This window comes from Panthera uncia (assembly GCF_023721935.1).
Source record: "Panthera uncia isolate 11264 chromosome A1 unlocalized genomic scaffold, Puncia_PCG_1.0 HiC_scaffold_17, whole genome shotgun sequence".
Taxonomy (NCBI): Eukaryota; Metazoa; Chordata; class Mammalia; order Carnivora; family Felidae; genus Panthera; species Panthera uncia.
In genome coordinates, this window is record NW_026057577.1 from 109,555,039 (window position 1) to 109,676,934 (window position 121,896).

Sequence of the window (121,896 nt, forward strand, 5' to 3'; positions counted from 1 at the left end):
GCAGAAAACACCTAACTCTTGAGACTCTATGTCTTTAATTTTGTGTTTTTTAAAAAAATGTTTATTGATTTATTTTTTAATGCTTTTTAAAAAAATTTTATTTATTTTTATTTTTTTAAATTTATATCCAGATTAGTTAGCATATAGTACGACAATGATTCCTTCGTGCCCCTTACCCATTTAGCCCATCCCCCCTCCCACAGCCCCTCCAGGAACCCTCTGTTTGTTCTCCATATTTATGAGTCTCTTATGCTTTGTCCCCCTCCTTGTTTTTATATTATTTTTGTTTCCCTTCCCTTATGTTCATTGGTTTTGTCTCTTAAAGTCCTCATATGAGTGAAGTCATATGATTTTTGTCTTTCTCTGACTAATTTCACTTGGCATAATACCCTCCAGTTCCATCCATGTAGTTGCACATGGCAAGATTTCATTCTTTTTGATTGCTGAGTAATACTCCATTGTGTGTGTGTGTGTGTGTGTGTGTGTGTGTGTGTATGTGTGTATATATATATATATACCACATCTTCCATATCCATTCATCCATCGATGGACATTTGGGCTCTTTCCATACTTTGGCTATTGTTGGTAGTCCTGCTGTAAACATGGGGGTGTCCCTTCGAAACAGCACACCTGTATCCCGTGGATAAATGCCTAGAAGTGCAATTTATCCAGTAGTGCTGGATATTTACCCAGTAGTGCTGGGTCATAGGGTAGTTCTCTTTTTAGTTTTTTGAGGAACCTCCATACTGTTTTCCAGAGTGGCTGCACCAGTTTGCATTCCCAAAAAATGTTTATTTATTTATTTTTGAGAGAGAGAGAAGAGTGGGGGGGAGGCAGAAAGAGAGGGAGAGTGAATCTCAAGCAGGTTCCGCACTGTCAGCACAGAGCCCGATGCAGGGCTCGAACTCATGAAGTGTGAGATCACGACCTGAGTGCAAGATTAAGAGTTGGACACTTAACTGACTGAGCCACCCAGGTGCCCCTAATGTTTATTTATTTTGAGAAAGACACAGAGAGAGAGGAGAGAATCCCAAGCAGGCTCCACACTGTCAGCACAGAGCCCAACATGGGGCTGGAACTCACTAACCGAGAGATCATGACCCGAGCCGAAATCAAGTTGGATGCTTACCCGACTGAGCCCCCTCAGGCGCCCTGAGGCACAGGGAGGTTAAATGCCTCCCCCAAAGTCCCAGCAGTCCGGATCCAACCACTACACCAGAGGCTCTCATGGAGTGGTCTAAGGACCCCTGGGATCCCAGAGACACTTGGACATGACCCACAAGGTCGAAATTTCATTATTACTAAGAACTTGCTTACCTTTTTTCCTCTCATTTTCTCATGAGGACACAGTTGAAATTTCCAGAAGCTACATGACTTGTGATATCATAGCAAGTAGAGAGGAGAATCCAGGTGTCTCTTGCAGCCATTCAAAAACAATGTACAGCAATGCCACTCTTCTTCTCGCTATTTTTTAATTTTGGAAATATTTTCTGAAGGATACTTCTATGATAATGTGATGAGTTTATTGTGACTTTTTAAAATAAATAGCCCTGTAGGGGCGCCTGGGGGGCTCAGTCGGTTAGGTGTCTGGCTTTGGTTCAGGATCATGGTCTCGCGGTCCATGAGTTCGAGCCCCGCATCAGGTTCTGTGCTGACAGCTCAGAGCCTGGAGCCTGCTTCGAATCCTGTGTCTACCCCTACCCCACTGCACTCTGTCTCTGTCTCTCTGTCTCAAAAATAAATGAACATTAAAATAAATAAATAAATAAATAAATCGCCAGGTAAATACTTAGAATGTTCTTCTCGGTTTTAACAAGGTAAGACTGTAAAGCAGTCAGACACCACAAAGCTTGAGAATCACTGTTCAACACTAAACAGAAATGCTCCCCAGTCATCGTGACGTGGGTATAATGCTCCAAGGGAGGCCCACCGGGCGTGTGTGGTCCCTGTGCTGCTTGTCAGTATCATTAGTATTATTAAGAGGGGCGCCTGGGTGGCTCAGTCGGCTAAGCGTCTGACTTCAGCTCAGGTCACGATCTCGCAGTTCGTGGGTTTGAGCCCCGCGTCAGGCTCTGTGCTGACAGCTCAGAGCCTGGAGCCTGTTTCAGATTCTGTGTCTCCCTCTCTCTCTGACCTTCGTCCATTCATGCTCTATCTCTCTCTGTCTCAAAAATAAATAAACGTTAAAAAAAAAAAAAGAAAGAAAGAAAGAAATAGATCCCTGGATCATGCTACACGGAGTGGCCCATGGGATAACCAGCCCTATCATGAATCAAAGCCTGTGATTCAGAGCGTCTGCTCTTGTGACTTGCAATGTGGGTCTTAAATTGTAAATCCCTCCTTGTGTTTCTTTCTACAGTTTCTTAAGGGTTGTGGCCTATCTCTCTCTATTGCTCTTTTTTAAAGATTATTTATTTACTTTGAGAGAGAGAGAGAGAGAGAGAGCGAGAGAGAGAGAGCGCACAAGTGGGGAAGGGACAGAGAGAGGGGGAGAGAGAATCCCAAACAGGCTCTGGGCGCCCCCTGTGGCTTGTCTGTCTTCATCAGCAACCCTGGTAGTGTCTAAGATGACTCCCCTGCTCTTTGAGATGCATCCCATCTGAGCCCTGCAAAAAAAAATTTTGTTTCCTACACAGCCTATATTTTATACAAGATGTTTATAAACACTCCTGCCAAATTTTGTGACAGCCCATCTAGTTATTTTCACTTGATATGGTGACAAATAGAAACTGAATAATGAAAATGACAGTAACAGTCATATTAGAAATTCAGTAAACATCGATGGCACAGAGGCAAATGACAAATAATGGCAAATCTAGAGAAAATTTTGTGGAAATGTTCATGAAATCTGTGTGTGTGTCTCTTGCAGGGGAATCTGGTCTTCTGGGTGGCAATCTTAATTTAATCTTTCATATCACTTTTTAGATTGCTCTCTTTATCTGGAACTCTGCAAGAAGCTTCTTGGAGAGATTCCAAAGGACAAATATGCTTGAGAAGAATTTCATTCCAGAAATATTGTTAGGATCTGACATGAACATGATTCTAACTTTCAGTGTTTCTTTTTTCTTTCTTTTTAATTTTAATGCTTCTTTTTTTCAACTTTATTTATTTATTTGGAGAGAGAGAGAGTGTGTGTGTGCACAGGCGGGGAAGGGGCAGAGAGGGAGAGGGGGAGACAGAGAGAATCCCAAGCAGGCTCCACACTGTCAGTGCAGAGCCCGATGCAGGGCTCGAACTCACAAACTACGAGATCATGACCTGAGCTGAAGTCCGACACTTAATCCTTTACCAACTGAGCCACCCGGGGGGCCCCTAACTTTCAGTGCTTCTATGAAGGTTCCTTCAAAAGACAAGAGCTAGGTTTTTCAGCCGTGTTGGGTAGATGACTACGGCCTTATGGGATGTGTTAATACTCTCTATAGAAACCCCACGGAGCCTTCTATATCTTGCTTGGCAACCTGGTTCACCTCACTCTGCTTTGAACTTTGTAACCCAATCAGAGGCTTGCCTGAGAGCCAGCTCACAATGGCACCGTGTCAAAAGGAACGAGCTGCAGATCTGACCCGAAAGGTAGGGATCCTGGCTGAACGGGTAGACATTCTAGAGCTTCAGGTCTTCAGCTGTGAAATGGAAAATGAAATCTACCCCTCTTAGCCCTACGGTTGTGTTCTAGGGATCAAACAAGGTAAGTCCTTTGAAAAACAGAAGGCATTTGTCTCCCGAGCGATTCCCACGTGCAGTTCTGCCTACCTGGAACCCACTCTGCCCGCACCCTCCCCCCATAGCTGTGTAACCCCAAATGGTCCTACAACGTGGCTTCTCTTGCTGCAGCCATGCTGGCCTCCGGGTGCAGGCATGTCTCAGTGTCTTTGTTACTGTCACACCCTTCGCGCGGAATGCTCTTCCCTTGGGTGACGACATGGCCGAGCCCTGATTTCCTTCCCATCTCTGTCCACATGTCACCTTATCAGAAGGCCTTCTTTGAGCACACTGTATGAGTTAACATCCAACCCCCAGCAGCTCTCCTATTTCTCTTACACCACATCGGTGTTCTTTGTAGCATGTATGCATTGCCTAGTTATTTGTGTGCCTGTCGATGATCTGACTACAGTGGCGGTTCCACAAGGGCGGGCGCTTTGCTGTGTTCTGTTGTGATCCCAGTGCTTGGGACCTAGCATGCACACCCTCTTCCACCAGAATAAAAAAAAAAGTGAAGAGACAAGAAAATCGCAGACTGCCAAATCAGACTGTGAGATGGGGTGGGCTGGGGGGAAGAAATTTCAGTGGGGCGGACCATACAGAACAAAGGAGAGGAGACCCCCTGTTCCCTCCGGCTCCCCTCCCACCTCTCGGCTTCGATGTATTACGGCAAAGCCTCGGTGTAATTATGGGCATTTAGATTGTTTACTCCTTGTTAACCACCCTCTTTGCTCACTTAATTGGTCCAAAGCCTGTGGTATGAGTAACCAGCCATGCGGCAATTCGGCACGTGGGGCATAGTAGTGGTGATGGGGTTGAGCAGGGATCGCTGCCTTCACACTAGTTGAGTTCTGGGTGCAGCCTGGAGCCGAAGTGGAGCTCAGGTGGGTGGCGCCCTGCAAACACACCAGGGGGACTTGCCCAGCCCCGGGATCTTCACTCTGGGCTTCTCAGGGGTGCCCGATTGGTCTCCCAAATTCCGTGCTTTATCAGCACCCTACCCAAGTGGGTGGAATAACTCCCCCTCTCCCGCTTCAGGGGGACTAAAACCCAAGCTGCATCTACATGGCCTGGCTTTTGACTGCCTGGCCACCTCACCTTACAGGTCTCTCCTCCTCGCTCATCTCCTAACTGCTTTCCTATACCTGTCCTGCCTCAGGACATTGGCACTCACTGTCCCTCTCATATCCTCATGGCTGCCTCCTCTTATCCATGTATTAGTTTATATGAATGACTGAATGGATAGTATGACTTTGGGTAAATCCTGGTCTCTCTCTGTATTGCCATTTCCCCAACTGATAAATAGGTAGATGGGTTTAAGTTCCACATTCCTTTCCAAAACGTATGTCTGAGAATCACACAAGCCATTTAATGAGGTCACAACATTTTTTGCAGACGCTACTGGGCCCTGGGTTCTAGAGGCTATGTAAATAGTGATGAAAAAAATAAAGGTAGAAATCCTGCCCTGAAGGGGCAGACTTTCTAGTGGGTGGAGATTGACAGACAATAAACATAGAAACAAATAAGATAATTTCAGTGACTGGTAAGTACTGTAACAATAAAAATAAGGGAACGTGATGGAGAGTGAGCCATGGCAGGGGTTTTGGTTAGAGTAGCCGAGGGGAGCCTCTTTGAGGAGGTGACTTTTCAGTGGAGACCTGAGTGACGGTGAGCTGAGACAAAGATTCCAGGGAGGAACAGCAAGGGTAGGAGCCCAGAGAAAGAAACGAGTGTGTTATCTTCAAAGAGGAGAAAGAAGGCCTGTGCAGAGGGGGAGGGTGTCTGGTGGGCAGGATGTAAGGGATGAAGGTCTTGTCCGGGGCCATGGTACAGAGTGTGGATTTCATGTTTGGGGCGATGGGCTGTTCATGGAGGGTTTGGGGAGGAGAGTGACTTAACATCTTAGAAAAAAGTCATTCTGGCTGCTTCTTAGACTAAAGGGAGACAAGAGAGGAGGCAGGAAACAGCCGTCCACGGGAGAGAAGATGCCATCTGGGTCAAGGGCAGAGGGGCTGGTGGAATTCCGGGTGTACGTTTTGGAGGTAGGGCCGAGAGCGCTCACTGATGGATTGGATGTGCTCGTGAGACAGGGATGCAGCTAATATGTGTCTGGTGAATAACAGACATGGCTCAGCGATCCCTGTGGGAGGCTGGTTTGCCAAAGAGCTCAGCATTGGGGTTTGGGCACAACTGAAACGACCTTTGTATTTCCTACTTGTCATTGTCCTTGAGGACAGGCACCGTGTGGCTTTTGTTACTTTACCCCTGATGCCTAGCACAATGCCAGGCACAGAGCTTGTACCTCTCCCAAGGACCTCCCAGGGAGGCTGGGCCAGGAAGGCGGCCCAGGGCTCACAAGCCACCTGCTCTCTATGGTCCTATCAGCCCTATGTGTCGCCAGTCTGAGCAGGTAAGGCAGCTAGGCTGCATCGCCCCTTGCCGTCTTCAGGTCACCCAGAGCCCCCTCCTGTCTGCACCCCCTCACTGGAGGTAGGAGCCCAGGAGCCCAATTTCGATGCAGTCTGGCTGCTTTCCCAGCTCAAAAATATGCCCCCTGCTTACAATTCACCAATAGTCTGGGCCCCCATCCACTTCTTCCCCTGTGGGTCACACACAGGCTTTGGGGAGACCCAGGAGTCGGCCTCACATTAAGGGTGAAATGTCAGTTGTACGGAGGAGATGTTAGGGGCAGGGGTTTGGGGAGGGGGTGTGATCTGTATTAATCCATACTTTTCTCAGCTGGGGAGCTCCCCACTCGGCCTGTGATTAAAGGCTGATACAGAAAAAAGATATTCCTTTTTCAGGAAGGTCTTCTCCAGGATGCCTCCAGCGGGGAAGAATGTTCCCCCAGAGGGGAAGAGTGCTCCCCCAGAGAGCTTCTCAGGGAAGGGACTCTTCTGCATTCTTGGCTCAGCCTGACTGATTATGCAGGCTTCGCCCTGTTCCAGGGCTAATAAGAAAGCACAGCCCCAAGGCACTGGGGCTTTGTATTAAATTTTTAACAGCCACGGTGGGTTTGATCCCACACTCATGGGTGAATTAGTCACTGCAGGTTCAAGTGAGGAATTTATGGACAGGCCTCAACAATCTGCTTCTAATTTGGGGCTGGAAACTTTGATTTAAGAATTCTAAAAGGCAATATGGTATATAGTCAAGGAGGCCTAAGTCCCTGCCCTTCAACGAATCTTATTAATCTACATGTTTGGCACTGTGCTGGTCTGGGCCCCTCCCTGTGAGTCGAAAGCTACGTTTGTGAGCAAGTTACTCCAGTCTTTGGGCCTCAGCCTCTTGACTTGCAAATGAAGGAGTGGGGGCTCCTCCCAGCTCTTTCCAGCTCTGATCTCCTGCATCTGGGTCTATGAAGGACAAAAGTTATCTCCAGCAGCTGCTGCTCCTTGGAGGCCTCCCTTAGGGAAAGTTGGCTTTGGGACAGAGCGCTTGCTAGAAGCCCAAGCATGCCCTGCCCTGAAGCCCTGCCCTGAATCTCTGCTCCCCTTCCTGTTGCTGGGGGAGACTGGAAAGGGTTAAAGTTGGCTCAGCAAGGCAGGAATAGACTCACTGGATCCCCTCCCTCTTCAGGTCCTCTCCCCGTTTTGTTCTCAGGGATTTGCTCAGCTTGCTGAGGTTAGGTAAACCTCCTTGCTGGGCTGGGAGCCATGCCTCTCTGCCTCTCTGCAGCTAGAGAGCTGAATTGTAGCAACTTGCCTGGGTTCTTCCCCCAGGCAAGAAATCTGAAGCTGTGGCAAGGGGTGGAGAAATCTTGGAACCTGAGACAATGATTCTGGCTGGAGCCAGAAGTGACTTTGGAGATGACTGAGTCCAATTAGCTCTTTTTGCAGGTAGGGAAACTGAGATTCAGAGAGGGGGCTTTCCTTAGGTTCGCCCAGTGAGTTAGGGATAGACTCAAATGCAGGTTCCGAGGTTCCCAGGCCAAATCCTTTCTCCTGGGTTGATCCCAGGAGTTTGGGGGACAGTCTTTTGGGCTGAAGCTGTCATGAATAGATAATGTGGTGGTGGGGGGGGGGACACAGAAGGAAAGTAGAAGGGGCATGATTCTAGGGGTCATGAAGAAGGAAAAAAGGACTGACTCTTTGTTGATGCTTTTTTGGGGCTGCCTTCCTGACACTCATCCTGCCTTTGCCAGGCTGTCCAGGCACCCCACATGTCTACCGCTTTGCTTTTCAGCTCACAGTAGGCAGGTCTGCTTTTGCTAAGAACCCAGCTTGAATGGAGGCTCATTCATTTAGTTGTAAACAGACTTGCTTCAAGCCCCAGTCTCATTTCTTCCTTCCTTCCTTCCTTCCTTCCTTCCTTCCTTCCTTCCTTTTAATGTTTATTTATTTTCGAAAGAGAGAGAGCACAAGAGGGAAGGGGGCAGAGAGAGAGGGAGACACAGATCCAAAGCAGGCTCTGAGCTGTAAGCACAGAGCCTGATGCAGGACTTGAACCCATGAACCTGAGATCATGACCTGAGCTGAAGCCAGACGCTCAACCGATTGAGCCACCCACGTGCCCCTAGCCTCTCTTCTTATTAACTGTGTGATCTTGGGCAAGTTGCTTAACTTTTCCGAGCCTGAGCTACCTGTCAGTGCCAACAGTAACTTCTTCACAGTGTTGTGAAGAGATGCCTGAGATAATGCAGGGCCAGGCACAACGTAAGTGCTAGAAAAATGATAGAGCTTACCAGCACTCCTCTGTCTTGGTGTCCCCTCATCGTCTTGTCTTCTTCAGTAGAATGGACCTGTCTCTGGGCCTGCCCTCCTCAAAAGGTAGTGTGAAGCTGATAAGACAACGGAGGTAAAGGAGCTTCAAAAAAGACTATGTGGAACCAGCGATCTCTCTTGGTGGTCTCTCTGACTCGTTTGTCCCACGCCCCGTGGCTCCTGAACAATCCCTGGGTTGACCAGTTGTTGGTCAGCTCAGGATTTGGATTGGGGAAACACTGGGAGCCCAGATGCACCAGGATTCATCCTAACCACCCATGAACTAAATGGTTCTGGGCATGTCATTTTGCCTTTCTAGGACAGTTTTTCCCATTGCAAAAAGGGGCCAGAAACCCTGGTTTTCCTAATTCATAGGTCTGTGTTGGAAACTGCAAAGCTCTCTGGCTGCTCCTGTGTCCACCCCCACCCCCCAAACCCCCTTCCTCTGGTTCCATACCTGATTTCCATGAGACATCCAGCCCATTCTGACTTTCAGTTTTGACCAGTGGTCTGGGGCAGCTGACCCAACCTCTGCTCCAGTGTTGGGTCTGAGACCCGCCTTGCCCATCAGAGCCCTGAATTCCCTATGGTCACTGTGATTGGCTCAGGGACGGGCCTGTGACCCGATCACAGCCAACTAACATTTAGCCTGGAACTTTGGCTTATAGTGACAGGGAGAAGTGACTCACTCTTTTTTCTGCTGGACAAGAGCCTGGGAGAATGAGAATTTGGAGCTCCCAGACACCAACAGGTGTGAGGAGAATCTACCTGATCCTTAAGCAAATACAAAGCAAAACAGACAGAAGGCAGAGAGGGGCAATCTTCTGCCAGAGTTGTTTGCACATTTGGTCCTAGACTTAGCTAAAGCCAAACTATTCCTGGACTTCTCAGAAATATGAGTCAATTTATTTATATGTAATAATATAAAATACATATAATAATATTTAATAATAAAACATGATTTCCTTTCCTTCTTTCTTTCCTTTTTCTATTAATTCCTCTCCTTATCTGAGTATTTATCTTTGCTTAAGTCAGTCTTATTTGACTTTCTGTCACTTGCAATCAAAAATCCCTAATTAAGACAATGAAAGAATTATTATTATTTTTAATGGAAAATAATTATGATAGTTACTGGAATAAACAATGTTAGCTGCTGACCCAATTTCCATTTCCCTTTCTTCCTCATTAATAGAACGCTGGATGGGGGATGGTAGCAGGTAAGTCCCAGGAGAGATGAGATGTTTGGCCTAACCTAATCATGACACCCCTATTTCTTGTTTTTCAGAGCCCTTGCATTAACAGTGGCCATGTGACCCAATTATAGACTATAAGACAAGGAGAAATCTGCTAGGGAAAGTAGGTGTCTGGGAAAGTAGACAACCAGCATCACCCTGTCTCCTTCTTCCTGCCTTGGAAAAGGATGTGATGACTGGAATTGCAGCAGCAACATTGTGACCATGAAGCAGAGGCCAAAAGAATTGCAAAGGGGCCTGTCCTCACAACATTAAGCCAGTACACTAATGCCAACAGCTGTCTGCCTTTATACTTCTTGTGATAGAATAAAAACAAACACCTATTTGTTTAAGCCACTGTTAGTTGGATTTTCTATTATTTGCAGCTCAAAGCATTCTTTAGGAATGAATCATTTCACTCATGTAGAACTCAAGTAGCTATCTAGCAATGTCATTGACCCAAAACCTGGACAAAGATACTAGTTAAGAATAAAACAACTCAGCCTGTTTTCTCTCCCTAGGGGCAAAAAAAGAATAAAACAAAATAACATTTTTGGAGTAGTTACTCTTGCCAGGAAGTGTGTTAAGTGCTTTAGCTGCAATAACCTTATGGACAGTTACTATTATTAGATCAGAAAACTGAGCCACAGAAAGATATTTTTGGGGGTCACTTGGCTAATAAATCCTGGAGACAAAAAGGCTTCTGGGTAGCTACAATGGATTCTACCAGGTACTTCATTCATAAAAAAGCCCCTTGCCCAGAGATCATATACTCATTTTCTACACAGTGCAGGCATGGAGTTCTCTAACGGATTTACTGTTGTAAAAAAAAATAGAGACAGAAGCGCCCCGGAAATAAGTGACAGCTGACACTCTGTCAATGAGCAATTATAAAATACGAAAAAAGAAAAGCCTGACTCTTTCAGTGTAGGCGAAAATAGCCTAGCATACCTTCAAAGCCCTGAGGACACCACTGTATTAAAACTCAATTCCACCATTAATGTTTTATAATGGCCCTGAGTCATCAAGTAAAGCTGAAATTACGCTTTGCCTCTTGTTTGAGAAGGCAGGGAGCAGGTAGTACATCTGGGAAGGTTCCTACTTGAAATATTTCAAACAAAAGAAAATTTTAGCGTTTTAATCCACAGTACTTCCTGCTTCTCCCCACCCCACCCCAACTTTCTGGAAAAATCAGCTCACAGAATGCTTCCTCCTCTAGAGGCCCAGAGGCCAAGGTGTTAGAGGACTGCATTTTCCATCACCATTTCCCCAAGATGTTCCCTTCTCAAGCCTGAATGTCAATAAGTGTGTTTCTAGCAAAGGTGATCTTAATTTACAATGCCTGGGGGTTACCCCGGGGCAGTCATGGCAGAGAACCCAGAAACAGCGTGAAGACTTGAAGAGCAGCACTTAGCACTCCCACCTGCTGCCTGAGCTGGGACCCGGAGGCTGTACAATGAGCAGAAGGCAATTAAATGGTTCCAGTGTCTAGATGGGCAGGGGCCTCTGGACAAAAGTCCGGAAGGTGAAACCTACACCATGTTGAGAGACTGGAGGTGGCCGTTGACGTCTGTAATCCAACCTGCCCTGTTAATAGATAAGGAAACCGAGGTCCAGAGATGGGAAGGGACTTACTCAAGTTTCCACAACAAGGTTATCGCACAGCTCAGAGCCCTGTTTCCTGACTTTTGACCAGGGCACAGGGGAACACCAAATCAAAGTCCCAGGGCCGGAGAGGTCCTCTGAGACTTGTGTCCTGAGCGAGGACTGGGAACAGCCCGGCTGAAGCTCCTCTCCCACCCCGGGCCTCCTCCTTGGGACTTCCGGGGCTTCCCAGGCAGCTGAACCAGGTGGGGGCCTCTCTGCTCTCAATTCAACAAATATGTATTTGGTATCCAATAGGTCCTCATAATAGTGAGAGAGATCATACGTGGTGGCTGTCCTAGTGGCTGAGATGATAGGTTCTGGTGTCGTTCGCCAGGCACCAAGTTTGGGGGGCCCCTTGCTTGCTGCACTTAGACACAACCTAAGTTACACTGGCCACACAGACAGAGCCACACAGGCATAGGTAGAGTGGTCCACACGTTCACACACAGACACAAACATATAGCTGTATGCATAGCCATGTGCCCACATCAGAGACACACACACACATATAACACACACACACACACACACACATGCATATGTATATATATATATATATGTACTCACAAAGGCACGCACATGTGCACACACACAGAGCCCCCCTGCACCCCCCCCAACCTTAAACAAATTGCAGTTTTAGCAACATTGGAGATGACAGCTACATACTTCCCTGGTAAAATACTTCCTCAACAGTGCCTGACCCCAAACCAGGTGTGCCCGGGTCCCTCCCCCACACCCCTTGCTGCTACAGGTATTTGCTGAGTCGAGGCCGGAACCCAGATCTGAACCCTGCCTGATTCACTTCTCTCTCTGGGCCTCAGAGCTTCCTCTTCTCCACTCAGAGCAGCCTCCCAGGGCTCAGCACCTTGAGTTCTGCCCCTGACTCATCCTGCCTTAGCACAGTATGAGGACTGTGGTTTGCACAAGCTGGGGCATGACCCAAGGTGGGGATGGGGTGATTTCGGTGCGGGGCAGGGGTCACTGTTAGGTAAGGGCCCAGGAAGCAGGATGGGTATGGGCTGTGTGTCTTGTAGGGGCACAAGGAATATGTACCATTCAGTCCTGCTGGGAAGTTGCCTTATGGGAGCAAAGGGGGGACCCAGGAGTAACCCCAGGATTGTCTGTAGTTCGGATTCCCCTCACCCCAGAGCTCCTGGGCCCTGCCCTGCCCCTCCCACAGCTGCATTCTCCCCATGGGGTCAGAGTATATAGAGCCAGTGGGCTGGTTCACCCCAAGCTTAGGATTTCCACTTCTGGGTCACATTCTGGGCACCCAGGATCTGGTTGTCCTGTTCAGAAACCCCCAACTAGCTTCCTAGGCCTGTGCAGCGGGCCTCTGCTGGGCACCTGCCACCCAAGGCAGGCTGCGCACCCCTGAAGGGTGGGAGGGGGGCCAAATTGGTGCTGTTTCCTGGCCAGGAGTAAGGGTGGTGAGTGGGTGGAGCTTGGGCTGGCAGGTGTAAGCACCTTCTTTGTGGAAAGGGAAGGAGGAAGGGAAGGCTGAAGCCACGGGGCTCTCCATGTGCACTCTTGCTTAGTACCCGGCAAAATTAGGGGTGGACCCGCCTGAAGTCAGTCAGTCCTGGTGCAGGGATGTGGAGGCCTCCCGTAGCAAAAGCATGAGGCTGAATGTCAGAGAATCTGGGCTCTGGCCAACTCCCACCAAAGAGTCCCATTGGATAGGAGCACAGGCTCTGGGGTCAGCTACCTGGATTTCAGGGTTCTGGGAATGTCTAGCTGTGTGATGTCAGACAAGATGTCCTCTCTGAAGCTCAGTTTCCTCATTGGTCAAATGACACCACTAATTGTCTCTACCTCGTGTTGAATAGTAAAGGGCTTAGCAAAATGGCCGGTACCTAGTTAGTGATTAATTAGCATGATGACCTCTAATCTTGGTGAGACCCTTGCTTTTTCTCTGAGTCTCAATTCCCTTTCAGGAAAGGGAGGGATGATGCTAAATTCAATGATCTTTAAAGTTTCTTTGGACACTCGGTCCAGGATTAGGTCCGAGGGAGATGCCTCTCAGTGCCTGGAAAGCCCCAAGGACAGAGTGAAACACTGGGTATTCTCTGGGTACCGAGAGCAGCCCTCTGCTCTCACTGACGGTCTGGACCTGCATATCTTCATCGAAGCTCTCGGAGAGAGAAATGGGGCCCAGAGAACGACACTCCCTCAACCTCAGGGCTGTTGCACATGCCAGGCCCACTGCCGGGAACACTTTCAGGGTCTTTCCCTTCTCACCCGTTTAACTGCCATGCATGTCTCACATCTTACGTCAAGTGTCACTTCCTCAGGAAAGCTCAGATCCGCTGTTACCGGGTTTCATTGCTCCGTGTGTCTAATTCCATCTATAATTAGATCTACATAGGTGATCACTGGCTGGCACTTCCTCCAAGTGGCCTTCCTTTCAGCCCTGTCGAGGTTTTGTGCCCTCCAGATGTACCCCCACGGCACCCTGCACTCTATATTTCACATACATCTGTGAAATCTTTGTTTTTCATCTCTGAGGGGCAGACGAAATGTCGCCTCATCTTGGGGGCGCTGGATCAAGATGGGATCCCCTGCTGCGTGTTCCCATCCTGCTCTTTACACTCCTTTCATAAAATGCACTGAACTTGTTAAACTTGTCATGGCTTATTCAATATCTGTCTTCTTTCACCAGAACAGGAACTTCCCGAGGCAGGAACATACTTGCCTCATCCACAGTTGTATCCCTCGCATGTAGAACAGTGCTTAGCCCATTGAAAGAATTAATAGCTACGTGTTTATCCTTTTCCCTCCGCAAACACACACACCCACCCACGCACGCGCACACACGCACAAACCTACTTTTACTCTCAGTGCCTAGGACAGTGGCTGGCACAAAGCAAACTCTCAGTTAGCACTTGTTAAATGGAGGAACGAATACGTGAGACTCCTCTACAACAGCTGAAGCTCGGGAGGCCAGGGATCACGTCTTCAACGCTGTTGTTTTCCGTTTTTTTGTCAACGTGGGATCAAGTGAGGTCCCCCCGAGAATGTCCCCGTCATAGGACCAGATGTCCAGAACTCCACTCCAGGCATTCACAGCAGGGTCCCCAGAGCCCCCCTTCTCCGCTGTTCACAACCTGCCCCACTCTCCCACCCGGCCCCACCCTTTCTTTCCAATTTTAATTTCCACAACTTCCTCTCAACCTTGGGGTCTCAGCCACGGACACCCTCCCGGAACACAGAGGTAAAACCACCTGGTTTTCTCCATTGTCCAATAGCTGCCATGGAGAGCCTGATGGAGTAAGGGCAGGAGGTGATACAGTAACTAGTTCAGTGGGACAGAGGAAGCTTCATCAAAGCCATGACATTTGAGCCTGACCTTGAAGGTAGGTGCTAGGTAGCCAGGCGGAGACCGCGAGGGCTGGAGTAGTAAAGAGCAAGGCAGGAAAGGCATTTCAGACAGAGGAAATAATCAGCAAAAGCTCAAAGCAGAACCGGCTAAGATTTCTGGTGTTGTGGCTACTCCCTGAAGAACAGTGGGGTGCAGAAACACGGGGGGAGCAGAAGGACTGCCAGGGGCTGGAAGAGAACCCAGAAATGGTATCATTAGAGAGAAAGGAAGTAATGGTACCATAGCAACAGCAAAAGTAAGATGTGGCCTTTCCTTTTTTTTTTTCTTAACGTTTATTTATTATTTTGAGAGAGAGAGACACACACAGTGTGAGTGGGTGAGGGGTAGGGAGAGAGGGAGACACTGAATCCGAAGCAGGCTCCAGGCTCCGAGCTGTCAGCACCGAGCCTGATGTGGGGCTCGAACCCACGAACTGCGAGATCATGACCCGAGCAGAAGCTGGACGCTCAACCGACTGAGCCACCCAGGCGCCGCTGGCCTTTCCTTTTAAAGAGACCACTGGGTAACAGTGCATGGGACTCTGCCTTTCCCGGGCCTACAGAATAAATGTTTGCATATGCTGATGTCTCCAAGTCTTTCCAGCTCTGAAGTCCTGTGACTGAAACTAAAGTCTCCCTGGGCTTCTCATTCCAGTTTTGGCTCAGCACCAGGACTTGTGACCAGAGATGAGGTCAGTCTTGTAGATTTCAGGACAAACGAGGGCTCTGTCTATGCAGCTGGTGCGCATTTCCTGTGCCCAGAGCTCTGCCCTTGTGTGTGGTGCAGCCGGCTGTCACCATGTTCATGGCGTCACCTGCCCCTGCCAGCCTCTCATCCTCTGGGCTCCCGGAGCATCCCTAGAGCTTGGCCGGGACAAAGGCGGCACAGCAGGTTGGGGAGGGTGGGTGGATGACAGGGGGCCTATGGCAGGTTGGCAGGGCACTAAGGACACCCTGATGATCCTTGGCTCAATGGCCTAGGCTTCCGCTTTCCTTTCCTATGTCCGCATATGTTTCTTGCAGCCAATAGATTTTGGAATGAGTCAGACCTGGCTGTGAATTCCCTCCTTGCCACTTACTTGTGGCAGGGCATTTGGCCTAGTTTGCTTGGTTTTTACTCATTATTGCATTTGCTCACTAGCTCAATTTGCTTACTGATCCACCCACTTATGTATTATTTGATAAATGTTCAAGAATGCCTACTATGTGCCCACACAATGCAAGGGACCCGGTGTTCCACAAGCTGACTTTGTCACTGCCTTCATGATCCACAACACTGCTAGCCTGTGGGTTCAATGGCAGAGCCACTAACACTCGGCTATGGAGCATTTGAAATCTGGCTGGTGTGACCAAGGAAAAATTTCAATTTTATTTAATTTTTATTAATTTAAATTTAAAAACAGATACTTGAGAGCACCAGGGTGGCTCAGTGGGTTGAGCGTCCGACTTCGGCTCAGGTCGTGATCTCGCAGCTTGTGAGTTCAAGCCCCACATGGGGTTCTGTGCCGACAGCTCAGAGACCGGAGCCTGCTTTGGATTCTGTGTCTCCCTCTCTCTCTGCCCCTCCCCTGCTCATGTTCTGTCTCTCCTTCAAAAATAAATAAACATTAAAAAAATGAAAAATAAATAAATAAAAGCAGATACCCGGTTCTCTTTTAAGTATGCTTGAAATAACGGGAATGTGAAGCCGCTTTTCAACTGTAAATTTTGTGAAAACTAAATACAGATCAAATATTTCGCATCTAAGTCATGATGCGCTGGACATGTATAAAAACACATTGGATTTCAGAGTGTTAGTAAGAAGTAGGAATGAAAAAGATTCCTCTAATAAATGTTTCAATATTGATGACCTGTTGGAAACAACCATTTTGGATATACATAGAGTTCAATAAAAATAATGACCAAAATGAATTTCATCTATTTCTTTCTCCTTTCTTTTTTTTTTAATGATTTTTTTATTAACGTTTATTTTTGAGACAGAGACAGAGCATGAACGGGGGAGGGTCAGAGAGAGAGGGAGACACAGAATCCGAAACAGGCTCCAGGCTCTGGGCTGTCAGCACGGAGCCCGATGCGGGGCTCGAACCCACAGACTGTGAGATCATGACCTGAGCCGAAGTTGGACGCTCAGCCGACTGAGCCACCCAGGCGCCCCTCTTTCTCCTTTCTAAATGTGGCCCCTGGAAACTTAAAATCACATATGTGCTTCACATGGTCTCTGGACAGGGCTGTGTCAGGCAATTAAACGAGCAACTACAATGTGAACTCCAGGATTGTGGCCAGCGTTAAATGAGATGCTGCGTATAAAGTGTGTAGTTCAGAGGCAGCACGCAGTCTGTGTTAGCCATGCCTGAACTTCAGACATCAGGCGGTAAACCATATCACTGCGTTCCCCCACCTGGACAAGTGGTGCCGGTCTTAGGGCCAACTTCTGGTTCCCTTTGCTGACAGTGACTTTTTCCCCAGGAGTCTCGTGGGACTTTTATGTGAACAGGGCCTTCCATGTCCCACCTCTTGTCCTTAGGACACTGCCAGATCTATGTTACAACAGGGGTCCAGGGACCCCTCTGGGCCCCGCTGGATGTCATCTCTGTTTTCCTCCTTCTTCCTCCTCCTCCTCATCAGTACACACTCTGCCCTACTTCAAACTCTGACCCATACTCTAGGACTTTCTAAGTCACTTTTGGATTCCACAGATTGGTAAAATTCCCCCACAATTTTGAGGACCTAACACACGATTGTTTTCTCTATTTGTTTGCTTGTTTTTGCAAATAATAGGGTCACTAAATTTTTTAAAACATTTTTTTAAGTTTATTTTATTTTGAGAGAAAGAGCACAAGCAGGGGAGGAGAAGAGTGCGGGGCGGCGGCGGGGGTGGGGGGGGGAGTAGATAATCACAAGCAGGCTCCACACCACCAGCACAGAGCCCGATGCTGGGCTTGAACTCACAAACCGTTGAGATCATGACCTGAGCCAAAACCAAGATTCAGATGCCCAACCAACTGAGCCACCCAGGGGTCCCTAAAATTACAAAAAAAAAAATTACTATCTCCTATCACCGTATTTCATAAGAGAAAGAACACTTTTATTTATTTATTTATGTTTTTTAACGTTTATTTATTTTTGAGACAGAGAGAGACAGAGCATGAACGGGGGAGAGGCAGAGAGAGAGGGAGACACAGAATCTGAAACAGGCTCCAGGTTCTGAGCTGTCAGCACAGAGCCTGACACGGGGCTCAAACCCACAGACCGCGAGATCGTGACCTGAGCCGAAGTCGGACGCTTAACCAACTAAGCCACCTAGGCGCCCCGAGAAAGAACACTTTTAAAGGTGGGGACTATTTTTTTTTTTTGGCAGGGTTTGATAAGCTAATTCTAAAATTCATATAGAAATGCAAGGAGCCCAGAAAGCAATCTTAAAAAAGGAGAGCAAAGGTAAAGGACTCACACTTCCCGACTTTAAAACTTACTACAAAGCTATAGTAATCAAGGCAGTGTGGTATTGGCTAAAAACAGGCATCTGGGTCATTGGAAGAAAATCGAGGGTTGAGAAATAAACCCTTACATCTATCGTCAATTGATTCAGACAGGGATATCAAGACAATTCTATGTGGAAAGAATAGACTTTTCAACACATGGTGCCGGACAATTGGATTTGCAAATATAAAAGAATGAATTTGGATGCCTATATCTCATAAACACAAACCGTAGTTCAATATGAACCGTTGACCTAAATTAAGGAGCCATAAGCTCTTAGAAAATATAGTGGTAAATCTTTGCGATTGTAATGAATTCCTAGGTATGACCCCTAAAGCATAAGCAATAAAAGGAAAAAAATGGATAAAATGAGCATCATCAAAATGAAAACTTTTGTGTTGTAAATGACACAGTTGAGAAGAGATAAAGACAAGCCACAGGATGGGGAAAATATTCCCAAATTGTATATCTGATGAGGGACTTGTATCCAGAATAAAGAACTCTTACAGCTCAACGACATCATGATAAAAAAAAAACCTAACTAAAAAATGGGCAAAGGATTTGAATAGACATATCTCCAGAGAAGATACACCACAGGTCAATCAGCGTATGAAAAGATGCTCAATGTCTTTAGTCACTGGGGAAATGCAAATCCAAACCGCAGTGAGATCCCATCTGACATGTACTAGCATGGCAATGACCAAGAAGGCTGGTATTAACAGGTGTTGACATGGACGTAGAGGAATTGACCCTTATATCCTGCTGGCAGGAGTGAAAATGGCTGCTTTGAGAAACAGTGTGGCAGCTCTTAAAAATGCTAAGGATAGCATTACCATATGACCTAGCCATTCTATTCTTACATATCTACGCAAGAGAAATGAAAACACCTGTCCACGAAAAGAAACCATTAACAACCCCCCCACCCCCGCAAAAAAACACACACACAAAAAACCTCATACACAAATGTTCATGGCAGCATTGCTCCTAACAGCTTAAAAGTAGAGAAAGTCCCGCTGTCCATCAACTGATGAGAGGATGAACAAAGCGGGCTACACCCACGCAAAGGAGTTTTATTATGCCATAGAAGGAAATGAAGTAATGATACATGGTACCACGTGGATGAGCCACAGGGGTGCATCAAAAACGTGCTCAGTGAAATAAGCCAGGAACAAAAGAACACCTACAGTATGATTCCATTTATTCGCAACGTCCATTTGTAGGCAAATCTACAGAGACAGAAAGTAGATTAGTGGTTGGCAGGGGCTGGAGATGAGATTTCCTTTTGGGGTGATGAAAATGTGCAAACATTAGATGGTGGTGGTGGTTGCATGACTTGATAAATAATTGAGAGCCTTTGACTTGCACCCTCCTAACCAGGTGAATCTGATGGCATATAAATTGTATCTCAGGACAGCTGTTCAACATGAAAGCAGGCTCCAGGATGGACAGCATATTAGGGAAGAGAACAGAGCTGTGCTGTTTCTAGGGCTTCAGTGTGAGTGTCCACTCTGCTGCTTTTCGGCTGTGGGACCTCGGGCAAATTAGTGACTTTGCTAAACCTCCGTTTCCTCAACGACGTGGGGGATCTTGGGAGTACTAAGCAAGAGCCTCTGTGGAAGGCGACACAGTGAGTGCTCAAAAAGCACCAGACATGGGCACCCAAGTGGCTCAGCGGGTTAAGTGTCCAACTTCAGCTCAGGTCATGATCTCACGGTTCGTGAGTTCGAACCCCACATTGGGCTCTGCACTGACAGCATGGAACCTGCTTGGGATTCTCTGTCTCCCTCTCACCCTGTGCCTCCCCCAGTCTCTCTCTCTCTCAAAATAAATACATAAACTTAAAAAGAATTCCTTAAAAAAAAAAACCAGATATTTTTGTTGTTAGATGGGCCTTCACCTCTGATTCAAAGATAGTCCTTTCCATAAAACAAAGTGAACTTTATGAAAATCTCACTGGCTCGTCCTTTGTTTTTCTCATTTTGTAAAAACCAGTGAAAGCTTCTTTACTGGCCAGCACCTTCTCCCCCGCCCCCACCCCTCGGGGCAGCAGGGCACTGCCCACCCATGGCATCATCCCCCCCTCTGAGAAGGAGACTGCCAGGACTGGAAGAGCTTTAGGGATCATTTACTCCAGACCTTTCCAAGCACATTTTAGGAATAGAATCAGTCTTCACATGAAATTAAAATACTAATAATCATAATAACAGCTAATGATTCCTGAGCCTTCCCCATAAGCCAAGTATGATGTTAAACATCTCACGTGTATCATCTCCTTCAGGAACCTTCCAGGTACTCAAGGCCACAGCGTTAGTAACAGGCAGAACCCTAAAGAGCCTATCAGCCTTATACAAAACGTCTGTACTCTTGATCAAGGGGCAGTTGAAAGGGGCCTGATTCCAAGTGTTTGCATCCTAGCTGAGCTCCTGGACCCTAGGATATTGAATGGCCTCAGTTTCCTGGAAATGTGCATCCTCGTGATACAAATGCTATGCAGGATTACTGCGCTAAGCACTTTGCACACATTTTTTGCACAACATGCAGCCGACAAGATGTGAGCGGTCAATGTTTGCTTTCTTTTTAAACATTTTTTAATTTTTTAGTATTTTTTTTTTTCAGAGAAAGAGAGCGTGCATGATGGGGGGGGGGGGGAGGGAGGGACAGAGGGAGAGAGAAAGAGAGGAAGAGTCTTAAGGAGGTTCCACACTCAGCATGGAGCCTGATGAGGGGCTCGATCCCATGGCCCCGGGATCATGACCTGAGCCAAAATCAAGAGTCAGACACTCACCCAACTGGGCCACCCAGGAACCCCAATGTTTGCTTTCATTACCACTGCATATATCACCTCCTTATGAAGAAACCCAGCATGAGAAACAGATTACAGTAGGGTTGTTCCGGTTGAAAAGAGTGGGGTGGGGGGGTCCCACTTCTATGTGTCCTATCTTCTGCTTCTCCCTGCAAGGCGACCCCTAGGAACCCTTCTTTGGGACTCTAGGACTTCTTGAAGCATAGTTTGAAGCCACTCTTCTCACCCCAACCTTATTCATTGCATAGATGAGAGAACTGAGGCCCAGAAAGGGGAGGATACCCGCCCAAGGTCACACAGTCACTCAGGGGCAGAGCTAGGATTAGACCCAGGACTCCCTGATCCCAACCCAGTTGTTTGCTGCCCCTGTTGGGGGCCCCCAGGCCTCAGAGAGGTTGTGCTGCTGCCAGAACTCCCAGGTTGCCCCCCCACCCCAACCCAGTCTCAGGGATAATCCTTTAATGAACTAAGTGGGGCAATTATGGGAGGGGAGAAGGAGGCTTTGTTACTTTTTGGTAACCAACTGGCACCCTACAGAGCCTCACTTACCATCAGTGGAGGAGCACTTAGACACAAACCCACTGACTTTCCACCTCAACACCCCCCATTGGGCCCTGGGGACAAAGTGGTGATCGAGCAGCTCCTTCTGTGCAGCTTCCATCTAGTACGAGCAGTCGGACCCCAAACAAGCAAAAAACTGGAGCCAAACCCCAAAAAGATCAATCACCTCAAGACATCTTCCAGTTTTCGGTTCTTTGTTCAAAGCAGAGTAAGGGGTTGGATCCTGCAGGTCGCACAAGACAAGGCCTGGCTGGTGCTGCTCCTTCTGCCGGGACTGGCACCTGTCTTGTCTGTGCGGCTGGCTCCTGGTGGCCCCGGGTCCCCTCCCAGCTCATCTGGCCAGAGCGGCCTTCCCTGGCCATGGTACCGGAGCAGCCCCGAGCTGCTCTAGCCCTGCCTCTGCTTTATTCTCTTCAGAGCGCACAGCTCGCGACAATCATCTGACTGATCTATTTGCTGATGTGCTTGTTTTCTGTCTCCAGCCCCCTATGGAAGCGCTGGTGGGCAGGAAGTGTGTCTGTCTTGCTCGCTACTGCATGCCCAGCACCCAGTGTGGCGCTTGGCATCTGGGAGGGACTGCGCAATATTTGTTGCCTGAGTGAGCGAAAGAAGAAGTGAAGAAGTCAGGTGCCAACAAGCGGACGTGGGGAAAGGACTCTCATTCCAGGTCTGTCACTAACTTGCAGTGAGACATTGGGCAAGCTTCTTGCCTTCTCTGGTTAAGCTCATGTTCTTCAATTGCAGAGTTAAGGAGTTAGAGTTAGCATCTCTTTTGGCTGTGTGCTCACATCTCCCTTGAAGGATTTTCATGCAGAAATATGACTGACTTGGCCTTGGACTTGTCTCACTCACGAAGCTCTGTGTTCCTTGGAGGCAGAAACCAAGTTTTACCTACAGTCTAAGCCAGCACCATACCGGACATACAGGAGTAACTGATAGTGTTGGGTGAGTGAATGAATGAATGAACAACTTGATGGATGGATGGATGGATGGATGGATGGGTGGATGGATGGATGGGTGGATGGATGGATGGATGGGTGGATGGATGGATGGATGGATGGGTGGATGGATGGATGGATGGGTGGATGGATGGATGGGTGGATGGATGGATGGATGGGTGGGTGGATGGATGGATGGATGGATGGGTGGATGGATGGATATATGGAAGGCGCTCTGAAGTTCCTTCCAGGGCTAGCGACTTGGAGTTCCAGGGTTCCTGTAAACAGCGACAATGAAAGAGGAAGTAGGTATTCAAGTGTGTGTCTCCTTTGGCATTTTAGGTTGGACATCGTCCTCAGACTCTTTCCAAATCCACTTCAGGGGTTCAGGCTGTTCCGGCTCTCCCAAGCCCTAAGGCAGAGAACAATCTGCTCCACCACAGTTAAGACCATGGAGGGAGTGGTACAAAGGAGGCATATGACACAACCTCATTAAAGAATATAAGACAGCAAATTATCTCATTATCCGCACAGCAAAGTGTGTTAAGGTCATAGAGCAACAATCCCGTGGAAGGCTAGAGCCGCAGCAGAGGTCGGCACACCTTTTCTGTAAAAAGCCAGATGGCAAGTATTTTACGCTTTTTGGGTCACACTGTCTCTGTTGCAACTACTTACCTCTGCCAGTGTGCCATGAAAGCTGTCACAGGCAATACGTAATGAACAATCGTGCTTGGTTTCCAATAAAACTATGTATGGACACAGAGAGTTCAACTTCACGCGTAACAAAGTATTACACTGGATTTGATGTTTTCAATCGTTTAAAAATGTGGCACCATTCTCAGGTGATAGGCGGTGCAAAAGCAGGTGGTGGGGGACTGGCCCCCCGGCTGTAGTTTACGGGCCCCTCAACTAGAAGGGAGAGCACGGCGTTGGGTGGCCTATCTGGGAAGCTTCCTGAAGGAGGGACATGGAAGCCAGGGAAGGACTTGGATGGGGGAGCAGCGGAGGTTTGAGACAGAGGTGAGAGAGCAAGCACACACATGGAAACGCTAGCAGAGGCCAGGGAAGCCACGAGAATGAGCGAGGCAGGCCTGGTGGGGCTGGGGTCAATGCACTCGTGTCCCATCCATAACCCGCAGCATCTGAGCTCCAGCGCTTTGCTGCCAACAAGCCCCCCTTTTTAAATCATCCGGAATTTCAAGACAAGCCTGCCTTTTTCTGTAAAAATTCCCAATTTTTAGAAGTTGGCAAGGAAGTAAAGCTGGGGTTTTTTGTTTTGTTTTGTTTTTGAAATTAAGAATTGAAAAAACAAAGCGTGAGTCAAATAGAATGTGAGGAGGGGTGACTGTGGCTCACAGCCGCTACTTTGTGACTCTTGGCTCTGGAGGTTTATGGACATGATGCAAATTGGAGTGGGGGTGGGGCAGGGGGGTGGGGAGCTTCTTAACTTGGGAGTGTGCCTGCAAGGGCAGGTGGGCCCTGGGAAGGAGCGACTGAAATACACCCAAAACACAAGGCCTATGTTCCAGGAGACGTTTCAGGGGAAATCGCTGTTAAAGTAAGTACAAACATATTTGGGTAGATTGCAAAAATCACATAGTTTTCCTTTTTTTAAATTAAAAAAATTTTTTTTAATGTTTATTTATTTTGAGGGAAAGAGAGACAGAGTGCGAGCAGGGGAGGGGCAGAGAGAGAAGGAGCCACAGAATCCAAAGCAGGCTCCAGGCTCCAAGAAGTCAGCACAGAGCCGGATGCGGGGCTCGAACCCACGGACCGTGAGATCATGACCTGAGCCAAAGTCGGACGCTCAACTGACTGAGCCACCCAGGTGCCCCTAAATTAAAAAAAAATTTTTTTTTTTAGTTGTCATTACATACAACGAAGCTCACTGATTTCTATAGTATAGCTCAGAGAATTAGTTTTGCCTGTTCCTGAGCTCCGCATGTTACAGAGCCTGTGCTGTTTGGGCTCTGGCTTCCTTCCCTCCACATACGGTCTGAGATTCATCTATGCCATTTGCGCACACCGGTTCCCTGTTTTCCACGGTCGTGCGTACTGCTCCGTTTACCTATTTTGCGACCAACGGACATTTGGCTTGTGTCCAGTTTTTGGATCTTCTGAGTGACATCGCCATGACCATTCCTGCGTGCATCTCTTTTGTGGACACAGACCCTGGCTTCCTGGGGTACAGGCCCCCAGTGGACCTGCCGGTGGCGTGGCTGATGTGCGTCTCAGAGAAGGTAGTACTTGCTGTGAGTGGTTTCAGACTCTATACCCAGACCACCAGGGACCCAAGACCACTCTCCCTTGCAGTTAGGTGACCTCACTGGAAAATTTGAGAACATTGTTGGTACAGGGGTAAGGACATGAAGAGGCAGAAGACGGAGGTCACCCAATGGTACCATTGCTAGCATCATTTTGCAGATAGCCACATCGAAACTCTGAGAGCAAGCCGATTTGACGGAAATCGGGTAAATATTAAGGGAAGGCCCTGGATTTAAATCCAGCATCCACCAACTCCGGAGTCATGTTTTTGACTGCTCTGCTCCAAAGCCTGGGCACGAGCACAGGTATTTTCACCTGCCCAGCATCTATGTCCCTCCTCTCACTAACAGTATCCAGATGTCCTTTGGGGAGGCATCCAGTACCTATTTGATGTGGTCTCAGTGGGCAGTCACTCCGAGTGCCCTCTAAGTACAGGCCTGGCCTAGCGCTAGGGTGACGGGCACCAAAGGTCTAAGGCACCTAAGGTGCAAAATTTAAGGATGCGCTCACTCTCAGGGTCAGACAAGCACAGGGTCAGCCTCCCCTCATCCCCGCCCTGCAAGGGACCCAAGTTCAGCCAACCCCACCCCCGTAAGCAATCTGGATTTTGAGAGGAGGGGCGTCCTTCCGGGGGGAGGGGGAGACAGCCTGAGTGGCCTGTCCCCTCTTTCCTGGTTCTTCTCTCTGGGGGAGGTCTGACAGTCACCCCTGCCTTCTTAGTCTCTGGGCTCGTACCCGTGCATTAAATTCCCCTTCTGCACCAGGTAGACGGGGTTGGTTTCCCCACCTTTTAAGGAGCCCACTATGTGCTCTGGGACATGTTGCCCAAGGTTCCTGAGTCTCCTTTTCCCCATCTGGAAAATGCGGATTCAATGCTTAGCACTCCAGCTGGAAAGCACAGCAAATCCCTGGAGAGGGGATGCCTCTGAGCCCTGCTTCCTAATCCTGGCTCCACACTGGCACCACCTAGGGAGTCTGAAGAGTCCGATGCCCAGGCTTGCACCTCATCCCAATGAATTCAGAGTCTCTGGGGTGGGCCCAGGGAGCAATATTTTGTAAAGCTGCGCCCCCCCACCCCCACCCCCACCCCCGGGTGATTGCAATGAACAGCTAGGGCCAAGAACAACTGTGGGAAACAACCTTGGTGTTTCTACAAGTACTTCTCCTGCAAGGCCCCATGGCTCCATGCCTGGGACTTTACTAGAAGCATCAGAGTGGCCTTCATCTGGGTGGCAGCCAGATGGGAGGAGGAACAAGAACCACTTATCTCCCTTAGGCCTCCCTTATCCCTGGGTTTTCAAGGATCCCAGCAGCAGCCTGGAGAAAGCCAGTGGGCTTAGCTTGAAATCCGCAGCCTGGGTCAGGCAGTTGTTGAGGGGTCTGAAATCTTAGAGCCGAGGGCCATCAAGAGGCCATTTGGGCCATTTCCTTGCCTCGGGTGGTGGGGGCGGGGGGGTGGGGAGGGAGGCACTGGTAGGGGCCCCGGAATAGGCAGCGGGAGAGCGGTGTTCAAGCCTCAACCCCACCACACTCGAACCAATGAATCTGGACGAGCAAAGCAGCTGCAAAATGAAGAGGTTATTTATCGACCAGTCGCTGTGTGCAAGGCGCCCAGCCGGCTCTCCTCAACCTGGGCACATCAAAGTCCTCTGATTCAGGGGACAGGGGAGGGGACCCACAAGCCACGCTTGTCAGTAGGCACCCAGGTGATTCTGCTGGGCTCTGGACGCTGCCCTGGAGGCTGGATTATCAGGGTGATTCTGAAGAGGGAAGCCGAGCTGAGCATCACAGTAGAGGGGCTGTGTCAGGGAGGATGGCATGCTTTGGATGGCGCGGCAGAAGCGTGTGGCCCAGACACAGGCCTCAGGCTGCCCCGACACACCAGGCCCTCGGTTTACTCAACTGCCACTCGGAGGAGTAGGATCTACAGTGTGTCATATAAATTCCGGGTCCTACATCGATTCCTCTATCAGTCACACTTTTTTTTTTTTTTTTTTTTTTTTTTAATTTTTAAAATCTGCGTATGGCTGACACACAATCTCACATTAGTTCCAAGGGGTACAACATAGTGATTCAACTTCTCTACGCATTATTCCAGGCTTACCGCTGGTATAGCTACCATCTGCCACTGTCGGACAATGTTACAGTATCGTTGGCTCTATTCCCTATGCTGAAGGCAGTCCTTGCCTGCACAGGGAGGAACAGAGAGAGAGGGAGACACAGGACCCGAAGCAGGCTCCAGGCTCCGAGCTGGCAGCACAGAGCCCGACACGGGGCTCGAACTCCCGGACCGCAAGATTATGACCTGAGCCGAAGTAGGACGCTTAACTGGCTGAGCCACCCAGGTGCCCCTGCATGCGGTTTTAGGCAAGGCTTTGTCTCAGCTCGTCTTTCAGGCAGTTCTCATAATTTCCTGGGGAAGGTGGCACACTGGACTGATGATCTCTGTTTTTAGTACAACCCCCTCATTGGTTACATGGCCAGTAGGAGTCAATAAACAGAGGGGCCCAAATCTAAACATAGACATGTGATCCAAAATCCAATAATCCTGGACCGAGATTATCTACCTCTCTTCTTGCCCATCCATTCATCCATCATCCAACCACTCATCCATCCATCCATCCATCCATCTACCCATCCATCTCTGTGTCCGTCCATCCATGCTTTGCTAACTTACTTTCATCTGCTTATTTCTCTCATCTATTTAATAAATTCATCTATTTCCATGTATCCATTTATCATGAGTTGGTCTCTGTAACAATCTCTCTATTCAGTTTAGCAAACATTTATTCAGAGTCTGTTACACTCTCCGTATTGTATCTGTTGCTTCCACTCTCCGTAGACTTCATCTTCCCACTGAATGCTTTTCTCCTCTGACCTTTCTGCAGGATCCATACTCTGTGTGACCACAATCTCCACTTGCCTCTCTCCTGACCCCCATGCTTGTGAGTGGACCCCTTGTCCTTTCTTCTTTTTTTTAAAGTTTATTTATTTATTTTGAGAGAGAGAGAGAGAGAGAGAGAGAGCACGAGCAGGGGAGAGGCAGAGAGAGAGGGAGAGAGAGGATCCCAAGCAGGCTCTGCGCGGCGAGCGCGGAACCTGACATGGGGCTCAAACTCATGAACCATGAGATCATGAGCCGAAACCAAGAGTTGGATGCTTAACCAACTGAGCCACCCAGGTACCGCCCTTCTTGACCTTTCTTGACTGCTTTCACCTGGTTCTTCCATTCCTGTCCTATGCTAGACTCTAGGCAAATATTGATTGACTGGATGACTGGATTCCTAGCTAAGATGTTTGCATCAATTCTTTTCCAGGGTTCCATTTCCGTTCCCAGTCTAGAGCTACGCACGCGGTAAGAATTTTATTCATAATGGTGGCCCTAAATTCATAGTCCTTGGGAGTTGGAAAGGACTTTTCAACTTGTATTCATTCAACAAAACTCGCATAGCTTTGCTTGAAAGATGTGCTTGTCAGGCATAGAGATTACTGATTATTTTACAGTTGGGGAGGGGGAAGCTCTGAGGACAGGGGCTTGCTCAAGGTCCCACAGCTATGGCAGAGCCTTGAGGACAGTGAAGAGATTGCCACTACTCTAGACCCAGACAGCTCCTGAATTCCCCACAGAGCCACATGGTGTGTGCTTGAAGTTCCCCAGAGCGGAGGTACTGGGAAAGCACGACCTACCTTACCAGGTCAAACCAGTCTGGCTTCATCACGAGCCACAGGGAGCTGCCTTCTGGGGGGTAGAAGAGCCTGAGTCAGTCCCTGCCTGCACAGATGACATCAGGGTGACCGGGGGCTGGCAAGGGAAGGGGGGCGTGGCCCAAAGGTACAGGCCCTGGAAGGGAAGTGGAGGGGACCTAGGAGGAAGGGAAGGGATAGTGGGGGGCCCTACCTGAGCAGTGGAGTCCAGCTGCAAGACTTTCCAGTCAGGCTACACTTCCCCTCATCCCTGGGAAATATCCTGCTAACTCTGCCCCTTCTCTACGTTACAATCAGACTCATAAGGTATGATGTCAGTGTTTATCTAGCTCAGTGGTTCTCAAACTGGAGTGAGCCCCAGAATGACCTGGAGAGCTCCAAGCGTGGGTGGATCTGTGTGAACTCCACGAAAAGACCCCACGACAAACTGCTGAGTAAGTCGTGGAATGATACACAAGATGCGATTTTCACAACCACTCTCTTTCCCCAGACAAATAAAAGGCCCCAAATGCTATATATTTCCTTCTGGAATATCTATGTATGGATATAAATATCTACAAAGGTCACACACCTAGATGATTATACTGGTCACCTTTGCAGTAGGTATTTGTGGTAGTAACAAAGAGGGCTTTAACCTTCCATGTAATGTTTTATTATTTCACAAGGAAAATTACCATGTATTACTTATGTAAATGCAAAATTTAAATAAGATGTCTCCAAATTCGTTTGCCCATTTTATCTGGTTGGAAGTGCGAGGATCTGCATTTCAGCAAAGTTTCTGGGGGCTTCTGTGGAGCTGATCCATGAATTACATTTTGAGGAAAGCTAGTCGAGCCCACCATTGTACAAATGAGTAACTTGGGAGTCAGAGAGGGTAAGGAACTTGCCTAACTCCACACAGCATGGCAGCGACTGAGTTGATATCTGACCCTGGGATGTTTTACTCCAAGGCGGTACTCTCTCTTATACACAGTGACCAGAAAAGGAAAACCACTGGGGAACTGGATATGGAGGCAGCGTGAATGTATTTCCAGAGCAAAGTGGAAGGGGCTGGGGATGTGGATCTGTGCACCTCTGAGTTAGGCCAGTTGGCAGCCTCTGTGGGGGAGGGGACACAAAGGACAGTGGTGGGGCCAGAAGGGCAAACATTGCCCATCTTTCTAACTTTTCTTTGAGATTCACTGTTCCAGCCTTTCACCCCTCTGCATTCCCTTGTCCCAGTGTGGTTTGGATTTGCATCTGAGCCCTGCCTATTTCCAGAAGGAGCAGTGGCTCCTGTGAGGACAGCCTTGGTGCTGGTAAGTGTAGGCAATCCCTTCTGTCTCCTGACCTCAGCTTCCTCATCTATCACCTATGTAGTGGACTGAATCAGTGGCTCTTAAACCTGGCTGTGCACCCTCCTGGAGGCTCATTTAAGAAGCAGAATCCTGGGCCCCTCCGTAATGGGGGATGGGGGCTGGGATGTGCTTTTTTTTTTTTTTTTTTTAAGTTTACTTATTTATTTTTGAGAGAGAGAGAAAGAGAGAGAGAGGCTGAGAGAGAGGGAGAGAGAATACAAGCAGGCTCTGCATCATCAGCACAGAGCCCAATGTGGGGCTTGAACTCACAAACTGTGGGATCATGGCCTGAGCTCAAGTTGGCTTAACCGCTTAACTGATTACCCAACTGAGCCACCCAGATGCCCCCTGGAATGTGCATTTTTAACACCCACCCCACTCAGGCCAGATTATTCCTACAAATCTGAAGTTAGAAAACCACTGGGTTACTAGTCTCTTTTCCCTGAGCAAATTTCTCTGCATCTTGAGCCTCAGGCGGGCCTAAGGCCTGGCCTGTGAGAAGGGCCTGGGGTGCTGAGGAACCCAGAGTGGCCAGCAATCCCCACTCCCAGGAGACCCTGGCCTCTCTCCCTGCTGCCTGTCTAGGCCCCTCAGCCTCTGTTTGGGGGGGGGGGGTGTGGTTCCCTCCCTCGGGCAGGCCTCTTCCTTACCTGGGTGGAATGTCTGGAATGTGGCTGGCGGGGGAGGGGGGAGACAGGGCTGGTCGTCTACCAGCCCTGCCTCTGGAATTCAGGAGGGCCTCTGCCCTGCTGGCCTTGAAGTGACCTGGCAGGACGCATACACTGACAGTGGAGTGAGGGAGGGCTGTGAGGCCCGGAGCCGGCCAGCAAGTCTCATCAGGCCTCAGTTTCTTCATCTGTAAAACCACATCCTACTTCTCTACGTGCAGGGCTTCGCGGCTCTTCCAAAGGAGTTGGCATCTGTTCATCCTCCGCACCTATCACGTTTCATTAGCGCCGTGCGAAGAGCTATGGGAAACTCACAGATGAATTAGACACCAAACCGATCCAGAAAACTACCATTTTTTTGCCTCCGGCACGCTGCATAGTGTTTTACCGATTCATCCCTAATTGAGTCCTGACAACCCTTACAAGATAAGAACCATTACCACCTCCAGATGACAGATGAGGAGATTGCTACTCAGAGAGGTGAAGTAACTTGTCCAGGGCCACACAGCTGCACACATGCGATGGCAGAGCTGGGTTGGAATCTATCTAATTTCAAATCCAGACCTCACCGTGTGCTCCACTCCCCCCGACAAATACAGGAGAGGTGGGGGCAGGGTGGGGTGAGGACCACACGATATCTTGCCCTGAACTCACAGTGAGACCAGAACAGGACAGCCTGCTCCACAAGGGCCCGGAAACCCTTTAGCAGTTTGTGGGGAGGCCCACTGGGGGAGATTAAGAGATGTCCCTGAGCAGGCAGCCTTGTGATGGACCAGTAGATGCGTGATGGATGACAGTCTGGACAGAGGCCAGGCAAGAGCAAACAGAGGGTGCGGGGCTGGGGCTGGGGAAGAGTGGGCTGGCTGACGCATTCCCTACAGGGCCTAGGGCAAAAGGATGCTGAGCAGAACCTCATTCCAAACTATCGAGGTTTCCAAGGCAGAGACAGCCGAAGCACTGAATCAAGTCCTTCCTAAATGCGGGTGGCAAGCCCAGGGATGCAAATCCTGTGATTTGGTTGGAGCATAACCTCAGGGTGGAGGCTAGAAGCACTAGATTAACTTAGTTCAAATCCCCCCTCTGCCATTTAAGGGCAGGACGACCGTGGACAAGTCACTTTAAACTCTCTGAATCTCAGTTCCTTCCTGTGCAAAATGAGAATGGAAATAATAGTATCGCATCAGGAAGATTTATTTGAGGAGCAAAGGAGATGATGCTTGGCCGAGCACTTAATAAATTCTAACACACGCCAGTTATTATTATCACAGTTATGATTATAGCTGTTGTCACTACACAAGAGGGAGAAATGGGGGATGAGGCTGGAAATGTGGTTCATGGTTGTGGCAAGGGGGACATGGGAGCTGTACTGGTTCCCTGGTCAGGGCCACATCCGGGCCCCAAGTCTGGGGGCAGGTGAGGTTGGGGATAACATCAGAGGTTCTGTTTCAAGACCTCAGAGTGACTCCCCCTGCCCCATCCCAGCTTCCTGTTGGGGTGACCTAAACAAGGCCACAGAACCAGCCAGCCTGGCTCCAGTAGCTCTCGGCGTCAGAGCCCCACCTGCCCGCACCAGCCTGGGGCGGGCCGACCGCGGGCTGGATGAGCAGCAGGTGAGCTGCTCATGCTCACCGGCCTGGCCAACAAGGCCGGACGCTTCTCCTGGCAGGAGCCTGTCAGAACTGCCAGCTGGGGGTCAGGATGAGCTGGAGAACCCGGTGGTGCCCAGATGCCCGTGGCCAGCAGGTCTGCTGAGTGTTTGATTACATTCCCGAGCACCCCAGGCAACGCCAGGGCTGGCTGTTCCAACTCCTGCTGGGTCCCGTCTGTCCGCTACAGAGCTGACATCCCAGGCTCAGCCCCCACGGCCCACCTGCCTTCCACCTTCTGCTTCTCCCTCTCGGCTGCAGGCTGCAGCCCTCACAGAGCCAGGTGGCCTGGGCCCCCGATGACTTCATCCTCCTTAAAGGCATCGTGTCCCTTTGATAGCCAGGCCTCTGGAGCCTTTCCTGTCCACAGGTCCATAGGCCAGACTTCACGATCTCCATTCTGTACCTGTCTCCCTGCCTCATTCCCATCCTGCTGTGCGACCCTCTCCAGAGAGAAGGCAGAGTGATGGAAGGGCCCCCAGCCCTGGAAATGCCAGTTTGCATTTCAAGTTCATCGACGTGTTGTCTTAAAGGAGCCAGTCCATCAGCCACTGTCCCCCGTGAGCTGAATCTTCTCTCAAGAAGACTGGTCTTCCAACGTGGACCCCACTCACTAGGGACCTGCTCTGGGTATGCGACACCTGTGGGTGACGTGGTGACGCCATGGTTCCTTCCACTGGGTGACCGCCATTCCTGTTTCCCCGGGACTGTCCTGGTCATAGCACCAAAAGCCCTAGTCCCTGGGAACCCCTCGGCCCTGGGCCAACCCACATGTTGGTCAGCTGACCCTGCACACACATCTGTGATGTGCTGTCTGTCTCGGATGATTTGCGTCTATGGTTTGTGCTAAAGAAAACTGAGACTTTAGCACACCCCAAAAGGAACCAAAAGGGTTCGTTCCGTCTGTTAAACATAAAGATAATATGATCTGTGCTCTCAGACTTTATAGGTGCCCTGGAGTTTGCCACCTAGTCAGAGATTTTATTACTGCTCAGGTACCCCACTTATACTCTCTGCCCCACAGCGATGTGGACGGATTGCTCCAGAAAGGAAAACCTAGGAGGGAGGAGAAAGAGCTCACCCAGTCCACAAAGGCAATACAGCTTTCCTCGGGCAGGTAAAGGCAGTGGACAGAGACTATTTGCTAGGTGTCTCTTTGGAAGCCTACAGTATCCTTGTAAAGAATATTAGAAATTTAGGGGCGCCTGAGTGGCTCAGTCGGTTAAGCATCAGACTTCAGCTCAGGTCATGATCTCGCAGTTTGTGAGTTCAAGCCCTGCATCGGGCTCTGTGCTGACAGCCTGCTTCGGATTCTGTGTTTCCCTCTCTCTCTGCCCCTCCTCCACTCACACTCTGTTTGTCAAAAACGAACTAAAACGTTTAAAAACATTAAAAAAAAAAAGAACATTAGAATTTTAGAACGTCAGAGGTAGAAGTTAAAGATCAAAGTTCAACACCTGCTTTGTTGAGATAGAGAAACTGAGGTCCCTAAAGAGGGTTCAGAATCAGATGTGATTCCTTTTGTTTATTTTTTTAAGGATTTTTTTTAAAGCTTATTTATTTTATTTATTTTGAGAGAGACAAAGACAGCGCAAGTGGGGAAGGGGCAGAGAGAGAGAGAGAGAGAGGAAGAGAGAGAATCCCAAGCAGGCTCCCGGTTGCCAGAGCAGAGCCGGATGTGGAACTCAAACTCATGAAACCGTGAGATCATGACCTGAACCGAAACCAAGAGTCGGGTGCATAACCGACTGAGCCACCCAAGTGCCCCAGACATAATTCCTTTTAATTCTACAACATGCCTGGTACTGTGTAGGAAACATGGGTGCCCTGGGTCCAACCCCAGAGAGTAGAATGTGCTTGATCTGGGATGGGGCCTGGGCATCAGGATTGGCAAACACTTCCCAGGTGATGCCAATGTGCAGCCTTGGCTGAGAACCATTGAGTCGGAGATCTGTCCCTGAGGAGATTTAAAATGGAGTGGGCCAGGGGCTGAAGTGAAGAGAGGTACACACGGAGGCAGAACACAAAGCAGAGGGTCACACGGGAGTTTCAGCCAGAGGACTACAGGGAGGAGGGTCAGACGCGGAGCAGTGCAGCCCAGTGGTTAAGGAGTTCAGACAGATGGGAGCTTGAAACTTAGCTTAGTCTAGGCCTGTGACCTTGGGCAAGTAATTAAGGCTTTTCTGAGCTTCAGTTTCTTCATCTGAAAAATAGAGTATGATAAAAGTGCCTAATCCACCAGGGTGGTGTACAGAGAAATGAGATAATCCCTGCTGAGCTGAGTGCTGACATAAAGATTAGCCATTGTTGTTATTATTATTACTTCTTGCTCAGGTCAGGGGCATGGTCGGGGAGTTCACAGAGGGAAGGAGGCACATGGGCTGTACCAAGATGGATAGGAACAGTCTTTGATGTCCAGGAAGCTGTAAGCAGGAGCTCAGGAACGAGAAGTTTCCAAGCATGCTTGGGGGGACACTGAGGAGTCCGGTTTCCATGGTGCATGGGGCAGTGGAGGCCAGCAGGTCCCCTGGTCGGGTCCTGGGGCCAGAAGGAAGAAGGACCCGAGCCTGGGTCAGGAGTGGCGGGGGAAGTGCAGAGGGGAAGAATGGCAGTGTCATGATGCGGTTCAGCAGTCCATCCCAATCCCCATCCCTTCCTCCCTTCCCCCCACCCCGGGGCTGCAGGCTGTCGCTGCACTGGACACGCTGGAGGCCAGCCTTGGCCCAGAGAGGGGCCCGAGGGAAGACAGCTGCCTGCCGCTCCACACATGACTAGTCAAAGGGCTCAGGGGCCACCCCACCACCCTCCTTCTGGTTAATGCCTCATCAGCCCAGACTCCGAGACCTGGGCAGCAATCAGTCAAGTGGATAACCGCCCAGGTTAGTCTGCCCACTGGAGCTCCCCTCACGCTGCACACCCCCAGGCATCTCCTCCAGGGCTGAGGCAGCTGGTAGGAGAGAGGCCTGGGAGACTCCCCTCCCCGGCCGGGGAGCTCCTCTGGAGGTCTCGGGCAACATACCACAGCAGCCTGCTTGGCACTGTGGTCATCCATAATGCTGGTGACAGGTCCCCAAGGGTGTGGCTCACAGTGGCTGCAGCAGCTCCATGAATGAATACCTTCCGAGAGCTGGGAAGGAGCCAAGAGCCTCATTACTCCCTCATAAGCACCAAGACCAGAACCTTAATGATTCCACTTATCCTTAGGGTCCAGCCAGAACTTCTAAGAAAAGCACGTCCTAGCCACAGAACTAGGCCTCGGTTGTGGTCACGTGGCAGAGAAAATAGCTCTGTTCTGAGCAGCCCCAGGAGTTGTCAGCCCATTTAACACACGAGGAAACAGAGACTTAGCGCATTTAAGTCGTCCGCCTTGGGTCACAGAGCTTAGAACAATAGCAGTAACAATACGTAGTATTCTTGCTTATTAACCAGGTTCAAGGGTTGAGGCTCAGCCGAGCATCAGGCAGAGACACTAAGAGTCAGAACCGACTGCGGAGGGAGGTAATGAGCTCCCTGTAATTAGAGGTGTGCAAGCAAAGACTCACTTCTTCGCCAGGGAAGCTGCAGAGGGGATGCACGCCCCGGGGGGGGGGGGAGGGTTGGGTCGGACGGTTGCAGAGCCATTTTGAGCTCTGGGGGCGGGGGCAGGAACTATTTCATTTACCCCTCTGTCCTCGGCACCAGGTGCAGCCCCCGGAAACGTGTAAGTATGGGGCCTCACACAAAACAAGCAAATGATTACATTCTGTAACTAAAAAGCAAGGCGGCAGCGAGAGAGGGTGGAGGGAGAGCTGATTCCTGTCTGCCTTTTCTTCCCTTCCCTTAAAACACTGCTTCTCAACCCAGGGAGCACATTCGAGACACCTGGGGAGCCAGGGCAGAGACACCTGGGGAGCCAGGGCAGAGAGGCGCCCCATAAATCCTACGGAGGCTAAGCTGTCTTGCCTCCCAGCGAGAGGCAGACACTGGGCTTGGCACTTTCTGTGCATGATCCGTCCCGTGAATCTGCACGACCTTATGAAGCCGGTGTTTATTCTTACCCCCATTTCACAGATGGAGCAACCGGAGCTTGGGGAGGTTAAGTCGTTTCTGGAAAAACTCACAGCTAATCACAGTGAGAAGAATTACCTTTTATGGGAGACTTTCCTGCTAAGTGACATCCATTTAACCTTTATCTTTTTTTTGATCCTCATAACAAGCCCGTGAGGTAGGAGTTATTATTATCCCCATCTTTTCAAAAAAGGAAACTGAGGCTCAGACTCAGTAACTCACCCAAGGTTACTGAGCTCGTGGATGGCAGTGCTAGCATTTTGAACCGGGCCTGGGAGGCTGGGGGGATCTCAGGGCTGCGTGTCAGGGAGGACTGTGGGGAACACTGGCTGAGAGCTTCCCCAGGCCCCTCATGGTCTCTGTGTGTCCTTGCGTGACTACTACCTGCCTAGGGCCTCAGTTTATTCTTCTGGAAGCCCGAGGAGGGAGGTGGAAATGGGCCTGATTTCTCAGCAACTTTCCAGCCCTCATTTTCCATGACTCGATTCCCCACTGTGAGTTCTGGGCCACAAACCAGTTGGCTTCCTCCCTCCCTCTCCGTGAGACAGGGAGCTGGCAGGAGGGGATGATCCGCCTCAATTCTCCCACCTCCTTTTTCCTCCTCCTCCTCCTGGGCTGGGACACACCTACTCCAACTTTCTCAGCAGCCTCTTTGGGAGTGCGTGCGGGCTTTCCTGCTCTGAGTCTCTGCACCTCCCTCCGAAGCCTGTCAGCTTGGTGCTTGGGGAAAGGGCTCCAGCCCAGCAGCCCAGCCCGGGGCACCCTCCCCTGCCTGAAGGGCATAGGTAAGGCCTGCTGGAGGGTGGGAGGCTGGGGGAGGGGGTTGCAAAGCGAATCCATTCTTGTGCCCTGTCCCAGAGCAGGGGGCGGGGGGGCACGGTTGGGGGCTCTTTGAAGGTGAGACGGGACCCGGAGATGGCTGGGGCAGGCACGGTGGGGGTAGGACAGGGGCACCTAGGTACACTGAATGAATCCACGCCAGAGATGTAGCCAGCCCGAGCCTTGGGGCTGGGGATTGGGGCCGGGGAACGGGCAAGGCTAGGACTTTGATCTCATGGAGGAGCAAGGTCACATTTGCAGGCTTAGAAAGTTGGACTCATGTCCTTGGAAGAATGGGAAGTCTGTGCTTGGGCTTTCAGGGGATGAGCCTTCAGGGGGCATGTGGGGACATTTTCCTCTGTGGTTTTAGGGGGAAGTGCTGGGGTCAGGGGGCCAAGAGGTGCTGGCTTCCTGTGTGTGTCCAGGGAGGCAGAGGGGTCCTATTATGGACACAGCCACCTGGTGTGGAGGAGGGAGGGAGGATCTAAGGGACAGTCAGATAACCTGGCCAGCCCTGGCCTTTGTGTGACTCTTGAGGCACTCTGACTAGACCTCAGCTCTCCTGGCTGTAAAATGAGGGAACTCACCATCTCCAGGGGCTGCGAAAGGCTGTGGGTCTAAGAGGCACCAGAGGCAGCACGGGGGTGGGGTGGGGTGAGTGGGGGCAGCTCTGTTCCCCTGTCCTGGGGGAAGCAGGAATCCGATGCCTATCTTTGGAGGCAGGACAGCTGGAGTGGAACACTGAACAGAGATGCCAGGCCAGGGTTCAGCCCTCCACTGGAGAGAGGGTGTGCTGTATGCCCGGATGCGGGGAACAGCAGAGTATTCTGGGGTTTGCCGAGGGCTCCGGAGGGCTGCCTCTGTCGCCAGCCACGCTCTGGAGCTGGCCGCCTGGGCTCAGGAGACAGGAGGGAGGTCGAGAAGCAGGCACAGGGCTCCTTTTACAGATGGGGAGCTGAGCCTGGGCAGAATAACAGTGCCCTGCACGCAGAACACTACTCTCAGTCATTGTTACTGTTGATGTTTGCTGGGTGCGTTCAGGGACTGGGCTGAGTGTGCATGGTCATTTGAAAATTGTGGGTTTTTGAAGCAGGGAAGATGGAAAGAGAATTTCACTACTCGAATTTCTGTAACTCAGCAGGCTGTGTGGCCTGAGGCAGTTCCATACCTCTCTGGGCCCATTTCCCTCCACATAAAATAAAGGTGGCTAGATTAGTATATGACCCATTCTTAACTGATTCACCCCAGGAAGCGTGTTGGTCATGCAGAGCAGGAAGGACTGGCTATTTTGCAGGTGGGGAAGTGGGGGCAAGCTCAGGTTTCCCCCAGGGCTCTCCACGGAGCATGGGTTACACTGTGGCAGGGACATGCTATGTGCATGACGCTGGCTAGCCTGATAGAATGCAACAGTGACACCCCCCTCTGCCAGGGGCTCCCCAGGCTTCAGTTTTCTCATCTGTAAAATGGAAGAGGAGCTAGAGAGAGTCAAGTTCTCCCTGGAGCCCCCCTCTGATTCTATGACGCTTGGTGGTCTCCTTAAGGACTCAGGGGACCAGACCCAGAAGGACACGGACATTCTCCAACCCCTACATGTCATCTGTGGCTGTACGTTCTCTGGGGAGGGGTTGGCGGGCTCCCTCTACACCGGTCCTCTGGGAGTTGGGCCGCTGTACTCTGCTCCCTGCACCTTCTTCCCTGGGTACAAATGAACTCACCCCGGTCTACAAGTTCTCCTTCCAGCTGCCCCATGATAGGTTGTGGTGCTGGCATTGCTGGTGGCCAGGTGGGGCCAGGTAGGTAGGAGAGAATGCGGGGCAAGGGCCGCGTCTTAAAGGAAACTGGGCAGGGGCGCCTGGGTGGCTTGGTCATATGCGCGGCCGACTTCAGCTCAGTTCATGATCTCGCGGTCTGTGAGTTCGAGCCCCACATGGGGGTCTGTGCTGACAGCTTAGAGCCTGGAGCCTGCTTCACATTCTGTGTCTCCCTCTCTCTGTCTCTGCTCCTCCCGCACTCATGCTCTGTCTCTCTCTGTCTCAGAAATAAACATTAAAAAATTAAATAAAAAAAGACGACAAAGAAAGAAAGAAAACCAGGCAATGGTGTTGGCACAATTAGGAACCTTTGTACCCCTGGATGGGCCCTGCCCTTTGGGCTTCTTCCAAATTGGATGGGACAGAGCCTCTGGAAGTTTCCCATGCTTCCTGGGTCCCCAGCACCTGCTGAGCTGGCCCACAATCTCAATGCTACTGTTTCTATGGCTAATGGTCCTAATGCTTGTGTTTATAATGGGGGTCTCTAGACAGGCTTACAGAGAAAAGCCTGGGTCCAAATCCTGGGTATTTTTAGTTGTGTGACCTGGGGCCTCTACTCCTCTAAACCTCAGTCTCCTTATTTGAAAAATAGGGCGAATGATAGTCCTTTTCTCAGCGATTGAGGTGACATTTGAATGAGGTCACGCGTGTAGTGCATAGGGCCTTATTGGTTACGTTCGTGGTCATCAATTACTCAGCTCCCTGTGCTTCCCTTGGGCAGACACCATCTCACAGGACCCTGAAGTATTCCTTCGTAAGACAAGTCACTGTTGAGGTTATTAGTTATTTGTGTTTTTGTCTCCTGCTCCTGGCTCCTACTAAGGGTTGCTCACTGCTCTGGCATCCGCGTCTAGCGCGGTGCCTGGCCAATCCGAGAAGCTCATCACATATCTGCTGAGAGAGCTAATGAATCTTCATTTCTAATTCATAGAGGAGAACGGTCACTTAGAGGGATGGAGGATTAGCCGGACCCAGCCACAGATAACTAAGAGTAAGGAGCGGAAAGATCCCTAGAGAGGATCGAATCAGACAGATGGAGCCCCTGCAGCCTCACCAGGGAAGGCTGAGAACTTGGCTGACGTCACACAGCAAGCGAGCGGGGAAGGCAGGACTACGACACAGGCCTTTTCACTCTCCTCTGCCTCTCTGCCGAGTCTGGTTCAGAAGGTATTGCTTCCCATGCGGGTCGTCAGTCTAGGAGGCCGGTGAATCATCCCCACGTCCCCAGAAGGCAATTTGGGATCAACAACCAGGTTGACCGCTAGACTGCGAGTTGCCTTTCAGGAGACAGGGGACATAAACCTCATCAGTCAGACCCCTTTCCCATCACCCACCAGCATACACACCCCCACACGCACATGCACACGTTCCTGCCCGCACACCGCTCTGTCACTATCGCCAACGAGCTGGCAGGTGCCTGTGACTGTACAACTAGAAGGGTCCTGAGGAGTTCCCTGAAGTCTCCAAGAATCGGTGGTCCCGTTTTACAGAGGGAACCATTGATTTTGAATATTTGCCTGAAGTCACCAGTCTGTAATGATGTCCTGGGTCATTGGGCAGCTGAAACGGATTTCTTTCTTTCTTTCTTTCTTTCTTTCTTTCTTTCTTTCTTTCTTTGTTATGTTTTATTTTTGAGGCGGGGAGGGGCAGAGAGAGAGGGGGAGACAGAGGATACAAAGTGGGCTCCACGCTGACAGCAGAGAACCCGATGAGGGACTCGAACTCATGACCTGAACCGAAGTCGGAGGCTCAACTGACTGAGCCACCCAGGCGCCCCAACGGGGAGTCATTTCTGAGCATGGGATTTAAGCATGGAGAAGAGAGCTCTCATTGACCGACCCCTCCACGCGCCTGTCGCCAGGTTGTCACGTGCACCTTCTAGTCTGCTGCGCTTCCCTTGTTGTTGCTAGTGTTGTGTTCTGGGTGTGGAGACAAGAGACACTCAGGAAAGCTAAGCCACTTCCTTTCAGTCACACGGCTCCTTTTCCCTCCCCACTTAGTTCAGTACACTTAATGGGCACTTACGATGTGCTAGGTCCCCAGAGATTCACCGTTGGTGGCAGCAGGCCCATAAATGGACGGTTTAATAGCTTGAGGTGGGTAGCAAAATAGAGGCAAACTCAGACTGGAATGAGGGCCCAGAGGAGCGATAGTCAGCCTAGTTACAGAGCCAATGAAGGAAGCCTTCTTGGAGGAGGTGGCACTGCACATCAGTCTGAATAAGGCTTAAATAAGGAACCAAAAGTAGGAAAGGCAATTCAGAAAGAGAAAGCAGCATATGTCAAGGTGCGGCCGGGGTGTGCAGGAAACCGTCAGCTGGGTGGAGAACATTTGGAGACCTGCAGTGAGAGGTAGGATGGGGCCAGGTCATCAAAGGCCTTATGTGACAGGCCAAGGAGTATGGCTTTCTTTTTCAATGTAGTTTATACATGATTTTTAAAACATTTTTTTCAACGTTTATTTTTGAGACAGAGAGTGAGAGGGGGAGGGGCAGAGAGAGAGGGAGACAGAAGCCGAAGCAGGCTCCAGGCTCTGAGCTGTCAGCACAGAGCCCGATGTGGGACTCAAACCCACGGACTGTGAGATCATGACCTGAGCCGAAATCAGCTGCTTAACTGACTGAGCCACCTAGGTGCCCCTATACATGATTTTTTTTTTAAATGAGGAATTAGAAACATACAAAAGAAGATTAAAAAAAAAACTGGGGTGACTGGGTGGCTCAGGCGGTTGGGCGTCTGACTCCAGCTCAGGTCATGATCTCACAGTCCGTGAGTTCGAGCCCCACATCAGGCTCTGTGCTGACAGCTCAAAGCCTGGAGGCTGCTTTGGATTCTGTGTCTCCCTCTGTCTCTGCCCCTCCCCCACTTGTTCTCTCTCTCTCTCTCTCTCTCTCTCTCTCTCAATCTCTCTCTCAAAAATAAACATTTTTAAAAATTAAAAAAAAAAAAACCATCGCCCAACTTCAAGAATTGTGTTTCCTCCACCAACTCTTCCCCCATCAGATTATTTTGAAGCAGATCCCAGATATATAATTGCATCTGAAAATATTTTCGTATGTTTGTTTAAAACAGAAGGACTTCAGAAAATCATCAGAGCAGCATGGCTTTTATTTTGTAAATATTGGAGGACTGTGTTGAGGGAGGTTAAGTTGAAGGGTGCCTTGGCTGTGGGGAAAAGCAGGAATTTGAGGAAGGGGATTGGAGTATTTTGTTGTCTACCCCTCGGGCAAGCACATGCCTGATATTCCCGCTGATTAACAAAGCATCTCCTAAAACTCATCTCCTTCTGGAAGAGGTGATGCCTTAAACATGTTCCAGTTTAGAGCCTGGGGAAAAGAGAAATCCCTCCCCTTCTCCCACTCCTGAGTCTTATTCCATCCCAGAGACTGGAGTGGCCCCTGTGAGGCACCTGTCCGTCCCCTGGCTGGGAAAATTGGGAGCCCACAATGGAGAACTCTCCATTTGCCAGATCCGGCGCCCACAGCAGTTGGTCTGGGTGCAAGCTGAGCAGGACTGTGCATGCCAGCAGTGGGGCAACGTTCATGTGCGTGTGCTCACGTGTCCCAGGTCAGAGCTGCCGTCTGTACCTGCGGCACCCTTCTCTCTCTGGGTCCTCTCAGCAAACGCAAGACTACGTGGCACAAAATGCATCGTTTTAGATGCCCAGGAGCTTAGCCTGGGGAAGAGGCAGAGCTTGGTATCAGCACTGTACCATGGTTGGGTGCATGAGCTCTGGAGCCAGGGTGCCCTCGCTCCAGTTCAGCCTGTACCGCTGTCTATGCCTCTGATCTTGGGCACGTAACGTCACCTCTCTGAGGGTGCAGGGGTGTATAATGTCATCTACCTCGTAGGGCTGCTACCTCTTCTTAGCATAGTAGCCAGGACATATGAAAAGCTCACTAAACATTAGCTACTATTACAGATTTGGAGTCTCCTGAAGTCTGGAGAATCGATTCAGCAGCATCATAGCATTTTGGAAAATTCAAATCCTAGAATCTCAAACTCTTGGAAGCATATAATTAGAAGAGCCCTATTAGATCCCTAGCATAAGTCTCTACTCTGTGAAGATTCCCTATACCTTGTCTCTGTACTCTTTTTTTTTTCTTTTCGTAAACATTCAAGAGCAAGGTGCATCAACCATTGTAAGTTACAACTTGACGAATTTTACAAAGTGCTCACAGCAGTGATAACCAGCAACCAGAGCAAAAGCAGACACGACCAGTGCACCCCACCCCCGCCATCCCCCAGAGCCCTCCTGATGCTCCTCACCAGTCACTACACCCACCCCCTCACACACACAAACGTAGTGATTATCCAGCCAGCTGGGCTGTTGTCAAATACCTTCTTGTGGAGTGTGTATCATCATTAGGAGAACCCTAATTATTAGAGAGGCTCGGTGAGTTAATTTGGAAGTTGTCGATTAAACTTTTAAGTTGTTTTGTTTTTACTGTCATACTTCAGTGGCAGCCTAGTTTAGGGCTGAGCTCCCAAAATGCCTAGGCCTGCTTTTAAAAACACAGATTCCGCAGCCCCATCCTGAGTCTACAGCACCAGAATGTGGGATCTGGTGTGGGACCAGGGAATCTGTGTTTTTACAAGCTCTCGGTGAGGTCCAGCTGGCTTTGGGAACCACTAAACTAGTGTTTCAGAGCTCGGACTCAACCTGGAGAGGCTATTTTTCCAATCCATGTTCCATCTTACTGGCCATTGACCTTGGACAAGGCTCTCGGACTTTCTGACCCTCAGGTTTTTCACTTGTCAGATGGAGACGCAATGATAGGACTTATACTGTTGGGTTGTTGACAGGCTCTGACAGGCACATGTTCACTAAGTGCAGACATAGTCAGCAGGGCTATTACTGGGAAGAGCCCCTCTGTGGTGTAGCCAAAGGAATATTGGATTTGGTATCTGAAGCCTTGTGTTTGCGTCCTGACTGGGCCACTTGCTGGCAGTATGACCTTGGCCAAATCTTTTGACCCCCCTCTCTGGGTCTCGACTTCCCTCATAGGGTCTTTGAGGGGATCAAACAAGAGAAGGGACCGGAAGACTGCGCTGAGGACAGAAAAAATGCTGAGTGAAGTAAACTCCAATGAATGGGGACTCAGCTGAGCCTGGGAACCCAGTGGAAAGCGGGCTTGCCTTGCCCTTGCGGTTAGCGGAGGGCGGGCCAGGTGGGGGTGGGAGAGGGAGCTGCTGAGACCTTGGTGTTCCACAGTCCTGGTATGCCCTGGCACAGCTCCCGTGCTGCTTGGTTTCTGACAACTGTCTCCTTCCTGGCTTCTGGGGCAGGAAGAACCCAAGATCCCATGGCGATGAAATCCCGTGCAATGTGCCATAGCCAGAATGCTTTTATTATTTCAATGTCTTCCCTTTTATTAAAAGCTCTTTGAAGCCCTTTACTGGCATTTTTAGAACACTGTTTAATGAAGTGTCATAGGCATACGAGAAATGCACAAATCCTAAGCGTATGGCCCAATGAATTTTCCAGAAACTAACCGGTTCCCAGATGAAGAAACAGAACATTACCACCATTCCAGAAACCTCTTTTGTGCCCCTTCCAGTCACTAACCCCCTCACAGGGGAAACTTTATCTTACTCTAATCCACAGATAAGTTTGCCTGTTTTTAAATGTTATATAGTTGGAAGAGTACAGTATGGACTCTTTTGCATATGGCTGCTTTCGGTCCACAGTATGTGAGGGGGATTCATCTGTATTGTTGCCCAGAACAATACTTCATTTCCCCTGATACATAGTATTCCCTTATATGACCATTCTACAGTTTACTTATCTATTCTGCTCTTGATGGACATTCAGGTTATTTCTACTGTAGGGCTATTATAATGGTGCTTCTTGGAGCAATCTGCCTGAGTCTTTTGGTGAATATACTTCCGTTGTGTCCCCTAAGAAGAATTGCTGGGTCATGAGGTATATGTATGTGGATCGAACCCTGTTATTTATTTTTTAGTCTTTTAAATGTTTATTTATTTTTGAGAGAGAGAGAGACACACACAGAGCACAAATGGGGGGGCGGGGGAGACAGAGAGAGGGAGACACGGAATCTGAAGCAGGCTCTAGGCTCTGAGATGTCAGCACAGAGCCCGATACGGGACTCGAACCCACGAACCGTGAGATCATGACCTGAGCCGAAGTCGGTGGCTTAGCCAACTGAGCCACCCACGCGCCCCTCGAACCCTTTTATTTTGAAGCTTAGCTCAATTTACTGCAAGCAGAACATGGTTCATGGGGTTGAGGGATTGAGTCTCTACTCAAGAGATGGATAGACCTGACCACAGGATGATAAATATTTGCCTCCAGGGTCTGAGGTGCTGGGGGCACAGACAGGTTTGCAGATTCAGAGGCTGTCAGGTGAAAGTCAGACACGGGAATCAGACCTGTTGCTTTCCCTCCCCGGTCTGCTCTTGCATTTGACTCTAGAGATGGCCTTGTGTCTGCTTTGCCTGAGGGCCAGTCTTCCCCCCAGTGTGGTCAGCAGACCACCTACAGGGGAAAGCATGTACCCCCAGCCCACCTCAGCCCTACTAAATCAGACTCCTTGAGATATGGCTGTGATTTTTCACACACTGGCATTTGCGAAGCACTTCTTATGAGCTTGCGGTCTTTTCCTCTCTTCCCCACCCCTCTCCACTGGGGCCTAGGAGAGGGCCACCTATGGGCTATCCACTTTGAAAGGAGGCGTGGTAAAACATAAGATCCTAAAAGAAGAGGTGACCTTGTTCAGCAGATCTCAAACACCAGTCTCACCAAAATCACCCCGGGAACTCGTTAAACATCTATTCCTGGGCCCCACCCCTAATGATTTCGTTTAGTAGATCTGGGGTGGGGCTGGGAATACGTAACCCCCACCTCCACCCCCTTAGGGAATTTCCAATGGTGGGAACCACTGGTTCAGTTCAATGGCCAGTCCTGTCCTGTGAGAAGACAGTGGGCCTGGTCATTCTGTTCCGTGTCTGCCATGGCTGAGTGGAGTGCGAGTCACAGGGAAGAGGGGAAAGTGGAATCGGTGTGGACGGAGCCCAGGGGCCTGGAGTGGGGAACTCCAAAGCTTGGCCAGGAGCCTGCCAGCAGAGGCTGCTTAGCATCTCAGCACACACCTTGATGCTCACACATATCCCTAACCCTTTGGTGCCCCTACCCCCCCACCGCCACAGTCAGGTTCAGCCAGCTCCACTGCACTGACAGGGGTGGGGGTGGGGGGGCCTCGGACAGCGGAACTGCCTGTCGTGTCCCACTGCTAGAGTGCCGCTCCCTGCCTGCTGAGGCCTGCCCGCCTGCCGGCTTTGTTCTAGGCAGTTCTGCTCAGCGGGATTTGGATTGGGCTGAACAGACAGCATGGCTAGGCGAGGCCAGGCCCGAGGGAATGGGATGGAGAGAGAAGGCTGGAGACAGAGCCTTTGCCGAGAATCTGTGTTGGCTAGGCTGAGAGGATCCGTGGTTATATGATCCCTCCCTTCTCGCAAGTGCTATTTCCAATCGCAAGTGCTATTTCCAACCCCCCCGGGGATTGGGGAGGCAGGCCAGGGAACTGTTAGACACACAGGTGATCTGAGTTTTAATCCTGCCTGGGCCACAGTCTCGCTGTGTGAATTGAGTAACCTCTCTGAGTCTCATTTACCTCGTGTACAAAATGAGGATAATTCTAGGGCTACTGTGAGCGAGTCTAAAAGTGATAACGCATGCCAAGTGCTTAGGGCGGGGCCTCACCACAGAGTAAATGTTCAGTAAACATCAGCTGGGACCGGTGTCTGTGCCTCTGTAAACATTTCCTACTCCCCACACGTCACCACCCAAGGGGGATCGTTTGACAGTGGCTCAGTGGAGGGTTAGCTGCTAAGGCAGGAGGGCAGGGACCAGTCCCCATTCCCAGATAGACGAGTGGAGGTCCCATAAATGAGGGCATTTTCTCAGGGGCTCCACTGGGACCCATGCTTGGGCCTCTGACAGGTTACCAAAGACTCTTGACACCAAGGCGTGAAGAATCATCTTCCCCACAGGGTCTGCAGGTGGGGGCCCATAAGCGGGGTGTCCTGTGGGTTGTCTCAGGCACCAAAGGCACTTCTTCTTAACTGAGCCTCCTCTACAGCCTGGTGATCACCTTCTCCAATTTCTACGTGAAGACACTGAAACTCAGTCAGGTTCAGTAGTTTCCTCTAGGTCACACAGCCAGCAATGGGCCCAGGCAGGACTCAAAAGCAGGCTGCCTCAGGCCAGAGCCTGAGCCCATGACCGCCAGGTTATGTGGCCCTGACAACACCCTGAACCCAGACCTTCAGGACAGCCCTTCTCCCCTGCTTCTCCCATACAGGGACCTCCTAGTACCTTCCCGCCCAGGAGGAAGAATCAAAGGTTCCCAGTGGCCTTCCCACAAGGCTGAGTTCACACTTGTGTCCCAATCTGTCCCAAGGCACAGATGTAGAACCCAGAGGGGATGCTCTGTTCCCCTGCTTGTCTCCCAAGCTTCTAATGGATAAATATCATTCCATGCCCTACTGAACTGGACCGGGTTTTCACCTTACAAACCACTCTGGCCAGAGGGCCCCTCAAGAAGTGGGGCAGGGTGCCTTCCCTCCTTTCTCTACCCCCGAGCCCACTGATCCTGGGGACGCTTCTGGCTTAAGGAGATTTCAGCCCCACAGATCCATGTAGGCAACTCCAAGACGAAGAGGCCTCTTGCGCCCTCTGGGCCTCACCGAGTGTCGGGGTCTGCAAGCTAGAATGCCTGCAGCCAGCGGGGAACAGCACCGAGGGGTGAAGCAGGGCCCTCCTGGACTCCCTTGTCCTCACTGTTTAGATGGAGATGTGGGCATGAATGGGTTTCTCTTCCATTAGGAAGCTGACCTTGGTGATGAACTGTGGCTGAAACAGCCTCGGTGTCTGGGAGGCTAGGGGTGGCGGGGGTGGGGCGATGACTCTGGAGAGGGTTTGTGCCCTCTAGTCAGCCTGCATGACCGCCTTGCTCCTGCCTTGGGGCCTTTGCACTGCCTATGTTTTCTGCCTGAAGCTCCTTCTCAAGAAGGCTTTGTGGCCCTCCCCCTGCTCAAATGTCACCTTGTCATGGACGGCTCCCCTGACCACCCGAATCTGTCATCTCTTTCTCTCTGCCACTAGAATAGAACCCCCACAAGAGCAAGGACCTCCTCTGTCTTGTCTTGAATGGCCTCATAGGGCAGGACCTCTGTAAATAAGCATTGAATGAGTGGCTTGGGCAGAAGAGACCCAATAACAAAACATTTTCTCATCCTTCCCCACTCTGTCCCTTTTCCTCCTTAAAACCCAGGTGCCTGGAAGCCCTTTGTTTCCTTCAAATATCCATCTCCCCTGGGTCACCTTATGACTTTCAAGGGTCTTAGGCATTAAATTAGAAATTGTATCTTATGGCAATATTTGTATAAAGATAAATATGTTTTTAGAAATGGTAACATTTTCTTCAGCCTAAAAGTTTGCTTGCTTTCTTCTGGATTTAATAGAAATTAAAACATTTTCATGGGTCCCTAAAAGTACCGCGGGCCCTGGGTGTGCCCACTGTGCCTACCAGATAGGGGGGCCCTGCCTCCTCCTCTGAGCCCCACGTACCCTCGGTTCCTGGCTCCCGCACCATGCTCTCTGGAGCTAAGCCGGCGAATACGGGAGCCCCTGGGCACATGTGGCTATTTAAACTTAAACTAAATAAAATTACAAACTCAGTTCCTCAGTTGTACCAGCCACATGTCAAAGGCTTGATAGCCACACGGGCCTCGTGGCTCCCATACTGGACATCTCAGATATAGAACATTCCCATCATTGTAGAAAGTTCCGCTGGAGAGTGTTGCTCTAGAGAATTAGCTGCAGCTACATCAGCCCTCTCCCAGTCTCTCTTTTTAGAATGTGGATTCCAATCCTTGGCTGGCACTAAAGTCCACCACCTATTAGGTAGATGAACTTGGGCGGAGCTTTCCCATTATCTGGCCCTCAGTCTCTCATTTAGAAAACAAGGGTCATAATAACTGTCAGAAGAGTGGTGATCTCCATACAATGATTAACTCGAACTGAGTGGATTCCAGAGCTGGGCATCTGCCATATGTTGACTCATTCAGCCTTCTTAACAACTCCACAAGATAGGTACTTATCCTATATCCCTTGTACTGGGACCAGAGAGGCAATGTAACTGCCCAAGGCCACACAGCTGGTGAGTAGTAGAGCTGGGATTTGAAACCTGGTCTATCTGACTCCAGAGCCCACTTTCTTAACTATTAATTCTATCCAGTACCGCACCCCTTCCCTCAAAACCATGTGAGATAACGCATGCAGGTTTTTTTTTTTAAACTTATGGATTACACATAGACATGAGTATTTGTCATCAATAATAATATCAGAATAGTAATAAAGAAGGGGCACCCCTGTCCTAGCTCCCTTCCATCCATGTCGTAGGTGAGGACTTCCTTTTTCAGTCCTCTTTGCCTTCTAATTTCAGGCTTGGGCAGGCCTGGCCTTTTACAGCTCTCCTAAAAGCCGCTTCGTCCACTGGTGGTTTGGGCTGCCCTTTACCAAGCCATTATGGGTCCTAATAAGGTGTTACTCTGCGTCCTTCCTCCCTGTTCTTTCACCTCTCATATTATCTGTCTCCCCTGCAGCCCTGGGAAGTAGGTAGGAGTAGCTATTATTATCTGCATTTTACAGACAGATAAATTGAGGCTCAGAAGAGGTTCTGTGGCCTTCCCAAGGTCACACAACCCATCAAGGGCCCAAGACACCGGCTCCTTTCCTGCTGGCGTCCAGTTCTTTGACTTGTTCTGTTACACGAGAACCCGGCAGTGGCTGACTACAAACTAGCAAATGACTCAAGGGTTCATCCAAGTTTCTGAGAAATAAATCAAGCTTCTCTACCCACAGGGAGTTCCAGTTGGCTCACCCTAATGGAGCCAGTGTTCAAGCCCAGTCCACACCAGAGTGGGAGTCTTGAATGGAAAACTCTCCCTTTTGATCTTTTATCAGGTTACGCTTCTCAGCATATAGTTCTCTTCTGGTCCTGCCTCTTCTCAAAAACCTTCGATGGCTCCCTACTACTAAGAGAAAAAATAACTTCAGCAGCTAAAGACTTCATGACTAGCAGGCATCTGGAATATCCATATTCTTTCACTTATGATTTTAATTCTGATTCAAAGGCACAATCCCTCCTGTCCCTCCCCACATTTAAGCTATTGTCACAAATAGAATGTACTTGGAGAGTTCTTTCTTAAGAGCCACAAGGGCCAGTCCTAACACTGATGCCTGAGGCAGACACAGTGGAGGGGAGGGGAATGGGGTCAGAAAATACTTCCCAAGGGCACCCAAATCCACGGTAATTTTACATTTGGATTCTGGAGGGAGTGTGGACATTCTCCAATCCAGAGGAATGAATCCAGTGACTCTTTCTTTCAAGAAAGGCTCTCCGGGGCACCTGGGTGGCTCAGTTGGTTGAGCGACCGACTTCAGCTCAGGTCATGATCTCACAGTTTGTGAATTTGAGACCCACGTCGGGCTCTGTGCTGACAAGCTCAGAGCCTGGAGCCTGCTTCGGATTCTGTGTCTCCTTTCTCTCTGCCCCTCCCCTGCTCATGTTCTGTCTCTCTCTGTCTCAGAAATAAATAAACATTAAAAAAAATATGTATATATATATACGTATATATTATATATATATATATAATATATACGTATATATATATAAAAGAAAGGCTCTCCAAACTTTAAACAACATCTTATCTCGTTGCTTCTTCCCGGAGCCTAGGAAATTCTGAGTAATAAAGTTTAGGAAGTCTGGCTGTCAATTTTCAGTTTAGCCACCACCTTTCTGGGTGGCCTTGGGTGTGCTGTGCAAATCTCAGTTTCCTGTATCTGAGAAGCGGGAGTAAAAGGGTAGATGTGTTTCTTAGGAGTGTTATGTGGGCCACTAGTGAACATCTGGGACATGTCTAAGAGAAGAGAAGGTGTTTGGCCATGAGGGAGGATGCCATCACTGGTCTATTGTCAGAAACAAAGCCTGACAGTTTGAAGAAATTTGGTAACAGCTTCTTTAGTGAGTGGTTTGGCTATGAATTCCTCCGAGTACATCTGCTTCCCCAAAGAGGGGACGGAATTAGTCACAGAGTCATAGGCTTCTAGAACTAAAGACTAGAGTCACTGCACGTGGACCATTACAAATATAGATCATAGTGCATCAGAGTCAGCACATCCAGGGGTGCCTGGGTGGCTCAGTTGGTGAAGCATCCGACTTCAGCTCGGGTCATTATCTCACGGTTCGTGGGCTCGAGCCCCACATCGGGCTCTGTGCTGACAGCTCAGATCCTGGAGCCTGCTTCAGATTCTGTGTCTCCCTCTCTCTCTGCCCCTTCCCCCGTTTGCACTTCTCTTTCTCTCTCAAAACTAAGTGAACATTAAAAAAAACTTTTTTTTAAAACAATTAAAAAAAAGAATCATAGCACATCCAGCTATGTGTCTTAGGACATTTTATGACAGGACAATAGCAGAGTCCAGCTTGTCAGATCTGGAGGGGCTCCTAGAGGCCATCTATCCAGTTTTTCAAGCCTGTGCTCCCCAGGGGGGCAAGGAACAAACCTGTGGGCAGGTTCTAGCCCTCCATCCCCACTCTTAACAGTGCAGCTCTGCTTTTCTCTGTTTACAGGTAGGTTTCCAGGTACAATTTCATTAGGAAAAAGGAGATTCCACCCCTGAAAGCAATAGAGGGGGTTGAAATCATGGATCCATTCCAGCCCTTCACCCAACACACAGCACATCATTTACAGAGGAAGAAAGGTCCACAGGGCTCAGGTGACTGACTTGACCAAGGACACACAGGGAAGAAATGACTTTAGATCCAGGTCTCCCAGGAACCAGGTTGACTTGCTACACGGACCACTGAGCAAGCATCGGCGAGGGTGCAAGCCTCAGCCACAGCCAGAGGAAATCCCTTCACTGCCTTTGCGGGCTCATTTAGGGTCTAATAGAGACCACAGGCCTGTCCAGGCCAAAGAATCATACCTGTAAGAGTTGGAAGGGACTTTCGAGCTTTTCTCATCTCCCCTGAGGGCATATATCCCTCTAGCATAGCACATCTTTCACACGTGGCCACCCAGACTCTGCCTGGACTCCCCAGTGACAGGGAGCTCTGTATTCTGAGACGACTCATTCCAGAATTGCACTCGAGGTCACTAACCAAAAAATTGAGGAAAGATCTCAGAGCACTGTTCCTCCCATTTGTGCTTAGACTTTCACCAGTGATTTGGATAAAGACGCGGATGTCACAACCACCAAGTTTCTGAATGTTAGAATCCAGATTCTCAGAAGCCGGAGCAGTGAGCTAAAGCACAGGGTGAAATGCATCGTAGTCTCATTAGAGCCCTACAGCATTTAGTTGGAGAAAGTCAGCCTGTGCAAGAACAGATTGGGGAGTTGTGATAATGCATCTGAGAGTTTTCATTACCTATAAACTCAGCCGTCAATAGTATGAGCTGGCTGCTAAAAGTCATAGTACTGGGTAATATTTGTTGAAACTGCCACATACTGTATTCAGTATTTATGCACATTAACTAAGTCCATTCTCAACATGATATTACGAAGTAGAGAAATGAAAATCAGAGAAGGTAAGCCACCTGCCCAGGGTCACACAGCCAGAAACTGTGTTGTAAACCACTTTCTGCCACTTTCCCCACCTATGAAATGGGGCTGGGAGTTACAAGGAGGAAGATTTGATTCAGACACATATCCTAAAAGGGTCCATTCGTGAACTTGTTCACACCTGTGCACACACAAGCCCCTAGCTACCAATTTATTTGCTCCTATCATATTCATTCTGTCAAGCAGGCACATACAATCAATGTGCCCATACAGCTATTCAAAAAGTGCCTCCTAAGTATGTATGCGTGTTCTCTTGCAAATGTGCACATTCACCCACATGCAGATTTTTCTCTGAGTCTGGGGAGCCAAGAACGAGAGGCCCCACCCCAGACAAGCGCCTGCTCGCAGCTTACCAGAATAGCCTGTGGCTGGGCCAGCAAGCTTAGACTCGACCAGAGACCAGTGGCTTCCTGCTCCGTTGGGGCACAGGCTGGACCTTCTCCAGAGGAGTCAGTGGACCCCACCCTCACCCCAACCTCAGGCTTTGATTCTGCCTTGGCTTTGAAAACTAGTAATAACTAATATTTATTGAGTGCTTTTCTATGGGCCAGGCACTGTGCTAAGTACAACAACGTGCATGGTCTTATTTCTTTAGTCTTTATAAAAACCCCAGGAAAGCAGTTCTCTTAATAGCCCCATCTTCTAGATGAGAAAACAGAGGTTTGGGGAGGTAAGCTTACCCAAGGTTATGTAGTTAGCATGCAGTGGAGCTTGAACTTGAACCCAAACCGTCAGATTCACAGGTAGCCATGGTTCCTCTTTCTGGCAAGGTGGCCGAGAGGAAAGAACCTGACTCTGGTCCTTACCCTGTGACTTTGGGCAAGTCCCTTTCTTTTGGGGGGACTTCATTTTACAGCTTCAGAAAGGAAGAGATCATCACTAAAGGTGCTTTCAGCTGTCATTCTGTCATTGCTTTTCCTAAGTCCAGATCCTACCATTTTTCAACTATTGAGTAGGGTTACGTACCTCGCAGTTATGTACCAGGCACTGAGAATTCATGCATGAATAAGATACACAAAGCCCCTGTCTTCACGGAGCCCAGTGGCTAGTGTAGGAGACAGTCATTAAACAAATTAGCAAGAACATATTGCGTAGTGATAAGTGCCATGAAGAAAATGGGGTGGTGTGATAAAGAAGGGTGCTAAGAAGGAGGCTACATCAAACTGGGACTTAGGATGAAGGATGGGTTGGGCTGAGCCAAGAAGAAAGATAACAAGAAGAAGCCAGCCATGTGAGAATCTTCAGTAAAGGGGAATAGCAAGTGCAAAGGCCCTGAGGCAGACTCTAGTTTGGTATGTTTGTGGAGGAGAAAGGAGGCCCATGTGGTTGCAGCTTGGTGAAAAATGAGTGCTGGGAGGTATCACTGGAAAAGCAGGCAGGGTCCATATGGTGCGGGGCCTTGTAGGTCATAGCAAGGAGTTTAGATTTTAATCTGAATGCTGTGGGAAGCCACTGGAAAATTTTAAGAAGGGAAGTGATACGAATTGACTTGTGTTTTCACAAGATATTTCGAAATAGTGGTCCTAGGTGCTGTGGGCTGGGAGGGTAGCCCAGGGAGCCCAGCGTGCCTGTGCACCCCGCAAGCCCGTTCACTTGCCCAGGAATAGTGCCAGGAAGCAAATGTCCAGACACATTTGCTGAGGTCCTTCCTCAGCAAACCGCACACCAGGTCTGTGGGTCCTATAACTTGAACACAGCCCTGGGCACCACCCCCCCACCCCCCACCCAAGGGTGCATGTTCTTTGTGCCTTATCTCTTCCAGGGAGACCCTGCCCCTGCTCCCTTCCCTAAGCTCATCTCTGCAAGACGCCTGCAGAGCTGCTGAGCAGCGTGTCTTGTTGGGGCCTGCCCTCCACGGGTGCTGACCTGGTGAACAGGAAGCGTTCCGCAAAACAGGGCAGGCCGAGCCGGGAGGCTGGGTGCACCCTGGGCTCGCTGGGCTGCAGAGGGAGCGGACCTGGGACTGGGGTAAGGACTCTCTTTCCCTTGGGGCTTCAACGTCCAAAGCAACGCCACCCTGGGGGCTTGGGGCCCACATGGCTCAGGGGTCCCTCTCCTCTTGCTGTGTCAGGGATGCGTGAGTGGAATGGGGTGAATATGGCTTTTGTCCGGGGCCAGCTCTACTGTGGGTGCAGGGGATGCCGGGGGAAAGAGTAGAGGGGCAGGAAGGATGGGAATAGACACCCCAAGTGTAGAAATCTGCCTCCACTCCCGCCCCTCTCCTCTGAGGAGCTGGGCCTGGGGTGCCACCAACAGGATTTCAGGGGAAGGATGGTGGGTGGTAGGGAGGCTGCAAGGATGGGGCATATTCAAATTCTTTTCTGTCACAGGCTTGCAGATCCCAAGTTAGGCAGACTTTTCCACCCTCCCTCCCATGTTGGGATGCTACCTGCCAGGTCTTAAAGAAGCTCCATTCAGCTCCCTCAGGACTCTGGAAAGGCATGGATGCAAGCCTCTCCTTTCCCCTCTTGCCCCCGGAGTTTAACTCTTCCTTGTCTTTGAAGAGCAAGGCAACTGGAAAAACGAGTCTTGCCTGTTTCCTCCAGGAATGCTCTGCACATCTGGCTGGCAGCCAAGAAGCTCCTGGGAGTCAAGACTCTCACGGGCCTGCCCGGCAGCAGCCTGCTGTGTCCAGCCTCACACTTTGCTTCTGGAAGGCACTTTGGCAACGAACCTCTGCCTTCCCCTACTCCCCTTCCCCCTTCTCCCTCTCCTTAATCCTGATGAGTCTCCACTTTGAACTCAGGCTGGAGTTCAGGGACAAGCCGTGTGGGAAACAGCACAGGACACAATGGGAAACGCGGCAGGTTTTAGAGGGGCGAAGCACTCGTTCGTGGCCAGTTCAACAATTCCCAGGGACTAGTTCTTTCCTGGCCCCCACTATGTGAAAGGGGGCAAGACATGTTCCCCCTCCGGGGCTCTGCTTTGCCATCTATGCACGAGGAGTGGGGTCAGAACTCTGTGTCTCAAAGCCCCATTATAGCTCTGACATTCCAGGGGTTTGGGAGTTACAAGATGAGTCAGAATCGGGCTCTGTCCAAAGGGACTAGCAGTGGGACAGGGGCAGGTGAGTCTGGGGTGGAAGAAGCAGTCCTGGCCTTTAATGCAAGGAGCCCCAGGTCAAATTCTTGCTTTGCCTCTATCTAGTCATAAGGCCCTGGGTGGCTCCCTTCCCTTGATGAACCTGAGTTGCCTATTACCGATAATAGCCAATATTATGTTACAATTTCTATGTCCCAGGCACCCCCGCTGGGTCATTTACCTTTGTTGTTTCACTTAATTTCACACCAATCCAATGAGGTAGATAATATCCTTATCCCCATTCTATGGAAGAGGAAACCGAGGCTCACAGAGGTCAAATAACCTGAGCAGAAAATCACCCAGCTGGTAAGCGGTGGAACCAGGGCTGATGGCCAACCAACCGGAGGCCAGGCCTGTGATCTTGGTCACTTTGTTTTTTTCTGCAGCCCCTGCACATGCAGACACAACTCACTTTGGCTGGAGCTCCACCTTGATGGATGGGGTCTTGTAGGAAGTACTTAGAGACAGAATGCTAAACTTGGGTACCTGGTTGAAATTATCCCACCATCACTGGGGAGCCATTGAAGGTTCTTTGGGAAAAGGAGTCAAGTGGTCAGGACTATGTTGTATCTGCTAGTTACCCCTGAGAAAGCATTCAAATTAGTCTGTTAGTGTTTAGATACACTAACAGGTATCTCAACCTGAGCACTATTGACATTTGGGGCTGGATCATTAGTTGTTGTTGGGGGGCTGTCCTGTGTGTTGCAGGGTGTTTAGAAGCACCCCAGCCTCGATCCACAGATGCCAGTAGCATCCTCCCCAACAAGCTGGGATAGCTGACGGTGTCTTCAGACATTGCCGAGTGTCCCCTGTGGGGCAAAATCATCCCAGCTAAGAACCATCGCAGTAGGAACCATTTCTTTCCTAACTCATACTTTTTTGTGTGTGTGTGCGTAGGGCTTCAGGAGTTTTTCCATCATGATTATTGCCTTCTGGGGCTTTGTCATTTTCTTGCTCCGCTGTACAACCTGTGAGAAGCCCCGAGAAGGGATCCCCTCCTCCTCCGCCTGGCGCTTCACACACTCTCTTTATAATGCGACCATCTACGAAAACTCTGCCCCCAAGACCTACGTGGAGAGCTCCGTGAAAATGGGCATTTACCTCGCCGAGCCCCAGTGGGCAGTGCGGTACCGGATCATCTCCGGGGACATGGCCAATGTGTTTAAAACAGAGGAGTATGTGGTGGGTGACTTCTGCTTTCTGAGAATAAGAACAAAGAGCAGTAACACGGCCCTTCTGAACAGGGAGGTGCGAGACAGCTACACCCTCATCATCCAAGCCACGGAGAAGACCTTGGAGTTAGAAGCGTTGACCCGGGTGGTGGTCCACATCCTGGACCAGAATGACCTAAAGCCCCTCTTCTCCCCGCCTTCATACCGAGTCACCATCTCTGAGGACATGCCCCTCAAGAGCCCCATCTGCAAGGTGACCGCCACAGATGCGGATCTGGGCCAGAATGCCAAGTTCTACTATGCCTTCAACACAAGGTCGGAGACGTTCGCCATCCATCCCACCAGCGGCGTGGTCACCTTGGCTGGGAAGCTCAACGTCACCTGGCGAGGGAGGTACGAGCTCCAGGTGCTGGCTGTGGACCGCATGCGGAAAATCTCAGAGGGCAACGGGTTTGGCAATCTGGCTGCCCTCGTCATCCACGTGGAGCCTGCCCTCAGGAAGCCCCTGGCCATCACCTCGGTGGTGGTGGCTCCGCCAGACAGCAAGGAGGGTGCCACCTACGCCACCGTCATGGTAGACGCAAATAGCTCCGGCGCCGAAGTGGACTCGCTAGAGATAGTTGGGGGTGACCCTGGAAAGTACTTCAAAGCCATCAAGTCTTACGCCCGCGGCAGTGAGTTCAGTTTGGTGTCTGTCAAAGACATCAACTGGCTGGAGCACCTTCATGGATTCAACCTCAGCCTGCAGGCCAGGAGTGGGAGCGGGCCTTCTTCTCATTCCCAGATCAGGGGCTTTCACCTACCCCCTTCCAAACTGGCCTCCCTCAAATTTGAGAGGGCTGTTTACAGAGTGCGGCTCAGTGAGTTTTCCCCGCCTGGCAGCCGCGTGGTGATGGTGAAAGTAACCGGAGCCTTCCCCAACCTGCAGTATGTTCTAAAGCCGTCCTCAGAGAGTGCAGGGTTTAAACTTAATGCTCGCACTGGGCTCATCACCACCACGAAGCTCAGGGACTTCCATGACCGAGCCCACTACCAGCTACACATCAGAACCTCACCGGGGCTGGCCTCCACCACCGTGGTCATTGATATAGTGGACTGTAACAACCATGCCCCCATCTTCAACAGGTCCTCCTATGATGGCACCTTTGATGAGAACATCCCTCCAGGCACCAGCATTCTGACAGTTACTGCCACAGACCGGGATCATGGGGAGAATGGATACATCACCTATTCCATCACTCGTCCGAAAGCTGTGCCCTTCTCTATTGACCCTTACCTGGGGATTATCTCCACCTCCAAACCCATGGACTATGAGCTCATGAAAAGAATTTATACCTTCCGGGTGCGGGCATCAGACTGGGGCTCCCCATTTCGCCAGGAAAAGGAAGTGTCTATTTCTCTTAGGCTCAAGAACTTGAATGACAACAAGCCTATGTTTGAGCAAGTCAACTGCACTGGGTCTATCCACGAAGACTGGCCGGTAGGAAAATCACTAATGACTGTGTCCGCTATAGATGTGGACGAGCTGCAGAACCTAAAATACGAGTTTGTGTCAGGCAATGAACTAGGGTATTTTGATCTAAACCATTTCTCTGGAGTGATATCCCTCAAGCGCTCTTTTATGAATCATACTACTACTGGTCAACCCATCAACTACTCCCTGAAAATTACAGCCTCAGATGGGAAACACTATGCCTCACCCACAACTTTGAATGTTACTGTAGTGAAAGATCCTCGTTTTGAGGTCCCTGTAACATGTGATAAAACAGGAGTATTGACACACTTCACAAAGGCCATCCTCCATTCTGTTGGGTTTCAGAACCAGGACTCCAGTGATGAGGACTTCATTTCCTTAAGTGCATATCAGATCAATCATCACACGCCCCAGTTTGAGGACCACTTCCCACAGTCCATTGACATCCTTGAACGTGTTCCTGTCAACACCTCCCTGGCCCGCCTGGCAGCCACTGACCCTGATACTGGATTTAATGGCAAACTGGTCTATGTGATTGCAGACGGCAACGATGAGGGCTGCTTTGACATTGAGCTGGAGACAGGGCTGCTCACGGTAGCTGCCCCTTTGGACTATGAAGCCACCCGTTTCTACATCCTCAATGTAACAGTGTATGACTTGGGCACTCCCCAGAAGTCATCCTGGAAGCTGCTGACAGTGAATGTGAAAGACTGGAATGACAATGCACCCAGATTTCCTCCTGGTGGGTACGAGATAACCGTCTCGGAGAACACAGAAGTTGGAACCACAATTGCCGAGTTGAAAGCAAAAGACGCCGATTCCGATGACAATGGGAGGGTTCGCTACACTCTGCTAAGCCCCACAGAGAAGTTCTCCCTCCATCCCCTCACTGGGGAGCTGGCTGTCACAGGACACCTGGACCGGGAATCAGAGCCACAATATATACTCAAGGTGGAAGCCAGGGATCAGCCCAGGAAGGGCCACCAACTCTTCTCTGTCACTGACCTGAAAATCACATTGGAAGATGCCAATGACAACTCTCCTCAGTGTATCACGGAACTCAGCAGCCTGAAAGTCCCAGAGGATCTGCCCCCCGGGACTATTCTAACGTTTCTAGATGCCTCCGATCCTGACGTGGGCCCTGCGGGAGAAGTGCGTTATGTCCTGTTGGATGATGCCCACGGGACCTTCCAGGTGGACCCGATGACTGGCGCGCTCAGTCTGGAGAGAGAGCTGGACTTTGAGAGGCGGGCTGGATACAATCTGAGCCTGTGGGCCAGTGACAGTGGGCGGCCCCTGGCCCGCAGGACCCTCTGCCACGTGGAAGTGATAGTCTTGGATGTGAATGAGAATCTCCACCCTCCCCGCTTTGCCTCCTTTGTGCACCAGGGCCAGGTGCAGGAGAACAGTCCCTCGGGAACCCAGGTGATGGTAGTGGCTGCCCACGATGATGATGGTGGCTTGGATGGGGAGCTCCAGTACTTCCTGAGGGCTGGCACCAGTCTTGCAGCCTTTAGCATCAACAAAGACACAGGTACTGGGAGTGGGGTGGACGGGAGTGCCAGGTGCTTGGAGAGGATGGGCCTAAGGGGATCAGGGGCTGTCCTGAAAGAAGACAGGCTCCAGGCTAAAAAGAAAAGGCAATAAATAGGGACTCTCCTTCTTGTCCCTTTTATTTTATTTTAAATTAATCTTTATCATACTGGAGATATATATATATATGTGTATATATGTGCACACGCACGCATGTGTGTGTGTGTGTGTGTATCCATTGAAGTCAAATCAGCCATCTCACTAGCATTTGTGTATATACTTATACACACACATAAACATACAGTATATGCATATGCTTATAAAAGTAATGCATCATGGCTATAAATTTTTATATATAATTTAAAAATGAATGTTTAAAAAAATTTTTTTTTAGAGAGAGAGAGACAGTGGGGGAGGGGACAAAGGGGGAGGGAGAGAAAATCTCAATCTGTCTCCAGGCTCAGTGCAGAGCCCAATGCACGGCTCAATTCCACAAGCCTGGGATCATGACATGAGCTGAAATCAAGAGCTGGGCGTTCAACTGAGTGAACCATCCAGATGCCCCTAAATATGAATGTTTTTTTGTGTGTGTGTCCCATCTCCCTGGATATAATCTTTATTAACAATTTGGTCTATAATCTTGTAAATTTTTCTTCTTCGTGTCTGACATTTTATCACTGTTCATTTTATTATATGAGAAAATCATACAAAAGACACTAATTCTGCAACACTTTTTTTTTCACGTAACACCAGGATCTCTTACGTATCAGTACCTGTATTTTTCCTCCTTTTTTAATGGCTGCATTTTATTCTATCATCTAGCTGTAACATCCTTGATCATATACTTTTACTCATATGCATGAGTCTCTATCGGAAAAACTCTTAAAAATGCCGTTGCTGGGTCAAAGGATAATGCATATTTTCAATGTTAATACATAATTTCTAAATTACCCTTCAAAAAGTTGGCACCAACTTATTTACTCCCTTTTTTTAAAGTTTATTTATTTATTTAGAAAAAATTTTTAATGTTTATTTCTTTTTGAGAGACAGAGAGAGAACAAGCAGGGGAGGAGCAAAGAGTGAGGGAGACACAGAATCCGAAGTAGACTTCAGGCTCTGAGCTGTCAGCACAGAGCCCGACTCGGGGCTCAAACTCATGAACCATGAGATCATGCCCTGAGCTGAAGTCAGACACTTTACCAAATGAGCCAACCAGGCACCCCAAGTTTATTTATTTATTTTGGGAGAGAGAGAGAATGAATCCCAAGCAGGCTCCGCACTGTAAGTACAGAGCCTGACCCAGGGCTCAAACTCACGAACCGAGAGATCATGACCCAAGCTGCAATGAAGAATTGGATGCTTAACTGACCGAACTTCCCTATTTATTCCTTTTAAAGCTTCATAGAAAATAAGTACAATTCACCAAACACTCACAAGCACCTTCTGCTTGTGAGATTCTGAGAGTGACACCTTGGGGGAGGTCCCAGGTGAATAAAGGTAGGTCACTGTCCTCAAAGAGCTTACAATCTGATGGGTGATTTATTTCCAGGGTGAAGGGCAGGGTGATGTGGTAGAAAGAGCATTAGACTGAGAGTCAGTTAAAAGAGACTCTGCTCTTCAGGCCCACTTGCTACACGATCTTGATCAAATCACGTTCTCTCTCTGGGCCTTCGTCCCTCCAGCTGACAAAACAGTGAGATTCCTTCCGCTCTGTCCCACGACAGCTGTGAGCATGGGCCTTGTCCTCTGGCACAAGTCCTTCCGGCTGAGCGTGACCCATGAGAACTTAGGGTGCACCCCTCTTGTGCTCACTGTCGGACTCTCGACTTCTAGAACAGTGCTGGCCCATAGTAAGCAATCTGTGGAGCGAGCGAACTGAGGCATGAACTGAGGTCTCTAGAATCATAAGGATGCTGGAAAGGGGAACAGCAATTTAGTCATCAGGTCCCTAACCTTTAAATGGGTATCTATACTATTTGAAACTTGAAGGAACCGGTTTAAGGACAACTGTCACGGGCTTATCTTAGCAGAGAACGGTTCTGAGAGGCTCTATAGCAAGGCTACGACTTGCATGCATTTAACTCAGCAGCTCCCACACCACATCGACAGCAGGTCCCTTTTCCTGTGGAACGCTCCTGTTTCCACAGTATCGCCCGGGGACTGTTAGGTAAGGTGATTCCGAAAGCTACTGTGAGCTCTAAAAGATTTGGGGTTTGGTGCTCGACTGTCCCTAGGTATGATCCAGACTCTGGCACCCCTGGACCGAGAATCTGTGTCCTGCTACTGGCTGACGGTACTGGCAGTGGACAGAGGTTCCATACCTCTCTCTTCCGTAACTGAAGTCTACATTGAGGTTATGGATGTCAACGACAACCCACCCCGGATGTCCAGGCCGGTGTTCTACCCTTCCGTCCGGGAGGATGCCCCCCTGCACACCTCTGTGCTTCAGCTGGATGCCTGGGACCCGGACTCCAGCTCCAAAGGGAAGCTGACCTTCAACATCACCGGTGGGAACAATATGGGATTCTTTGTTCTTCACCCGCTCACAGGTAAGGACCTCAGGAGTGTGGCTGAATAGGAGTCTCTACCATAGTGCTTTTCACAGTTTGGTCTTGGACCAGCATCCTCAGCATCACCTGCCCACGTGTTAGCAATTCAAATTCTCAGGCCCCACCTTACCACAGGCCGGGGCCCAGAAACCCATCTTTTATTTAACAAAATATCCGGGGGATTCTCAGGGGTGCTAAGTTTGGGAACCACTGCTGTGCGGAGTCTATCTCTCTGGGAAAACAAGAATATATTGGCTTTCTTTCCTTGGGGCCTAGGAAAGCCAAGCAGGATGCCTGGGTGGCCAGGCTGGGACTATTTCAGATCTCTGAGTGCTCCCAAACTGACCCCTCCCTCGAGTCACAGCCACAGATCCAATCTCTTAACCCTAGTTCTAAACTGATCTCAAGCCTGCCCACAGAGCGGTGGCAGTGGAGATCCACTCCAGTAGAGTCAACCATCTCATAAACATCTATCCTTGGCCCAAGGCCATCTGGGGCAAGACGGTGGGTGGTACATAGCCCACAAAGGCGTTTTGTTTGGCTTGTGCAAGTTTTAAACAATGATTTTTCAAGTTGTTGCCAGCGTTTAAAAATTAGAAAATTCCACAAAACACTCCAGATTTCCGGTGGATCGTAAAGAACTAGGAGATCTGGCCACACTGAGCTCACATTTGCACAGGGCCTCAACTACCTGAAGCCAACAGCAGCTCTCCATGCAGAGCAGGTGCCTGTCCTCTGGTCCCCATGGGCCCTTCCTCCCTCTTGTGCTAACCTCAGCCTGCTTCTCAAACTGAGGCTACCTGCCTGGCTCCTGTCGCTGTTGGAATTTGAGAGCCAGCTCCCGCTGCTGTGGATATGTCTCCAAACCACATCTTTCTCTTAGAGGATGGACAGCGATATGATAGCAGAGAGGGCAGACGCTCTCTCCTCCGAACCCAAGATCCTATTCTCTGGCTCCAATAATTCATTCTTGGAAGGACAGAACCCTGGCGAGATTGGAGGAGGTGGAAAGGGAGAAACTAGCTCCCCATCCTTAAGACAGAAGGAAATGAGGAGGAGCAAGAGGCTGGAAGTCCTGGGACAGACGGTGGGTGGAGGACGCAAGTATCTATTTGCACAGGGACATTGGTTTGGAGCCTTTCCTGTTAACCTTTGATCTCAAGGAATGGATTAGTCCTTTAAGAAGGATCCTTTCACCCTGGAAAACAGGCCTAAGCTGGCTCTCACTGGGCCCATCCTGTCCCCCCCCCCCCCCCCCCCCCCCCCCCCCGACCTTGCAGAAGAGAGAAGAGGTCTCTCACCTAAGGCATTGGCTTCCCAATGTCTTCCAAATCCCCATCCTGTTTACTGTCAACAGTTCCCTGACACAGGGTCTGGCAAAATGCCCCAGAGAGCAGAGATGTCCTTAGTCTTCCTGCAGTTGAGGAGAAGACATTTTAACCAGCACGAACATTTAAAAATAAAATAATAAGTCAGGAGTGGAGGCCCCAGACCCCCTTTCTTATCACCACCATTACATCATCCCATTTCCCTGCCTGGATACTTTGAATGGTTCCCCCACATCCCTAAGATAAAGCCAGATCCTGCCATGTCTCCCACGCTGCGTCTGACATGGTCTCTGTGGACCTTTCGGGCTTCATCCTGCCTTTCTTCTCCTACCACTCTGGTTCCGACGACATGGCCTGTTTCAGTCCGTGCCCTCTCCTGACACATGGCCTTTGCATACACTGTTCATTCTTCCAGAAGTTTCTTTTCCTTTCCTTTAGTCTGGCTAACTCCCACTCCTCTTTCAGATCCCAGCCCAGCCATTCTTTCTTTACAGTTTTTCCTGACACTATAATACATCTCCCAGCTCAGTCTACTTTTTAAAAAAAACATTTTTTTAATGTTTATTTGTATTAGAGAGAGAAAGACAGTGCGTGAGCAGAGGAGGGGCAGAGAAAGACAGAGACAGAATCTGAGGCAGGCTCCAGGCTCTGAGTTGTCAGCACAGGGCCTGACACGGGGCTCGAACTCATCAGCCATGAGATCATGACCTGAGCCGAAGTTGGATGCTCATCTGACTGAGCCAACCAGGTGCCGCCCCCCAACTTAAAAAAAATAATTTAATGTTTATTTATTTTTGAGATAGAGAGCACCAGTAGGGGAGGGGCAGAGAGAGAGGCGGGATCGGAGGATCCAAAATCAGTTCTATGCTGACAGCGGAAAGCAATGTGCGGGGCTCAAACTCACGAACCATGAGATCATGACCTGAGCCGAAGCTGGACGCTCAACTGACTGAACTACCCAGGGGCCCTTACTCCTTTCTTTTTTTTTTTTTTTTTTAGTTTATTTATTTTTGAGACAGAGAGAGACAGAGCATGAACGGGGAAGGGGCAGAGAGAGAGGGAGACAGAGAATCTGAAGCAGGCTCTAAGCACTGAGCTATCAGCCCAGAGCCCGACGCGGGGCTTGAACTCACGGACCGCGAGATCGTGACCTGAGCCAAAGTCAGACGCTTAACCGACTGAGCCACCCAGGCGCCCCTCTCCTTTCTTTTTTAAACACTTATCACAGAACATTATATTCATGTGTGTGATTATTCCATAAATTATCTATGTCCTCCACTAAACTTCAAAGGCTTTCTAGAAAAGGAACCTTGATTGTTTTTTCCTTCTTTAATATCTTCAGTGCCTAGCACACAGTAGGACTTCAATAGATAAGAGAGTCATTAATGAATGAATCTCTGCCAGCATCGACCACCTCTAGTGAAGCCCAAGCTTCATTCCTTTGTTCAACAAATGTTTAAAGGTGTCTGCCCTCATGAAGCACTTAAACTATGTGCTGTGTTGAGATGTGAAGATAATTAAACACAGTTTGGGGCCTTGAGGAATTCAACCCATCAAGAGCATGAAGATCTGGGTATAAAAAACTAGAGAGCCAGTGCGAACGAGCCCATTGTAAGATATGTGTAGATGCGGTGCCACAGCCACCCAGAGGAGAGGGAGAGTTGCTCAGTGTGGTACAGTAGCAACAGCTTCATGGAGCAGGGGTGGCCATGCTGAGCTGAAGGGTGAGAGGGACTGACGGCAGTCTGCAAGGACACCTGGGCAAGGAGAGCGACTGGAGCAGTAGCTAGCAGGGAGGAAGGGACAGCAAGTAGGGCAATTGTCTAAATGCAGATCCCATTCCTCCTACTTATTTTTTTAATTTAAAAAATGTTTATTTATTTATTTTTGAGAGAGAGAAAGAGAGAGAGAGAGAGAGAGAGAGAGAGAGAATCAATCACAAGCAGGCTCCACACTGTCAGCACAGAGCCTGATGCAGGGCTTGATCTCATGAACCATGAGATCATGACCTGAGCCAAAATCAAGGGTCAGGCAGGTGTTTAACCCCCTGGGCCACCAAGATGCCCCAACTTCCTTCACTTATTAACTGCAAGAGGTAGGTAAAGTTACTCACCTGCTTTATGCCTGACTTTTCCCACCAGTAAAATGGACATGATGATAGCTACCTCCTGTGTAATCGTAAAGATTAAGTGAGTTAATCAATATAGATCTATACAGAGCTGGACACGGAGGACTGTTGGCTGTTGGGACCCTGAAGGAGAGGGAGCTGCAAAGGTGGTTGGAGTAAGATCTAGACTGTGGTAGGGCAGGGTGAATGGAGTAGAAGGATCTGGAATCCATTAGAGGTGGAATCAACAGGTGTTGGAGAATCACTGGATGAGGGAGAGGAAAGTCAAAGATGGGCCTGAGATGGGTGATGGGAAACATTTGTTTGGGGAGGAGAAATGACGAGGGTCCACCTCATGCCAGGAAGGATCCTCACACAGGACCCATGGGGGGCGGCTTTGCCATGTCCCCATTCTACACGGCACTCCCTGGGAATCCTGACGCTGACCTCAGAGAGAGGGATGAGGCTGACAACAGAGGCAATGATCCAGGAAGCCATAGGCAGGAATTCCAGGGACACTGGCCCTTAGAAGGTCTGGGGATGCGGTGGTGAGACAAGGGAGAGAGAGAGAAGAAAAACCAGAGACAGACAATGTCGGATATTCAGAGAGGTAAATAAGGGGAGGGAAGAGAGGAAGAGAGGGGTAAGGAAGAGAGAAGGAGGACGGTGAGGGATAAATGACAGAGAGAGAGAGAGAGAGAGAGAGAGGAGAGAAAGGGACAAAAGGGGACGGAGAGAGAGAAGCAGGAGGAAAGCCAGGACTGAGCCAGAAGGAAGGTTTACTAGCTGAGGCCCTTTTGTCCCTGCACTCCTCCTGGGGGGCCTGGGATCCTGGGCCCTTCCCCGTCAGGCCCCTCAGCTTGGGGATGAGCTGAGTGAGGTGACCTGGGACAATATTCACACTGGCCCAGAGAAGTGTGTCTTTCTTCCCTGACTGGAAGGGCCTTTAGCTGTGGGGCTTTCCAGGAACCTTCTCTGCTCTACCCCCCCCACCCCCCCCCCATGCCTGCCCTCAGTCAGGGAAGAAAAAGGGTGACTTGGTTCTACCTCACAAGGCAGTAACACTTCTCTAACAGAGGCCACCCCTCACACATGCTCCCATTTCCAGCACCGGGAGTCTCCACCCAGTACCAGATCCCCTCTCCCCTCACTGAGCCCCCTTCCTCACACTCCATTCCATGACTCCATCATTTAATTGCCTAAACAAGATTAAAAAAAACTTGCTGAAAGTTTCAGATGACCCACTGACCCCTGCCTGCTCTGCTTTCATTCAAGAGACCTTTCCTACCCAGTGCTGATGCATCACCTCTAGCATCACCTCCATCTTGACTTTCCTGATGGCGGTAGACAGCTGGCACCTTCTCTCCTCTCTGGCCTCAGATGCCTGCAGTTTGTAGCCATAGTGCCACAGGAAATCAAAACTAGACTCACAGATACCCAGATCCACCTTCCTCAACTTACAGGCAAGCTGAGAGGAGCCAGGGAACACAAGCTGCCTCCCCGCCCCCAAGCTCCCAATAATACATTGCGCACAGATCCCTCCCCCCCCTTTTTTTTACTATTTCTTTTTTTAAGTTTATTTATTTATTTTGAGAGAGAGACAGAGAGAGCGAGTGGGGCAGGGGCAGAGAGAGAGAGAGACAGAATCCCAAGCAGGCTCTGCACTGTCAGCGAAGAGCCCAATGTGGGGTTCGAACTCACAAACCATGAGATCATGACCTGAGCCAAAATCAAGAGTCAGATGCTTAACCAACTGAGCCACCCAGGTGCCCCCACAGCATCCCTTCTAATGGTGAAAGCTGGACGTAGGTGGGAACACCCGCGGATCCCATGGTCTCTGCTGTACTCTCCTTCCTCACTTCCCCTTCTCCTCCTTCAGGGCCCCATTTCCCCTTAATGCCTTTGCTCTCCAAAGACCAGAAAAATTCTGCCCTAGGATTTAAATGTATCCGTGAACACACTCTCAATAAAGTGGCCCTGGGAGCCCTTCGCTCAGGTGTGCCTCCTTCCGCCTCTCCCCCAGGTCTCCTATCCACAGCCCGGCAGCTGGACAGAGAGAACAAGGATGAACACATCCTAGAGGTGAGTAATGGTGGTGAACTCATTCACTGGATTCAAAAACCTCCTGAAGGAGGCCAAGCAGAAGCTGAGCCAGGCCTTGGGGCCACACGCGCATCTCTAAGTAATGTGACTGAGGCTCAGGGCGGAGGAGTTTCCTAAGCTGAGTCTTGCTGTGGTTGGTGGTGAAGACTCTCAGGGTCTTTCCTGGCTCTCCAGCACTGGGAAGGGAAGGAATCTGAAACCATGTCTGGGCTGGGCAGGAAGCGCTGATTGATTAGTAATGTCTGTGGTGAGTGCAGGAATAGGGAGTGGTACACACATGCTGTGTACTTGTTGAGTCTGGTTTCCAGCCCATCCCTATACCCAAGGTCAAGCACCAGGTCAGTACAGACCCAGATGAAAGCCCAGACCTTTGTTCTCTAGATCCGTGGGCTCTAGGATGTTTGTAAAATCACGTAAACATCCCTGGTGCCCATTCCAACAAGAGGAATCAGTCTTGACCCAGAATGGAGTAAATCAGAAGGAATCTACTTATGCCCCCTCTGGAGCTATCCATAACTGATGAACGGGCATCTCTTCCAGTCTTAAAGACATCAGGTGGGAGGGACACACATTCCTTCAGCAGAATTGAAATAAACTGACCTTCTATGCTCTCAGGCTCTGCACCTCCCCTTTGAAAGAGACAGGTATTATTAGTAAGCAGTTGCTAAACGGCCTTCTAGGGACCAAGCATTCTCCCTAGCTCAGCAGAGGTATTTCTCTTCAAACACCAAAATATTTTAAAAATTCAGAACCACTTAGAGTGGAAATGTCCTATCTTGTATGAGGCCCTCGGGGCCCTTGATGCATGGGACGATTTGCCCCTACATGAAATAGCCCTTGATTCTGAAGTTGTTTTAGTAGTTAGTGCCTTTTCCCTTGCCCTGGATTTTATTTCATGCATTGGTCGGCATGTCTGACTCAAAAGGTACCACCCACTCCTTCATAAACATCTTCCCATTTGTTTTTTTTCTAACCTCCAGTAGCTTAAGGAAACCAGAGAACAAAGCTTATGAGAATTACAAGCAAATAAAAAGTAAATGGTCTCCGAGAAATGGCCCATGGGCCTCCTGAGTAAAGAACATGAGCTTTTCTCTAGAGCCTCTGTGGCTTTGTTTTCTTCCAATTCTTTCCGGCTTCTCTGTTCTTGCTGGCTTTCCCATGGGCGAGGTCACCAGAGAGCTGGGTTCCAAGTAGGTGAAGTTATGATAATGAAAATCACAAGTATATACCAAAACACAGCCTGGCTAATGTTTCCAGGCTGTGCAAGGCAGGGATAGCAGAAGGGTTGCAGTGGGTGGTGATGCATATTCACTGCTTTGCACTTGGCAATTCATACTCCATTCTGTACCCAGGTGACTGTGCTGGACAACGGGGAGCCCTCCTTAAAGTCCACCTCCAGGATGGTGGTCCGCATCTTAGATGTCAACGACAACCCCCCCGTGTTCTCCCACAAACTCTTCAATGTCCGCCTTCCAGAGAGGCTGAGCCCGGCAACCCCTGGGCCTGTGTACAGGCTGGTGGCTTCAGACCCTGATGAGGGTCTCAATGGCAGGGTCACCTACAGTATCGAGGAGAGTGATGAGGGGAGCTTCAGCATCGACCCAGCCACAGGCATGGTGTCATCCAGCAATACCTTCACAGCCGGAGAGTACAACATCCTAACAGTGAGTGGTGTGTGTGTGTTGGAGGGGGGCGGGGGGTGGAGGCCGCAGAGGGGGGAGTGTCATGACCGGTTAGGGATTTTCTTTGAGGATACAAGAGAAGGGAGACAGCCCTCAGGCATGGTGGAGGTGGTATTCCCTTCCCTGGCTTTCTCCCAGAGAAATGGGAGCCCCAGCGTCAGCCAAAGGATCAGAATTCTGGGCCTTTCTTTTTGAAGGCAATAGGGTCCTTGCCTGGGAAACCTGATCTGTTCTTAGAGATAAGGATTTTGGTGAGAGTAGCACAGGCTTTGGAATCAAAGTAAGCCTAGGTTCCAATTCTAGCTCTGCCACTTTACACCTGCCCAAAGCCAAGCCACTTAACCTCTCTGAGCCTTTGTTTTAGCATCTATAAAATGCGGATAAGAACGGTTTCCTTGTAGGGAGCCAATATAGCAAGCGGTTGGGATATGGACTCTCCTGTCCGACAGCCTGACTCCAAACCCCAGCAACCTCATTGCTGGTGAGGCAGACGATCCTGGGCAGCCGAGTTCCCCTTGCTGAGCCCATTTGCTCCTGCAAAGGGAGATATAACGGGACCTCTCTCAGGGCTGTCATGAGGATTAAATCAGATATTGCACTCAGAGCAGGGCCTGATCCTAGTGAGAGCTCCGTAAAGTCTCGTCTAATTTATGGTTTTGGTTGTTAAGAAGGGTCTGTGTGTGCCAAGCCCAGCTCTAGAACCAGCACACAGTAAGCCTTCCGTTAAGAGTGGCTTTGATTATTTTTTCACTACGCGTGAAGTTCTTGAGCAGGTCACCTGTTTCGTGCCCACTGCACCTGCAACAACCAGCGTGGTGCCTGTTGACATCAGGGCTTTCTGCTGTGTGTGTGGAATGAATGGACGAGTGGACGGGAGGCCGGCTCCAGAAGTCACAGGATGCTCTGCCTCTCGCCTGGCCACCTGGGTCTTCTTATTTCTTGCCCAGCCCTGCAGACAAGGCCTCAATTTCAGTTTTGGCTTCTTTTCAGATCAAAGCAACAGACAGTGGACAGCCACCACTCTCAGCCAGTGTCCGGCTGCACATCGAGTGGATCCCCCAGCCCCGGCCCTCCTCCATACCACTGGCCTTTGACGAGGCCCACTACAGCTTTACAGTCATGGAGACGGACCCCGTGAACCACATGGTGGGGGTCATCAGTGTGGAGGGCCGACCCGGTCTCTTCTGGTTCAACATCTCCGGTGAGGACCCTAGGAGGGTCAGCCCCTTCCATCCTTATAGCCCAGGCCCGGTCTTCACAGCATGGTCCTTCTGAGCGTGCTCACTCAGGTCACGCTCCCTGGAAGCCCCTCCTTTGGCCGTGAGTGGTGACTGTCTCTGCCCTTGTTCTCTGGGGCAGCTGGTGAGGAGAAGCACCACTCCTGCCAGTCTTTCCTTCCACACCAACTGTGATCTCAGGTCGAGCCTCCATGGCCTCACTGGTACCCCAGCCAGAGTGGGACAGTCCCCCAGTTACTCCAAGTGCCTAGGAGATTCAGAGGAGAAAGCACAAGTTTTGTGTTTCCTCTTCTGCCTCAGTGTGAGATCCCTGCAGAGCTGATATCGTTGACCATGGCTTGAGGACCGCTGTCCCTGGGGCCATGCTTCATGTTCTAATCCCAGGTTCCGTCCTCATGATCAGGGGAAAGGATCCATTCTCTTTGTAGGAGACACTTGGGTCCAAGCTCTCATGGTCTTCTCTGAAATTTCTTTTGTCTCTAAACCAAGATTTTGTTAAAATATCCAGGGGGAGGGGAGCATAGACCCCTCTGAGAATCTGATGAATCCTTTGGGAATCTAATGAACGCTTAGGCTCTCTTCCCAGAAAGGTGTGCACATGTGCATGTGCGTGCACACACACACACACACACACACACACACACACACACGAGAATACAAATATAGGGATTTATAGATCCCTTGAAATGCAGCCAGGGATTCCAGGTTAAGAATATCTAAGAGTTTTAGTACCACATGAACTTTGGGGTCCAATTAGAGAGATTCTCAGCCTAGTTCAGAGATTGGATGTACACCTGTCCCAAGATTTTTGACTTCCTGGATTGACTTTCAATTCTGACTAACTGTTCCTCTTGTTTGGCTTTTCTTTTTCCTTTGGCACAAATTAACACATGTAGTCTGTAGAACATTTAGAGGAGACAAATAAATGCAGAGAAGATGATAACATCACCAAAACCCCCACTAATCAGAAGATAATCCACTGTTAAAATGTTGCTGTCTTTCCTTTTAGTGGTTTTTCTTTACACACACACACACACACACACACACACACTTTTAGGGTTATATTAAAATGTTGTTTTATAACCTTTTAAAATATAACATGAACATATTTCCATGCCACGAAACAGATTTCTGTTGAGTAAACAATTAAATAGCTGCATGCTAATTCTACATTTTAGATTTTTACAGTTTATTGCATCAATTTCCTCTTGCACAGAGTTATTTTCTTTTTTTTTTAATTTTTTGATGTTTATTTATTTTTGAGAGAGAGAGAGAGAGAGACAGAGCGTGAGCAGGGGAGGGGCAGAGAGCGAGAGGGAGACACAGAATCTGAAGCAGGCTCCAGGCTCTGAGCTGTCAGCACAGAGCCCGACCCAGGGCTCTAACCTGTGAACCGTGAGATCATGACCTGAGCCGAAGTCGGGTGCTTAACCGACTGAGCCACCCGGGCGCCCTGAACAGAGTTATTTTCATTTTTCTCCTGCACATAGGCACCTTTAGGCTATGCAAACTGTCCTATAGGCCATGGGGTAGAGCTCATCCTGGTAGCAGAACACGTTCTATGGCAAACGTCGGGCTTCCTCCGCCATTCTTCAGGCCTTATAAGTTTGCCTTTTTCTGTATCATCGCTCAGATCTTGGTAGTAATTTGACAAGAACTTGACAGGATCTACGACCCCTTCCTCTAAACGTGCCAGACAGACCCCGTTGCTCTCCTACTGTCTCCATCACTGAGGCTGTGTGTGCTCCTCCCCCTCCCCACCCCCACTCCAGGTGGTGACCAGGACATGGACTTTGACATTGAGAAGACCACAGGAAGCATTGTCATCGCTAAGCCTCTCGACACAAGGAGGAGGTCGAGCTATAATTTGACCGTGGAGGTGACCGATGGGTCCCACACCATTGCCACTCAGGTTAGAGGCTTGACTGGGGACCCCCTGAGCTGAGAGGGGACGGGAGGCTTCCTTCATTGGGAAGAAGCTACACAAGGCTTTCAGTGGATGTGGTGTACTTCAGAAGATGCTGAATTTGGAATTAAGGTTCTGCCTTCCAGTCTTATCTGATAGATTTTCTACTTCTGTGCTCTTGGGAGAATTCTTGTTCCCACTGTGTAATGAAGGGTTTTGTCTCAATGAACAGTTTTCCATTAAGGATAGAGTTCCATAGAGGCTGCCAGGGGTATGAGGCATGCTGGTCAGTGGGGGCTCTAGATTTCTACGGTGGTTGCAGCCAGAGATTTACCTGCTTCATATATTGGAATTTCATTAAAAAATTCGCTTGAAGAAAAGGTCCTTTTAACCAAAATTTTGTTTTTGAAAACCACTGGACTGCACATTATTTCAAAGCCTTGTGATTTTGAAATCATATCTTTCATTCAACAAATATTTATTGAGTGACTGCTGCGTGCCAGGCACTGTTCGAGGCATCGATGGTATGGCGAAGAACCAGACAGACAAGGTCACTGACCCCCTAGAGCTTACAGGCTACCTTTCCCTCTCATTCTCCCTAGGTCTACATCTTCATGATTGCCAATGTCAACCACCATCGGCCCCAGTTCCTGGAGGCTCATTATGAGGTCAGAGTTCCCCAGGACACACTGCCTGGGGTGGAGCTCCTCCGAGTTCAGGCCACGGATCCAGACAAGGGCAAAGGCCTCATCTACACCATACATGGCAGCCAAGACCCAGCAAGTGCCAGCCTCTTCCAGCTGGACCCAAGCAGTGGTGTCCTGGTAACCGTGGGGAAGTTGGACCTTGGCTTGGGCCCCTCCCAGCACACGCTGACAGTTATGGTGAGTAAGCCGAAAAACCAGGGAAAGATGCACTTGCATGTGGATATGTGGGGGTGGGCACCCTTGGAGGCACGCCGAAGGTCCCCTCTTCCCTGATTAGCCAGGTACGCTGATGCTCATGACGATGCATGACATGAGATGTGACACTTCCCAGCCTGCCAGAGGCACCTTCCATAAGGGGTGCCTGAGAGTAAAGAAAGAGATTACAGAGCTGCCAAGGAAACTCCTACAACCTGGGCTTTCTCTGGGCTCAGTCCACACACCCCCCAACAGCTCTCTCCCTGCTCCATGACCGCATGGCCACAATGCAGACTGACACAGTGTCGGAGCTGGGGAGGACCCAGAGACCCGCCCGCCTAGAGCAAGCACTAGGGTGAGCAAGAGAGGCGTTGGCAGGGCACAAAAAACTAAGAAGGACTCACTTTCAGGGTTCTGTGCCCGCACCTTATGACCCTGAGAGTGAACCTCCTTAAATCTACACCCTACGTGCCTCAAGTGCCACACTCTAGTCCCAGCCCGGAACCTACCCATTTCTCTCCTCTTATACCACAGGCCCACAGGGGCTTACTCACCATCATACAGTTCTTTATGATGGAACCAGAATCAAATCCAGCCTTCCTGACTCAAGGAGCAGGATTTTATATGTTAGGTTATCATCCTCTGGGCACATTAATATATATTAAAGGCTCTGCAAAGTCCTGCAGCAAAGAAAACTTTAACATCATTTAATTCAGCGCCCCCTAAATTTAGTTGACCATAGAATTTTTTCCCCTGCGTAACATGTTAACATCTTGAGGAAATATCCTCTGAGACCTCAGTTGGAAAATACGGTTTCTGTACTTCTTTCTGTCTTTCTCCTAAAATGGGATAGTCCATGAATACAGCTAAGCCTAATAATCACTAATTTATAAGTTAACTTAAAAAGAAAAAAGAGCAGGGGCGCCTGGTGGCTCAGTCAGTTAAGCGTCCGACTTCAGCTCAGGTCATGATTTCATAGTTGGTGGGTTCAAGCCCCGTGTCAGGCTCTGTGCTGACTGCTCCAAGCCTGGAGCCTGCTTCCGATTCTGTGTCTCTCTCTCTCTCTGCCCCTCCCCCACTCACACTCTGTCTCTCTGTGTCTGTCTCTCTCTCTCAAAAATAAAAATAAGCATTAAAACAATTTTTTTGAAGAAAAAAGAGCATAAAAGAGAGCAAAATTTAAAGCAACACAGAGTTACAGTTGGGTGTATCTTTCACTGGCATTCTATTTCATTGACCTTCATGTAACCCTGCCGCCTCCCATTCCGTTTGCTGCTCACGGCATTCTCCCCTTGGGCCCGTAGGTCCGAGACCAGGAGATGCCCATCAAGAGGAACTTTGTGTGGGTGTCTATTCACGTGGAGGCTGGAAACCTCCACCCACCCCACTTCACCCAGCTCTACTATGAGGCAAGTGTTCCTGACACCACGGCCCCTGGCACAGAGCTGCTCCAGGTCCGAGCCATGGATGGTGACCGGGGAGCCAATGCCGAGGTCCGCTACTCCTTCCTGAAAGGTGAGAGGCTGGCCATGAGTCCAGAGCATGAGGGAAGAGTCTTTGGCAATAAGAAAAACCACCGGAGGCATGAATTTGCAAGTGAATCAGACGCCAGGCTCTCTAAGCTTTGGCAAATACCATTTCCAGAGCATTCTCTGGGATTATAATAACCTAAATTAATCCACTTCCAAAGATGGTAAGAATAATAACGAAGGGCCTACTTAAGTTACGGGAGAATTTATAGACATATTATATAAATTCAGCAACAATGTATATATAAAGGATGCTTATGGAGTCCGTGTAACATCTTTGTAATATCTTTGTGCTTTTACAATAGAGTGACCTATAAATATTTTGTAATACGTATGGTAGGAGTTACATTTAGGAGTAACATTTTCTGTTAAGGCCGTATCATTGTTTCATATTTATTATATGGTTTTCTTCCTCTCAAAATTGGGAATGATGTCCCCTGTACCAGAAAGTCTTTGTAAAGAGAAAAAGAGAAAATGTGCATTAATACATATTGTAAACTGTCACATATTATACAAATGCCAGGGGTTATTGCTATCATTGATACATGTTAATTATAAATAATTAAAGAAACAAAAATGATAATTCTAGTATCCAAATATGATCATTAATGATCATTTTTAATGTTTGATAATTCTTAATGATCTTTAATAAAAGTAAAACTCAGCAAGCTAGATGTTGCAAAGGGACTCATAGAGCATAATGTTCATTTACTGCCTATATACTTTCCAGAAATCAGAGCTTTTACATTTTTTTTTTAAGAAACAGAAACTCTTATACCTTGCCAGGTGGCAGAAGTCTATATATACATCACTGAAGAATGATAATACAAATTCTAACCCGTTAATTGCTTACTTTTTGTGATTTATGAAGCATAATCACATCTTTTATCTCATTTTATCTCTTTCACAACCCCATTGATGGAGGTACTAATTTTATTTTATAGATAAATTAAGACTTGTTCTAAAATATCCTTCTGATTATAGAAGTCACACATGCTCATTTTTTAAAACATGGGAGAAGCAGGAATAAAGAAGAAAATAGTACTCAGCCATAGTTTTCACCAGACAAAATATTTTTGTGTATTTCCCTCTTATCTTTTCCTATGCATATTTTTGCAGTAGTAAGATTGGGTGTGGGGAGGGGGGTACCTTGGATGGCTCAGTCAGATAAGTGTCTGACTTTTGATTTTGGCTCAGGTCATGATCTTATGGTTTGTGAGTTCGAGCCCCATCTCTGCCTCTTTGCTGACAGTGCGGACCTGCTTGGGATTCTCTGTCTTCCTATCTCTCCCCCTTCCCTGCGTGTGTGCATGCATGTGGACTCTCTCTCTCTTTCTCAAAAATAAACATTTAAAAGCAAAGATTGAAGTGAATATACAATTTTGTGCCCCAGTTTTTTCTCTCAGCAGCATAACATAAAAAAGTATAATTATGCCCAGGTAGTTTACTTGGCTACTTTTAATAGAACTACTTTTCAACTGCAGTCTACTTATCAAAACTTTTTCAACTGCAGTCTACTTATCAAAACTGTTTTTGATGAAACAGGGTCTGTATCACAGGGCAAATTGGGAAATCACCTCACTAGTCAGCTGGAGAATAGCTTCCATGAGTGGGAGAATCAGATGGAATGTTTTGTGATGAAGCCTGGCTATTTGGTTACTATTGAAATAATAAAATATGCACCTGTGTGATAAACAGAACAAGAATAGTAAAGTATAGGTCTTCCCTGAGTGAAGACCTATACCCCTGGAGGTGAGCAAAATTATTCAGGTGTTACTCAGTGATGGCATTAAATAAGCAATCTTCTCATCACAAGAAAAAAATTGTGACCGTGTGAGATGATAGATGTTAGCTAAACTTATTTTGGCAATCCTTTTGCAATATAAAGGCACATCAAATCATTATGTTGTATACCTTAAATCAGTACAACATAATATGTCAATTACATCTCAATAAAACTAGGGAGAGGGAAGTATCCGTTATGCAAGTTGAAATTCTGGAGATCTGCTATGTGACATTGTGCTTTTAGTTAACAATACGGTGCTATATACCCTTAAACATTTGCTAAGAGGTAGAGCTCATGTTATCTGTTCTTACCATAAATGAAAGAAAGAAAGAAAGAAAGAAAGAAAGAAAGAAAGAGCAAGCAGGAGGGAGGGAGGAAGGGGTTGTTGTCTAAATAAAGTCAGATTTTAAAAACTGCAATAACTTTGAGACACTATTTTGGGGGGAAATATAATTAATTATATTTTCAACTTTATTCTTTGGGAATCATATAATGTTGTATAACCAGAACTTTCCTCAAAACTTAAATTTGAAATGTTATTATGCATTTATCAAAATAAATATTAAATTTTATTGTTTTTTACAATTTTTTAATGTTTATTTTTGAGAGAGAGGAAGAGAGACAGAGCACAAGTGGGGGAGGTGCAGAGAGAGAGGGAGACACAGGATCTGAAGCAGGCTCCAGGCTCTGAGCTGTCAGCACAGAGCCCAAAGCGGGGCTCAAACTCATGAACCGTGAGATCATGACCTGAGCCGAAGTCAGATGCTTAATTGAGCCACCCAGAAGCCCCTACATATTAAATTTTAAAAGGCCTATAAAAGATAGGCAATCAGATATGGAGAAAATACTTCCCCTTGATGTTCACGGGGGCTTCCTGGTTAGTCAAGGACAAAGGCTTCACTGGGTACTCGAATCTCTCATTCTTCTCTAACACTTGCTACTCTTAGTTTTACAAAAGAAAGAGGATAGATCTCAGGCTCACATCCTTTAGCAAGCAATAGGTTTTATCCAGATTTTACCCAAGTATTTTATCCAAATGTTTTTTTCCACTGACTTGTTTTTGTGGTAGCCTCTGATGTATGGCAAGCAATAAGGATTTTCTTTTTTAAAGTAGTGATACAAAAGTTGCCTATTAAGTTATTTTAAATTTAGGGGCACCTGGGCGGCTTAGTCAGTTAAGCATCTGACTTTGGCTCAGGTCAGGACCTCATGGTTCATGAGTTCAGGCCTCACATCAGGCTCTGTTCTGACAGCTCAGAGCCTGGAGCTTGCTTCAGATTCTGTGTGTGTGTGTGTGTGTCTCTCTCTCTGCCCCTCCCCTGCTTGTACTCTGTCTCTCTCTGTCTCTCCCCAAAATGAATGAGCATTAAAAAAATTATTTTTAAGATATCTTAAATTAAAAAAACAAATCCGTTTAAAGGAAAATATGCACTCAATAATGGTATAAAATTGCGAAGGTGGTGGCTGGATATTGAAAAAACTATAAAGGCAATGTGAGAATGTTTGACATTTAGAAAATCCAGGTGTGGTGGAAAGGGCATTCGATCAGGAGCATCAAGGTCTGGGTTCAGTCTCTCCCCACCCAACCTCCAAGCCCAACAAGGACCTTCCCACCATAGACTATGTGGGGAGCAGATAGGGTGGTTTTTAAAAGTCTCTCCTATAAAAGTCGCCACCGAAATACAGAGTGGAGTGTTCTTTTCCTACAAAGCCTAAGTTTCTTTCTTCGCTTTCAAGACCTTCTACAGCTTTGGTTTGTAGCTTAAGTTGTGACCCAAAGACTGAGTGATCATTGAAGCTGCCATTTATGGAGTAGCTACTAGGTGCCTTGTGTAAGGTATTTTATAAAATAGGTGTCTTCCCTATATACCATTTCATAACTAAATCCAGGATAGCACAGGATGTGGATTTTGTCCTGTCCACATTTTGTGTGATAGCCTCTTTACTGATCTAGAAAGCCTACTTGGTATCTCTTGAACATGGGGTAAATTTCAGTTTGTCTTGTTTTTTGTTTCAGGGAACAGCGAGGGTTTCTTCAACATAAATGCCCTGCTAGGCATCATCACTCTGGCCCAGAAAGTTGATCAGGCAAATCATGCCCGGTATAGCCTGACAGTCAAGGCAGAAGATCAAGGTTCCCCACAGCGGCATGACCTGGCTACAGTGATCATTAATGTTTACCCATCAGATAGCAGTGCCCCTATCTTTTCCAAAGCTGAGTACTTTGTCGAGATCCCTGAATCAATCCCTGTTGGTTCCCCAGTCCTCCTAGTGTCAGCTACAAGTTCCTCAGAAGTTACCTATGAGTTAAGAGAGGGAAACAAGGATGGTGTGTTCTCCATGAATTCATATTCTGGCCTCATTTCCACCCAGAAGAACTTGGACCATGAGAAAATTTCATCTTACCAGCTGAAAATCCGAGGCATCAATATGGCAGGAGCATTTACTGATGTCATGGCTCTTGTGTACATCATTGACGAAAATGACAATGCTCCCGTGTTCTTCAAGTCCATATTTGTGGGCCAAATTAGTGAAGCAGCTCCATTGTACAGCATGATCGTGGACGAAAACAACAACCCCCTTGTGATTCGTGCCTCTGACAGTGATGAAGAAGCTAATTCCTTATTGGTCTATGAAATTCTGGAGCCAGAGGCTTTGAAGTTTTTCAAAATTGATCCCAGCATGGGAACGCTGGTCATCATATCAGAGATGGATTACGAGAGCATGCCCTCTTTCCAATTCAGCGTCTACGTCCATGACCAAGGAAACCCCATCTTATTTGCACCCAGGCCTGTCCAGGTCACCATCAATGTCAAAGATGTAAATGACTCCCCTCCCAGGTTCTCAGATCAGGTATATGAAGTAGCAGTAGTGAAGCCTATCCATCGGGGTATGGAGCTCCTAATCGTGCAGGCCAACGATGATGACTCGGAAGTCACTTATGGCATCAAAACTGGCAATGCTGACGAAGCTGTTGCCATCCATCCCATCACAGGCCGTATATCTGTGTTGAACCCTGCTTTCCTGGGAGTCTCTCGGGAGCTCACCATCAGGGCTTCTGATGGCCTATATCAAGATACTGCACTGGTAAAAATTTCTTTGGCACAGGCTCTTAACACAAGCTTGCAGTTTGATCAGGTCGTCTATAAAGCAACAGTGAAGGAGAATTTACAGGATAGAAAGGCACTGGTGATTCTTGGTGCCCAGGGCAATCATTTGAATGACACGCTTTCCTACTTCCTACTGAATGGCACAGATATGTTTCGGATGGTCAGGTCAGCAGGTGTGTTGCAGACAAGAGGTGTGGCATTTGACCGAGAACAGCAGGACACTTATGCGGTAGCGGTGGAATTGAGGGACAACAGGACCCCTCAGCGGGTGGCTCAGGCTCTGGTCAGGGTCTCTGTTGAGGATGTCAATGACAATCACCCTGAATTTAAGCATGCACCTTATTACACAGTTATCCAAGATGGCACAGAACCAGGGGATGTTCTCTGTCAGGTATCTGCCACTGATCAGGACTTGGGGGTAAATGGTGCTGTCACATATGCATTTGCAGAAGATTATGCATATTTTCGAATTGACCCCTATCTTGGGGACATATCACTGAAGAAACCCTTTGATTATCAAGCTTTAAATAAGTATCACCTCAAAGTCATTGCTCGGGATGGAGGCACCCCAACCCTCCAGACTGAGGAAGAGGTACTTGTCACCGTGAGAAATAAATCCAACCCGCTGTTTCAGACTCCTTACTACAAAGTGAGAGTGCCTGAAAATATCACACTCTATACCCCAATTCTCCACACCCAGGCCCGAAGTCCAGAGGGACTCCGACTCATCTACAACATCGTGGAGGAAGAGCCCTTGATGCTGTTCACCACTGACTTCAAGACTGGTGTTCTAACAGTAACAGGCCCTTTGGACTATGAGTCTAAGACCAAACACGTGTTCACAGTTAGAGCCACAGACACAGCTCTGGGGTCATTTTCTGAAGCCACAGTGGAAGTCCTGGTGGAGGACGTCAATGATAACCCTCCCACTTTCTCTCAATTGGTCTACACGACTTCAGTATCGGAAGGCTTGCCTGCCCAGACCCCTGTGATCCAGCTGTTGGCTTCTGACCAGGATTCAGGGCAGAACCGTGATGTCTCCTATCAGATTGTAGAGGACGGCTCAGATATTTCCAAATTCTTCCAGATCAATGGGAGCACAGGGGAGATGTCCACCGTTCAAGAGTTGGATTATGAAACTCAACAACACTTTCATGTGAAGGTCAGGGCCATGGATAGAGGAGATCCCCCACTCACTGGTGAAACCCTTGTGGTGGTTAATGTATCGGACATCAATGATAACCCCCCAGAGTTCAGGCAACCTCAGTACGAAGCCAATGTCAGTGAGCTGGCAACATGTGGACACCTGGTTCTTAAAGTGCAAGCTCTTGACCCTGACAGCAGGGATACCTCCCGCCTGGAGTACCTGATTCTTTCTGGCAATCAGGACAGGCACTTCTCCATCAACAGCTCATCAGGAATAATTTCTATGTTCAACCTTTGCAAAAAGCACCTGGACTCTTCTTACAATTTGAGGGTAGGTGCTTCTGATGGGGTCTTCCGAGCAACTGTGCCTGTGTATATCAACACTACAAATGCCAACAAGTACAGCCCAGAGTTCCAGCAGCATGTTTATGAGGCAGAATTGGCAGAAAATGCAAAGGTGGGAACCAAGGTGATTGAGTTGCTAGCCATAGACAAAGATAGTGGTCCCTACGGCACTGTAGATTATACCATCATCAATAAACTAGCAGGTGAGAAGTTCTCCATAAACCCCAATGGCCAGATCACCACTCTGCAGAAACTGGATCGGGAAAATTCAACAGAAAGAGTTATTGCTATTAAAGTCATGGCTCAGGATGGAGGAGGAAGAGTGGCCTTCTGCACCGTGAAGATCATCCTCACGGATGAAAATGACAACCCTCCACAATTTAAAGCATCTGAGTACACAGTGTCCATTCAATCCAATGTCAGTAAAGACTCCCCAGTTATCCAGGTGTTGGCCTATGATGCAGATGAAGGTCGGAATGCAGATGTCACCTACTCAGTGGACTCAGTGGAGGACTTGGATGAAGAGGTCATTGAAGTCAACCCAACTACTGGTGTTGTCAAGGTGAAAGAGAGCCTGGTGGGATTGGAAAACCGAGCCTTTGACTTAAAAATCAAAGCCCAGGACGGGGGGCCTCCTCACTGGAACTCTCTGGTGCTGTTACGACTTCAGGTGGTTCCTAATGAAGTATCCTTGCCCAAATTTTCTGAACCTTTGTATACTTTCTCTGCATCTGAAGATCTTCCAGAAGGGTCTGAAATTGGTTCTGTTAAAGCAGTGGCAGCTCAAGATCCAGTCATCTATAGTCTAGTGCAGGGCACCACACCAGAGAGCAACAAGGATGGTGTCTTCTCCTTGGACCAAAACACAGGAGTTCTAAAGGTGAGAAAGGCCATGGACTATGAGTCCACCAAATGGTACCAGATTGATTTAATGGCACATTGTCCCCATAATGACACTCCCTTGGTCTCCTTGGTCTCTGTCAATATCCAAGTGAAGGATGTCAATGACAATAGGCCTATCTTTGAGGCTGATCCCTATAAGGCTGTCCTCACTGAGAATATGCCAGTGGGGACCTCAGTCATTCAGGTGACTGCCAATGACCAGGACACTGGGAATGATGGCCAGGTGAGATACAGGCTGCCAGTGGATCCTGGTAGCAATATCCATGAGCTCTTTGCCATTGACAGTGAGACTGGCTGGATCACCACACTCCAGGAGCTTGACTGTGAGACACGCCAGACCTACCGCTTTTATGTGGTGGCCCATGACCATGGAAGGACCATCCAGCTCTCCTCTCAGGTCCTGGTTGAAGTCTCCATTACAGATGAGAATGACAATGCTCCCCGATTTGCTTCTGAAGACTATAGAGGATCTGTGGTTGAGAACAGTGAACCTGGTGAACTCGTGGCCACTCTTAAAACCTTGGATGCTGATGTCTCTGAGCAGAACAGACAGGTCACCTGCTACATTACAGGTAAGAATACTTGTCTTGGAACGGCGGCACTGGGATACATTGAAAAAAGTCTAGTAAGAGGTGCCCTAAGACACGGGTTTAAGTCCTGGCTCTGTGGCTTATTAGATTCCATTTATAGACTTGGCATGCCTATTCTCGTTCACTTCACAAGGATGCTGGTAAGATCTAATTTGAGAAAGCTCAGACAGCCCCCTGTAAATTGGAAAGTGTTTTGCAGAGAAGATCTCTTATTACTTTAGGTGAAGTAGAAAGAATAGAAGGGAGATACTTGTAACTGTTCTCAGCTTCTAGAGGATGGAGAAGGCATCAGTAGTCTTATGATCCCTGAAAACTCTGTCAGATGACTGTCCTTGTGGAGTGTATTCTGCCTAGAGCAAGTTGTGGATACCAGAAAGACTGCTTAAGTCAATCATAGGACCTAAGTGTTGGAGTGAAAACACTGATAGATATGATTCCAGCTCAGTCCCCTCATTTCACACACAGGAAAACCAAAGCCCAGCTAGGGGCAGAAACTCAACCAAGGTCACACTCCAAGCCTGAGTCATATCTGGCATTAAAACCACACTCTACGAGCTGCTTTCCCTAGCAATAGATACCTACTGCAGACTTAAATTACCCCAATCCCTGTCCAGTGGCTGAACCAGCTAGCCAGTGCCCAAAAAGGAGCTTTTGTTTTGAATTTTTTAATGTTTATTTATTTTTTAGAGAAAGAGAGAGACAGAGCTGAGTGGGGGAGGGGAAGAGAGAGAGGAGACACAGAATCCGAAGCAGGCTCCAGGCTCTGAGCTGTCAGCACAGAGCTGACACGGGGTTCAAACTCACGGATTGTGAGATCATGACCTGAGCTGAAGTCAGATGCTTAACCGACTAAGCCACCCAGGTGCCCCAAAATGGTGTTTCTTTATTTCTTGTATAGAATTGAAATTTACTTCCCTTTAACTTCCCCACAATGCCTTCCAAAGCACAAGAAATAGGAAATTTGCCCCTCAGCCACATATTTTAGAGTGGTGCTTCTCACGGTGATAATTCCATTTCATAGCAGGCCTTTGAAGCCAGAACAAATAACTGACTCAATAGGAATATGGGCCCCTTATTCAGGGAGGGAAATTTTGTCTTTCCTAGAAATCCTGGAAAAAGTGTCACATGGGCAGCCACCTATGGCACAAAGCCTGGTTTATTCCTTTTCCTCAGCTCCTGGAAGCTCTGTTCCATCTTTTTAGAGGGAGACCCCCTGGGCCAGTTTGGCATCAGCCAAGTTGGAGATGAGTGGAGGATTTTTTCGAGGAAGACCCTGGACCGTGAGCACACGGCCAAGTACTTGCTCAGAATCACAGCTTCCGACGGCAAGTTCCAGGCTTCGGTCCTCGTGGAGATCTTTGTTCTGGACATCAATGATAACAGCCCACAGTGCTCACAGGTAAGGGCCGGGTAAGGGTGAGGTGGCAGTGGAGGCAGAAGAGGAAGGAGAAGGACTTGGGGGACTATCTCTGAGGCTGGCATCACTGACCAGCTGTTGCTTCTCCCCAGCTGGCCTCAGACTAGTGCCCTAGGCAGGGTTCATTCTAGGCAATTCCTTCCCTCGACTGCTGCCATAGGGATGTCACCAAGTTCTTTAGAACCCCTGGTCCATACCTTTCCCCCTATACTCCCTACAAAGGTCTACTTCCCTGCAAAATACATCCAGAAGTAAAGTAACTTCTTTATTCTCCAAGCACAATCTGCTGTGCCCAGGGGGGAAACCCCTCTTCCACTCAGCTTGTTAGCTTGGCTCATTACATCCAAAGAGACCTGCCCCCAGAGACACCCCGCACTGCTTTCATGCCCATATATACATATCCCCACACCTACATGGATAATACAGACCTTAGATGCCCTCCTCGAGGTTGTAAGTATACACAAACATGCAAGCAGGGCAGTTGCATTTTTGCTGAGGACTTCACTTAATTAAACCCTAAATTACTCTTGAAAACAAACGTTGAATCGTGGTGGTGGTGGTGGTGTGTGTGTATGTGCACGTGTGTGTATGTTGGGAAGAGAACTGTGTTCTTAGAGGACCTAAGCGAGTAATCATTGCCACGTAGCTTTGTGTTGAAACATATTTTTTACATTTCTTTATTTTTGGGAGACAGAAAGAGACAAAGCACAAGAGGGGGAGGGGCAGAGAGAGAGAAGGAGACACAGAATCCGAAGCAGGCTCCAGGCTCCGAGCTGTCAGCACAGAGCCCGACGCGGGGCTCGAACCCACGGACTGTGAGATCACAACCTGAGCCGGAGTCGGACGCTCAACCGACTGAGCCACCCAAGTGCCCCTAAACATATTTTTTAAAATATAGTAAATAATTCTTAACTTTGGTGATTTGCATTGCCTCAAAGTTTTCAGATAGAATTAAACTATTAACATTTTACTGTTATAACGTTTCAAGTTACAGTAATTCAAATTTACATAAAATCCAGCCATTCAGTATATACACATAAATACAAACTTACACATACTCACTCATGTACACACACACAAAGGATCGTCTACAACTCTACGTATACATGCATATACCCATACATATATGCACACAGATACATAAGCATATACCTGCATACACACAACATTCATCCATCTGTATACCCATCCAGACATGGAAATACACATATATAACTCACACAAACATACTTACATGTGCATTGCATATATATATGCACTTCACTTATTTGCACACATTGATGCAACACATACCTTATAACACAAAAAATACATATATCCCATCACCTTTTCTTCCTCTGTCTTCTACACACCAACTACAGAAAATCATAGTAGAAAAAGACAACCTATATTATCAGGTTGGAAATGGAAATGGAAATGGAAAATGCCTTTGTGGGATCCAAGATGACCACCTTTTGGGTCTCAGAAGGGCAGCCTTTCTTGGGGAGGATGGTGGCCATACTTTCTTCCTCTTTCCCCTTAACTATCCTTGCAACCAGCCTGCATCCTCCCCATGCTGGGAGAGGCCAGGACCAAGCTCGCCCTGGCCTTCCCAGAGGTGGTCAACTGTATCACTAGAGTCAGAGAAAAGAGGTCTGGGTGGACATCTCTATACAGCCCACTCAGGCCCAAAGCCTCCACCCAGAGCAGGGTCTCACGCTCACCCACACACTGCAGTGGGGGAAACCAGTTTGCTTGGAACCTGTGCCCAGAGCCAGCAGGTAGAGGAACATTGGGCTTCTGGGGAGCTCCAGCCTCTCCCCTGTGCCATATCCCCTGCTATGAAGGTACCTGCAGTGAAGGGAGGATGGGGGAAGGCCCTGGGGGCTCTCAGGGTCCAGACCTGACTCAAACAGCCAAGGGTCTGTCTTGGGGTGTAGGCAGGTGAGCCTGACAGCATGGCCTCACCACAGAGACCAGGATGCCTGGCCTGGAGGGAGTGGCTTGACCTGACACCTTCCAGAATGCCTCACATCAGGCTCATCTCACCAACCTCCTCCAGAAGCCTCAAAGGACCCGTGTGGAGTAGGTGGAAGCAGGTCCTTCTAGCTCTGAGTGTGGGCTTTTGATGGTGGATCTTCTCTCTCGTTCCCCATTCATTCTCTTTCTTTTCTGACTAGTCCTCTTGCCATCCTGCTCCTTGTTTGCAATCTCCGTTTTCCTTGCAGTTTCACCTTATTCTGTTTTAACCACGCCCTGCTTCCCTCTCTTCCCCTCTCCCCATCTTGCTCTCTGACTTCTCTCTCCCTCTCTGTCATTCTGCCTCTCTCTCAGTCAGTATCTCCCACAATCTTCCTCTTTGTGTTCCATCTCCAGCTTCTCTATACTGGCAAAGTCAGTGAAGATATATCTCCAGGACACTTCATTTTGAAAGTCTCTGCAACAGACTTGGACTCCGAAACCAACGCTCAGATCACATATTCTCTGCATGGTCCTGGAGCAGATGAATTTAAGCTGGATCCTCATACAGGTGGGTTTCCTGAGCTGCGGGATCCAGCCAAGAACTTACTTAGTGAATACCAGTGACAAGTGCCATGCTAGGCTCCTTGGAGAAGAAGCAAGAATTCACTTGTCCATCCATCCATTCACTCAGCAAACATATTGGTACTATGTGCCAAGTATTGCACTAGATGGCAGGACATAATCAATAGATGGACGGGCTCTGGGTCTTATGGGAAAAGCAGTCATCAGATCAGTGGTTTGAATGTGCTGAGTTACGAAAAAACGCAAGATGCTAAGGGAAGGTTTGACAGGAGCAGGGAGAGAGCCCTGGGGGCAGAGTTAAGGGAGTAGTAGGGATGGACACTCAAGGAGAATTTAGACAAGGACCTTGTTTTAGGAGAGAGCACATTCATCTGAGGTCCTGATGCAAGGCCAGAAACTAGTGCACAGGGGGGAGGAGATAGGCCAAGGGTAGGGGTGGGGGGGGCACAAACTCCACCTTTAGAGCCATCAGAGGATTTAGGCAGGTGAGCTTCATGGTCAAGGACATGATCTCAAGACGTGTATGTTGCAGACCTCAAAATATTATTGTAGAAAATCCCAAGAGAGAAAGTCTATAGAAGTCTAGCCCAGGTCAGGCACGTAGTACGAGTTCAGTGGATGCAGTTGACATTGTCATTATTATTAGAGGACAAAGCCCAGAGCTGGAAGCAGAGAGCCCTGCAGGGTAGACCACCAATGCCTGGGAGAGGATGGGCTGTGAGAGTCTGATGGAGAAGACAGGATGGGGTCTGCTTCCTTTGGAAAAACAGCCGCACAGTGGGATCCCCATCCAGCTGCGATGGGGGAAGGTGTGGGCATGGGCAGCACAGAAGGCCCAGGCCACAGACGGCCAGCTGCTGACACTTGGCTTGAAACCAAGAGCTCAAAGGATGGCTTGGAGATTCCTGAGCAGGGAGGTGGCAGGTGAGAGTGGTGTCCCAGGAAGCTGTCTGGATAAATAGGAGACAACCTTGTCCTTTCTCATTCCAGCATGGGCGTGCTGAGTCACCCCAGGCAGGTTACCTAATCTCTCTCTGGGGCTGTTTGTTCAGCTGCAGGATGATTGGTGGGGTCTTAAAAAAACGGGGTGGTTTTTTCTAAATATGGAAATAATACATGCTCATTGTACAAAAATCCAAACACCGTGGGCGTGTATTATGCAGAAACTGGAAAGTCTGTATAATAATCAGCCCCTCCCCAAAGAGAAGCACTCTAGAATACTATTTTGTGACTTGCTTTTTTTCACATAGCAACATCTTGGAGGTATTAACAAGGCATTACATAAAACTCTATCACAATTCCTTTTGGGTCGCACAGTATTTTACTGTATGGCTAATTCATAATATATCTAACCAGTCCCTTTTTGAAAGACATACAGGATATTTTCAGTATGTTGCTATTATAAACAGTGCTACAGAGAATATCTTTATACATACATTTTTATCCTTGGGTTGATTATTCCATAGGATATATTCTTAGATGTGAAATAGTGGGCCAAAGGATACTTTTTTTTTAATGTTTATTTTATTTTTGAGAGACAGAAACAGCACGAGCAGGGAAAGGGGCAGAGAGAGGGGGAGACACAGAATCTGAAGCAGGCTCCAGGCTCTGAGCTGTCAGCACCGAGGGGGCTTGAACTCACCATCTGTGAGATCTGTGAGATCATGACCTGAGCCGAAGTCGGACGCTTTACTGGCTGAGCCACCCAGGCGCGCCAAAGGATAAACACATTTTATGTGTTGTTAGAAATTGTCTAGTCGCCCTTTAAAAATGTTGTGCCTCTTTGTAGCTCATTGGTGAGAATCTGAAATTGGTGATGTGTTTGGGAGAATTAGGGAAGCAGGCAGGTGTGGGGCTGAGCTTCTTTCCTAACTGTATATACTCCCTTTTCTGACCCCTTTTTGTCACAGAGTGACAAAACTCTATGTCCCTGTGGTTGCCTTGCGTAGATACCTAGAAGGCATGTGCTGGAGGCATGTCCCCCAGAGAAAGCTCACTGGCTGTCGTTTCTCTGGCCAGGGGAGCTGACCACCCTTACAGCCCTAGACCGAGAGAAGAAGGATACGTACAGCCTTGTTGCCAAGGCGACGGATGGAGGCGGCCAGTCGTGCCAGGCAGATGTGACCCTCTACGTGGAGGATGTGAATGACAATGCCCCCCGTTTCTTCCCCAGCCACTGTGCTGTGGCTGTCTTCGACAACACCACGGTGAAGACCCCCGTGGCTGTGGTATTGGCCCGGGATCCCGACCAAGGTGAGGAGGAGAATGATTGGAGGCTCTTTGCTCATGGGGTCACCTGGGATGGGATGAGGGTTTGGCTCTCTGTGTGTTGCTCTGGGGCCTAGCAAGGACTCTGCCTCCTTGCTGAGTCTGCGAACACTTACAAGAGGAAAATGTCCACAACACCGCAAACCTAAGTGCTATGTGACAAAAGATTTGGGCAATGTTTTGAGGCCAGTACAGGGCATTTCAGCCTCATTGTTTGTCACTGGCACTTAGACCTGAGCCCTTTCAATGCTGCCATTTAACCTCAAGGACACTTTAAATACAAACATCTAATCTGAAATATACGAATCGGAATTATTCAACTCCAATGAATTTGCCACAAGAAAGGAATTTGGGGCACAAACTCTATTAAGCCTATTAAATTCTTTGATCAATTTTCTATATGATAAAGTGAAATCATTTTCAGTATTTTACATCTTAACTTTAATGACATTATTTGCATTAAGGTTAATTCTTTTTTTTTTAATTTACAAGGCAAGTTTGATTCATGCATGAGTATTTGTTCCATATTGTACCAATTATAACTTCTGCCATCATGAAGTAGTGTGTGTGTGTGTGTGTGTGTGTGTATATGTATATATGTATATATACACATAGTATGTGTGTATGTATGTATGTATGTATGTATACACACAGTGCATATGGCCAATTTTCTTAAGTTTTAGACAGGCATTGAAGGAGATGGAAGGTTTTAAGGGGATCTAGGAGTTCAAGAGAGGGCAAATAGAGCAAAGTCATCTAATGGCTACCAGGCCCTACACGGTGCTCAATTACCTATTACTTGGACACTTCCCGGGACAGGAAGCTCCCTACTTCCTAGGCAACTACTCGCCTGCCTTTCAAGGTACCTCCCTACTTCCTAGCAGCTACCTACTGACCTTCCATGGTACCTCAGATAATTATCAAGTGCTACCTATTTTGAGTTGACACCTGTCATTCCTGGTCCTGCCTTCTGTAGCCACACAGATCTAGACCCTCGCCCACGACAGCCTTTCTGAGGCCGGGAGGTGGTGATTACCTGCTCCAGCCCCAAGCTTTCCTTCCTGGGTGAAGGAGACCTAGTTCCTTCAATTACATGCTTCCGATCATGCCTTCTTTCTAGGACACATCCCGTGGCGTTATACCAGTTTACCATTAACCCTTCAAAACTGTTATTATTCTAATCCAAATATCCCACCCAGATATTCCAAACGTGGCCTGACCAGAAGCTCCCTCTCTCTAGAAAAATGTATATATGGGGGAGGTCCATGGCATGCACATTTAATTTGTGTAAATCCAACTACTCTAATAGGCAGTTTCTGCCGTCATTCAACCGAAAGGGTGTGTGTCCCCATATGTGTGTGAGATATGAGACCCTCAGGCTCAGGGATGCACTCCTCCCATTGGGTGAGGATCTTGTAGCTGAGCCTTCGCTCTTCTTCCTGCATGTCAGCCCCTACACAAGCCAACTGCTTCAGCTAGTACACAACCAAAGAAAATAACAGAATCGGAGCCAAACTGGAGAAACACTGTGTGTTTTGATTTACTAAGAACTTTCCATACCCATGGAGATGTGTGTCTCCTTAGTGTTTTATTCTGACATAATTATAGACACCTAGGAAGCTGCAAAAATAGTACTGGGAGGTCCCTGCACGGTTCCCCCAGCTTCCCCCAGTGGTGGCATTTTAGCTGTAGCAGGAAATTGGGACTGGGACATTACTGGTAACTGGACTTTACTCCTTATTCAGATTTTACCAGTTTCTATATGCACTCATTTGAATGTGTGCATGTGAGCACACGTTTTTGTGTGTATGGTTCTATTCCATATCATTCCACATACAGTTTCATGTAACCACCACCATAACCAAGATACGGAATTGTTCTATCACAACCGAGCAACTCAACATAGATGGTTTTGACCTTGTACAATTTTCACTTTATGAGCTGATGTTAGACTCTAACCCCGCATAAACATTTACAGATAATTTCATGGGTTTGCAGATGTCCTACCCTCCAGAACCTTTCTATGAGGACTTGAAGCCCCTGGTGAAGAATCCCCTACAGAGAAGTTCTCACTCTTTTTTTTTTTTTTTTTTAAATGTTTCTATTTATTTTTGAGAGAGAGACAGAGACAGAGACAGAGAGACAGAGCATGAGTGGGGGAGGGACAGAGAGAATGAGGGAGACACAGAATCGAAAGCAGGCCCCAGGCTCTGAGCTGTCAGCACACAGCCCCGATGCAGGGCTCGAATTCGTGAACCACGAGATCATGACCCGAGCTGAAGTCAGACGTCTGCTTAACCAATTGAGCCACCCAGGTGCCCCAATAGAGAGGTTCTCACTCTTAACACAGCCTGAGCAGGTTAGCCCTTATGGGGACCCTCCTCTCCAGGCCCTCCTGTGGCTAGAAATTTCACTGCAAGCAGGGCCAGAAGGAACCATGCCCTTGGTCTCCCCAACAGGTGCCAATGCCCAAGTGGTTTACTCTCTGACGGACTCTGCCGAAGGCCATTTTTCCATCGAGGCCACCACGGGTGTGATTCGGCTGGAGAAGCCGCTACGGGTCAAGCCACAGGAAGCACTGGAGCTCACCGTCCGTGCCTCTGACCTGGGCTCCCCGATACCGCTGTCCACACTGGGCACAGTCACCGTGTCAGTGGTAGGCCTTGATGATTACCTGCCTGTGTTCCTGAGCACTGAGCACAGCGTGCAGGTGCCCGAGGACAGCCAGCTTGGCACGGAGGTGCTGCGGCTGGCCACCCTCACTCGCCCCGGCGCCGAGAAGACCGGCTACCGTGTGGTCAGTGGGAACGAGCAGGGGAGGTTCCGCCTGGATGCCCGCACAGGTGAGCCAGCACCTACATGCAGCCTCATCCCCTACATGCACTTACACACACAGGGTCTTGGGGAGCACTGGCTTCACATATGGGGGGTGTCCCCTGCAGACCCTCCCAGGGCAGAACTCCTTTGGCTCTGTGCATCTCTCCAGGTCCCATGTTCCTTCCTTTACCCTGGGGCCAGCCTATCTGGGGACCCCCTTTATTCCTCCGCATCCCCACCCAGGACCCTTGGCGACCCAGTCTTCTCCCACAGTTTGTAGCTTCATGCTCCCAGCTCAGGGCCACCTTCTGGAGGCTGAGGCCACTCTCTGTCTTCGGCTGCAGAGGCATGAAGCACTTGCTGGAATCTGGGGCATAAGCAGCCCAGGGCAGGGCCACCTGCTTCCCACCTCTAGCCCTCCCCAAATATCCCAGCACTAACCCCTCTCCCCTTATTCTTATGAAGAGAGAACTGGGGAACAGTCTCTTCTTTCCTCCTGGCCGCAGAAAAGTCTAAGTCAGACGCACAGAACCTCGTGGAGGGGCCTCAGAGGCTGCCCAGGTCAGATCCCTTTCCACAGCACCCCCGCAATGATACTCTCTACCTCCTAAAGCAGCTGCCTTGTCATTGAGCAGTATTTTTTAATGGCTGTACTATATAAAAAAATAGAACAGCATAATGAACCCCATGTTCCCATCACCTAGCTTCAGTAATTGTCAACATAGGCCAGTCTGATTTCATCTTTACCCTTTACCACCACCCCCATGCACACATATTGCATTTGGTTAGTTATTTTAATCTCTAACATTTTCCTCTCCTTCTTTATTTGCCGTGTGGTCTAACTAATGAAACGTGGGTCAGTGTCAGGCAGAACTTTTCTATTTTGGATTGACTAGTCGCTGTATCTTTATGATGTCATATATCTCTCTAGCCCTCATATTCCTTATAAGTCACATTTGGATGAAAGACCTTGATCAGGTTCAAGCTCAATTTTGTGGCAACAGTGCTTCAGAGATGAGGCTGTGCTGTACTTTGCACTATGGTGGGAAGCATATGATAACCAATGGTTTTTTTCTGAGGTTAAGACTGACAATGAGCTTTCATGTTGTGAACCTGACCCATCCATTATAGATGGATCCTTCTAATGGTTTTAGCAAACATTGATGATTATTTCCTAGATATATGATTTCATTAGGGGCAGAAAAGGGGCAGCCTTCTAATCTTATCATTCCTCGTTCATTTACTAACTAGAATTCTTTATAAAGAAGATTTTTCTACCATTAAATATTTGGTTATCCAGGAACAGCTGGATACATCCTTCTTCTTTTCCAACTGTCAGAGAAATAAATCTACATCCTAGCAGTTCGTTGAGCAACTTGGAGTATTATAAAAGTCTTTGAAAACTAAGTTCTGTCATTTATTAGCTGGGCGAACTTGGGCAGCTCATTTACCTCGAGGGCATCAGTTGGCTCACCTAGAAAATGGGAACCACAAGTTCTTCCTGCTCTACAGAGTTATTACAGATCTACATGAGAGAGATTCAGTATTACAGATTTAAGTGAAATTTCAGTGAAATATTACAAAAATAAATGAGGGAAACAGTGCTGCTGAGAATGACAATAAGGGAAGTGAGAGGAGATGAAAGGGAAGAGGAAAGGAGGGTAATGGGGAAATAGAAAACAAAGATGGTGATGTAAGAGAGGAAGGAAGAGATGATGGAGGACAGGAAGGAGGAGATCTGTTTCTCCCAACCCTATTGAGCTGCCTCTCGTGGGGTTCAGCTCAAGACCCCTCAGCCCTCTGCCTTTGTGGCCCCAAGTGCTTCATTGCTCCCATTATCTCTTGTTTCTTCAGGGATCCTGTATGTCAACAGGAGCCTGGACTTTGAGACAAGCCCCAAGTTCTTCCTATCCATAGAGTGCAGCCGGAAAGGCTCTTCCTCCCTCAGTGACATGACTACAATCGTGGTCAACATCACTGATGTCAACGAACACCGGCCCAGATTCCCCCAGGATCTGTACACCACAAGCGTCTTGGAGAACGCTGCCGTGGGTCATGTCATGCTCACAGTAAGGATCTGCAGCTTTGCCCTTTGGGAGGCATGGACTTGGGTGGGTTCTTATCGCCTCCTCCCCCAGATGTCTATGAGCATGGGTTAGTTAATCAGTTTGTATACTATAGACTTGATTCTGACTTGCAGCCACTTGGCCAAACTGTTTCTCATGACAGAGGGTCTCAGGGCCATGTTTGATAAGGTCTAGATCATGTATTGATAGAGCGGGGCATGGGAGAGGCCTTAGAGGGGGTCTCTGTCCAGAGGCGCCAAGGTCTGGGAAGGACCTGGTGACAGTGTGTGATGTGGAGACTCAGTGTGTGGCGGGGGGAGGGGCACCAAATAACACTTCTTTGCATTCAAACATGTACTTGCTCCCTACTATATAGAGTGAAAACAAACTGCCCATATTCAAAGTTGACCATGACCTCTCCTTATTCTGCCTTCTGGTCTTATCTCCTTCTACTCTCTGACATGTATCCTATGCTCCAACCACCGAGGAAGATGTGCCTTTCCCCAAACAGCCTCTGCACTTTCATACATTCTGGGCTCATGTCTGGAATGCTGGCTCCACTCCCAGAAACCCTTCTTATCCTTCTGGGACTCATGAATGCTTTGCTAATCTCCCCAGGTAGAATTTACCGCTGTGTTCTCTGTGCTCTCATAAAGCTGATCACACGTTTCCTCAAATCAGAATGACCCATAACATTAGACATTAAACTTCCCGGTGGGCATATTCATTTTGGCATGCCCCTCACCTCCTAGTTCCGGACCTAGCATCCTGTCGGTATGAGTGAATGAGTACATGAATGAACCATGGCATGCTGAAATCTATCCTACGATATAAAATGAAGATGGGCGCCTGGGCGGCTCAGTCGGTTAAGCGGCCGACTTCAGCTCAGGTCATGATCTCGCGGTCCGTGAGTTCGAGTCCCGCGTCAGGCTCTGTGCTGACAGCTCAGAGCCTGGAGCCTGTTTCGGATTCTGTGTCTCCCTCTCTCTGACCCTCCCCCATTCATGCTCTGTCTCTCTCTGTCTCAAAAATAAATAAACGTTAAAAAAATTAAAAAAAAAATTAAAAATTAAAAAATTAAAAAAATAAAAATAAATAAATAAATAAAATGAAGAGATTCCTTTGGTAGGGATGACTGTGGCCCAAGGGACTGCCACTCTGATGGCAATCATTGGAGGGGACACTCATCTGTTCCCTTTACACTCCCAGGGGCCAATATTCCCTCAGGTCCCTCTTGACCTCCATTCACAGCTACCCTCCCACTGCTGCAGGTGTCAGCCACTGATGAAGACGGACCTGTAAATAGTGCCATCACTTACAGCCTGGTAGGAGGGAACCAGCTCGGGCACTTCACCGTCCACCCCAAGAAGGGGGAGCTGCAGGTGGCCAAGGCCCTGGATTGGGAACAGGTGAGTCATGTGGGAGGGGCCCGACCCGAGCTCATCAGAGCAGAGGTATGGTCCCAGTGCAGGTCCAGAGAACTGTGGTCAGCACCCCATGCTGACTTCTCCAGACCTGCCCTCACTTGTTTTCTCTGTGTGGTCTCTGTGGCCTATGAGGCCAGATGTAGGAGAGGGACTAAGTGACCCTTAACCTCCCTTAGAGGAGCTCAGGCTAGCTTCTTACTATTGACAAGGAGCCATTAGATAATAAATCAATAGTAATAAATCAATAATAAATTCTTGTTTACTGAGCACCTGCTCTGTGCCAGGAACTTTGCTAAGTGCTTTACATACATTTGGTCCTTAAAATAATCCTAGGGCGTGGGTCCCAATAATCTCACAGATGTTTAGTCACCTTCTCCATGTCTCACAGCTAGGAAATGGTTCAACTGGAAATCAAACCTATTTCTTCCTGTCTCCAAAACCTGGACCCTAAAATAGTATGTACGGGCAATGGAGGCAGGCATAGCGGAGCGTCTCCATCTTATTTTGGGGAAAACATTAGTGATGAGTCATGGGGCAGAACTGAGGGGTCTTGTTGCTAACTCTCTACCGGCATCTTGCTATACAGACTTCTAGCTATTCCCTGAGGCTCCGAGCCACAGACAGCGGGCGGCCCCCACTGCATGGGGACACAGACATCGCTATCCAAGTGGTTGATGTCAATGATAATCCACCGAGGTTCTTCCAGCTCAACTACAGCACCTCCGTCCAGGTACGCTTGAGCTTCCAAAGACATCTTGAAGCCTTCCTCCCTTCATCTCCCTCCTAGTGGAGGGTGCTCACCACTGATATCAGTTCATCCAAACATGGGCTGTGACCTTGCCAACTGATATCCCTAATGGCAACACAGCCTGCAAAAGGGGACTATGAATCACAACATTAACAAATAATCGGGCAATGTGCTAGGCACTTGCACATCCATTACCTCATTTGGGACCTGCATAGCTGCATGAAACAGGTAGTACGGTAACCACTGCCCCCCGCCCCCTTATTCGTGGTTTTGCTCTCTGTGGTTTCAGCCAGGCTGACCCCTAGTCAGTCACGGTCCAGAAGCTGGTGATCCCCTTCTGACATATCATCAGAAGGTCAGTAGTAGCTTAATGTACATCACACAGGCTGTGTGCTTATGTCGTTCATCTTACGTCACTTCATCATGTAGGCATCTTACTATCCTCACATGGTCACAAGAAGAAGGGTGAATACAGATACTTAGAGAGAGAGACCACACTCACATAACTTTTATTAGAGTATATTGTTATAATTTTCTATTTTATCATTAGTTATTGTTGTTAATCTCTTATTGTGCCTCATTTATAAATGAAACTTTATCGTAGGTATGTATGTATAGAAAAAAATCCCAGTATATACAAGGTGTGGTTACTATCCATGGTTTTTGGCATCCACTGGGGATGTTAGAACATATCACCAAGGATAAGGAGGCCTACTCTGTCCACTTTACAGGTTTTAAAATGGAGGTGCAGAAATGTGCCATTGTTAGAATGTGGCAAATCTGGGATTTACATGCAGAAGATTTTCCAGATCTCATTCTATTTTCATCATACTGATGGTTTACAAATGGGATTTGAAGAGGGCCTAGGGAATTGTGACCATAAGAGGTGAGGGAGGTGAGGACGAGGATAAGACGGCAGAATCGTGGGTCCTGCTATGTATCAGCCAGAGTCATTCACTTGTTTGTATATTATGAGTTTTAGGTAGGATGCTTTGACTGCCAATAACAGATTATCTTACTAAAACCTTGTTAAATAATAAAGATTTATTTCATGTAACAAAAGGTATGATGGTGGGAAGTTCTACTCCAGAATTGGTTATTTCATCAGAAAAGCAGTATCACAGCTTTCAGCTGGCTTCTTTGGAATTCCCTCACCTTCTTTCTCATGGTTACAAAATGGCTGCTGCAGCTCCAGCATCACATCCTTGTCTAACCATCTTCAAAGGCAAACAGAAGGGGACTTCCCCCCACTCTGTTTTTAGCAAAGAAGAAAACTTCTTAAAACCCTCATCTGGTTGACTTCTCCAATGATCAGAATCAGATTACATGATCAACATTAAACCAAAAACACACTTGAAATCAGATTTTATAACTGACTTAGACCAATCATAGTCCATCTCTTCTTAATAAGGACACAACTTTTCTGAGATACGGCCACCCCACACCTGAACAAAAGTCAGGTTTTGTAAGAAAGGAAGGAAGGAATGTCTATTGGATAGGCAACCATTAGTTTCTGTCCATCGGATTTCTGTTCATAGATAGGACTTTGTTGCAAAAAGACAGTGAACCACCACTGTGTTATAGATACTGAATTCCCATGTTATGGAGCAAAGACTGGAACAGTACCCAGGAAATCTATTTTTTAGTTGAATTCCTACTCGTTTTTAAATGTTCTCATTGAGTGGCTGTTCCATTGGTCTTCTAAACAGGAAACCATTTATAAGTGTTCAGTTGACCCTACGAATCACAAAATTTCCACATGGATCCCAGGCGCTTACGAATTTATATACGTGAATCGCCAGCTGTGTGAACTTGCACAAGTCACCTTCTGTAGGATAAGAGGACTCTAGGGACCCTTCTGGCCTCAAAGGGCTTTGTTTCTAAGACCCAGCACCGCCCTCAGAAAGCTCTTGGTCAAGATTGGCGGAGCCAACAACTAATTCAGAGGCTGGCAGAATGAATGAATGAATGAATGAATGACAGCTCGAGGTCCAGGCATGGCCTGAGAGCAGCCAGAGTGCTGAGGACTCAGCCCAGAGGAGGGGAGCCAGAAAGATGCAAAAGGAAGGACTGGAATTCATTTTGCTCTTTGATTTCCTGTCACTCTCTGTCTCAGGAGAACTCACCCATTGGCAGCAAAGTCCTGCAGTTGATCCTGAGTGACCCAGACTCCCCCGAGAACGGCCCCCCCTACTCATTCCGAATCACCAAGGGGAATGATGGCTCTGCCTTCCGAGTGACCCCTGATGGATGGCTGGTGACCACCATGGGCCTGAGAAAGAGAGTCCAGGAGTGGTATCAGCTTCAGATCAAGGTGAGAGCTGTGTTGGGCCACTGGTGGTGACCATGGTGACAGTAATGTGCGGCAAAAGCACTGCCAGTGCTCCTATTATTAGGGGGAAGTGTACAGAGCTCGCACTAGGTGCTGGGCCCTGGGTTAAGTTCTCCACGGGTCTCATTGCATTAAATCCTCGCAATGGGCTTCAGGGCAGGTACAATTACCACCCCTGCTTTACAGATGTAGCAACTGAGGCACAGGGAGCTTGAGCGACTGGCTTAAAGCAATACTGCTAATAAGTGGCAGAGGTGGGTTGCTCCAGACCAAACACTCTGACCCTAGAGCCTAAGCTCTTAATTCCTACACTGCCTCCAGGCAGAAGCATACCCTCACTCTGGCTCTAACTCCCTGAGCCAGAACAGCTCTCTGAACCTCACAGAAATTGGTGTGGGGTCCAAACTGGAGAACATATATACGTGTGAAGGGGTTACGGTGATGTTGCAAAGGGCAGCCTGAGAACAGCCAAAGTAAAGTGGTCAAGATGGTGGTTAAAGGTTTCTTCTTCATTTAATTCCCTCAAAATCCCTTTCTTAAATCTCAAGTCACAGTGGATCCTATTGTGCTGTGAACTTCTTCCCTGGGATCAGGATGACGGATCCATCCATTCATCCAGCCAGCCAGTCAGTCATTCACTGAGTCTTTGAACAAATATTGAGCACCCATCACGTGTCAGCCCCTATGCTTGCTGCTAGTAATGTAGCAGGCGGAAAGAAGGGGATGGTCCTCATGGGCTTTTGATTCCAATCACGGAGATAAACAATAAACAGATGAAGAAAGAAAGTGACGAGAGGCTCACAGGGCACAGGGGAGACATATTCAGAGGATGGCTGCCCTCACGAGGAGGGGACCTTTGAGCTGGGACCTGAGAAGTGAGCTGTGTGAAAATGGGCAGGGAAGTGTCACAGGCAGGAACAAGATGAGCCAAAGTCTCAAGCCAAGAGTTCAAGCTCTGGAACAAGGGCTTGAAGTGGCCTCAGATGGAGCTAATGTGGTCGGCGTGGTGATCTATAATGGGAATAAGCTGAAGACATGGGGTGGCTGGGTCATGGAGGTCTCATAGCTTGGGTGACCATACTACGTGAGGTCCAAACTGTGAGGCTCTTGAGAGGGAGAGAGGCGCTAAAAGCATTCATTGGCGATCGTTGAGCCACAACAGGACCAATTAGTGAAAATCAAGACTGACCCGGGCAAACCAGAAAGTAGAGCCAATCCTAACTATAAGCCTTGGTATTACTTTTATTACTACTTCCGATCCCAGCTGGAGCCAATGGTGCTGAAACCTTGAGCTGATAATGAAGACGCAGGGAGTGGATAGATTAGGGACAAGCTCTGCATGGAAATAAACAGGAGTTGGTGATAGATTGGAAATGGGCAGGGGGGGGGGTGGAGGAGAGAAGAATCAGGGTGACTCCCAGGTTCCTGGCTCCAGTGAAGACTGGGTGGTGGGGCCACTTATGAGGCTGGAAAGATGGTGGGGTGGGGGAAGAACAGGTTTATGGGGTAAAGTGAGGATCCTGTTTTGCACCGGTCACCTTTCAGGTGCCCATGAGACATCTAAGTGTCCAGCAGGTCGTTGGGAATGAGAATCTGCAGCTCAGCACACAGGTGTGGGCTAATGTAGAGGGTTCTCAAAGCTCAGGGCATGGACATGACCGCCTAGGGAGAGATGAAAGAGAACAGCTTCCTGAACTCTGTTTCTTGACCCAGACAATCACTCGGTAACTATCAGCATCACCATCTCCTGCATTTGTCCTGTATTTCCACTTTTGTTCACTGGGAGGTACTAGAGGCCAGCAAAAAAACGGGCTGTGGACCCAGGTAGTTCAGATTCTGCTCGGGACTTAACCTGCTGTGTGACCTTCGGCGAGTTACTTGACCTCTCTGAGCCTCAGTTATACCTGTTGTAAAATGGGAGATTTCGTGGCATCTATCTCGTAAGAAAGGCGAGGGTTTGGGTTAGTGTTGATATGCTATCTCATATATGCATCGGAAACATTTAAAAGTGACTGGCACACAGTTTTGCGCACAGTGATGCCAGCTGTATATTATACTTAGCAGTAGTCTTAACCACTGTCATTGCTATTGATGACCTCATCTGTGTTGCGCACAAATCCCAGTAGTAGGTGTCATTTCACAACCTTCTCCCCCCATTCAAAGCACGGGAATAAGATATGACTCTAGAGAAAGTTGTGGAGGCCCTGGGCTGACAGCTGTGAAAATGATAACGTCCCTGAGGAGAGGAAGGATACTTCGTTCTTGCTAATCTGGACACAAAGTTGCAGGGATGTTTGGCAAAACGTGAAAGGAAAAAGGCATTTTTTATTTACATTCTCTTCCTTGCTTAACTGAGGTCACGGCATGGCCTTGTTAAAACCTTCGTGGCTTTTCATGACTCTGACATAAAACCTGACCTTGTGCTCCTCAGCCTGTAAGTGACTGGGCGGCCTCCCTCGAGCCCTCCTCTGCCCTCAGCCCTGCCCACTCGCTCCAGCAGCCGGGACCCCTTTCTGCTTGGTCGAGCTCATCACGCTCTTTCCCCCGAGGGCTTGACGCTTGCTGTTCCCTGTGTCACCTGCTCTTCTCACCTCTCCTCACCCCTCAGGACTCAGCTCCTCAGAGATGCCTCCCCTCCCACCTGATCTGGGTTAGGTCCCTTTCACTCTTCACATCTCTGCCCCATGCTCTGGTGATTTCCTTCACGGTACTTCCTCCGAGTCTGACATTCCCTTGTGTATTTAGTGATGTATCTATTGTCTCTGGCCCGGGGAAAGGACTCAGCGAGTATCTGTTAGCTGAGGGACAAAGGCCCACTCCAACCCCAATCACATAGTAGAGGGGTGTCCAAGGAGAACCTCCTTAGGCTGACAGGGACCACGAAGGATGCACATAGGAATCATGCAGAGACATTTGATGCATCGCTTAAGGAAGGAGACAAGGAGCGCCTAGGTGGCTCAGTCGATTGAGCATCCGACTTTGACTCAGGTCATGATCTCGCGGTTCATGAGTTCGAGCCCCGCATTGGGCTCTGTGCTAACAGCTCGGAGCCCGGAGCCTGCTTCAGATTCTGTCTCCCTCTTCCTCTGCCCTTCCCTGCTGGTGCTCTGTCTCTCAATAATAAATAAACGTTAAAAAATTTTAAAAAAGGAAGGAGACAGAACGAGGGACGTTGGAGAGGAAGGAGGCTTGCTTTCGAGTGGCCAGAGAGACTTAGGAAGAGGCTCGGAGAGATGTCAAATGAGGAAAGGGAGCTCAGCTTTACCATGTGGTAGGAGATGGAACTCCCTCCACAAAACCTCCGGTGCGTTTGGAGTCCTTGTTTTCTTTTTCACCTCTGACAGCGCGTTGAGCCTGCCCCCTGAGCAGAGAGACCAGGCTGCCCAAGGAGGCCCGGCCTGGTCTGGGCCACCGACAGCTGCAGCCCATGGTGACGGCAGTGCCCGTTCTGTCCACAGGTGTCAGACAGTGGCATCCCTCCCCTCTCGTCCTCGACGTCCGTCAGAGTCCACATCACGGAGCAGAGCCACTACCCACCCTCGGCCCTGCCACTGGAGATCTTCATCACCGTCGGGGAGGAGGAGTTCCAGGGGGGCATGGTGGGCAAAATCCACGCCACGGACCGAGACCCTCAGGACACGCTGACCTACAGCTTGGCAGGAGAGGAGGCCCTGGGCAGGCACTTCTCGGTGGGCGCAACTGATGGCAAGATTATCGCCACCCAGGGCCTGTCTCGCGGCCGCTATGCTTTCAACGTCACCGTCGATGACGGGACTTTTGCCACCACTGCTGGGGTCCACGTCCACGTGTGGCACATGGGGCGGGAGGCTCTGCAGCAGGCCCTGTGGATGGGCTTCCACCAGCTCACCCCGGAGGAGCTGGTAAGTGACCACTGGAGAAACCTGCAGAGGTTCCTCAGCAACAAACTGGACATCAGACGAGCTAACATCCACCTGGCCAGCCTTCAGCCTGCAGACACCACGGCTGGGGTGGACGTGCTCTTGGTCTTTGAGGGGCATTCTGGAACCTTCTACAAGCTCCAGGAGCTGGCATCCATCATCACTCGCTCGGCCGAGGAGATGGAGCAGTCGGTGGGAATTCAGATGAGGTCAGCCATGCCCGTGGTGCCCTGCCAGGGCCCGAGCTGCCAGGGTCAAAGGTGCCAAGAGACGGTGCACCTGGACCCCAGGGTGGGACCCACCTACAGCACAGCCAGGCTCAGTATCCTGACCCCGCGGCACCGCCTGGAGAGGAGCTGCTCTTGCAATGGTGAGTGACGGGCTTCTCCAAGACACCCAGCACTGCGGGGCTCAGCCAGACTGGCTCTGGGGGTGGAGATCCCAGGGAGGCCCCGGGGAGTAGTGAGAGGGGGGTTTTAACAGGGCTAAAGGCCACAGTCTACAGGCCACCGTGAGACAGGTGGCAGCCTCCCCAAATCTAGTCATGGAACAGCACCCCATTCCCGGCCACTTTTTGGAGTTTTGAAAATAATAGTCAGGAATCAAGAGGCAAGTAAGTAGCAGGATGGCTAAGAGCAGACTCTGACATCAGACTGCCTGGGTTTGAATCCCAGCTCTGCCCCTTGCTCGCCAACTAACCTTAGGAAAATGACCTAGCCTCTCCGTGCCTTTGGGCGGTTAGAGGAATTAAATGAGTGTTAAATGTCAAGGGCTTGCTAATAAAAAAAAAAAAAAAAAAAAATAGAAATGAAAAAATAAAATAAAATAAAAATAACAAATAAGGGGCACCTGGGTGGCTTGGTCGGTTAAGTGTCCGACTTCGGCTCGGGTCATGATCTCACGGTCCGTGAGTTCGAGCCCCACGTCGGGCTCTGTGCTGACCGCTCAGAGCCTGGAGCCTGTTTCAGATTCTGTGTCTCCCTCTCTCTCTGCCCCTCCCCTGCTTGCGCTCTGTCTCTCTCTCTCTCTCTCTCTCTCTCTCTCAAAAATAAACATTAAAAAAAAAAGTGCCTGACATACAGACAGTGGTCAGTAAACATGAGTTACTGCTACTTCTACTGTTATTCCTGCTATAGCGTGCTGCTTATAATCTCAAGATTTAGACTAGACAGCTCAGGTTCAAACCCCAGCTCCACCTCTTGCTAGCTGTGTGACCTTAGGTGGGTTGCCAAATCCTCTGAACTGTAGTTTCTCAACTATAAGATAATGAAAATATTACCATCTGCCTTCTGGAGTAGGTTTGGGGAGTAAATTATTTAATGGATATAAAAGCACTTAACCTTGGCCAGGCCCATCATAAGCACCCCGTCAGTGATGGTTGCCATTCACACGGTGGCGATGGTTGCTAGAAGGATTCTGCTGTGCACCAGGCACTGTGTCTACGTTACCTGAACTGACTGTCACCAACACCCTGAGAAGCAGGGTCACCAGATCCAACTATAGTGGAAACTGAGGGATGGGGATTGTGTTGGTTTGCTCGATGCTGTACAGCCTCCAAAGAAGGACTGGTTAATTAAATAGCCATGTGTCCTACTCTAAAGCTTGAGCTCTTTACCGCAACCCACAGGAAGTTAGTTTTCTGATTAGACTCAACTCCAGCACCCCTGGCGTCAAGAATCAGTGCTCTGGACCAGCTTGGGGATGTTGGCAAAGGGAAAACGGCATCGCCTCCCCTTCACCATCGCCCCCTGCCTGGCCTGGCCTACCTTTATGGGTCTCCCCAGTTTGCATTAGGGAAATTCTTTCTCCAAAGATTTGTGGGCTTTTTCTAGGTCCCACTGTATTCAGGCTGGGTGAGCTACTCTGGGTGGGTGTGGGAGGGAAGGGTTTCCCTTCTCTGTCTCTTGCCCCAGGGTTGCCTGCAGGGAACGCTGTGCTGGCCAAAGGTTCTCTTGCGGTCACCTGGCACCAGACAGTGGAGGTTCTAAAATTCATGCTTATTCAGAATCATCTGGGGAGTGTGTTTTTAAAGAGAACTGCTCCTGCGTATCACCTCCAGAGTCTGTTATTCAGAAAGTCTTGGGTGAGGCCTAGAATTGGCATTTTTTAAATAAAGTTTTTAGGGGCGCCTGGGTGGCTCAGTCGGTTGAGCGGCCGACTTCGGCTCAGGTCACGATCTCGCGGTCCGTGGGTTCGAGCCCCGCGTCGGGCTCTGTGCTGACAGCTCAGAGCCTGGAGCCTGTTTCAGATTCTGTGTCTCCCTCTTTCTCTGACCCTCCCCCGTTCATGCTCTGTCTCTCTCTGTCTCAAAAATAAATAAATGTTAAGCTGAGGGTTGATGGGGGGTGGGAGGGAGGGGAGGGTGGGTGATGGGTATTGAGGAGGGCACCTTTTGGGATGAGCACTGGGTGTTGTATGGAAACCAACTGGACAATAAATTTCATATATTGAAAAAAAATAAATAAGTAAATAAATAAATGTTATAAATAAATAAATAAATAAATAAATAAAGTTTTTATTTTAATTCCAGTACAGTTGACATACTGTATGTGTTACATTAGTTTCGGGTGTACAATAGAGTGATTCAATAATTCTATACATTACTCAGTGCTCGTCATGATAAATGTATTCTTAATGCCATCCCCCTATTTCTCCCATCCCTCCCCCCACCTCCCCCCTGGTAAATTTCAGTTTGTTCTCTACAGTTTAAAGTCTGTTTCTTGGTTTGTCTGTCGGTCTCTCTCTCATCCTCTCTCTCTCTTTTTCCTTGGAATTGGCATTTTTAAACAGCATCTCAGGTAGTTCTGAAGCAGGTGGTCCAAGGTCTACGCTTGGAGAATTATTAGAGAGGCTGGCTCACCAATCACCAGAATCAATGAGGGTTGTGTTGTTACTTCTTAAAACATTTTGGTGAAACGTGGCATACAGAAAGATCCATGGACCCCTGTGTACAGCCCAACCGGTTTTCACAAACCAAACACACCCGTGTAACTAGCACCTGTATCAAGGATCACTTCTCGGGAACCTCCCTTGTCTCCCTTCCAGTTGCTACACCCATCGTGGGGAGATTTTTTTAAATGCAGACTCTCGGGGCGCCTGGGTGGCCCAGTCCGTTAAACGTCCGACTGTTGGTTTCGGCTCAGGTCATGATCTTGCGGTTTTGTGAGATCGAGCCCTGCTTCGGGCTCTGCGCTGACAGCGCGGAGCCTGCTTAGAATTCTCTCTTTCCCTCTTTCTGCCCCTCTCCCCCCTCACTCTGCCTCCGTCTCAATCAAAATAAAAAAATAAACTTTATAAATAAATAAACAAAATGCAGATTCTCTTGTTCCTCCAGAACTACTGAGTCATACTCTCTGAGGGTAGAGTGTGGCATTCTGTATTTTAAAACTTTCTCCAGCTGGTCCTGATATTCAGCCAGGTCTGAGAATTCCTGATCTCCATCATCTTCAATATCCCATAGAGTAATGACCTACTACAACGGAATTGCCAGCATCAGAGAGTCTTAGACTCAGAGTACAACAGACTCTTAGGATCTTGAAATGCCATGTGCCTCGGGCTTTCTGGTTCTTCCTTCTCCTCTTGGCTTTTATTCTCTCTCTTCAACAATCTGGGAGATCTGGGGCCTATACATCTGCTCCCCTTGCTGGACAACTGATAAGCTTATCCACACTGAGGTTTTAGGGATTCAGCAACTGAACTCACTTCTGGGGAAGGTAGTAATCTGTATAATGTAGCATTTCCCAAGGCAGGCCCACACAACGCTATTTCCAAGGGCTTTGAATAGGTGGTCCACATAAGAGGGTCCCCTGGTCAAACAAGCAGGAGAAACTCAAGTTTAAGTGAAGACTCCTTGCTCTGCAACTGTGTGTTACCAATTGCTACAGGGCGATGTGCATGCAGGACTTTACAGAAGTTTGGGCCCCTTCCTTTATCGAAGGGTCCTCTCCACCTCTCACAGTGCTTCATATGGTTAAGAGCTTACTCAAATGGTTACCCTCCTAATGGTGAAGGAGAGATCCTGAAGCAAATGACCTTTGTGGTATTCCTGAAATCACATATATATGCAGAATCCTCTCCAATTCTACCTCCTTCTTCCCCCAGTGATGTCAAAAACAACACAGAAACTATGTAGGGTATAAATTTTCATGTCCACACATTTCATTGGTTACATTTCCAGCTTGATTCTTGCTTTCTTACTGGTTTGGGCTCACAGTTCCTCCCTCAAGCTGGGACCCAAGGCAAGAGTTTCTGGGGCCAAAAGAAAGCGTGCAAGGTGATGGCCCGTGTCTAGCTGCATGGCCCTGGACAAGTAACCCCCCACCCCCAAGAAGCCTCATTCTTTCATCTATAAAATGTGAGCAATGTCACCCAAGGGTTGAATGAGACAAAGTCAGCTCGGGGACTCCAAGGGGACCTCTTCATAAGGAGTTGACATCTCTGGTTGCTTCTCCAGGTACCGCCACAAGGTTCAGCGGTCAAAGCTTTGGACGGTACCGTCTTCCAGAGGCTCAGAACTGGCACATCCGGTTCCGTCTGAAAACACTCCAATCACAGGCTGTTCTCCTGTTCAGCAATGAGACAGTGTGTATCTCCCTGAAGGTAAGGCACTACAGCCTGAGGGATTTCATGTGGGTGTGCCAGGCTGTTGGGGGGCAGCAGGGGGAAGAGCCAAGAAGCCCATTTTCTGGCAAAGAAAATCCTACATGGTTTTCAGGGATGATAGTGTGACTACTGAGTTAAGATGCAAGGCCTTCCACTTGTGAAGGCCAAAGCCCCCAACCTGGAGATCTACATCCAAGGACAACCAGAGGTCAGACTGCTCTGTGGGAGGAGAGAGAGCCTCTGAAGATAGAGGGAGAAATGGATGAGGCCACCTGGCCAGGGTGGTTTTTTGTTTGTTTGTTTGTTTTTGTCACTTTTGCTGAGTAAGACAAGTGTTTCCCAAGATGGGTGGGAGGCTGGCTACACCAAGGTGCTCAAGGCTACAAACCCAGCATTAAGTTACAAGGACTCACATGGAAGAAAAGTGAATTTTTTCAGTCCCTCTGATTACATCTCATAGGACATCTCAGTTTGCCTGCCTCCAACACTCAAGCCAATCTCCCAGGTTGATAAAGAAAAAGACTTTGGCAGCTAGTTAGAAATTATTATGCCATAAATATTTAGTGACCATCTACCTAGTGACAGGCACTGTTCTAGATGCTTGGGTCTCATTGGTGAATAAGACAAAAATCTCTCTCAGATTTTCACCCTACAGGGGGAAGACGGACAATAAATATAAATATAATGGCTCAGAAAAGTATAGTTTGTCCAAATGTGATAAGTGCATTGACTTAAAAAAAAAAAGGATAAGGGGGATCAGGAGGGGGGGGTTGCAGTTTTAAGTAAGGCGATCAGGGAAGGCTTCACTGAGTTGATAAGTGAACCATAATGTGAAGGGGGTGAGGGTAGACATCTGGAGGAACAGCGTTCTAGGGAGAGGGAATAGCAATGCAAAAACCTTTTGGTAGGAGAATGCTTAGCATGTTTAAGGAACAGCCCAGAGATTAGTAGTAGGAGTCGAAGTCAGATATATAATGGGATGAGGGAATACCTATAAAGTTCTCATAGGCCACTTAAGGGCTTCGGCTTTTATTCCAAGCAAAATGGAGGGCATAAGAAGGTTTGAGCAGAGAATTGACATGATGTGACATATTCAAAAGGGTTGCCATGGCTCCGGTTGATAAGCAACTTTAGAGAAACAAGGATAAAAGCAGAGGGAACCAGCCAAGAGCCTATTGCAATAATTCAGGTGAGAGATGGTGGTGGTCTAGATCAGGGTAATGACAGTGAAATGGGAGGAAGGGTTCAGAATCGGGTAGATTTTTGAAGGTAAAGCCAACAGGATTTCCTGATGAATTGAATGAGGGCTGGGAGAGAAAGCAAGGAGTAAGTTTCAGCCTGAGTAACTAGAAGGAATGGAGTGGCTGCCAACAGACCCTGGGAAGGCTATGGGTAGAACAGGTTTGGGGAAGATTGATAGCTCAGATTTGGAGGTGTAAGTCTGAGATGCCTATTGAACTTCCAAGTAGAGCTTGATAAACAAGTATAGTGTCTGTGAGAAAGGTCTGGGGTAGAGATGAAGATCTGGGAGCATTCGGCATATACTCAGTATCGAAAGCCATGAAACTGAGTGAGATCACCAAGGAGTGTAGATTGGAAGAAAGATTAGACCAAGGATTCATCCTTGCGACACTTCAACATTGAGAGGCCTGGGGGAAGAGGAGGATCCAACAAAGGAGACTGAAAAGGTGCAGCCAGTGATGTGGGGGGCGGGGGGGGGGGGGACCAAGAGTATCGTATCCAGGAAGCTGAATGAAGAACACGTATCATGGAGGAAGGAGGGACCAGCTGGTAATGTGCTGCTCTGAGAGGTTAAATGAGATGGGAAGTGATATTAATCATTGGATTTGACAACACAGAGGTCACTGAATACCCTGAAACCAGTGGTTTCTGTATCATGGTGGATGGTGGGTGGAATTTCGCTACAAAGAGGGAGCAAAGAAAGTGATATCTGATGGAAGAAGTGGGTTCAAGACATTTTTTTTTAAAGATTAGAGCAATAACAGCATTTTTGTGATGACTGGAATGGTACAGTAGAGAATGAACAATTTGTGATGTAGAAAAAAAGAAAGAGTTGATGGAAACTCATCCTTGAGGAGGTAAGGGGGTTGTGATCTAGTGCATGAATGGAGAGACTGGCCTCCACCAAGCTGGGGAGATGTGATGGTAAGAGTGCCGATAAGTCCCGACCTGGTTGCTAAGAGCAAGGATGGGGAGGGGAGAATCAGGAGTCTCAGGAGGGAGAAGTTGTGAGAATAGTCATCTGGGAGAGTAAACCGACTATGGAAGATAGCACCATAATTAGGCACCATGAAGGGCTCATTTGAGACTCACGGTCATGAAATTAAAGAGAGGTCAATAAGCAAGCCTGAATGTTTTTCTCCAGCCATGTTTACCTCCATGATGCTCACATACAGTTGGGGGACGGTTGGACTTGACCAGATTTGTGGGTTTGCCAAGTGACTTCTACCAAGAAAGAGAGGACAGGAATTTGGCTATGGAATTTAAACTGGATAAGGAGACAAGTGAGGCCCTTACAGAGGTTGAGAGACAATGGAAAGATGATGGGACCAGTAGATTTGTGGTCCTAACCAAGTGAAAGGAGTGATTTAAGGACAATGTTTTGAGTCTACATTCTGTAGTAATAGTAAGTTTCCTTTTTAAGTATATAACGGTATAGGTAGTATTCAAGCAGGGCAAAAATTGGGAAAGTGGTGTACAAACAAGCAGCTTCTTTCTATAAAATACTGGATTGGATTTTCAAATTTCACCCAGAAAAAGCTCTACACAGCCGAGTAAGCAGAAGTTCTATCTCTTGGCCACAGTAGTCCTATTTCTTGGGCTGAGGTAAACTAAAATGATTTAACCTAGTGTTTTCTCAGATTTCTTGATTTCAGGACTTTTCACACTCTTAAACATAATTGAAGATCCTAGGGAAGTTTTGTTTATGTGGGTTATAGCTATCACTATTTTCAGTGTTACAAATTAAAACTGAGAAATGTTAAAATCTTTATTTATTAATTCATTTAAAAAGAGGGGCGCCTGGGTGGCTTAGTCAGTTAAGCGTCTGACTCTCAGTTTCAGCTCAGGTCATGATCTCACTGTTCATGAGTTCAAGCCTCACATCAGGCTCTGTGCTAACACTGTGGAGCCTGCTTGGGATTCTCTGTCTCCCTCTCTCTCTGCCCCTTCCCTGCCCTCTCTCTGAAAAATAAACAAACTTAAAAAAAATTAAAATAACAAGAAATGTATTACATGTTAACACAAATACCATATTTTTGTGAATAATAATTACATTTCCAGAATTAAGAAAAAAGAAGAGAGTGGCATTGTTTTACATTTTTGCATATCTCTCTTACACATGTATGGCTCAACAGTAGGCAGCTGGATTTTTAGATGTACCTCTGTGTTCATCAGTTGTGGTAGCACATGTCTGGAAGTATATTCGTGAGAGAATGAGAGGATAAAAGGCAAATAATGTCTTAGGATTATTATAAAAATGGTCTCCCTCTGTGGATCCTCTTGAAAGGTCTTAGAGACCTACTTTGATTACAGCGGAACTGTTGAAGAAGAGAGGGGGGGTGAGGGAGGTTTTTGGTGTCCCTGAAGGCCAATGTTGAGGAATGTACTACAAAGGCCTGCAAAGAAGAATCCAAAAGACACGGTCTCAGTCAGCAAGGTATCTCTGGGCCTCAGTTTCCTCATCTGTGAAAGGAGATGCTATCCCTACCCAGATCATCCATGGAGTGTGGTAAGGGCCAAATGAGACCATAGACAGAAAAGTACTTTGAGGGCTTTTATACTCCACAAAGACCATGTCTAAAACAGCCTTAAAAGTCACCAAACGCTACCTCCCTGACCCATGAAGACACAACCGACATTCTTTGCCCGGGCAGCTTGTTAGCAGTGCTCTTCCAAGGACTTCTTGGCTTTGCTGATGGCATCTGGGCTTTCTTTGCAGCTGGTCAATGGAGTGCTCCAGCTGGAATACCGTTGCCCAGGTGGTTTCTATGGAAATCTTTCCTCCTGGCTCCATGTGAATGACCAAGAGTGGCACTCCGTTGTGGTGGAGGAGACAGACACTTCCCTTCGCCTCTTGGTTGACAGATCCAGCGACACCTCCCTCATGCTCCCAAAGAACTGCCGGGGTCTCAGGCCTGAAGGGGACCTCTTTCTGGGTGGCCTTGTTCTCTTGAGTTCTTCCCCAAATGTGTCCCAGGGCTTCGAAGGCTGCCTGGATGCAGTTGTGGTCAACGGAGAGGCACTGGAGCTGCTGGTCCATGGCAAGAAGGCATCAGGCTTGCTGGAAAGGCAGGCCCTCACCCAGTGCTGCGTGCACAGTGATGACTGCAGCCAAAACCCATGTCTCAATGGCGGAAGGTGCTCACAGACCCGTGGGGCAGGTAAGGGCTGGAAATGACTCCAAGGCTTATCCCAGGAGGCTCTTCAGAAGACCCTAGCCTGTTGAACTAGCAATCATATATCACTGAAGAGTTTACAAAGTATGTCCCTTCAGCACAGCGCCATGAGGGAGAGAGGGCGTTGGAACAAAGTCACCAATGGCTCCACTTTACAGCACAGGAAACTGCTGGGTTGTGTAAGGGATACCCAGATTGGTGAAAGGCACATGGCTGTCAGGTGAGAGAGGCATGTTTGGGTGTAGATCCCAGTGGAGCACTCCTGCCCTCTGATTCCAAACGTCTCTCTCCTCCCCTTACTATCTCTTGAGTAACGGGTTGGGATCTGCTAGGTTTACACCACGGGGAGCCAGGAGTCTTTGTTCTTCCTCAACAAGGACTGACTTGTTTGGATGAGACAGGCACGAACAGGGACCTCTGGTGCCACAGGTTGAGTTCATCATACACCGTAGGGTTAACATTGGTCGGTGCCAAGTTTCTCTTTTTTATTGCCTTTTAATCTATACTCAGCTGCCTTTCCCCTTCCCCAAGCCCATAGGCAAGGATTTAAAGTTTTTAAATGAGTTCTTGCAAACTGTACATTATTGGTTTTGCACATGCTTGAATTTCTGATTACGTAAGTGATACGTAACCTTTTACACCGGTCCATCCACGCTGCCACAGTTCGTATCCATTGCCACAGTACCCCAGCGTGCCCACGCGCCCTCATTCTCTCCCTCTCCACTCAGCTAGTGGCGAGCACCCTGGTGGCTTCAACATCCCATCTCCATCAACAATGCTGCATGAATATCCTCACACGTATCTTCTTGGGAACCTGCAGGAGAACTTCCTCCAACACGCGCACACACACCACGCCCAGGGATGGGATTCGCATGCCCAGAGAATGCAGATCATCATTTTGACTCAATAGGGCCAAATCACTCTTCAGCGTGGCCACACAGCCCGCACTTCCGCCAGCAGGGCATGAGGCTCCTATATCTCTGTCAACACTCGGCATCCTCCCGTTTTCTCATGTTTGCCCGGGTGATAGGACTGTCGTTTCCATCTGCGAAATATCAAAGGAGGCCAGCCCTCCTCTCTGGCCGCACTACCAGGCAGCCGTTATCTTTCACCCTTGTGCCAGCTGCCTCCCTGCTCTCTCATTTCTCTGCCCCCACCTGCGTTTTCCAGCAGGGCTCCAGAGGGATCTTTATACAAAGCAGGTCTGAGTGCATCCGTTTCCTGCTTGGAACCTTGCAGTGGCTTCCCCTTGCTGTTAAGATGGAGTCCTAACTCCTAATTCCTGCATCAGGCGGTGCTCTGGCCCCTCCCACCTCCCTGGCCCTGCAGCTCCCACTATCCCTTGGCTCCCTAAGTTCTGTTGTTCAATGGTGATGACTAATATACCGATATTCTACACAACTGGTTCAATAGGTCGGAGTCCCAAATTTGCCATTTACCTCCTGTGTGAGCGCGAACAAGCGTCATATGTTCTCTGTGCCTCATTTCCTCACCCGCCATCAACCTGTACCTGTTGAGGATGACATAACCACCTTCAGAGTTGTTATGAGGCTCAAATGGGCTAACACTTGAAGATTCTTAGAACGGTGACCAGCACTGAATAAGCGTTGTCTGGGACGATGAGGATATCCACCACTATTCTTCAGATGCCGGTCCTCCGGAGACTATAAGTTGTGTGAGGGCAGGGAAATCACGTCTTCTTGCCCAGCAGGGCAGCACCTGGTGCTCGTCACAGAAGGAGGCATTCAATAACTAAACGTGAACACGTGGGTCTGCTGTCCCGGAGGGCCTCTCAGCCTGCAGCTGCCTGACTGTCCCCCCTCTCCTCCCTCCCTCCCAGGGTATGTCTGCAGGTGTCCCCCACAGTTCTCTGGGAGGCACTGTGAACAAAGAAGGGAAAACTGCACTGTGACACCGTGCCTGGAAGGTGGCACTTGCATCCCCTCCCCTGAAGGAGCCTCCTGTAACTGCCCTCACCCTTACATGGGAGACAGGTAAGCATAGGGGAGGCCACCTGCCATTGGCTCCTCACCCTGGGTTTGGCCCCATGAGGGAATGAATGACGTCTGCACTCTGACCTCCGGAGAAGCCAATGGGAGACCAGGAGTGGAGTGCTCCAGCGACCTGGCTTCTTGGTCTTTTCCATGGGTGAGGCTTCTCCCTCCAACCACCTGCATCGGAGCACTCAGAGGAGAGTTCTTATTAAGATTTCTCAAGCCTTATTCTGAACCTACTGCATCAGACTCACTAGGTGGGGGTTCACGAATCTGCACTTCTAATCAGCTCCTCAGGCTTTTCTAATCTTTGCCGAAGTCTGAACATGGCTAAAGTTCTTACTCTCTTGCTCTGGACCGCGACTTCTCAGAAAGTGGCCCGGGGACAATGACTCCTCTAGACAAGTGACTCCACATTGTCCACTAGGACAATGACGCACTGTTGTGGGTCTCGAACCCCACTGTAAGCTACCTGTGCCTTGTATTATGTTGGCCTGGGGGAGTCCAAGAATCCTCAGATCCCTAGAATCCTAGAGGTAAAGAGGCCTGGCAATTATCTAGGTTTATGGCTCCCCAGCTTGGGAGCCTTTAAAAAATCATCAGGGATACTTGTGGAAAATACAGATTTCTGGACCTACTATATCAGAATATCCAAGGAGTGAGGCCTGGAATTCTAATTAGAACAAGCTTCCAAGGGATCCCCTTGCCGTCAGTGTGTGCCTAAGATAGCCACTGATGTAGTTCACCCACTCACTTTACAGATGGGAAACTGAGGCCCAGAGAAGGAAAGGGCCGGTCCAAATCCCTCCACGTGTTTATGGCCCAAGTCCTTTCTCTCAGCACCTGGCATTTCTGGCCTCACAGCACACCTCTCTGCAGTACATGTGCCACAGGGTACTTCCTGCCTGAAAGTGGGGTTCGCATTTTACAAGAGGAACTGGGAGGACAATGTCTAACCCCAAAGGACAAACTGTTGGTGGTGAAGTTTTAGACACTGGGACTCAAGCAGGATGGAGGAAGCCTTTCCCAATATCCCTCAAAAGTGGACAAAACTGGCCACAGAAGCCTCCCTCCTATGAGCCTTGCTCCATGAAAGGCCAAGCTGACAGTGATCAGAGACGTCATACAATTCCAAGTACTCTCTCTGAACAAGGTGTCCAATGTAAGGTCTGTGCAGGGTCACGTTGGGTTTCTATGACCTCCTGAAGAACAGTGGGTAACACTGGCACCCTGTTGCCATGGCTGGGTGACTGCTGACTTGTAGCTGGGACTCTGACATTATTGCTGAGGACAGCTGGGTATGTTGGTTGCCTCGACCACAGTATACGATTGGAAGTCTCACCTCAATGATGGAGAGTATATCCAAAACCTAGATCTCATGAGTGGGAAATAACGGATGGGCCTAGAGCCTAGATTCCAAATCTAGGTCATGAATGAACATGTAACTGACTCCTACACCCTACTGGTGGAGGGTGGAAAGTTCTAAACTTGATACGTGTGATCATTACCATCCCTTTTCTTTTTTTTGGTTGAAAATCGGAGAAGGTGGGCTTGAGTGTAGGAGTCCATAAATCTTTGTGAGAGGGGACACGGAAAGGGAAGTGTAGTGACTCAACCCCCCGACTACTTCTTTGTCTCTGCAGGTGTGAAATGGAAGCAAGGGGCTGCTCCGAAGGTCACTGCCTAGTCACCCCTGAGATCACAAGGGGGGACTGGGGACAGCAGGAGATTCTCATCATCATAGCGGCCCTACTGTTTATCGTTTTAAGCACAGTTGGGCTCCTCTTCTACTGCCGCCGTTGCAAGTCCCACAAGCCCGTGGCCATGGAGGACCCAGACCTCCTGGCCAGGAGTGTTGGTGTAGACACCCAAACTATGCCTGCCATCGAGCTCAACCCCCTGAGCGCCAGCTCCTGCAACAACCTGAACCAACTGGAGCCCAGCAAGACCTCAGGTCCAAATGAACTTGTCACTTTTGGACCCAGCTCTAAGCAACGGCCAGTGGTCTGCAGTGTGCCTCCCAGACTCCCACCAGCTGCAGTCCCTTCCCACTCTGACAATGAGTCCATCATAAAGAGGACATGGTCAGGCGAGGAGATGGGTCAGTACAGCCAGAGGCCCTTAGCCTCTAGCATTGATGGAATATGGTTGTAGACTTGAACACTCCATTATGTGAAGCCACCATCCAGTCTATCCCTTTGGGATGGGATATGAAGGGATGTGTTCAAGATCACAGTGCACTAGTGGGCTGGACCAGACGCCAGGTCTCTGGCCTCAGACTCTGTGGCTCATTCCATTGCACCATGATCCCCTCATCCACATTTCAACTCATTCCAGAGGACTGATATCTATGGCAGAAGCCTGTAGACCCTGGATAGGGGTGAATGGGATCCCGGGGGTGAAGGGGGGGCGGGGCTTCTGTACCTTTAGGCTTTTCATGAAAAAGGAAAGAGCAGTAGTCCCAACTTCTGGCCATCCAGTCTGGAGGTACAGCAGCCTTGGGCCAGACCTGGCTGACTTACAGGAGGGACCTCTCACTTTTGGCTCACTAGGAGGTGAATTCGTAAAGTGCTGTATATTTTCTGGTTTATTCACCAATAGTTGAAACAGGTATTTTCATAAACTTTTTGCTGATAGGGTAATTTGGGGCTCATAAAAACACAGTAACTTGTTCTAACTCACCCAACTATTTAGTAGCAAGGACAGAGCAAGGACCAAGGACCAACTATTTAGTAGCAAGGACAGAGCAAGGACAGAGCAAGGACCATTGCCTGGTCTCCAATCTTCCAAGCCATATCTTAATTAATCATGCTCTGTGATAGATGCCATCACACACCCCAAACCGTGTGTCTGTTTCCTTCAGTCAAGGAGACGTAAGTTACCAGTAGGAGCTGGGATGGAGTCGCTGGCCCCAGCAGCGGGGTGTGGGCTGTGTGGAGTCGTCCATATTCTTCCCTTATTCACTGACTCTTGGATTATCAGCACACATTTGCAAGAGGAGCTGGCTTTGGGTTAAACCTTTGGCCATGAAGTTGGCTGTATTGAATTCTAGATATCAACCTAAGCTGCCAGAGACAACACGACATAGAAAGCCACATTACCCGCCCCCCCACCCCCACTCTTTTGCCCATTTCTACCACATGCTGAATCATGTATAGTACCTATAAGGCCTGCGGAAACCTTTACCAAGGAAACTCAGAGCTCACCCTAACTTTCCATTTTCTTTCAGTGTGCCCAGCTGGAGCTACGGTCTGGCCCCCTACTTACTCCAGGAAGGAATGCTGGGAATACCCCCACTCTGAAGTGACCCCTGGCCCTCTGCCACCATCGCCTCACCGCCACCAGACCCCACCCGTGATGCCAGACCCCACTGGCCTCTATGGGGGCTTCCCCTTCCCACTGGAGCTGGAAAACAAGCGGGCACCTCTCCCACCCCGTTACAGCAACCAGAACCTGGAAGATCTGATGCCCCCACGGCCCCCCAGTCCCCGGGAACACCTGCTGGCCCCCTGTCTCAATGAGTACACGGCCATCAGCTACTACCACTCACAGTTCCGGCAGGGAGGGGGAGGGCCCTGCCTGGCAGAGGGGGGCTACAAAGGGGTAAGTATGCGCCTCAGCCGGGCTGGGCCCTCTTATGCCGACTGTGAGGTTGGGGGTGGGCACCCCACAGGGCGGGGCCAGCCCCAGGCTCCCCCCCACTATGAGGGCTCTGACATGGTGGAGAGTGATTATGGGAGCTGTGAGGAGGTCATGTTCTAGCTGTCCTCAGAGGGAGGCAGGTGGGAGGCCAAGGACTTGGCATCTTCCTTCCATCTTGTACGAGTGAGATGAGCGTGGCTGGAAAAGGGGAGGGAAGCCCCCAGTCCAGGCCGCCATGCCTTGAAACGTGCTCTCCCAGACCCCCAGCTAGCCCCTGAGGATGGAGGGAAGCTGAGGGAAGAGCTCCAGAAATGGCACCAGGGCCCCCCGCAGCAAGGGGCTGCACAGAGCAGTGGACCCTGGAGAACCGGACACACTGATTCCTGGGATGGACAAGAGGCAGTCTGTCTGGCTGCCACCTCTCAGTCCCCAGGGAGGCAGGGCCTGAACTACTGAGTCCGCTCTGCCAGGGAGCACCCTTACACCTACTCACAGCCTCATTCTGGAGGCAGAGGCAGGTCCGCGCCTGACAGGCCACAGAGACGGGGCCCAGGGTCATCTGACCCTGGAGGGCCACAACGCGTCCTCTAGGGGCTGAGAGGTAAGCAGTACGCAAGCAGGGACCAAGCCGGCCGTGCACACTGCCTCATTCGTACATTACTCCAGCATCTGCTCCGTGTCGGGTACTGTGTTAGGCCTGGGGCACGATGTGAACAAGGGCGACAGGGTTCCCGAGGAGCGTCGCTTGGCTCAGTCTCCTGGGATCCCACTCGAATCCAGATTCCAAGGAACTTGCTCTCCATCAAGTCCCATGACCTTCCTCCAGCCAGGGCCGGTCAGGATTCGTGCAGCCCTGCACCTTCTTTGTTAAGGAATTCAGACCTCATGGAACTCTGGGTTCTTCACCCCAAGTTTCTCAAGCACTTTGGGCCAAAGGCAAGAAGGACATAATTCTTCATTTTTAAAATTCTTAGGCACTTTTCAACCTTGCTGTCTGGATGAGTTGCCAAAGGGATTTTCCTTCCCTAGACACAAGGAACTTGGAACTCCCACTCAGGGCATCAGGGCAGGGGGGAGGCATGGAGCCGGATGCTCTGCCTTTCCCTGCCTCTCCCTGCCAGCTCAGATGCCTGCCAATTGAAGTGTTACCTGCAGTGACTCAACCCTATGCATGGAGGGTCAGTGTGGGCACGTGTAGAGTGTATGTAGCCAGGAGCGGCAGTGACCGGGGTGGCCGTGCCACTCTCTCCCCTGCCAATCCCTTTCTCCGGTCCACTGCCTTTTCATACGTGTTGTTTCTGGAGACAAAAGTCAAAAGGAAGAGCAATAGAGACTCTCACCCACCGGGTTGCTGCTGATAGTGAGAGGGAACTGTGTGGGTAAGGGTGTATTTGTGTGACTGGTTCATAGCTGTGCGTGATGGTGTGTGTGATGGGATGACTGGTTTACATTGGTCATTTGTTGTTGTTTTTTTAACAATAAAGTATCTTTTTTACTGTTCTTTTTCTGTGTTACTTATCCTGTTTGGGGCTGGGTCAAGGGAAGGGCCAAGGGTCTACGGGCCCTTCTGAGCTGAGGTTCATGGAATTTGGGGGCTAGGAGGGACCCCAGAGGTCATCAAGCACCGTGATTCCCAAACCTAGCGAAATGGCTAAAATGTAGATTTGTGAGCCCCCAACCCAGACAAACAAAATCAAAGCCTCTGGCGGCGGGGCCCTGAACACTTGGGAAAAACGCCTCCAATTCCAACACAACCGCCTGCAGTGAGGGAACAAGTCCGCCAGTCAGCAGGTCGGGGAAAGGCCCAGGACAAGACTGGAGGGCTGCTGACCCCGGCCAACACTCTCTGCACCTCACAGCACTGGTCGGCGAGAGGGGACTTTCTAGCACAGGCCTGGGGGAGCCAGCCCTCCCGGTGCCCAGAGCCAGTCTATGGCTGGGCTGCTTCTCCACGGCTCGCCCCGAGGCCCAGCTGGTCCTGGGCTACTGTGGTCCATGTAGGCCCTGCAGTGACACTGAGACTGGAAAGCCCAGTCCCTGCCGCTGCGGTCGCAGTGGGGTGGGCAGAGAAGACACATCGTGGGAGGCACCACCGCACATTGTGGCTCTGAGGCCAGCTAGGCTGGGCTCCAAACCCCTCTGCCACAGAGCAACGTGGCCTCGGGCAGGTATGAATTGGCGTTCCAATTTTTAGAAGCATAAACAATAAATGGTAACCTATGCTAGGAAGTAATACTAGATAGTATATAGATGGGATTAATTTATCAGAGCTGTGCAGGAAATCACAAACAGGCTAGTCCGGTGTTGCCCAGACTTCTGTTGTTTTGCTGACCACTTTTATGATTTTTGCCCTAATAGAATACCACCTGTGTCATTGTTTACTTAATAATTTTCTTTCAGTGCGTTCTGATTTGAAAAAAACATTTGTATTCACCCCAAAATGATATATGCATAAAGGATTTGAAAGTCGGTATTTGTTTTCTAGAACACACAAAAACACATAAACATTCAGATTTTTTAAATGACTGTCCAGGGTCCACTTTGGGAAGCGCGGATCCACTGTATCTTCATTCCTGATGTGCCTCATCCCCAGGCCCACAGAGGAGAAGGGTTTGTCTGAGGTCCCGCAGGTAGAACTTCACAGGCGTGAGGCCCACAGTCAAGTCTGCACCCAGCCTGGGAATCTCCCTTCAACACAACTTGCTCTCCCCTTGGATGGGGGAGCCTCTCTCCAGACAGCCCCGTTTTCCAGAACAGCCCCCCTCTTTCCCAGTCTTCCTGAGCCTGCACCTTCATGTACCAACCAGCAGAGGGCTCTCTGAGATCAAGATCAGCCTACTGAGCTGTGGAAGACCCGAAGGTTTTTAGGGCAATTCTCCCATCTCAAGTCACTGGGGCTCTGGTTCCAACCATCCGAGTCTTACACAGCACAACAGTGGCAGAGAAAGGCAGACAGGCAGATTTCCTGACTACCAGGCTGGGCGTTTTTACAGTTCACCATAATCATCTTCATTCCCACCTCTTACTGGCACTTGCTATAGGACAGGTGCTGTGAAAGCACTTGGCATATCTTGTCCCATTGAACCCTCACAAAAACCTCATGAGGTAAGTACTGTCACCTCCAGTCACAGACGGAGGAACGGAGACACACATAAATGGCTTGTAACTTACATTAGTGACTTAAAGTAAGGTCACCCAGTTCACAAGTGACAGGGCCGGGATTCAATATGGGGCTGCCTGACTCCCGATCTTGGCTTTACATTTGGGTTCATGAAACAAACTGCATGGGGACATCAGGGGATTGAGGGACAGCAGCAAGGAGGACTGAGAGGCTTCAGTCTAATGAGTTCAAGGCCTAGAGAGTCACATTATTCTAAGTGGTATTAACAGGCGAGTGTCCAGATCCTGGGAGGTGGGGTCTGCTCAACCCTGGGGTTCAACCCCAAGCCACTCCTGTGATCCTGCGTCCAGTTCTGAGGCCAGATCTTAAGAGTGCCACAGCAACCTTGAGTGGGGGCTAGAGGGCAGCCAGGAGGGGTGGGAGTGAGGACTCACAATCATGTCCACGGTAGAAGGGCAGCTGGAATTCACCAGACAACAGCAAAGGAGTTGTGAGCCTGCTCATTCAGAGGGCCGTGATGGGAGTCCGGGCTTGCACAACTGTACCATCACATGCGGTTGATGAAGGCCAATGTATCTTCCAGAAATTGGAGCATGGCCTGGTGGGGGGGGGGGGCGGGGACACATGACATCCTGTGGGGAGGACTTATCTGGGGTGGAAGAAGGGTAGAGCCAAAGGCCTTGGGAGGAAAACCATTCTCATTTGGAAGGACAATTACAGATATTTGAAAAGATAGAAGGGGGAGAAAACAGGATATAAAGGTTTGAGATACGGAGTGCTTTGCCCAAGGCCCACAGCTAGTTCAGTGTGGAACATCAGGCCCATCTTCCTGGTACCCCACGGTGAAGTGGTGAATGCCGGCCTGTGGGGGCACCTGGCCCCAAGTGCTGGACAGCCACCCACGCTGCAGTGTCTAAGGACTGACTTTCAAAGACCTCAGGCAGCCTCTGCCAGCTCTGTCCTGAGGAGAGGCGCCAGAGGTCTCACTGAGTAAAAAGCAGGGACTTTCTCAAGGATCCAGCTGGGAAAAGACAGACATTTAGAATTTTCTCAAGATTCCTCAACAAATCTCCAGGGTCGGACCAAGGAAAGTGCTTGCTTAGATTGATGCAAAACTAAAAGTAAATATAGTGACATCAGCTCTTTGGAGGCCAGGCAGTATTCCCTACTCAAGGAAACCACACAAACCAATTAGTCACCAGCTAATTCCAGATACATAATTAGCCCTGCACAGACAAGCACGGGGAGATCTAGCCTGATCTGATCCTTGCTCAGGCAGCTCATGATCTAGGGAGTCGCCAAGCAGTCACAACTGTCTGCCATAAGTGGACATGAAGCTACCCAGACAAGGGATGTTACTGCTCTGCTGAGGAGGGAACCATAAATTCTGACTGACGCGGCCAGGGAAACTTCTAAAGAGGAGCAGCCATCCGAACTGGGCCTTAAAATTGAGCTTCAGATTTAGCACAGAGAGAAGGGCCAGCCAGGCCTAGAGGTTTTAAGTATTTGGGCAATGGCGAGTAGTCCTGGTGGGATGAAGTCGGAATGTGGGAGACTAGGGCCTGGAAACGTCCTGTGTCCGCTGAGGGGTGTTGAGAGACAGAGTGAGTGGCAGGGAAGATCTCACGGGAAGTATAAGGTTTGGAGCCACACAGACCCGGCTCCACAACTTAGAAAGTGTGATCTTGGTTAAGTCGTTTAACCTCTCATGCCTCAGTCTGAAAAATGGGGACATTACCAGCACCTCCCTTCACTGGATGGGAGTACTAGAAG

The 121,896-nt window shown here is 48.9% G+C and overlaps 1 protein-coding gene and 1 long non-coding RNA gene across 2 annotated transcripts; both read left to right on the forward strand.

The window, feature by feature from the left end:
- Positions 1–3,576: 3,576 nt before the first annotated feature.
- Positions 3,577–9,987, forward strand: LOC125934529 (uncharacterized). Its single transcript, XR_007461448.1, has 2 exons — positions 3,577–3,685; positions 9,688–9,987. It is a non-coding gene; the product is annotated as an uncharacterized LOC125934529 (long non-coding RNA).
- Positions 9,988–56,364: 46,377 nt separating this feature from the next.
- FAT2 (FAT atypical cadherin 2) lies at positions 56,365–118,490 on the forward strand. The gene is made up of 23 exons (XM_049647960.1): positions 56,365–59,626; positions 61,860–62,174; positions 67,633–67,691; positions 69,065–69,376; positions 70,385–70,595; positions 72,405–72,544; positions 73,141–73,422; positions 74,745–74,955; positions 78,773–82,831; positions 84,052–84,248; positions 86,622–86,775; positions 88,809–89,042; positions 91,517–91,900; positions 93,729–93,943; positions 95,212–95,349; positions 95,954–96,097; positions 98,232–98,429; positions 101,906–102,716; positions 106,800–106,945; positions 110,910–111,351; positions 113,207–113,360; positions 115,004–115,461; positions 116,590–118,490. Exons 1-23 carry the CDS (start codon positions 56,365–56,367, stop codon positions 117,120–117,122), a joined length of 13,059 nt encoding a protein of 4,352 aa, XP_049503917.1. The 3' UTR covers positions 117,123–118,490.
- The last annotated feature ends 3,406 nt before the right edge of the window (positions 118,491–121,896 follow it).

Bases quoted from the DNA above. Each gene is read 5' to 3' on its own strand.
- FAT2 (XM_049647960.1), top strand. From the start codon at position 56,365: ATGATTATTGCCTTCTGGGGCTTTGTCATTTTCTTGCTCCGCTGTACA. The intron at 93,944-95,211 runs GTAAGGATCTGC...CCACTGCTGCAG, and splicing joins TGGGTCATGTCATGCTCACA to GTGTCAGCCACTGATGAAGA. The intron at 111,352-113,206 runs GTAAGGGCTGGA...CCTCCCTCCCAG, and splicing joins CTCACAGACCCGTGGGGCAG to GGTATGTCTGCAGGTGTCCC.